The 121,858-nt window shown below is 43.4% G+C and overlaps 3 protein-coding genes across 3 annotated transcripts in view; 2 read left to right on the top strand and 1 right to left on the bottom strand.

Moving 5' to 3' along the window:
• Positions 1–37,412: 37,412 nt before the first annotated feature.
• On the bottom strand, positions 37,413–44,985 carry LOC139409523 (prostaglandin-endoperoxide synthase 2b). Its single transcript, XM_071154794.1, has 10 exons — positions 44,863–44,985; positions 44,387–44,503; positions 44,134–44,277; positions 43,802–43,945; positions 42,871–43,052; positions 42,628–42,711; positions 42,273–42,519; positions 41,411–41,697; positions 41,037–41,184; positions 37,413–38,663 (listed from the first exon to the last, which is right to left on the bottom strand). The coding sequence occupies exons 1-10, from the start codon at positions 44,924–44,926 to the stop codon at positions 38,251–38,253; spliced, it is 1,830 nt and encodes a 609-aa protein (XP_071010895.1). The 5' UTR covers positions 44,927–44,985; the 3' UTR covers positions 37,413–38,250.
• A 3,705-nt stretch (positions 44,986–48,690) lies between these two features.
• On the top strand, positions 48,691–106,378 carry LOC139409509 (phospholipase A2, group IVAb (cytosolic, calcium-dependent)). The gene is made up of 18 exons (XM_071154770.1): positions 48,691–49,233; positions 50,922–51,071; positions 62,528–62,609; positions 63,964–64,112; positions 64,234–64,350; positions 64,750–64,787; positions 76,283–76,427; positions 77,824–77,960; positions 80,892–81,114; positions 81,206–81,320; positions 84,180–84,317; positions 84,448–84,537; positions 90,905–90,970; positions 94,103–94,345; positions 95,694–95,878; positions 96,076–96,265; positions 103,567–103,724; positions 104,450–106,378. The coding sequence occupies exons 2-18, from the start codon at positions 51,039–51,041 to the stop codon at positions 104,585–104,587; spliced, it is 2,247 nt and encodes a 748-aa protein (XP_071010871.1). The 5' UTR covers positions 48,691–49,233; positions 50,922–51,038; the 3' UTR covers positions 104,588–106,378.
• A 12,856-nt stretch (positions 106,379–119,234) lies between these two features.
• Positions 119,235–121,858, top strand: part of LOC139409508 (actin related protein 2/3 complex, subunit 5B) — a 9,127-nt gene continuing 6,503 nt past the window's right edge. The window contains exon 1 of the mRNA XM_071154769.1: positions 119,235–119,462. Coding sequence (XP_071010870.1) covers positions 119,322–119,462 — 141 coding nt within the window. The 5' untranslated portion in view covers positions 119,235–119,321. The remainder of the gene's footprint in view (positions 119,463–121,858) is intronic.

The raw sequence follows: 121,858 nt of genomic DNA, 5'->3' as shown, positions 1-121,858 counted from the left end.
ACACCTTGGCCACCTGAGGAACACCTCATCTAGCCTGCTGGCCTATATAGCGGCAGTATTCATGGCTGTTACTGTGTATTTATTGGCTTAAAAGCTTATTGGAGTCTATTTTCATGTGGGTGCACTAGGAACACGTCAGATAGACAGAAAGGGTTTGGGTTTTGTAAATTATACAATGAGAATAGATTACCTCAGTGTAAAGCACATTGCATGTAGGTCCTTATCAATATAACGTCACAATAAACTATTTGGTTGTAATATCATCACCTCTTGAACAGCATAGTTAAAACTACACATTTTCGATTATTCCATACAAAATAATTGCACACATTTTGCTATATCATCATTTATACAACAAGTAACTGCCTGCTTTTCATGATCAGTAAACATCAACTGATCATGTCATGTCAGATAAGTGAGGGTAGCCTCAAGATGTCTCTCAACATTGGCCACCATAACTTTGATATTTGAATGATATAAAATAAAAATGAACTTTAATTGGCAGTCATGAGAGGTTTAGGTTAATTTCCCATCCTTATGGGCTCTGCCTGACGAGCAGCAGAAGGGCACAATTGCAGGTGTACTACTGTTAGATGATAATGTTTTTGTTTGCTAGACTACTTTTTTCTCCAACCAACATAGGCCTGCCTACACAGCACATTCACCACGAACTCCGCCAATATTGTGCAACTGCAGCTAGCAATTCGGGGGTTCCTTCATGTAGGCATTCCTGCAACTCCCGGAGTCCTCCTTGCTAGCGGGAGCGACAAAGGTAGACAGCATCCTTCGGGACAGGTAGACAGCCTGCCTAAAACCTGCCCTCACCATTGTAAACAAAACTGCAGGAAAATAGTGCCCGATAGGCGGGAAAGAAGCACACTGTCTACCTGTCCCGCCTCCTGCTATCACAGCAGGCAGGAGAGACACCATGTGCTAGCTAACTAGCTTGTTTGTTAGCCACATCGCTGACCTACTGCTAGAACAGCCTGTGGGAGGATTGGGGGGACACTGTGCGCTAGCTTGCTAGTTAGCTAGCACAAGGTGTCACTCCTGTCTCCCTGCTGTGTTGCGGCAAAAACCATGCCCGAAAGGCTGGGGCGAATGACACTGTCTACCGTTCACCCCCACCTCCCGCTAGCACAACTAACTAACTAACTAACAAACTAACTAGTTTGCTATTTCGGGACACTGTGTGCTAGCTAGCTAGCATGCTATTTAGATACTGTAGCTAGCACAGTGTCCTTCGCTCCCACCTGCCGAACACTTGCCCTCGCTGTAGCTAACAGACCTGTGGGGAAAACTGTGCCCTGCAGGCGGGGATGAAGGACACTGGCTAACGGTGTACGGCTAGCTAGTTACCATTCTTGCCCCCGCCCTTCTTCGGTGGGGTTTATTCGGCGACTGGAATCCAACATTATTCTGCTTTAACGCCATTACTATACTGGAGCACCCATGCCTGTCCTAGCTTAAAAATGGACCAATAGATGTATTAATAGTGGTTCCTGCAGATGCAGGAATGACCACATGCTCAGGAACACCCCAAAATGCAGGCAGCATTTGCACCCTTCTCAACTCCACCCTCTTGCTGCACAAGCCAAGGGCCTGAGACGTAAAACAAACTACCCCAGTTGACTCATTGTTTTAAAACTGTCCTGTGACTCTTGCCTGTGTTTACAGACATCCCCCAAAACAAACAAAAACCGACTGGTAAATAGTCACTTATAGATATGTCAGTCAGTCAGGTGGCTAGCTTCCGTCAGAGACTTACATCAATGACAGTACGGTATGAAGATAGGCTAAAACTGCTTCTCCAATAGAAATCCCAGATCACACTTGTAGACGAAGTCATGGCGACATTGGCTAGCTAAGTTCATGCTGGGTCTCTCTAACGGTGGTCTCGCTCCGAAATGTGCATGTGTAGGCCATCAAATCAAAGGCACTCCTTCGATGTAAAGTTGTTTTTGAGGAAAATGTAAACGTGTTACTTTGTTACTTTCAGAAGGTTGGAGTAATAACATATTCAACTACTTAAGACATTGGTTTGAATCTAGGTTGTGCCTTTAAATTTCAAGAAAATGACCAACTAAGGAAGAATGTTTCACTTCTCTCATTGACTTCTTAAAACCCAAACACTGACCTTGTCTGTTTGGTCTGCTACTAAAGTTACCGGAAGTCATGCGATGTTGCTCCTCTGGGTTTAGAAACTCCTATACTGCTCCTATTGCAATAGCGTTGAAGGGCTCTGGCCAGTATTACTTAGCCAGTTAGAAGGATGAAGTAAGAAGCTAAAGCTAACCTTAAACTGAGCCTACCTCAGCAGGACCAAAACTATGCTACTGAGTTCTCATAATAAAGTTGCTTTACAGAGAGTAGGCTACTGAGACAGACAGTGATATGGCTCACAGTGGTGTGGCTGAGGCAGGCTGCAATACATGCAGTAAGGAGGAGAGGAGACAGACAGAGAGAGGATGCAAGCAGAGGCAGAGGTTAGTACAGTGGTTCCCAAACATGTGGGCCCCATGTGGGGTCCCCTGAGAAAATCTGTACACATTTAATCAAACAAGTCAGGAACTTAAAAGAAAGAAGATGTGTTTCAATATGAACATCTCAACATGGCCTAGCTTCCTTATAGGCTGACATTAAAATACAATCAAAATGCAAACAATACAGTTCTAAAAATATTTTGTCGTTGATACTACATGTAATTTCTCATATTTCCCCCGTTTCTGGGGTATAAACATACAATTGTATAGTTAATAGGCTATGTGTTCGATGTCATTTTTGCTTGTTTTTGCTGTTCTCGATACAATATATATTGTAGAAAGCTCATCACACATCAGTAGCCTAATCACAGTGGAGAGATGAGGAGTGATGGAAATTTGTGATCAGGGAACATGCATTCCCCTCTGTACCCACTAGAGGGCAGCCTTGTTCAGCCGTCAGTCATAAAATATTATGGCCCGTCCCATAAAATGTCTACACCAGCCAGGCATTAGAACCACATTACAGTCAATCCACAGGTTTTGCATCTACATCTGGTACTGAAATGCCTCCATGCCATGATAACATGTCTCATGGTGATTTACAGCAGATGCCTTTTCATGAAGCCTCTTCTTTCTTCAGCCTCACTCTATTCTCTAGTCCCAACTTTATTCACTTGTTGCCACTAATCACCCGAGGCCTTTGTCTGTATCTAGCCCATTGGGAGTAAGGAGAGGGAGAGGGGAAGAAAGAGAGACGGGGAATGAGAGGAAACAAGGTATTAAACAACACGCCAGGAGATGATGACAAAAAAGTGTACACAAGACAGACAGAAAGAAAGACCTTTAATTGAATTGAGATTGACCCTCTTAGGTATGAGAGATCTGTTGTTTTTCCAAGAACTGAAAATCGGAATTTGGAATTTGAAAAAGCATGAGCAAGATACCACAAAACAGTGTCAAAGTTTGCCATTCCGCTGGGAGCATTTACAAACACATTTACAACTTTCTGTAATGAACATGATTCTGTTTGTGCAAGGTAGATAGTCACTAGACTTATTATTGTGTTATTAAATGTTATTGACATTTCTCCCATCTGCTGATTGGTGCCAGTCTAAAGGTGCCAGTTCTATGTGCTGATAGTGTTGGTGCCAGTCTAAAGGTGCCAGTTCTATGTGCTGATAGTGTTGGTGCCAGTCTAAAGGGGCCAGTTCTACCAGTTATATGTCCTGATGGTGCTGGTGCCAGTCTAAAGGTGCCAGTTCTATGTGCTGATAATGTTGGTGCCAGTCTAAAGGGGCCAGTTCTACCAGTTCTATGTCCTAATGGTGTTGGTTCCAGTCTAAAGGTACCAGTTCTATGTCCTGATAGTGTTGGTACCAGTCTAAAGGTGCCAGTTTTACCAGTTCTATGTCCTGATAGTGTTGGTGCCAGTCTAAAGGTGCCAGTTCTATGTCGTGATAGTGTTGGTGCCAGTCTAAAGGTGCCAGTTCTATGTGCTGATAGTGTTGGTGCCAGTCTAAAGGTGCCAGTTCTATTTGCTGATAATGTTGGTGCCAGTCTAAAGGGGCCAGTTCTACCAGTTCTATGTCCTGATAGTGTTGGTGCCAGTCTAAAGGTGCCAGTTTTACCAGTTCTATGTCCTGATAGTGTTGGTGCCAGTCTAAAGGTGCCAGTTCTATGTCCTGATAGTGTTGGTGCCAGTCTAAAGGTGCCAGTTCTATGTGCTGATAGTGTTGGTGCCAGTCTAAAGGTGCCAGTTCTATGTGCTGATAGTGTTGGTGCCAGTCTAAAGGTGCCAGTTCTATATCCTGATAGTGTTGGTGCCAGTCTAAAGGTGCCAGTTCTATGTGCTGGTAGTGTTAATAGGAAAAATAGCTGATACATTGGTTTTGTAATCAAATCAAATTGTATTAGTCACGTGCGCCGAATACAACAGGTGTAGACTTTTTAGTGAAATGCTTACTTACAAGCCCTTAACCAACAATGCAGTTCTTTTGAAAATACCTCACCCAAAAAGTAAGTGTAACGGTTTTCTTGGTGAGAAGGAGAGTCGGACCAAAATGCAGCGTGTAGATTGCGATCCATGTTTATTCAACAAACGAAACACGAATCTAAATACAAACACTACAAAAAAAATAAACGTAACAAAAAACGAAACAGCCTATACTTGTGTAAAACTAACACAGAACAAGGACATCATGATACTAAGGACAATCACCCACAAACACACAGTGAAACCCAGGCTACCTAAATATGGTTCCCAATCAGAGACAATGACTAACACCTGCCTCTGATTGAGAACCATATCAGGCCAGACATAGAAATAGACAAACAAGACATCCAACATAGAATGCCCACCCAGTTCACGTCCTGACCAACACTAAAACAAGGAAAACACACACGAACAATGGTCAGAACGTGACAGTACCCCCCCTCCAAGGTGCGGACTCCGGACGCACAACTTAAACCTATAGGGGAGGGTGTGGGTGGGCATCTGTCCGCGGTGGCGGCTCTGGCGCTGGACGTGGACCCCACTCCATAATAGTTTTAGTCCACCTCCTTAGCGTCCCTAGATAGGCGACCCCCCTTAATGGCGGCTCGGGACAGAGGGGCAGCTCGGGACAGAGGGACAGCTCGGGACAGGGGTAGCTCGGGACTGAGGGGAAGCTCGGGACTGAGAGGAAGCTCAGCACTGAGAGGAAGCTCAGCACTGAGAGGAAGCTCAGCACTGAGAGGAAGCCCAGGCAGGTAGTTGGCTCTGGCAGATCCCGGCTGGCTGGCAGCTCTGGCAGATCCTGGCAGACTGGCAGTTCTGGCAGATCCCGGCTGACTTGCAGTTCTGGCAGATCCCGGCTGACTGGCGGATCCTGGCTGACTGGCGGATCTGGAAGATCCTGGCTGACTGGCGGATCCTGGCTGAATAGCAGATTCTGGCTGACTGGCGGATCTGGAAGAGTCTGGTTGACTGGCAGATCTGGAAGAGTCTGGTTGACTGGCAGATCTGGAAGAGTCTGGTTGACTGGCAGATCTGGAAGAGTCTGGTTGACTGGCAGATCTGGAAGAGTCTGGTTGACTGGCAGATCTGGAAGAGTCTGGCTGACTGGCAGATCTGGAAGAGTCTGGCTGACTGGCAGATCTGGAAGAGTCTGGCTGACTGGCAGATCTGGAAGAGTCTGGCTGACTGTCAGTTCTGGCTGCTCCATGCTGACTGGCTGCTCCATGCTGACTGGCGGCCCTGGCTGCTTCATGCTGACTGGCGGCTCTGGCTGCTTCATGCTGACTGGCGGCTCTGGCTGCTCCATGAAGACTGGCAGCTCTGGCTGCTCCATGAAGACTGGCGGCTCTGGCTGCTCCATGAAGACTGGCGGCTCTGGCTGCTCCATGAAGACTGGCGGCTCTGGCGGCTCCTTGCAGACTGGCAGCTTCGGCGGCATCCTGCAGACTGGCAGCTCTGGCGGCTCCTTGCAGACTGGCAGCTCCTTGCAGACTGGCAGCTCAATGCAGACTGGCAGATCAATGCAGACTGGCAGATCAATGCAGACTGGCAGCTCAATGCAGACTGGCAGCTCTATGATGACTGGCAGCTCCCTGCAGACTGGCAGCACCTTGCAGACTGGCAGTTCTGAACAGGCGGGAGACTCCGGCAGTGCTGTAGAGGCGGAAAGCTCTGACAGCGCTAAACAGGCGGGAGACTCCGACAGCGCTGGAGAGGAGGAAGGCTCCGGCAGCGCTGGACAGGCGAGGCGCACTGTAGGCCTGATGCGTGGTGCTGGCACTGGTGGTACTGGGCCGAGGACACGCACAGGAAGCCTGGTGCGGGGAGCTGCTACCGGAGGGCTGGGGTGTGGAGGTGGTACTGGAAAGACCGGACCGTGCAGGCGCACTGGAGCTCTTGAGCACCGAGCCTGCCCAACCTTACCTGGTTGAATGCTCACGGTCGCCCTGCCAGTGCGGCGAGGTGGAATAGCCCGCACTGGGCTATGCAGGCGAACCGGAGACACCGAGCGCAAGGCTGGTGCCATGTAAGCCGGCCCGAGGAGACGCACTGGGGACCAGCTGCGTAGAGCCGGCTTCATGGCACTTGGCTCGATGCTCACTTTAGCCCGGCCGATACGCGGAGCTGGAATGTACCGCACCGGGCTATGCACCCGCACTGGAGACACCGTGCGCACCACAGCATAACACGGTGCCTGCCCGGTCTCTCTAGCCCCCCGGTAAGCACAGGGAGTTTGCGCAGGTCTCCTACCTGGCGTAGCCATACTCCCTGTTAGCCCCCCCCCAATAAATTTTTGGGGCTGACTCTCAGGCTTCCATCCGCGTCGCCGTGCTGCCTCCTCATACCAGCGCCTCTCTGCTTTCGCCGCCTCCAGTTCCTCTTTGGGGCGGCGATATTCTCGAGGCTGTGCCCAGGGTCCTTTACCGTCCAAATCGTCCTCCCAAGTCCATTTCTCCAAGTAATGCAGCCTCTCCCACTGCTGCTGCTGCTCCTGCCTCTGTTCCTTCTCCTGCTGCTTCTGCCTGTTGACACACCGCTTGGTCCGTTTGTGGTGGGTGATTCTGTAACGGTTTTCTTGGTGAGAAGGAGAGTCGGACCAAAATGCAGCGTGTAGATTGCGATCCATGTTTATTCAACAAACGAAACACGAATCTAAATACAAACACTACAAAAACAATAAACGTAACAAAAAACGAAACAGCCTATACTTGTGTAAAACTAACACAGAACAAGGACATCATGATACTAAGGACAATCACCCACAAACACACAGTGAAACCCAGGCTACCTAAATATGGTTCCCAATCAGAGACAATGACTAACACCTGCCTCTGATTGAGAACCATATCAGGCCAGACATAGAAATAGACAAACAAGACATCCAACATAGAATGCCCACCCAGTTCACGTCCTGACCAACACTAAAACAAGGAAAACACACACGAACGATGGTCAGAACGTGACAGTAAGATATAAGAATATCAAATAATTAAAGAGCAGCAGTAAATAACAATAGCGGGAGGCACCGGTTCAGAGTCAATGTACGGGGGCACCGCTGTCAAGGTAATTTGAGGTAATATGTACATGTAGGTAGAGTTCTAAGTCTGGGCAGCCATTTGATTAGCTGTTCAGGAGTCTTATGGCTTGGGGATCGAAGCTGTTTAGGAGCCTCTTGGACCTAGACGCTCCGGTACCGCTTGCCGTGCAGTAGCAGAGAGAACGGTCTATGACTAAGTTGGCTTTAGTCTTCGACAATTTTTAGGGCCTTCCTCTGACACTGCCTGGTATAGAGGTCCTGGATGGCAGGAAGCTTGGCCCCTGTGATGTACTGGGCCATATGCACTACCCTCTGTAGTGCCTTGTGGTTGGAGACTGAGCATTTGCCATACCAGGGAATGATGCAACCCATCAGGATGCTCTCGATGGTGCAGCTGTAAAACCTTTTGAGGATCTCAGGACCTATGCCAAATCTTTTCAGTTTCCTGAGGGGGAATAGGTTTTGTCGTGCCCTCTTCATGATTGTCTTGGTGTGCTTGAACCATGATAGTTTGTTGGTGATGTGGACACCAATGAACTTGAAGCTTTCAACCTGCTCCACTACAGCCCTGTCAATGAGAATGGGGGCGTGCTCAGTCCTCCTTTTCTTGTAGTCCACAATCATCTCCTTTGTCTTGATCACATTGAGGGAGAGCTTGTTGTAGTGGGTCTAGGGTTTCTGGGATAATGGTGTTGATGTGAGCCATGACCAGCCTTTCATGGCAACAGACGTGAATGCTATGGGTTGGTAGTCATTTAGGCAGGTTACCTTAGTGTTCCTGTGCACAGGGATTATGGTGGTCTGCTTGAAACATGTTGGTATTACAGACTCAGACAGGGCGAGGTTGAAAATGTCAGTGAAGACACTTGCCAATTGGTTATCCTCCTGGTAATCTATCTGGCCCAGCAGCCTTGTGAATGTTGATCTGTTTGAAGGTCTTACTCATATCGGCTACAGAGAGCATGATCACACAGTCGTCCGGAACAACTGATGCTCTCATACATGTTTCAGTGTTACTTGCCTCGAAGCGAGCACAGAAGTGATTTAGCTCGTCTGGTAGGCTCGTGTCACTGGGCAGCTCGCAGCAGTGCTTCCATTTGTAGTCTGTAATAGTTTGCAAGCCCTGCCACATCCGACGAAAGTCGGAGTTGGTGTAGAACAATCCCGTCTTCGTCCTGTATTGACGCTTTGCCTGTTTGATGGTTCGTCGGAGGGCATAGCGGGATTTCTTATAAGCGTCCGGGTTAGAGTCTCGTTCCTTGAAAGCGTTAGCTCTACCCTTTAGCTCAGTGAGAATGTTGCCTGCAATCCATGGCTTCTGGTTGGGGTATGTACGTACAGTCACTGTGGGGACGACGTCCTCGGTGCACTTATTGATAAACCTGTGACTGATGTGGTGTATTCCTCAATGTCATCGGAAGAATCCCGGAACATGTTCCAGTCTGTGATAGCAAAACAGTCCTGTAGTTTAGCATCTGCTTCATCTGACCACTTCTTTTATAGACCGAGTCACTGGTGCTTCCTGCTTTAATTTTTGCTTGTAAGCAGGAATCAGGAGGATAGAGTTATGGTCAGATTTGCCAAATGGAGGGCGAGGGAGAGCTTTGTACGCGTCTCTGTGTGGAGTACAGGTGGTTGAGAATTTGTTTTCCTCTGGTTGCATGTTTAACATGCTGATAGAAATGAGGTAAAACGAATTTTAGTTTCCCTGCATTAAAGTCCCCGGCCACTAGGAGCGCCGCCTCTGGATTAGCATTTTCCTGTTTGCTTATGGCGGAATACAGCTCATTGAGTATGTTTTTAGTTCAAGCCTCGGTCTGTGATGTTATGAAGACAGCTACGAACAATTCAGATGAAAGCTCTCTAGGTAGATAGTGTGGTATACAGCGTATCATGAGAAACTCTACCCAATCACATAAATGTTATTTTTTTTATTAAATCAACTTCATACTTTTAGGGAGATATTAGGTATGTGTGAGAAATTTTAAAACACATGGACAGTGAGAGTGAAAACAGGGTGAGGGGCAGTGGGAGTCACAGCGTTGAGTGAGTGTCAATTGTGCTTTCTTAGTGGTGAAGAAAATGGCATGCCATACAGGCAGTCAGGTATCATGAAAAAAAGGTTGCAGACATATTTTGAGTGCCGTGTAATGTAAGTGGTGGGTGTAAGTACATGAATGAAACATGATATAGTATTTCTCCCACTCTGTGTAAAATGTGTTGCTCTTTCATCAAGGGTTTGTTTCTCATGTTAGTCACTACTATTCCCAACCTTGCATTCCACAGGTATGTAGGGGTTCAATGGGCAGCAGGCAGCTTTTAGTCCCACACTGCTCACTGATTTGTCATAAAAGGGTGGGGCAGAGGCTGCAGGTACATACATTCCTTTTCTTGTGGTTGCCATGGTATTACCAATCGAAACTTCTGGCTTGAATGGAAGTGAAACTATCTATATCATGTTGTAGTTATTTGTGGTGGCTGTTTTGTTCTCATCACCTTTTTCGCAAATAAATAATTAACCGTTTTTCTTCAGTTCAAACTAATTTGTGACGATTACACACTGGTGTACAGAAATTAACTTGGACGTATTACTCACACATTGTTTGATAAGCACCACCTTGAATACCAAAACCCAGACACTCCCATAAACTTTCACCTACTTTCTCTGTAGCGTTCTGTAAAGACACATGGTCATTTCTCTGTGACGTTCTGTAAAGACACATGGTCATTTCTCTGTGACGTTCTGTAAAGACACATGGTCATTTCTCTGTAGCGTTCTGTAAAGACACATAGTCATTTCTCTGTAGCGTTCTGTAAAGACACATGGTCATTTCTCTGTGACGTTCTGTAAAGACACATGGTCATTTCTCTGTAGCGTTCTGTAAAGACACATGGTCATTTCTTTGTAGCGTTCTGTAAAGACACATGGTCATTTCTCTGTAGCGTTCTGTAAAGACACATGGTCATTTCTCTGTAGCGTTCTGTAAAGACACATGGTCATTTCTCTGTAGCGTTCTGTAAAGACACATTTTGTGATGCTGTATTTTTGTCCTGTTTAGAATATCTGGCCTGTTTAGAAGAAAGACCCGGCTGCGTTGTTATTACTATCACATTATTGCTAGCCGTCTGAAAGTCCAAGATGCTGTATGGTGACTGAGAAAACCTATTCCGGTTGCTATGACTCAAAGCCCTATCACTTCCCCTCTAAGTAGAAAACATAACAAACGTGTGTCTTGCCACTGATGTTTCCCACTGGCAAACATGGCAATGGGACACTTCCGAATGACGTTCATTCAATCAACAAAAGATTCATGAATCCAGAGTCCTCAATCACATGAGAAAGGAAAGGTCTAAGCAGAAGGTAAACCAGTTGTAGATAGAGATAAGGGAGAACTTCATGTAGAGAGGATGCAATTATGACACTGTTAGTTGTTTTCTTCACTTTCAGGAGGCTTGATCCTCTGATTAGAGCTTACTTCTTATATACTGCCAATTCCTCTTCGCTTGGCACACTGCTCTCTCTCTCTCTCTCTCTCTCTCTCTCTCTCTCTCTCTCTCTCACCACAGACATAGAGGTGAGCTGGGGGCCGTGTTTCTGGGGTAGCGGCTGCTTCAGTCAGCCTGATAATAAAATAAATCAAGCAACACTGCTGAACTTTTGAAATGTGGCTTCGTAGCTAAACCAAGCAGCCGTGTGGTATTGAGTTATTGCTAACAAACTAAACAAACAAAGGGACGAATAAAGAGGACTTGATAAGGTGTAACATGAATGAATGACTGATGGTGTTGCAGGGATAGCTTTTACAGAAATCTCATTTTTTGCAATCAATCACTGATGGATTGGGGTCACGACATATGTATTCATCATTCACTGTGTGAGCATGTTTGAGTGTCTTTGCGTTTCTGCGCAGGATTTGTATTTACATGCAAATGAGTCTCTGCATCTATCTACAGTATACGAGTCTCTGCATCTATCTACAGTATATGAGTCTCTGCATCTATCTACAGTATACGAGTCTCTGCATCTATCTACAGTATACGAGTCTCTGCATCTATCTACAGTATACAAGTCTCTGCATCTATCTACAGTATACGAGTCTCTGAATATATCTACAGTATACGAGTCTCTGAATCTATCTACAGTATACGAGTCTCTGCATCTATCTACGAGTCTCTGCATCTATCTACAGTATACAAGTCTCTGCATCTATCTACAGTATACAAGTCTCTGCATCTATCTACAGTATACAAGTCTCTGCATCTATCTACAGTATACGAGTCTCTGCATCTATCTACAGTATACAAGTCTCTGCATCTATCTACAGTATATGTGTTTTATGTTTGTGGGTATGTGCTTTATGAACGTCTGGATTTCAATTTTCCTCTGTGTGACTGATCATGTGTGTGTCTGCATGTCTGTGCTAGTGTGTGTGTGAGTCTGTGTGACTGCGTGTCTTTGGGAGTGTGCGTGTTTGTGTGTGTTTCTGGTCATTAGGGAGAGGATTGCTAGTTTCCTGATGATCTTGACATTGGTCTGAATGATTCATTGTGGTTAGTTCCTCTGTATGATAAATGAATGTCTTTAATTTGTCACATAGCACAAGGTTACTGTATGCACGCTCAGAGCAAAGAACAAAGGAGAAATGTGACCGCAATCTTTTTAGATCTACTTTGGAAAAAACAGTGGAGATTCTTTTCATATTTATTTTGTTTTATTTATTTAACCTTTATTTAACTAGAGAAGTGAGTTAAGAACAAATTCTTATTTACAAAGACAGCTTACCAAAAGCCGAAAGGCCTCCTGCGGGGGCGGGGGCTGGGATTAAAAATACAAAATAAATAAAATATAAATACAGGACAAAACACACATCACAACAAGAGAGACAACTCAACACTACATAAAGAGAGACCTAAAACAACAACATAGCAAGGCAGCAACACATGACAACACAGCATGGTAGCAACACAACATGGTAGCAGCACAAAACATGGTACAAACATTATTGGGCACAGACAACAGCACAAAGAACAAGAAGGTAGAGACAACAACACATCACACAAAGCAGCCACAACTGTCAGTAAGAGTTTAGTTGTTGCAGCTCGTTCCAGTCGCTAACTGCAGCGAACTGAAAAGAGGAGCGACCCAAGGATGTGTGTGCTTTGGGGAACTTTAACAGAATGTGACTGGCAGAACGAGTGTTGTATGCAGAGGATGAAGGCTACAGTAGAAATCTCAGATAGGGGAGAGTGAGGCCTAACAGGGTTTTATAAATAAGCATCAACCAGTGGGTCTTGCTACGGGTATACAGAGATGACCAGTTTACAGAGGAGTATAGAGTGCAGTGATGTGTCATTGATGGCAAATCTGATTGCCGATTGGTAAAGAACATCTAGCCGCTCGAGAGCACCCTTACCTGCCGATCTATAAATTACGTGTCCGTAATCTAGCATGGGTAGGATGGTCATGTGAATCAGGGTTAGTTTGGCAGCTGGGGTGAAAGATTCCTCAAATACTCTGAGGTAGTAATCACACCTGTGGGGAAAGTGGCATTCTTCTTACCAAACCACATGACCTTTGTTTTGGAGGTGTTCAGAACAAGGTTAAGGGTAGAGAAAGCTTGTTGGACACTAAGAAAGCTTTGTTGTTGAGCATTTAACACAAAATCCAGGGAGGTGCCAGCCAAGTATAAGACTGTATCATCTGTATATAAATGGATGAAAGAGCTTCCTACTGCCTAAGCTATGTTGTTGATGTAAATTGAGAAGAGCATAGAGCCGAGGATCGATGCTTGGGGTTCTCCCTTGGTGACAGGCAGTGGCTGAGACAGCAGATTTTCTGACTTTATACACTGCACTCTTTGAGAGAGGTAGTTAGCAAACCAGGCCAAAGACCCCTCGGAGACAACAATACTCCTTAGCCAGACCACAAGAATGGAATGGTCTACCGTATCAAAAGCTTTGGCCAAGTCAATAAAAATAGCAGCACGATATTGCCTAGATTCAAAGGCAATGGTGACATAATTCATGACCTTAAAGGTTGCAGTGACACATCCATAACCTGAGCAGAAACTAGATTGCATACCCAAGAGAATACTATAGAAATCAAGAATGCCAGTCAGTTGATTATTGACAAGTCTTTCCAACACTTTTGATAAACAGGGTAAAATAGAAATAGGCCTATAACAGTTAGGATCAACTTGATCTCCCCGTTTAAATAAAGGATGAACCGTGGATGCCTTCCAAGCAATGGGAACCTCCCCAGAATGGAGAGACATGATAAAAAGGTCAGAGATAGGCTTGGCGATGATAGGGGCAGCAACCTTAAAGAAGAAAGGGTCTAAACCATCTGACCCAGATGTTTTTTTGGGGTCAAGCTCTTTAGCACCTCGGACTCAGTGACTACCAGCAGGGAGAAACTTTGTAACGGGGCAGGGGAAAAATAGGGAGGAGTATCAGGGATAGTCGCATTAGAAGGGCTGGGAGATGAGGACATGTTGGACACCATGGTCATATGATGAAAAACATGATCCTACTTTGTGTGACCTCTTTTTGACCTATGCTGTCTATACACACACACACACACACACACACACACACACACACACACACACACACACACACACACACACACACACACACACACACACACACACACACACACAAAGAGAAAACCTCAATCTTGTCACAGCCTGCACATTTTCATTATGAAATTAAGATCATTTTCAATCAATCAACTGAAAGAGTTTATCATGCCAAAGTCAAACTCATGGGTGTACTCTATGAGAACCCATCTGCATCATAGAATGAGATTACTAACTGTACGCACGTGGAAAATCTCAGTTACAAGTTGACAAAACTCTGTGGTAGTGTTGAAAGAGCTCATCTAACTGAGTTAGCTTCATCATCATCCAATTTATTTATCTATGACAAAGAAGAGGCCTCCAAACTTTTCCACTCTCGTGGATGATGAGACAGATGAGCCAGTCTAAACTCTCATGGGGTCTGATGTTACCTCCGTAGATACCATCCTGTCAGTCCAACACACATATGGTCATGACATTATAGAAGAGTCTCTGAGCTACATTATATTTCCCCTTTTTCCTTTTCACTCCCGTGTGGTTGTGAAAGAAGAGAAAGTCTGAGGAGACAGGATATTTCACAGTAGGAGAAACACCCATTTGGGGTTTTGGGGTTAGCTTTAATCTCTCCAAAGATGGTTCATCACTGATTCACTAGTGTGTGTGTGTGTGTGTGTGTGTGTGTGTGTGTGTGTGTGTGTGTGTGTGTGTGTGTGTGTGTGTGTGTGTGTGTGTGTGTGTGTGTGTGTGTGTGTGTGTGTGTGTGTGTGTGTGTGTGTTATCGCACACTGGTTACACAACAATCACCACGGTCAGTTTCAGTGGACCTGCGTGGTAGAGTGAGGAGAGAGTGACAAGCCCCTGTTGTTGCCGTGGCCAGATTCCTTTTGATTCAGAAGTATTATCTTCTGGGGAAACAATGACAAACTCTCTGTCAGCTTCTGCCACTGACTCACCACTAGGAGGAGCTGCAGGAACACAAAGCAGAGGCTTCCTTCCAGCGCTGGAGCAGAGATTGTCGGCTTTGGCTTCACTCCTTTACAGGCAAGCCACTCTGGTCAAATCAAATCAAATCAAATCAAATTGTATTTGTCAAGAAAATAGAGTTAAGAAAATATTTACTAAATAAAGTAAAGTAAAAAAAAGTTACACAATAAAATAACAACAACTAAGATATATACAGCGGGTACAATCAATGTGCTGGGGTACAGGTTAGTCGAGGTAATTTGTAAATGTAGGTAGGGGTAAAGTGGGTAAAGTGGGTGGGTGGGGGGGTGGGGGGGGGGGGTTAATGCAACTAGTCCGGATGGCCATTTGATGAATTACTCAGCAGTCTTATGGCTTGGGAGTAGAAGCTGTTAAGGAACCTTTTGGACCTAGACTTGGCGCTCCGGTACTGCTTGCCGTGCGGGGTCATTGACACATTTTTTTGCCCTCCTCTGACACCGCCTAGTATAGATGTCCTGGATGGCAGGAAGCTTGGCCCCAGTGATGCATTGGGCAGGGCGCACTGCCCTCAGCAGCGCCTTACGGTCCGATGCCAAGCAGTTGCCATACCAGGCAGTGATACAATCGGTCAGGATGCTCTCGATGGCCCTCTTCACGACTGCCTTGGTGTGTTTGGACCATGATAGTTTGTTGGTGATGTGGACACCAACAAACTTGAAGCTCTCGACCTGCTCCACAGCCCTGTACATGTGAATGGGGGCGTGCTCGGCCCTCCTTTTCCTGTAGTCCATGGTCAGAGGGAGAGGTTGTTGTCCTGTCACCACACTTTCCAGGTCTTTGACCTCCTCTATATAGGCTATCTCATTGTTGTCGGTGTACAGGCCTACCACCATTGTGTCGTCAACAAACTTAATGATTGTGTTGGAGTCGTGCTTGGCCACACAGTCGTGGGTGAACAGGGAGTACAGGAGGACACTAAGCACGCACCTCTGAGGGGTCCTCGTGTTGAGGATCAGCGTGGCAGATGTGCTGTTGCCTACCCTTACCACCTAGGGGTGGCACGTCAGGAAGTCCAGGATCCAGTTGCAGAGGGAGGTGTTTAGTCCCAGGGTCCTTAGCTTAGTGATGAGCTTTGTGGGCACTATGGTGTTGAACGCTGAGCTGTAGTCAATGAACAGCTATTCTCACATAGGTGTTCCTTTTGTCCAGGTGGGAAAGGGCAGTGTGGAGTAAAATTGAGATAGCATCTGTGGATCTGTTGGGGCGGTGTGCGAATTGGAGTGGGTCTAGGGTTTCCGGGATGATGGCGTTGATGTAAGCCATGACCGGCCTTTCAACGCACTTCATGGTTACCGACGTGAGTGCCATGGGGCGGTAGTCATTTAGGCAGGTTACCTTTGCGTTCTTGGGCACAAGGACTATGGTTGTCTACTTGAAACATGAAGGTATTACAGGAGAGTAGAGGTTGAAAATGTCAGCGAAGACACTTGCCAGTTGGTCTGCATATTTTCTGAGTACACGCCCTGGTAATCCGTCTGCCACCCACAGACTTGTGTTGACCTGTTTAAAGGTATTGCTCACATCGGCCATGGAGAGTGTGATCACACTGTCGTCCGGAACAGCTGGTGCTCTCATGCATGCTTCAGTGTTGCTTGCCTTGAGGCGAGCATAAAAGGCATTTAGCCCGTCTGATAGGCTGGGCAGCTCGCGGCTGAGTTTCACTTTGTGTCTGTAATAGTTTGCAAGTCCTGCCACATCCGACGAGCATCGGAGGTTTTGTAGTAGGATTCAATCTTGGTCTTGTATTGACGCTTTGCCTGTTTGATGGTTCTTCTGAGGTTATAGCAGGATTTCTTATAAGCGTCCGGATTAGTGTCCCGCTCCTTGAAAGCGGCAGCTGTAGCCTTTAGCTCAGTTCGGATGTCGCCTGTCATCCATGGCTTCAGGTTGGGATATGTATGTACGGTCACTGTGGGGACAACATCGTCAAAGCACTTATTAATGAAGCCGGTGACTGAGGTGGTATACTCCTCAATGCCGTTGGATGAATTCAATAACACATTCCAGTCTGTGTTAGCAAAACAGTCCTGTAACGTATTGAGCAAGTCACTGGCACTTCCTGCTTTAGTTTTTGCTTGTAAGTAGAAATCAGGAGGATATAATTATAGTCAGATTTGCCAAATGGAGGGCGAGGGACGCATCTCTGTGTGTGGAGTAAAGGTTGTCTAAAGTTTTGTTTCCTCTGGTTGCACATGTGACATGCTGATAGAAATGAGGTAAAATAGATTTAAATGTGCCTGCATTAAAATCCCCACCACTAGGAGCAATGTTTCTGGGTGAGCATTTTCTTGTTAGTTTATGGCCTTACACAGCTCATTGAGAGCGGTCTTAGTGGTAGAATCAGTATGTGGTGGTAAATAGATGGCTACGAAAAAAAGATGAGAAAACTCTTGGTAGATAGTGAGGTCTGCAGCTTATCATGAGGTACTCTACCTCAGGCGAGCAATACCTTGCGACTTCCTAAATATTAGACATCGCGCACCATCTGTTATTGACAAATAGACATAAACCCTCACCCCTCGTCAGAAAGCTTGTTCTGTCTTGCCGATGTACAGAAAACCCAGCCAACTGTATATTATCTGTGTCGTCGTTCAACCACGACTCGGTGAAACACAAGATAATTAAGTTTATAATGTCCTGTTGGTAGGATAGTCTTGACCGTGAATGCACGTTAGCAAATCGAACTGGTGGTAGATGCGGGTTACCCACTCAAATTCTCACAAGGCACCCAGATCTGCACACCCTGTATCTAAGTATTTTCTTCATGTGAATGACAAGGACTGGGGCCTGGTCCAGGAGCAAGAATATATTCTTTGTGTCAGACTCATTAAGAAAAAATCTTTGTCCAGTTCGAGGTGAGTGATCGCTGTTCTGATATCCAGAAGCTCTTTTCGGTCATAATAGACGATAGCAGAAACATTATGTACAAAATAAATGACAAACAATGCGAAAAAAACACACAAAATAGGACAATTGGTTAGGAGCCCGTGAAACGGCAGCCATCCCCCGCGCTACACTACACTGTATGTCCATCCATCCGTTTGTCTGTCTGTCTGTATGCGTTAGTAATGGTCAAACAGGGAATGACTTAATCCAATATTGTGTATAATATCCAGACATACAGTAAATAAATAATATGAGAAATAGATTTATCTCAATACTTTTTTTTTCTGAAAGTTTGAAAGTTTGGCTTTGAAGTGAAAAGTCAAACACCTTACTTCCTCTTGCCTTAGGTGGTGTGTACACCTGGATTGGAATATTTGTATGTCTGGGGCCATTCTATAGTATCAGTGGGAGTGTTCTGACATCTTCCTTTTCACCTTAAAGACTGAAAGAATGGGAGTATGGGAAAGTTTAACATAAACACCAGCCTCCACAGCAGCTGTGGATGCATAGCCCACCTCTCTGACTCACTGTTCTGTTGACAATGAACTCTGACATTTTACAACCAACATGAACTCAACTCATGAACTCAACAAACAATTGACTTTGCCAACCAGCTACTGCTCACTTGGACATCAGGGCAGGGCAGGATGACTGTTCTAGTGACTTCCGGTGTTATTTATAGTAGATGATGTGATGTATAGTGACGGTAGTAACAAACCCTGGCATTGTTGTGTCAGTTTTGATGTGTCAAATCCTGGTGTGTCAATCCCTTGATGTGTCAAACCCGGGACAATGATGTGTCATAGGGTGAATGCACTTTGAAGTAAATCTCAGCTATGATAAAAGTACAATCAAGAAAATAACTTTTTTTTTAAATGTATTCAGGAGTATCATTAAATCATTAAACATTTTAACATCCCACTAACATTGTTAGTTCCCACTAACATTAGACAACTAGACAAAAAGCTCTTAAATTGCTGAAATAAGTCAATGAAATCAATGATGAGAAGAGTCAGATTAACCATTACCTGACATGGACTGTAAACATCTACATGAACATGCACAATGTAATCATACATGTCAAATATGTCAGTTGACAACACTGTGCTGTTTGTTAAAATCACTGTGGTGTGAGTATCTCTAACCTTGAGAACAGACAAAGAGCTATGAATGGATCAGTGGTTCACCAATCAGGGCTTTGCTTGGCACAGTGACAAGATGTGATGTGTAATTATATTTTTTTGTGACATATAAATGGTCTTGCAACGTTCTCATTAAACGTGTCTAAAACATTAATATCTTATGTTCTGAGAACATGGCAACCATGTTCTGTGTATGTTTGGTGGGACGTTCTAAACCTCCGAAAACTGGACACATTCCCATGAAACGTGTCTAGAATATTAATATATGATGTGCTCTGAACATGGCAAAGTTGTGGGAACGTTTGTTGTTAGCTGGGTGCCAGGTAATAATTTAACACGATATCTGAAATCAAGTTTGTAGGGAAAATAAAAATTGAAACATGCAAATGCTTATTTTTATAGATTTAGTGAACAAATCAAATCAAATGCAAGTTTATTTGTCACGTGCACCGAATACAATAGGTGTAGACCTTACAGTGAAATGCTTACTTACAGGCTCTAACCAATAGTGCAAAAAAGGTGTTAGGTGAACAATAGGTAAGTAAAGAAATAAAAACAACAATAAAAAGACAGTGTAAAAAGAGGGGTTGGGGGACACACAATGCAAATAGTCCATATAGCCATTTGATTACCTGTTCAGGAGTCTTATGGCTTGGGGGTAAAAACTGTTGAGAAGCCTTTTTGTTCTAGACTTGGCACTCGTACCGCTTGCCATGCGGTAGTAGAGAGAACAGTCTATGACTGGGGTGGCTGGGGTCTTTGACAATTTTTAAGGCCTTCCTCTGACATCGCCTGGTGTAGAGGTCCTGGATGGCAGGCAGCTTAGCCCCAGTGATGTACTGGGCCGTACGCACTACCCTCTGTAGTGCCTTGCAGTCAGAGGCCGAGCAACTGCCGTACCAGGCAGTGATGCAAACAGTCAGATGCAACCATATCAAGACTGTTTCAAGGACAGCTTTTTCCATCTACGTAACATTGCAAAAATCAGAAACTTTCTGTCCAAAAATTATGCAGAAAAATGTATCCATGCTTTTGTTACTTCTAGGTTAGACTACTGCAATGCTCTACTTTCCAGCTACCCGGATAAAGCACTAAATAAACTTCAGTTAGTGCTAAATACGGCTGCTAGAATCCTGACTAGAACCAAAAAATGTGATCATATTACTCCAGTGCTAGCCTCCCTACACTGGCTTCCTGTCAAGGCAAGGGCTGATTTCAAGGTTTTACTGCTAACCTACAAAGCATTACATGGGCTTGCTCTCTCTGATTTGGTCCTCCCGTACATACCTACACGTACGCTACGGTCACAAGACGCAGGCCTCCTAATTGTCCCTAGAATTTCTAATCAAACAGCTGGAGGCAGGGCTTTCTCCTATAGAGCTCCATTTTTATGGAATGGTCTGCCTACCCATGTGAGAGACGCAGACTCGGTCTCAACTTTTAAGTCTTTACTGAAGACTCATCTCTTCAGTGGGTCATATGATTGAGTGTAGTCTGGCCCAGGGGTGTGAAGGTGAACGGAAAGGCTCTGGAGCAACGAACCGCCCTGGCCGGTTCCCCTCTTTCCACTGGGATTATCTGCCTCTAACCCTATTACAGGGGCTGAGTCACTGGCTTACTGGTGCTCTTTCATGCCGTCCCTAGGAGGGGTGCATCACTTTAGTGGGTTGAGTCACTGATGTGATCTTCCTGTCTGGGTTGGCGCCCCCCCCTTGGGTTGTGCCGTGGCGGAGATCTTTGTGGGCGATACTCGGCCTTGTCTCAGGATGGTAAGTTGGTGGTTGAAGATATCCCTCTAGAGGTGTGGGGGCTGTGCTTTGGCAAAGTGGTTGGGGTTATATCCTTCCTGTTTGGCCCTGTCCGGGTGTATCATCGGATGGGGCCACAGTGTCTCCTGACCCCTCCTGTCTCAGCCTCCAGTATTTATGCTGCAGTATTTTATGTGTCGGGGGGCTAGGGTCAGTTTGTTATATCTGGAGTACTTCTCCTGTCTTATCCGGTGTCCTGTGTGAATTTAAGTATGCTCTCTCTAATTCTCTCTTTATCTCTTTCTTTCTCTCGGAAGACCTGAGCCCTAGGACCATGCCTCAGGACTACTTGGCATGATGACTCCTTAGCTGTCCCGTGTCCACCTGGCCGTGCTGCTGCTCCAGTTTCAACTGTTCTGCCTGTGATTATTATTATTTGACCATGCTGGTCATTTATGAACATTTGAACATCTTGGCCATGTTCTGTTATAATCTCCACCCGGCACAGCCAGAAGAGGACTGGCCACCCCTCATAGCCTGGTTCCTCTCTAGATTTCTTCCTAGGTTTTGGCCTTTCTAGGGAGTTTTTCCTAGACACCGTGCTTCTACACCTGTATTGCTTGCTGTTTGGGGTTTTAGGCTGGGTTTCTGTACAGCACTTTGAGATATCAGCTGATTTACGAAGGGCTATATAAATACATTTGATTTGATTTTGATTTGATTTGACACCGAGGAACTTGAAGCTCTCAACCTACTCCACTACAGCCCCGTCGATGAGAATTGGGATGTGCTCGTTCCTCCTTTTCCTGTAGTCCACAATCATCTCCTTAGTCTTGGCTACGTTGAGGGATAGGTTGTTATTCTGGCACCACCCGGCCAGGTCTCTGACCTCCTCCCTGTAGGCTGTCTCGTCGTTGTCTGTTATCAGGCCTACCACTGTTGTGTCGTCTGCAAACTTAATGATGGTGTTGGAGTCGTGCCTGGCCATGCAGTCGTGGGTGAACAGGGAGTACAGGAGGGGACTGAGCACCCACCCCTGGGGAGCTCCAGTGTTGAGTATCAGCATGGCAGATGTGTTGCTACCTACCCTCACCACCTGGGGGCGGCCTGTCAGGAAGTCCAGGATCCAGTTGCAGAGGGAGGTGTTTAGTTCCAGGATTCTTAGCTTAGTGATGAGCTTTGAGGGTACTATGGTGTTGAATGCTGAGCTGTAGTCAATGAATAGCATTCTCACATAAGTGTTCCTTTTGTCCAGGTGGGAAAGGGCAGTGTGGAGTGCAATAGAGATTGCATCATCTGTGGATTTGTTTGGGTGGTATGCAAATTGGAGTGGGTTTAGGGTTTCTGGGATAATGGTGTTGATGTGAGCCATGACCAACCTTTCAAAGCACTTCATGGCTACGGACGTGAGTGCTACGGGTCTGTAGTCATTTAGGCAGGTTGCCTTTGTGTTCTTGGGCACAGGGACTATGGTGGTCTGCTTGAAACATGTTGGTATTACAGACTCAATCAGGGACATGTTGAAAATGTCAGTGAAGACACCTGCCAGTTGGTCAGCACATGCCCGGAGCACACGTCCTGGTAAGCCGTCAGCCCCGCAGCCTTGTTTATGTTGACCTGTTTAAAGGTCTTACTCACGTCGGCTACGGAGAGCGTGATCACACAGTCGTCCGGAACAGCTGATGCTCACGTGCATGCCTCAGTGTTGCTTGCCTCGAAGCGAGCATAGAAGTGATGTAGCTCGTCTGGTAGGCTCGTGTCACTGAGCAGCTTGCAGCAGTGCTTCCCTTTGTAGTCCGTGATCGTTTGCGAGCCCTGCCACAAAAGATGAGCGTTGGAGCCGGTGTAGTATGATTCAATCTTAGCCCTGTATTGACGCTTTGCCTGTTTGATGGTTCGTCGCAGGGCATAGCAGGATTTCTCGTAAGCGTCCGGGTTAGATTCCTTCACCTTGAATGCGGCAGCTCTACCCTTTAGCTCAGTGCGAATGTTGCCTGTAATCCATGGCTTCTGGTTGGGGTATGTACGTAAATGTGTCCTATTTACTGCCAATATCCAGCAACTTCGCACTGCCATTGAAGAGAAGTGGGACAACATTCCAGAGGCCACCATCAACAGCCTGATCAACTCTATGCGAAGGAGATGTGTTGCTCTGCATGGGGCAAATGGTGTCCACATCAGATACTGGCTGGTGTTCTGGTCCACGCCCCTACCTTTTTCAACGGTATCTGTGACTGTGACCAACTGATGCATATCTGTATTCCCAGTCATGTGAAATCCATAGACTAGGGTCTAATTTATTTATTTAAATTGACTGATTTCCTTATATGAACTGTAACTCAGTAAAATCTTGGAAATTGTTGCATGTTGCGTTTACATTTTAGTTCAGTGTAGTAGGCATTAATTAGTGGGCATTTTAAGTATGCTACCATGTTGTTGTCATGTTGTGTTGCTACCATGCTGTGTTGTCATGTGATGCTGCCTTACTATGTTGTTGTCTTAGGTCTCTCTTTATGTAGTGTTGTGTTGTCTCTCTTGTCGTGATGTGTGTGTTTTGTCCTATATTTTTATTGAATTGATTTTTATTTTTAATCCCAGCCCCTGTCCCCGAAGGAGGCTATCATTGTAAAATAATAATTTGTTCTAAACTGGCTTGCCTATTTAAATAAAGGTTACTTTTTTAAAGTAGTCTCTAAAACATTCCCATCTACTGTAGGAAATATACTGTAAGAAAACACATCTGATCTCCGCCATGTACATTCCCAGCTTCCTAGCTTCCTGGCCTGTAAACATAAACATGCACAACTACCCCCTGGTCTTCAAAGCCCACGCACCCACTACATCAATACTTTTCATAGTTTGGTAAACAAGGGAATATCTCCATTCCTGCTCTACCTTAAGTTTAGAGCAGACTTTCGCATAAACCAACCCACACACCATAGTCAAAGGGTCAGCTTGAATTAAGCCTACTTTAGCCTAACGTGTCCACAGTACAGAGGCTCAGAAGCAGAGGCGTTATCGCATAGCGTTCACAGGGGCACCCTCAGACTCTGGGGGAAACAATTTGAATGTTTGCTTTTTCTTTGTAATACTACTAGCTACTTAGCAATTGTATGAAATTGGCTTAAACTAGCCCAGATAGGTTCCCAATCTCCCAACCTCATAACTAGCTACCAAGGTATCAATTTCAGGCTATCAATCAAGATAGAATAGCTAGCTAAATTTCTTAGCTAGCATGTCTGCTGGCAACGTTGGTAGACTTTAGAAAGGCAAGCAATAACTAAATGTACTGAATAAGACTCAAGTTCCTTTCAATCTTTTACCCATATTTTAGCAGAGATGCAGAGAAGCATATTTTGTTTATTTAAAAAAATAACCTCCAGTCAGTAGGATACTGACAGCTCAAGAGGTATGCCTAGATATGCAGACAAATGTATATTTTTTTTTTTACATATAATTAAGCATAATAATTATGGCTCTAGTTTCCTGGAAATACCTGTTTCAGGTGTTTAAAAAAGTATCCAACTTACGGATGGGGAGGCATAGAATCCCTCCGGATCACCCCCCACCAGACACTCCACATGTACTTTGGACCCCCTCAGATTTTGGGGCTGCATGACGCCCCTGCTCAGAAGTCAGCATTGGTGAGAGTCAACAACTTGAAAATGTTTATTCAGAAGTACCAAATAATATCATCACTAATTTGTCTTAGTAAACACATCTGGGCAGGATGGCGTCAGAAAGTCCAGATTGGAATGCTACAAAGAGGCCCTTTCCATGGCAATGGAAGAAGTGTGAAAGTGGAAAAGGAGAGAGTAGAATACTACTTATTGCTTGTGTGGCTTCCATGCGGACTTCCATGTTGTCTGAGCATGAGTAGGCTTGGGAGACGGACGGATTCCAAATAGTCGTTTACAAGACGCGATTAGAAAGCTCATCGACTTTCATCAAATTCTCTTATAAAATGAGGAACTCCTAATGTTTATGTAATGTCACTTTTTAATATGTCAATAAGGAAGAGGAGAAAGTGGAATGCTTCTCGGCTTGTTTGAGAAAAATAATGATATTCTAAAAACTGCTTATATTACTAAGCCATCAGACTGTTTAACAACCATCACCAGATAATGCACACAAATATGTGTGTATAGTTGTTTGAGCTTAAAACTTACATTTAGTGAATTTTATAAGGGAAAATATTTATTTTGAGAATTTTCCAAATACTGTCAGTATAATTAATTTCCCTGTCGTCTCTATGCCTGTGTCCGGAGCAAAGGATCCCAATTCCAAACTCTCCCAATAAGTATTTAAAAAAAAAAAAAATGTCAGTAATGGATATTAACTGAAAAATGACATTGTGTAGTATCTTGCTTCTCTCAAAACTGTGATTCCTAAAAGATGTGTCCGAAGATTTGGTGAACTTTTTGTCTAAAATCCTAAATGAATCAGGAATGAGCAGGGTCAGCTTTACCATAAGGGCCCTTTCTCCGTGTCCTCATTACATGTAGTGCAACAAGGCCACTTCTAGTCTGTAGAGTAGCAACAGCGTAAATGAGGGGAGGCAATGAAAATAGTCTGGGTAGCCATTTGATTAGCTGTTCAGGAGTCTTATGGCTGGCGGATAGAAGCTGTTAACTTTTTAGGGCTAGGGGGCAGTATTCGGAAATTCGGATGAATGATGTGCCCAAAGTAAACTGCCTGTTACTCAGGACCAGAAGCTAGAATAATGTCTGTGAGTATAACAGAACTGATGTGGCAGGCGAAAACCCGAGGAGAATCCCGAGGAGAAAACCCGAGGAGAATACCTCCCAGATTGCAGTTCCAATGGCTTAAACTAGATGTCAACAGTCTTTAGAAAGGGTCTCAGGCTTGTTTTTTGAAAAATGACATAGTAATTGTAGTTTTTCAAGGTGGCTCTCATTTTGGACTGTAGTCTGTAGCGTGGATGAGGGCGCGTTATTTATCATTAAATGTTTTTAATGATTTTGTGTGTGGGGCACAGTCTTCAGATAATCGCATAGTATGCTTTCGCCGTAAAGCCTTTTTGAAATCTGACAATGTGGTTGGATTAACAAGAGGTTAAGCTTTTAAACAATGTAAAACACTTGTATGTTCATGAATGTTTACTATTATTATTTTTGTATTTTGAATTTTGCGCTCTGCAATTTCACCGGATGTTGTGGAGGTGGGATGCTAGCGCCCCACCTATCCCAAGCCTTTTGGACATAGACCGCTTGCATAGTACCGCTTGCCATGTGGTAGCAGAGAGGACAGTATATGACTAGGGTGGCTGGAGTCTTTGACAATTTTTAGGGCCTTCCTCTGACACCGCCTGGTATAGAAGTCCTGAATGGCAGGAAGCTTGGCCCCAGTGATGTGCTGGGCCGTACGCACTACCCTCTGTAGTGCCTTGTGATCAGAGGCCGAGCAGTTGCCATACCAGACAGTGATGCAACCAGTCAGGATACTCTTGATAATAACTTTTTGAGGATCTCAGGACCCATGCCAAAACTTTTCAGTCTCCTGAGGGGGAATAGACATTGTTGTGCCATCTTCACGACTGTCTTGGTGTGCTTGGACCAAGATAGTTTGTTGGTGATGTGGACACCAAGGAACGTGAAGCTCTCAACCAGCTCCACTACAGCCGCGTCGATGAGAATGGGGGTGTGCTCGGTCCTCCTGTAGTCACAATCATCTCCTTTGTCTCGATCACATTGAGGGAGAGGTTGCTGTCCTTGCACCACACGGCCAAGTCTCTGACCTCCTCCCTATAGGCTGTCTCATCATTGTAGATTTTTGTTTACAAAAATCCCATTTTCTCAACAAACAAAAAAACGAATAGCGCTTTTATTGATAAATGTGATTTAGCAGAGGTAAATGGCAAATATTAACCATGTATGCTGTCTATATTGCTTGTAATTGATATAAGTCAACATCTAAGTATTAAGTACTTTTAGGTCAATTGTTATGGCTGTACTGTTTTAAAAACCCAATAATGTTGTGGGTCCATCAGACCCGCGAACATTGGGTGAATAACAAAAACATGAACACCACAGTAGTGATAAGAGGGCAGAGAAAGCAGACACATGCTCATTGCCCACATGGAGCGCTACAAACAAAATACAATGAAAAACTTTACAGAACTCATAAATTATGGTACGGAATGAACTAAACGTTGTTTCTCACTAGTGTCGCAGCCAGGTTTCAACTGAGAAGGAGAACGATAAATGACTGCATGCCTAATTAATCCATGCATTAACAGAATTTAATGTAACCAAATGACAGCGAATAACAGTAAATTTACTACTGGTGAAATACAATGGGGAATTAGTCAAAAATAAACAATCAAAGGGCAAACAATTAACACAATAAAACAATGAATGATCAAGAATTGGCGGGAGACAGCTCACCGCATTCCGGAGAGCTGAGTGCATTCTGGAGACCTGAATGCATTCTGGAGACCTGAGTGCAGTCTGGAGAGAGATAGGCCAATATCTTCACAACGCACCCCATCCCTTTCTTCTTGTCTCAACATTTCAAATTATACTCAAGACACATTATCTTCAAACATATTTTTAGATGCTTTTCACTGACAACTGCATCTCAATAATCAGCTAGGCCTATTGCCAAGTGCACTGTCCAAATTGCGGGCTTCCCAAATAGGCATGTAAGCCTTCACACTTGTGATTTGAAACAATCCACAGTTTTAAAAGATGCGTATGATCCTCTATGGATAAGTCATGCTCTCTGCTGAATGATTGTTTTTATTTCTGTATAGACAGACGTTTATACTTTTAGCAATTTATTTAAATTGGCACCTATCAACTACGATCTAGTGTTGTGAACACGGATAACAAATAACATATGTCGAGATCATTCTGGTGTCTCCACTGTGTGTACAGATCTGTTACATTTTCTGACATCATTATGACCGTTGCAAGATAGCTCATTATGACGTCATGTATGAGAGAATTCCAATGACTGGCTCCGTGTAAATGGCAATGATCCCCTGCTGGACTTTCCTCCAACTATCCCCATGATGCTCTCTCTGTGTGCAATCAAAGAATAAACAACGTTGATGAATATGGAACCACATTATGAGTGAGTAGAGTAACCGGTTTTATTCAGATTTATTCAGAAGTGACCTACAGTAGGTTACACTACCATGTAATTGCTGAGTCAGAGCTGTTTCCTATCTGCTTGCTCTACCCAAACATGAATCAGTTGGCTCTGTTATTGAGCTGTGGTCCCAGTTACGTGCTGAATTCAGACACCAGTTAGACTACGGGTAGCTGCATTGTGTAGAACCTGAGCCAATCACAGTGTAGGACAGCCCAGCAGCACTGCAGGGAGTAGTCAATAACATGGCTATATACAGGGAGTAGACAATAACATGGCTATATACAGAGAGTAGACAATAACATGGCTATATACAGGGAGTAGACAATAACATGGCTATATACAGAGAGTAGACAATAACATGGCTATATACAGGAAGTAGACAATAACATGGCTATATACAGGGAGTAGAAAATAACATGGCTATATACAGGGAGTAGACAATGACATGGCTATATACAGGAAGTAGTCAATAACATGGCTATATACAGGGAGTAGACAATAACATGGCTATATTCAGGGAGTACTAGTACTAGTAGATGTACTAGTGATCACACTCGACACGGTGGACCTACCTTAAGTATACATTCCACAGTTGCAGTAGAATGCACTTGTTAATCTTTTGGGGTTTCGTGATAAGTAGTGCAATGTGGTTGTTTTTTATGCTTCTATGGTTAGGAAAATATTAGACTTTCTTCATGGTGAGAATAAATTTGTTGGCAATAATGACTGAACGTGTGTACAAATCTTAGAAAATGTAGCTATGGGGATATTGCATTGACATGTTTTGTTATCTTAATTAATAATACACAAAGTTAACAATGAAATATGTTAGGCATACAGTGTTAGGCTATTTATAGCCCCTTTCAAAGTCTAGCTGACTGACTGATATCCCAGGCCTACTCTAACCTCTATAAGAGGCTCTTCAACTGTTACTGCACTCAGGACAGACAACCCAATCATTCCTTTCTGTTTCCTTGTTTGGACTTCTCTGTCACTAAGACATTAGTCTTCCAGGAGCAGTCTAAGTATAGCCCTTGAATGTGCTCATGATGTGTGTATGATAGAAGACTGTTTGAGCACCTGACTTTGAAGCAACCTGTTTGCTTTATGACAATCAAGCAGATGAATTATTGATTGATTGAGAAATTTGTTGGCTTTTCATTACACAATCTGACCTATTTACAAAGTAGGAATACCGGGTAGTCTGAAAGGACAGGCTTACAGAACTACTTACATGTGGGAGCTCTAGGGAGTAAGATGTCCAATGTATTTATTATTATTTGGTCAAGTTAACATGAAACCGGAAGCTTCCTGTATGTGTATTTCTGGGGGAATTTTCTCCATTGTCACCAGTTGATTATAGTTTGTTCCTCTTCCTTGTCATATGTTCAACTCTCTTTCAACCCTCTTTCTGGTGATTTTTCTGCATCCTCTTACTTCATTCTGTGACCAACTCCAGTGGACTACGTGGTGTCCAGGTATTATTGGAATGGTGAAGTTATGGGATGGCTTGTCATCTTATTTCCATGGCAATTTCCAACCATCCACTAGTGGCAACGCGGGTACCTTGTACCATCTAGTAAATCTGCAATCCATGGCTCCGAATATCGCAGGTTCAATCTCAGTGCTAGGCACTAGTTTTCTGTTTTACCCTAAACTTCAACCTTAGCCCTAATATTAACCAGTCACAATGAAAATCTAAATTTAACCCTAATGCCTAAACTTAACCAAAAATATCTGAATTAATTCATACTGTTAACCGTAGAGGTAAGTTACAGTTTTACATTTTCACAGTTTGACTGAGAGCTAACAGACAGCAACACACTCCGTAACCAACAGACGGCACCACACTCTGTTGCCTACGACAACTCTCTCCATTTGCCATAGTGCTTGCTTCTCTATGATGGTTGAGAGATGGTTGTGTCTCTCTGATAGTTGAGAGATGGTTGTCTCTCTCTGATAGTTGAGAGATGGTTATCTCTCTCTGATAGTTGAGAGATGGTTGTCTCTGATGGTTGAGAGATGGTTGTCTCTGATAGTTGAGAGATGGTTGTCTCTCTCTGATATTTGAGAGATGGTTTTTGTTTCTGATGGTTGTCTCTTTCTGATGTTTGAGATATGGTTGTTGATGTGGTTATTTAACTAGGCAAGTCAGGTAAGAACAAATTCTTATTTACATTTATGGCATAGGAACAGTGGGTTAACTGCCTTGTTCAGGAGCAGAACGACAGATTTATACCTTGTCAGCTCGGGGATTCAATCCAGCAACCTTTCAGTTACTGTCCCAACGCTCTAACCACTAAGCTATCTGCTGGCCGAAAAAAAATTAAGGTCACTAATTAGTAAAGAACTCCCCTCACCTGGTTATCTTCTTTTAGCTGTTGATGACTTTGCAAATGCTACAGTGCCTTCAGAAAGTATTCATACCCTTTGACTTATTCCAAGTTTTGTTGTGTTACAGCCTGAATTGAAAATGTATTAAAAAGAATAAAAAACACACCTGTTTACACAGCGATATATGTCTGTGTCAGCTTCGCACATCTGGATTTGGATTTTCTGAAACTCTGTAAGATGGGGATCACGGTGAACAGCAATGTAGAAATCTTTGAAAATGTATTGAAATTAAATACACTGCTCAAAAAATAAAGGGAATACTAAAATAACACATCCTAGATCTGAATGAATGAAATCTTCTTATTAAATACGTTTTTCTTTACATAGTTGAATGTGCTGACAACAAAATCACACAAAAATTATTAATGGAAATCAGGTCTGGATTTGGAGTCACACTCAAAATTAAAGTGAAAACCACACTACAGGCTGATCCAACTTTGATGTAATGTCCTTAAAACAAGCCAAAATGAGTCTCAGTAGTGTGTGTGGCCTCCACGTGCCTGTATGACCTCCCTACAACGCCTGGGCATGCTCCTGATGAGGTGGCGGATGGTCTCCTGAGGGATCTCCTCCCAGACCTGGACTAAAGCATCCGCCAACTCCTGGACAGTTTGTGGTGCAATGTGGCGTTGGTGAATGGAGCGAGACATGATGTCCCAGATGTGCTCAATTGGATTCAGGTCTGGAGAACGGGCGGGCCAGTCCATAGCATCCATGCCTTCCTCTTGCAGGAACTGCTGACACACTCCAGCCACATGAGCATATGGTCTCACAAGGGGTCTGAGGATCTCATCTCGGTACCTAATGGCAGTCAGGCTCCTTCTGGCGAGCACATGGAAGGCTGTGCAACCCCCCAAAGAAATGCCACCCCACACCATGACTGACCCACCGCCAAACCGGTCATGCTGGAGGACGTTGCAGGCAGCAGAACATTCTCAATGGCGTCTCCAGACTCTGTCACATCTGTCACATGTGCTCAGTGTGAACCTGCTTTCATCTGTGAAGAGCACAGGGCGCCAGTGGCGAATTTGCCAATCTTTGTGTTCTCTGGCAAATGCCAAACGTCCTGCACGGTGTTGGGCTGTAAGCACAACCCCCACCTGTGGACATCGGGCCCTCATACGACACTCATGGAGTCTGTTTCTGACCGTTTGAGCAGACACATGCACATTTGTGGCCTGTTGGAGTTCATTTTGCAGGGCTCTGGCAGTGCTCCTCCTGCTCCTCCTTGCACAAAGGCGGAGGTAGCGGTCCTGCTGCTGGGTTGTTGCCCTCCTACGGCCTCCTCCACGTCTCCTGATGTACTGGCCTGTCTCCTGGTAGCGCCTCCCATGCTCTGGACACTACGCTGACAGACACAGCAAACCTTCTTGCCACAGCTCAAATTGATGTGCCATGCTGGATGAGCTGCACTACCTGAGCCACTTGTGTGGGTTGTAGACTTCGTCTCATGCTACCACTAGAGTGAAAGCACTGGCAGCATTCAAAAGTGACCAAAACATCAGCCAGGAAGCATAGGAACTGAGAAGTGGTCTGTGGTCACCACCTGCAGAACCACTATTTTATTGGGGGTGTCTTGCTAATTGCCTATAATTTCCACCTGTTGTCTATTCCATTTGCACAACAGCATGTGAAATGTATTGTCAATCAGTGTTGCTTCCTAAGTGGACAGTTTGATTTCACAGAAGTGTGATTGACTTGGAGTTACAATGTGTTGTTTAAGTGTTCCCTTTATTTTTTTAGCAGTGTACATAAATATCTAATTTAAATAAGTATTCACACCCCTTTGCCATACATGACACTCCAAATTGAGCTCAGGTGCATCCAATTTCCTTTGATCATTCTTTGGCCTGAATACAAAACACTATGTCTGAAGAAAACCAGCCCCAGCTCGTCACCCGTCTAACACCATCCCTAACGTGAAGCATGGTGTTGGCAGCATCATGCTATGGGGATGCTTTTCAGCATCAAGGAATGGGAGACTGGTAAGGATAGAGGGAACAATGAATGAAGCCAAATACAGGAAAATCCTTGTTGAGAACCTGCTTCAAAGTGCAAATGACCTTATACTGGGACGAAGATTTATGTTCCAACAGGACTATGACGCCAAGCATACAGCCAAAGCAACACTGGAATGGCTTCAGCACAAGAATGTGAAAGTCCTTGAGTGCCCCAGCCAAAGCCCAAACTTGCATCCCATTGAAAATTTGTGGAAAGACTTGAAGATTGCTGTTCACCACCACTACCAATCCAACTTAACAGAGCTTTAGAAAATCTGCAAGGAAGAATGGGAGAAAATCCCCAAATCCAGATGTGCAAAACTGATACAGACATGTATCGCTGACAAAGGTGCTCCTACAAAGTAATGATTCAAAGGTGTGAATGCTTATCTAAATGAGGTATTTCTGTATTTCATTTTCGATACATTACCAAACATTTACTAAAAACATGTCATTATGGGGTATTGTGTGTAGATGGGTGAGAAAAAAACGATTTAGTTAATCAGTTTTGAATTCAGGCTGTAACAACAAATTGTGGAATAAGTCAAGGGGTATGAATACTTTCTGACGACACTGTATGTAATCTTAAATAGCGTCATTTATAATATATTAATGATAGAGTATGGTCACATTTAATTTGCCCTGTTAAACCTTCCCTTTGGAATGAAGATAGCAGCAGCAAGTCTATTTCATGTTATGTGGGATTGCTAAACGATCATTCTCACGACAGCAGAACTGGCTTGGTTAAAATCCTGGATGGGAGACCAAAGGGAAAGGGGGATTCCTAGTCAGTTGTACAACTGAATGCATTCAACTGAAATGTGTCTTCAGCATTTAACCCAACCCCTCTGAATCAGAGAGGTGAGGGGGGCTGCCTTAATCGGCATCCACCTCTTCGGCATCCAGGGAACAGAGTAGATGTAGATAAATCAATTCTCTAATAGGAAGTGCTGCCCAGCCAATAGTTTTTTTTTCTGATAGTGGACTTAACATTGAAGATCTAATGTAGTTTAAACAAATTAAACAAGGTTTTTCTATGTTGAAATTTGGTTACCATGACAACCACATCATGTGGTCTAAATGTTATCCCGTTGATGACTTTTTTCAAATCCAATGTATTTTCCACGTAGATTCCACGTCACAATACGTTGATAAATGACCTTGAAACAACTTTGATTCAACCAGTTTGTGCCCAGCTACAGCATGCATTCAAAACAAACACATAAACAAATGCCCGAGACATGGAGATGCACACACACACACACACACACACGTAAACGTATGATACAGACACACACCCATTCAAAGAGTTCAGACATACAGTATGTGAAGATACTCTCATATCCCCCGACACACATACAGTATGTGAAGATACTCTCATATCCCCCGACATACATACAGTATGTGAAGATACTCTCATATCCCCCGACATACATACAGTATGTGAAGATACTCTCATATCCCCCGACACACATACAGTATGTGAAGATACTCTCATATCCCCCGACACACATACAGTATGTGAAGATACTCTCATATCCCCCGACACACATACAGTATGTGAAGATACTCTCATATCCCCCGACACACATACAGTATGTGAAGATACTCTCATATCCCCCGACACACAGACAGTATGTGAAGATACTCTCACATCCCCCGACACACAGACAGTATGTGAAGATACTCTCATATCCCCCGACACACATACAGTATGTGAAAATACTCTCATATCCCCCGACATACATACAGTATGTGAAGATACTCTCATATCCCCCGACATACATACAGTATGTGAAGATACTCTCATATCCCCCGACATACATACAGTATGTGAAGATACTCTCATATCCCCCGACATACATACATTCACACATCTAACCACAACATACGGCCCAAAAAGCTGTCATTTTAACAATGAACAAAACTGATTTGTCAGCCAGAAACTGTCACCATATCATGTGTGTTTTGCTGGTGCGTTTATGTTTTGCATCATTAACATTTATGCCAATCAGCAGTGCCATCTCCCTGCAAGGGCGTTGGGTGTGCGTGTGCAGGCCATCATTGTAGAAGTCTATGGTGGAGGTGTCCAGTTCCCGGGGCTGCTTCAGTGATTTAATGCAATGATTAACCCACCACTAGTGGACCAGCACATTACACTTTCCCCAGTGCACGGTATCTGCGGAGGCGGATGTGAAGAGTGGTTGGAGGGAAAACACACAGGTCTATCTCCCTGATACTCTCCCGCACCACCGCTCACGACCCACTCACTCATGCTCATTACACACACACAATGGAAGATGTGTTCCCCCGCTCGCTCCTCACAGAGCTCATAGACTGGGCCACATAGGCCCCTTGCAGCAGCCTCACCCCCAGGCCACTCAGAAAGGGGAACACTAATAATGTTGCACGCGCAATCCGGTCATTTTCCTGCCGTGATGGGCCAAGTGAAATGACATATGATAGACCATCCTACGCCCAGCTCTTTGAAGTTTGGGAGGACTATAGATTATGAGTGGGACAGCTTTAGGATGGGATGACAACTGATGTACATGACTCATTCAATCTGATTTGTCTTTGTCTTTGTCTTTGTGTGTGTGTGTGTGTGTGTGTGTGTGTGTGTGTGTGTGTGTGTGTGTGTGTGTGTGTGTGTGTGTGTGTGTGTGTGTGTGTGTGTGTGTGTGTGTGTGTGTACGCGTGCGCGTGTGCTGAAGATAAATACAGTGATTAATGCAGTGATTAATGCAGTGATTAATACAGTTATTAATGCAGTTATTAATGCAGTTATTAATGCAGTGATTATTACAGTGATTAATACAGTGATTATTACAGTTATCAATACAGTGATTATTACAGTGATTATTACAGTTATTAATGCAGTGATTATTACAGTGATTAATGCAGTGATTAATGCAGTGATTAATGCAGTGATTGATGCGGTGATTAATGCAGTGATTAATACGGTGATTAATGCAGTGATTAATGCAGTGATTAATGCAGTGATTATTACAGTGATTAATGCAGTGATTAATGCAGTGATTAATGCAGTTGTCAAGCCTGTCGTCGGAATAAGTGGACCAAAGCGCAGCCTGGAAAGTGTTCATGATTTTATTGATCAAAGAAACACTCTAACAAAGTAACAAAACGAAAGCGAACAGTTCTGTCAGGTAACAGAGACTAAAGAGAAAATAACTACCCACAAAACACAGGTGGGAAAAAGGCTGCCTAAATATGATTCCCAATCAGAGACAACGATAGACAGCTGCCTCTGATTGGGAACCACACTCAGCAACGTGTTATTGGACTTGGACAGTATACAACTGTCATAGAACGCCCACCCCAAATCACACCCTGACCTAACCAAATAGAGAAATGAAACGGCTCTCTAATGTCAGTGCAGTGAGGAATGCAGTGATGAATGCAGTGATGAACGCAGTGATTAATGCAATGATTAAGACAGTGATTAAGACAGGGATCATCATTAGCTTAACACTATATCGCTACTTTTTACAGAATATTACAGAATGGTTAGAGAAGGTCGTTGAGCCCATGCGGGTGTCATGGTTTTATGGCATATTATGAACTGGGTGGTTCGAGCCCTGAATGCTGATTGGTTAACAGCTGTGGTATATCAGAGCGTATACCACGGGTTTGACAAAACATGTATTTTTACTGCTCTGATTACGTTGGTAACCAGTTTATAATAGGGGGTTTGTGTCGTGCCTAAGAACAGCCCTTAGCTGTTATACCACGTTTATACTTAGCCATATACCACACCCTTCCGTGCTTTATTGCCTAAGTATAATCCCCAACAGAGCACTCACCGTATCTAGCATGAGCATGGACGATTGTCTCTACACAGTAAGATGTAGTGGCCCTTGCGTCCTGAGAAACTGAAACACTTTCCAGTGGGATTTAACGTATTTACTTTGTCTGCAGGCTTTGATCCATTGTAATGAAGATGCTTGAACAGAATCTCTCTCCCTTCTCCCACGCTCTCTGTAGTTGTCTGGAGCGTACTGTGCCGTTTTCCCAGCTCCGTGGGTAGGACATGTGGAAACACATGGGTTAGAAACAAAAGAGTTAGAATTGGGTTTAGGGTTGTCACGCCTACGCCCGCTCGCACAAACCACCGGCCCTGGCAACCATTATTATATACACCTGCACCCCATCATTATGCACACCTGGACCTAATCAGCACCTTGATTACCTTCCCTTTTAGCCCTCAGTAGCCTCAGTCATCAGACAGTTTTGTTTTACGTTCTCTTGTTTTGTTAATCTGCATTTATTCATTATTAAAATCTCCTTCTGCACCCACTTCCTGACTCCTGACATATACATAACAAGGGTTAGGGTTCGTTTTAGGGTTAGGAGCTAGTCTTAGGTTTAGGGATAGGATACGGGTTAGGTTAAGGGGAAATTGGATTTTGAATGTGTGTCCCCACAATGTTAGTTGTACAAGACTGTGTGTGTGTGTGTGTGTGTGTGTGTGTGTGTGTGTGTGTGTGTGTGTGTGTGTGTGTGTGTGTGTGTGTGTGTGTGTGTGTGTGTGTGTGTGTGTGTGTGTGTGTGTGTGTGTGTGTGTGTGTCAGTGTAAGATAAACTTCTGCGGCAGATATGGAGGACAAAAATGGAGAGATAATTACTTGACACATTGAAAATAATTTACCCAAAAACAAGCCTACTGGAATGCTATTTGTCGCTAAACAGAGAGTACACAGTATAGTGTACACCACAGGGGGTTGGTGGTACCTTAATTGGGGAGGATGGGCCCGTTGTAATGGCTGGAGTGGAATAGTGTCAAATACATCAAACACATGTTTTGATGCTATTCCATTTGCTCCACTCCAGCCATTATTATGTGTTGTCCTCCTCTCACCAGCCTCCACTGCAGTGCACAGTGCCCTCTTAAAGAACAATACTTGAGTCAGCAGAGAATATCACAGTAATGCAGCAAGAGGACTGAATCTGAATAGGGCTGCAGGGTCATTACGTAAATGTGGAAAGATGAGGCAGTCATGTTTGTATTTCATTAGATGGTGTTTTATTAAAACAATAAGGAGTCAGCTCAAGTATTTTAACAAAACACTAAGAAAATACTTTAAGGGTTACAGTATCATAGTACAATGACTTGTACCTATTAGCTTTAGGTACAGTATTTTTTACCTGCTATATTTTCGCTTGCACCGAGGAGAAAACAGTTAGGTGGAATGTAACATTGTAACATGCAGTTAGGGCGGAACGTAACGTATCAGGCTGTAAACTAAATGTGTTAAATTCAAGTATCAGTTTTAAACCAAAGTTAACTTACATACATAAACCATATTGCCAGTGCTATTTTCTGAGGTCAATAACAGAACATCATTTATTAAAGCTGGAATCCTTAATGGTGAAACAGCCATGTCCATTCACGATATTACAACAACAAAGACATTAATGCAAACAACAAACCCTTCCCCCCCCCCCACGGACATCCGTGCACACGTGATAGAACAGCCCCTTATGTACAATGCTGGCGCAGCCCAATATGTACCATGCTGCTGCAGCCCAATATGTACCATGCTGATCTGGACCAAAAATCCTGACAATGTGGCAGCCAATGGCGCTGTTTCCCCCTGCTGCGGATTCCATCTTTAAATTAGCTCTTAATAAATACAACTAAAAGGATTGGTTTTCATTGAACTTACAAAAGTAATGTCAAAACAATCAGAGGCAGAAGAAAACATTTCTCAACAACATTTCTCCATAAAGATTCCAGGATGCAATAAATTAAATAAATATTCAAATAAATAAATAAAAAGTTACATTTAAAATACATTTAAAAGTTTAACTCCAGAAACTATTTCAGCTGATGTCTTATCAGAGCTCAGTGGTCCTTTCTTTCAGAAGTACTGTGGGGTTGACATCGTTGCTCCCCGACTGTGCTGTACTGGAATTGATGGTATTGGATCTATTGTCTTCTACGTCGGGCACATGAAAGGACGCCACAGGGCACGGGCCCTTGACGTTGCTGCACACTAGCCTCTGTAAGGACGCGGTGTTGATGATGTCAAAGCCGACGCTCCCGCCAAAGGTGCTGGGTTTCCAGTACTCTGGTGAGCAAATGGGGTTTCCCATCAGTCCTTTCAGGGAGTAGGGGGCACCCATCTCCACCATTGTCTCCCCAAATATGGCATTGGTTCTGGGCTTCTCCACCAGCAGACCTGGGTAGAGCTCCACAGCATCCACATGCCCATACATCTCCTCCAGCTCTGCAGCCATCTCCTTTTCTCCTGGGAAACACACAAAGAGGGAAGTGTTCTGTTAGTTACTCAACCTGGCTTCTAAAGGAAATGTTACGTTAGTTACTCTACTCAACCTGGCTTCTAAAGGAAATGTTACGTTACTCTACTCAACCTGGCTTCTAAAGGAAATGTTACGTTAGTTACTCTACTCAACCTGGCTTCTAAAGGAAATGTTACGTTAGTTACTCTACTCAACCTGGCTTCTAAAGGAAATGTTACGTTACTCTACTCAACCTGGCTTCTAAAGGAAATGTTACGTTAGTTACTCTACTCAACCTGGCTTCTAAAGGAAATGTTACGTTACTCTACTCAACCTGGCTTCTAAAGGAAATGTTACGTTACTCTACTCAACCTGGCTTCTAAAGGAAATGTTACGTTAGTTACTCTACTCAACCTGGCTTCTAAAGGAAATGTTACGTTACTCTACTCAACCTGGCTTCTAAAGGAAATGTTACGTTAGTTACTCTACTCAACCTGGCTTCTAAAGGAAATGTTACTTTACTCTACTCAACCTGGCTTCTAAAGGAAATGTTACATTAGTTACTCTACTCAACCTGGCTTCTAAAGGAAATGTTACATTAGTTACTCTACTCAACCTGGCTTCTAAAGGAAATGTTACATTAGTTACTCTACTCAACCTGGCTTCTAAAGGAAATGTTACATTAGTTACTCTACTCAACCTGGCTTCTAAAGGAAATGTTACGTTAGTTACTCTACTCAACCTGGCTTCTAAAGGAAATGTTACGTTAGTTACTCTACTCAACCTGGCTTCTAAAGGAAATGTTACGTTACTCTACTCAACCTGGCTTCTAAAGGAAATGTTACGTTACTCTACTCAACCTGGCTTCTAAAGGAAATGTTACGTTACTCTACTCAACCTGGCTTCTAAAGGAAATGTTACGTTACTCTACTCAACCTGGCTTCTAAAGGAAATGTTACGTTACTCTACTCAACCTGGCTTCTAAAGGAAATGTTACGTTACTCTACTCAACCTGGCTTCTAAAGGAAATGTTACGTTACTCTACTCAACCTGGCTTCTAAAGGAAATGTTATATTAGTTACTCTACTCAACCTGGCTTCTAAAGGAAATGTTACGTTACTCTACTCAACCTGGCTTCTAAAGGAAATGTTATATTAGTTACTCTACTCAACCTGGCTTCTAAAGGAAATGTTACGTTACTCTACTCAACCTGGCTTCTAAAGGAAATGTTACGTTACTCTACTCAACCTGGCTTCTAAAGGAAATGTTACGTTACTCTACTCAACCTGGCTTCTAAAGGAAATGTTATATTAGTTACTCTACTCAACCTGGCTTCTAAAGGAAATGTTACGTTACTCTACTCAACCTGGCTTCTAATGGAAATGTTACGTTACTCTACTCAACCTGGCTTCTAAAGGAAATGTTACGTTACTCTACTCAACCTGGCTTCTAAAGGAAATGTTACGTTAGTTACTCTACTCAACCTGGCTTCTAAAGGAAATGTTACGTTAGTTACTCTACTCAACCTGGCTTCTAAAGGAAATGTTACGTTACTCTACTCAACCTGGCTTCTAAAGGAAATGTTACGTTAGTTACTCTACTCAACCAGGCTTCTAAAGGAAATGTTATATTAGTTACTCAACTCAACCTGGCTTCTAAAGGAAATGTTACGTTAGTTACTCTACTCAACCTGGCTTCTAAAGGAAATGTTACGTTACTCTACTCAGTTTGAGAGCTGTTTCACAAGGATTTCGAGAGTATGTTTGACAGTCTGGATGCAATACAATATACATGGAAACAGATTAAATCTAAAAGTCCATCCTAACATCTCGCTTTTTTACACTGTATCTCTCACACAAACAGAAACCCTTCTGGTTAGTTCTCACACTTTTATTAAAGAAAATCTTCCTCTTTCTGTGAGGCAGTGCAGAGCCTGTCATCTCCACAAACACTCCTCTGTTTAGACCTGACTCTCTGCCATCACTAACTGCTTTCTGGAACGAAAGTGCACATCTGTTTGACCCACTGTAAGTTTACTCCAATATAGAACTTACATCCACAGGATCTACTAGATGTGCCCAGGCCAGTTTTATTACTATTTCAAAAAGTTTTTAAATATGTCACATTTAAAATGCAAATGTGAACTATGATATAGTATCAGTAGCAACTAGAGGCACCTTTAGTTATTAGAGTTATTTAGTACCAGTCTTAACTGGTTTTAATGATTTCCTGTCCAAACAGGATAGTAGGATGTTACACCTTCTACTTTGAAATGGGAATTACACAAATCCATCACTACATAATAATCGAACTCAATCTCAATGCTTACAGGGTGATCAGTGTTTCTGTTATAGCTGTGATGCTAATGGTGGTTCTCTCACCTGTGAGGTCTTCGAAGGAGGCGTATGGCTTCATGGAGAAGCGTTTCCTGTAGGCGTTGAGGGACTGGTAGCGCATCTGTCTGCTGTTCTCTATGGACTTCAGAGCCACCATCATCACTGCAGGGGGGACGTTACGACCTCCAGCAACCTGAGGACGGACGAGGGAGAGGAAGTAAGTCGACCAGCCTCAAACAACAATGAGTTTCTCTTTATTTTGAATTACTGACATTCCCTCAGGGTAAACACTGAGGTACAATAGTTGGATTAAGTTTGCTTAAAACACAATAACATGCAAATTCATCAACCCATACTTCAGCCACCTTAAGTGGCCACTCAGAGCCCACAACTTAAATCCCACACAGAGAGTCTCTCACCCGTCCAGCGATCTGCTTGGTAAAGGACGCCACCAGGTTGGAGATGCCGTGTGTGGTGACCACGGAGGTGTTGAAGACAAACTGAGGGTAGGAGTAGACCTGCTCCTGTATGTGGAAGGCATCAGGCATCAGTGGGTGCCAGTGGTACAGGGTGTTGAACTCTGACGAGATGCGGTTCTGATACTGGAAACGCTCTTTGAAGAGAAGCTCTGGGTCGAACTTCAGCTTGAAGTTGTAGCCGCTCAGGTGCTGCACGTAGTCCTCAATCACAATCTTGATGGTCTCACCTATAAGAAGGAGCAAGGGGAGGGACAATTAGTTAGAGTATTTTGTTTCATTATATTATTTATTTCTTCACCTAGTCTTTTACAAGATAGAGCAGTTAGAAGTTATTAAAAACCTCCATAAAGTCCATTTTAAAATAATGTCTCAGTGTTATCAATTCTCACCTACCCTTATTTGTATGGTACCACTGAACTGCCGACTCATCTGGCATATTAACAATGTGACCGACCGACAACTTTAGGTAGCAGCCATTAACACTTAACTATAGAGAAGTTCATGTGAAGGAGAATATCACTCCCTGTGATCAGACCCATCCAGAGGAAGTGGGGTCATACTTCGGTTCATTAGCTCGCAATATAGTCAAATATTGGATCTAGATGTCTCAATTTTAGAAACAAAAAACAGCTGTTTGCAAATTCAGCTAACCTACAGTATTTGATGGGCACAAGTTACAATACACAATGTTAATCCAGATACTATGTAAGATCTGACCACATGAGTATAACCACATCATATAATAATGAGCAGCAAGTCCTACACCTCTTTTCTCCACATGCTGCTCGCTTAGACAACTCACCAATGAGAATGAGGCGTGATGTCTGGAAGAGCCTATCATCATCCCAGTCCGGATGGACCTCCTTCAGGACATCACAGACGCGGTTGTGTTCTCTCAGCCAGATAGTAGCGTACATCATGAGACCAGGCACCAGGCCGAACGCCTCATGGCCCACAGCAAAGCGGTGAGACTCAGGGACATGGGGAGGGTAGTGCATATCAGCCCCAATCTCTTTCACTGTAGGTGGGTACACCTCTCCATCCAGCACCTAGAGAGAGCAAAGGTGAGAGAAGAGACTGTCAGCTGGAGCTGTGACAAACAGTATAAGTTCAGTCATGTTCAAGGTGGTTTATGGTTGACAAGATCTGTTCAGTACCTGAAACTTCAGCTTGCCATCCTTGAAGAGCCGCAGTTTATGTTGCCTCTCAAGGTTTTCCCCGTAGATGTGACCAAGGTCCACCTGGAAAACAAGCATTGAAATCAGTCACATAGGCCTATATACATACGTCTTCTTTCAGTTAACTCCACCTCTCTGGGTGAAACCATGTTGTATTGTTCAGTGCGTGTCTGTTGTGTGCTGTGCTGTGTAGTTATATATACATGTATATACTCTACCCACCCCATGGCCCTTGGCTTTAGTAAATGCCGGCCCCATCTTCTGGTCAGATTTGAAGAACTGGTGGGTGAAGTGTTGGGCGAAAAAAGCAAACATCAGGCTGGAACCCTGGGGGTCGGGGATAAATTTCCTCCTGATCAGGAGCTTCTCAGCCAGCATCTTAGCATCAGGTAGCTCTATCTTACCTGCATGGGGGAAATACAATATTTCTGTCAATTTAGAGACGCTCACTTTCAATTTGAGCTTATACTTGGAATGAATTACTAATCAATGGCTTATAGTTTGATTGTTTTTCTTTATATATCTTTCAAATGAACATTTTGCATGGAAACAACCTAACTATGTGCACCAAACCAAAAGCAAGCCTCTGTGAGGTAACAGTATCAAAAAGGTGTTGCCCGATATCCGCCATTGCAAAATCTCTGTGTTGAAATCAGCGAAACATCCTTTCTCATTACAAATAGTATGCTACAATCACTGTATGGGAATGCCACAAGAATGCCAGTGTCGCTCAGTGAGTATGAATTTGTGCTGTGATTTTGCCTCATAGAAAACCTCAGTGAAGCAGCCAACTCTACGCTACAAGGACTGTCAGGCATGTGCATGATGTAATGGAGGTTAGCCAAGTTTTTTTTTTTTATCTGAGAGAACAGGTTTGGAGAGAGAGAGAGAGAGAGAGAGAGAGAGAGAGAGAGAGAGAGAGAGAGAGAGAGAGAGAGAGAGAGAGAGACAGAGAGAGAGACAGAGAGAGAGAGAGAGAGAGAGAGAGAGAGAGAGAGACAGAGAGAGAGAGAGACAGAGAGAGACATAGAGAGAGAGAGAGAGAGAGAGAGAGAGAGAGACAGAGAGAGAGAGACAGAGAGAGAGAAAGAGAGAGAGAGAGAGAGAGAGAGAGAGAGAGAGAGAGAGAGAGAGAGAGAAAGAGAGAGATTACCTACGACTCCCATAGGGGTTGGGCAATCCTTGGGCAGAGGAGGGAGGGTTCGTGTGTAGTAGGACAGGTTGGAGTAGGCTTCCCAGCTTTTATAATTATAGTCCGCATTGAAAGTCGGTGGACTGTCGATCAGATGAGAGCGGGCTTGAGAGAGCGAGAACAAAATTGATTAATATGAACTCAAAATAAACAGGGATTACTTTATATGTTATTATAACCCTAATTATCAAATAGTTTTGACAATGCAAAACTTCACATCAATAGTTTTGACATTGTCAAATGGCAAGAGAGAACCGCTAATGAAGACTATGACATTATTGAACTCAACTCACATGTCAGAACATATCTCATGATAGCATCCCTGAGGAATGAAATGCTATTGATGATGTTCCAGACCCCCTTGTAGTTGGTGAGGAGGTAATGCACTGTGTTTGGGGTAGGCTTCAGAGACACTTTAATCCACGTGAAAAATTCAGCTGTCAAATTCAAATGAAAGAATATTAATTAAGTGTCTAGAGAGAAAAGATTGAGTTGTTTTTATGTTGATTTTTATACAGCTATCGGTATATATTGGATGTACGTTACGTTGTGTGCAGTTGTGGCCATAGAATCCAGTGCGTGTGCAGTCGCACTCATAGTCTTCTGAGCCCATGGCAGTACACACTCCGCGGTTCAGGCATGGCTGTGAACAGCAAGGGTTGCCTGCATAGACACATTTTTGGTTAGGTTAGACTGAGTGTAATAAATTATGATCACAAAAACATGTCATTATCTGATCATTTATATGTACATATAGACCTACATACTGTATCAAATCATTCACATAGATAGGCCTATATATCCAAATAAAGCCTAGGCTATCAAATCCAGAATCTGTTGTTTTTTTATATAGCATAAAAATAAACTCATAATGCTTCGATAGCTGATTGAAAAATGGTTAGAAAGGTCAATAAACTGTTTATACACATGTTGTTATTAACACGTTGCGCATATGACATGTTCAAACGAACACATTTAAACTGCATCAAAGTTGAATAACTTATATCGCATCATGTTCTTACCTCCTTCGCAGACAAATATTATGCCCAGAGGCAGAAACAGAAGCGCAGATATGATTCTGTTCATTCCAATGTCTTTTATCGACAGCGCAACTTTTGTCTTCCGTTTGAGGTATCCAACTCTGAGGTTGTGAATGAACCTGTGTGCTGCGAGGACACGTTTTATAATACTTGATGTGGGCGTGAGTTTGACATACCGAGCTATGGGCTCAACTTCTGGTCTTTATCGATAGATTACGATTTAGAATTGACCCGTGGAAATATTTGTAATGGGGATTTAACACCAAGTTTGGTAATAATAAACCATCTCAGTCAAACGAATATGAATTAAGCTATAGGAAATAATCAGCAATTACTCACAATTATTCATAGACCTGATGATGGGGAGGAGTGGGGTAAATTGAGACAAAGAGGTAAACTGAGCTAAGAGGGTAAATTAAGATAACCTTGATTCTAGGAAACCATACCTAAAATTAATAATTTGACCAAATATGTAGGAAAGGGTCATCATTTCATAGATTATGTGAAGGAAGAAACCACATAGAAAAAGTTGTAAGCAAGTTAGGTCCAAAAAACAAGTCAAATTCATTTATTGTGTTAGAGGTTTCCTTATAAACCAAAATAGATCATTTTAAGATTGTTCTATACATCATTTGGGGTCTCTTTATATGAGGTCCTAAACCTAGCATGAAAGTTCATCCTTGTAGCTGTGTGGGCTAAAATAGTCAAAATGTTAGCCTTGGGGAAAGTTGAGCCAATGGCCTTGGGGTAAATTGAGCCAAAGGTTGAGCCAATTGAAATGTTTTCATCACAAGCATAATGCAAGGCATTATAGCTGGGATATGAGGGAACAACAAGGTCTGGCCTATGTTAAGAGGGTTATTAAAACAACTAAGTAATACTCTATTACAGACCACTGTAATGTTTACATTAATTCTGATGATTTCCAAGGATACACAACATCCTGAAATATATATAGATATATTTGTTAGAAATAATACTATATTTCCCTTGGCAAGGTAATGCTGAATTTAAAAAAAATGCTCAACTTACCTCACTCTCCCCTACATGGAATGATATTAAAGGAGTATTTGATTTAATTGATTTCCTATTGATTTCCACACATTTTTTGCTATTGAGATTACAGAATAAATATATATATTACAGTAATGTGACTGCTGAATTCCGCCCAATTAATGTTATTTAATTGTTTTATGTATTATGTTGCTCATGCTAATCTTACTTTCAATATCTGAATCTCAATTCGAATAATTTTATTTGTCAACGAATAATGTCCACTTAATTTATAGGCTCCTCATATTGTCAGACTTTTCAAGTCAATCTTGGTATGGGTGCTTGGGGGGAAATGTAATTCACACGTTGTAGGCCTAATGTCGGCCCCCGACTCTAATATAATTTTGCAGACCACGAGCCAACATCTACATCGCAACATCAACATCACAACATCAACTAGCAAATAACCAGTAAACAACCAGTTTTTGCGCGACCTCGCGTGGAGATATTTTACTTGCAGTGATCATACAAGAGTGGGTTGGTATCAGAGAGAGTCTACGGAAACTGTATTACCGTTCTCTTAGCAGCAGGAAATTATGATGGCAGAACCAACGCTGTGTTGCAACCACAGCATTGCAACCACTTTGGAAAAAAATTATGCATCATTTGAGGTACTTTTATTGTTAATATTTATTTATTTATACCAGCAGTTCTCTTGAAAGAATACACAAATACGAGTATGTTGAAAGCTATTGTGTTTATTTGAAGAAATACACTTTTAATTACACATTAATATATGTTGTTGGAATTACTCAAAAGAGTCTGTAGAATTTAAATCTGGTCTCTTGTGCTGGGCAATTGTTTTAACACGGAGTTGCTGGTGACTCCTTAAGGCGGGCTTCCCAGCCAAAACAGTGTGATAGAGTTCGTGCATATATTATAATGACAGTTTGGGCCGTTTTTGTTCGTTTTGGAATTCGGTGAGTTTTTGTTGTTGTTGGCTATTCTGCATGCAGAATTCTGCAAAAAAATATAATCAGTGTACAACGTAAAACACCAAATAATGTATGCAGGCCATGTCACGACTTCTGCCGAAGTAAAAGCCTCTCCTTGTTCGTGCGGTGCTCGGCGCTTGACGTCACCGGTCTTCTAGCCATCATTGATCAATTTTTCATTTTCCATTGGTTTTGTCTTGTTTTACTACACACCTGGTTTCAATCCCATTCATTACCTGTTGTGTATTTAATCCTCTCTTTCCCCTCATGTCCTTGTCAGAGATGGTTTATTGTTCAGATTTCGTGTTGTTGTTTTATTATTTCATAGTTTTGGAGTTATGTGTTGTTTACAGTCATTAAACAACTCAATTTCATTAAGTTTGATTCTCCTGCGCCTGACTTCCCTGCCACCTATACACACGATTCTGACAGGCCAATACTGGTTAATTATCAAAATCCAGAAAATAGCTATTAAATTCTACAACCACCTAAAAGGAAGTGTTTCCCAAACCTTCCATAACAAAACCAAACACCTACAAAGATATGAACCTGGAGAAGAGGCTCTGTACACAGACTCCACAGAGCCCCAGGACAGTAACACAATTAGACCCAACCAATTCATGACAAAACAAAAAGAGAATTCCTTGACACATTGGAAAGAATTAACAAAAATAGCAAACTCGAATGCTATTTGGCAATAAACAGAGAGTACACAGTGGCAGAATACCTGACCACTGTAACTGGCCCTAAACAGAGAGTACACAGTGGCAGAATACCTGACCACTGTGACTGACCCAAACTTAAGGAAAGCTTTGACTATGTACAGACTCAGTGAGCATTTGCTATTGATATTGATAAATGCCACCGTAGGCAGACCTGGCTCTCAAGAGAAGACAAGCTATGCTCACTGACCACAAAATGAGGTGGAAACTGAACTCCACTTCCCAACCTCCTGTCCAATGTATGACCATATTAGAGACACACATTTCCCTCAGATTACACAGATACACAAAGATTTTGGAAACAAATCCAATTTTGATAAACTCCCATATCTATTGGGTGAAATACCACAGTGTGACATCACAGCAGCAAGATGTGTGACCTGTTGACACAAGAAAAAGGCAACCAGTGAAGAACAAACACCATTGTAAATACAACCCATATTTATTTTTTATTTATTTTCCCTTTTGTACTTTAACTATTTGCACATAATATGACATTGGTAATGTCTTTATTATTTTGGAACTTTTGTGAGTTTAATCTTTTCTGTTAATTTTTATTGTTTATTTCACTTTTCTTTATTATTTAGTTCACTTGCTTTGGCAATGTTAACATATATTTCCCATGCCAATAAAGCCCTTAAATTGAATTGTAACTGAATTGAGTCGAAACAACAGGTCCTGGACAAGGTAGCACGTCATGTTAAACATGTCAAGGTTCCAGAGCTGCATGCAGAACATAAGACATTGATTGGCAGTGGTTAGAAGAGACACTACTGAGTAGACTAGTGTCAAGCCCACTTTTACCTCAGCATAAAGAATAGATATTTTACAACTCAATATTGTGAACATACCAGTCAACAATCTATTTGATTAATATCGGTCTTAAACAAAATGTAACCACATTTTTCATACATATTTGACATTGTTTTCATTAATTCCTTCTTGCATTTACTTCTAAGCACAATAAAAAAGACTAAATTGACTAAAATGTAATATATTTTGAATGAGTCATCGACAATGTAATGTTTTGAAATGCGGACTTTTAATCTGAAGGTTTTTTCTATTAACATACAAAATCACGATATCATTTGTGCTGCTGGCAGAACCAAGCTGGAAGTAGGGTTGTACTTGTAGAAATGATTGCGTACATACGTCGCATACCAAAAGTTCACATTACAAATGTTTTTAGTCGTATGTACGGGATAGACATGGTATGCAACAAAATGCTTACTTGCAGGTTCCCTCTGCACAATGCAACAATAATAAAAGATAAGAATACGAAGATAAAGTAAATGACTCAGTAGAAAAGAAATTGAAACATTCCCAGGTTGCATCATACTTCTCTCAGGGATTTTCTCAAGTCTTCCAACTCTCATGGGCAGCCTTTGAGGTCAGATAAGTAGCGAACAAAGTCTCTGATACAACCCATGCGCCAAATTTCAGTTTTCGATTAGTCTCCCCATAAATTCTGACTTCCTAAATTACCAAAGCTTAAAATTGAGTTCCGCTACGAGGTGTGTACGTTTTTCGAGAGGCGGTGTTTAGCACCTCCTCCGGCTCATCGTATACCGTATACAGTGGAGCCATACTTCAGGCGTTGATGACATATTTCCTAGGATTTATGCGCTGATATTGTTCTCAAGGTAGGTGGACACATAACTGTCATTCCTCAGTGTTGCATGTTTGTTACAATACAAACACGTAAAGCCTGTTCTGTATGTTGCTGTTGCCTATTTAACTTTGGACACTGCGCTTTTCGAGATTGCTGTGCGCGGCGGTGTGTCGAGTCAGTGTATTAACTTAATGTTTCCGTAAGCGGCAAGTCAACGGCAGTACATTGCCTTATTAGACCACTATAGAATTCGATTATTATTCGATCAGAACTGGACATATATTATTCTAATTTTAAAATGATTGTGTTAACTTCAACAAGAGTAGACTAGCCTAAATCAACAAGTAAGACATTTTAGTTTTAAAACGTTTTTAAACACTTTCACATGTTAAACTCTCATTTGAAAGATATTATGCAACTCATAATCAACTTATCAATTCCACTGAAGATATTTGGCAAATGTAGGTTATTAAGAAATATATGGATTGGAGCATAATTTGTTTTCATTGCTGTGTTTTGAACTGTAAAAGGTTATTATTTTCCCTTTGCTTTTGTTATTACATTCATTTGATGCAGTCAGCGTGTCCAGCCATGGTCTATGAGCAGAGGATACCTTTTTTTATAGTAACAACACTAGCGTTACAACATGGCAATTAAGCTTGTTGATTACAGGTATGTCCATGGCCTTGTGTTTAGGAACATCACAATTCAGTCATTGAATTGACTTTTGAATGAATAACCATTATTGTAATTTAATTCTAATATAATGAGGAGACCAGATAGTTAAGCACATTGGCACAGCTTTCTTGTACCAAAATAACCATAAGCCCACTCAGTGGTCAGGCCAAGCTGTCTGTGTTCCTGTCCAATCCACTCAGCTCTTATTGCTTTGTGGATGGATCGTTCAGAAATGTGGAATACATGCAGGTCACCACGTCACAGCCCAAATAGGCTCATTCAGAACACACACACACACACACACACACACACACACACACACACACACACACACACACACACACACACACACAGCCCAAATAGGCTCATTCAGAACTTGGACCATCCATTCAAACTACGTGACCAGCACTGCGAACACACAACCACACTACGTGCATGAACTCTTCACAGAAATGCTACGCTTTGTTGAACAACTGTGGGGAGCCTTGGAGCCACACTGGGCTTGTGGTCTACTGTAATACACACACACACACACACACACACACACACACACACACACACAACACATACACACACACACAAATTATTAGGCTGCGGTAGCATCTCTCACTTCGCTGAGTCACATAGGCCTCTATCTCTTTCTCACACACACACACACACGCACACGCACGCACGCACGCACACACACACACACACACACACACACACACACACACTGGCCTATCTCAGTCTTGTGGCTTCAGTACATCCCTTCTCCCTGGTCCTACACTCACTACAGTAGCTGATAACCAGTTATTTCAGTAGCTGATAACCAGTTATTTCAGTAGCTGATAACCAGTTATAACCAGTTATTTCAAGTTATTAGTATTTTACATCATCACTGTTTCAAACTGTTTCACTCACTAGCAACGTGTCATTGGACTTGGGCAGTATACAACTGTCAAGCAAAGCTATTGTTTCACTAACTGCCACAAGTTACCATGTGTCATATCTGTCTTTCCACACCATCTCTTTACATAATGATGCTCTGTGTGTCCCCAGTCTGTAGATTCTACCCAGTGTTCCTGGAGGATCTGCTTAAGTTCAAGGACACATTTGGAGACTGGACAGAGACTCTCCTCCTACAGTAGCTGACACCAACTCTCCCACCAGCCAACCATGTCTTCCATAGACCCCTACCAGTACATTATTGTAAGTCCACATATGTCCGGTTACATTCAAATTCTTAGGTATTTACTTTACTGCATGTTTTGCATACATTTACTTGGTATTTTGGTAGTGTAACAAACAGCTTCTTACAACTTCACCTTAAGTCCAGTGAGTCATGTGCTCCAGTAATAAGAAGGAACCTACTACTCTAGATAAGACTATCTTTGGCCACATAGTGTTTCTGATAAAGCAGTATTACTTCAGTAGAAAACCTTATATTTGTTCCATCTCGGTCTATCAACATTAGATTAGTGGGCAGCTCTGTTCTCACTACAGTTCTCATCTCACTCGTTTTTATTTTATTTATTTTATTTTACCTTTATTTAACCAGGTAGGCTAGTTGAGAACACGTTCTCATTTACAACTGCGACCTGGCCAAGATAAAGCATAGCAGTGTGAACAGACAACAACACAGAGTTACACATGGAGTAAACAATAAACAAGTCAATAGCACAGAACACTGGAGTGATAAATTATCAGATGGTCATGTGCAGGTAGAGATACTGGTGTGCAAAAGAGAAGAAAAGTCAATAAAATAAAAACAGTATGGGGATGAGGTAGGTAAATTGGGTGGGCTATTTACAGATGGACTATGTACAGCTGCAGCGATCAGTTAGCTGCTCAGATAGCAGATGTTTAAAGTTGGTGAGGGAGATAAAAGTCTCCAACTTCAACGATTTTTGCAATTCGTTCCAGTCACAGGCAGCAGAAAACTGGAAGGAAAGGCGGCCAAATGAGGTGTTGGCTTTAGGGATGATCAGTGAGATACATCTGCAAGAGTGCGTGCTACGGGTGGGTGTTGCCATCGTGACCAGTGAACTGAGATAAGGCGGAGCTTTACCTAGCATGGACTTGTAGATGACCTGGAGCCAGTGGGTCTGGCGACGAATATGTAGCGAGGGCCAGCCGACTAGAGCATACAGGTCGCAGTAGTGGGTGGTATAAGGTGCTTTAGTAACAAAACGGATGGCACTGTGATAAACTGCATCCAGTTTGCTGTGTAGAGTATTGGAAGCTATTTTGTAGATGACATCGCCGAAGTCGAGGATCGGTAGGATAATCAGTTTTACTAGGGTAAGTTTGGCGGCGTGAGTGAAGGAGGCTTTGTTGCGAAATAGAAAGCCGACTCTAGATTTGATTTTAGATTGGAGATGTTTGATATGAGTCTGGAAGGATTGTTTACAGTCTAGCCAGACACCTAGGTACTTATAGATGTCCACATATTCCAGGTCGGAACCATCCAGGGTGGTGATGCTAGTCGGGCGTGCGGGTGCAGGCAGCGAACGGTTGAAAAGCATGCATTTGGTTTTACTAGCATTTAAGAGCAGCTGGAGGCCACGGAAAGAGAGTTGTATGGCATTGAAGCTCGTTTGGAGGTTAGATAGCACAGTGTCCAAGGAGTTCCTGAGTGGTGCAGCAGTCTAAGGCACTGCATCTCAGTGCTTGAGGCGTCACTACAGACACTGGTTCGAATCCAGACTGTATCACAACTGGCCGTGATTGGGAGTCCCGTAGGGCGACGCACATTTGGCCCAGCGTCGTCTGGGTTTGGCCGGGGTAGGCCATCATTGTAAATTAGTGTTTGTTCTTAATTGACTTGCCAAGTTAAATATATATATATATATTTTAAACACTACAGCTCTCTTCTCACTACAGCTCTGCTCTCACTACAGCTCTCTTCTCACTACAGCTCTCTTCTCACTACGGCTCTCTTCTCACTACAGCTCTCTTCTCACTACAGCTCTGCTCTCACTACGGCTCCCTTCTCACTACAGCTGTCTTCTCACTACAGCTCTCTTCTCACTACAGCTCTGCTCTCACTACAGCTCTCTTCTCACTACGGCTCCCTTCTCACAACAGCTGTCTTCTCACTACAGCTCTCTTCTCACTACAGCTCTGCTCTCACTACAGCTCTCTTCTCACTACGGCTCTCTTCTCACTCCAGCTGTCTTCTCACTACAGCTGTCTTCTCACTACAGCTGTCTTCTCACTACAGCTCTCTTCTCACTACAGCTGTCTTCTCACTACAGCTGTCTTCTCACTACAGCTCTGCTCTCACTACAGTTGTCTTCTCACTACAGCTGTCTTCTCACTATAGCTCTGCTCTCACTACAGCTGTCTTCTCACTACAGCTCTCTTCTCACTACAGCTCTGCTCTCACTACAGCTGTCTTCTCACTACAGCTGTCTTCTCACTACAGCTGTCTTCTCATTACAGATGCCTTCTCAGTACAGCTCTCAGGGCTAGGGATAGGCCTAGTGTTCATCATGATAGGATAAAGAAGGTGTAGGGTGGCCCAGCCCCCGAAGTGACTCAGATCAACTGTATGCAAGGATTTGCTTTCTGTTGTCTTAGGAATTCAACATTCTATGTGTTATCTCACCAACCCCATCTTGTCACACCTCTGGGTAGCAGAGGTTCAGTTGTCTTTACATCTTGTAGGTTTGACATCTGATTGGAAGTTAACTCAACAGTTAACTCAACATGGTATTGGTCTACAACTCAGATTCTTTATCTACACATAATCAGATGTTATAAAGAGTCTTAGATGAATTGCCTCTTTCTCTTTTTTGTTGCTGCCCTGCACTGGTTAGATACCTACACCGTTTCTTTCTCTCTCCACCCCAGGGTCTCTTGGGGCATGGCCTTTCGGGTCATGACTTCTCTCTCCACCCCAGGGTCTCTTGGGGCATGGCCTTTCGGGTCATGACTTCTCTCTCCACCCAAGGGTCTCTTGGGGCATGGCCTTTCGGGTCATGACTTCTCTCTCCACCCCAGGGTCTCTTGGGGCATGGCCTTTCAGGTCATGACTTCTCTCTCCACCCAAGGGTCTCTTGGGGCATGGCCTTTCAGGTCATGACTTCTCTCTCCACCCAAGGGTCTCTTGGGGCATGGCCTTTCAGGTCATGACTTCTCTCTCCACCCCAGGGACTCTTGGGGCATGGCCTTTCAGGTCATGACTTCTCTCTCCACCCCAGGGTCTCTTGGGGCATGGCCTTTCGGGTTATGACTTCTCTCTCCACCCCAGGGTCTTTTGGGGCATGGCCTTTCAGGTCATGACTTCTCTCTCCACCCCAGGGTCTCTTGGGGCATGGCCTTTCAGGTCATGACTTCTCTCTCCACCCCAGGGTCTCTTGGGGCATGGCTTTTCAGGTCATGACTTCTCTCTCCACCCAAGGGTCTCTTGGGGCATGGCCTGTCAGGTCATAACTTCTCTCTCCACCCCAGGGACTCTTGGGGCATGGCCTTTCAGGTCATAACTTCTCTCTCCACCCCAGGGACTCTTGGGACATGGCCTTTCAGGTCATAACTTCTCTCTCCACCCCAGGGACTCTTGGGGCATGGCCTTTCAGGTCATGACTTCTCTCTCACTCTTCCTCTCTGATCATGCTTAGAGTAATGTCTTGTAATGCTTGTTAATGATTTGTAACATAAGTTTATTCCTTGTATAATCCATCTTTCATTCAACAAAGTAATTAAATAGACTATTTAGAATTCCATTCTCAGACATTTCTTGATTGCCTATTACTGTAACGCAACTGAATCAAATCAAATGTTATTTGTCACATGCACATGGTTAGCAGATGTTAATGCGAGTGTAGCGAAATGCTTGTGCTTCTAGTTCCGACAATGCAGTAATAACCAACAAGTAATCTAACTAACAATTCCAAAACTACTGTCTTGTACACAGTGTAAGGGGATAAAGAACATGTACATAAGGATATATGAATGAGTGATGGTACAGAGCAGCATAGGCAAGATACAGTAGATGGTATCGAGTACAGTATATACATATGAGATGAGTATGTAAACAAAGTGGCATAGTTAAAGTGGCTAGTGATACATGTATTACATAAGGATACAGTCGATGATATAGAGTACAGTATATACGTATGCATATGAGATGAATAATGTAGGGTAAGTAACATTATATAAGGTAGCATTGTTTAAAGTGGCTAGTGATATATTTACATCATTTCCCATCAATTCCCATTATTAAAGTGGCTGGAGTTGAGTCAGTGTCAGTGTGTTGGCAGCAGCCACTCAATGTTAGTGGTGGCTGTTTAACAGTCTGATGGCCTTGAGATAGAAGCTGTTTTTCAGTCTCTCGGTCCCAGCTTTGATGCACCTGTACTGACCTCGCCTTCTGGATGATAGCGGGGTGAACAGGCAGTGGCTCGGGTGGTTGATGTCCTTGATGATCTTTATGGCCTTCCTGTGACATCGGGTGGTGTAGGTGTCCTGGAGGGCAGGTAGTTTGCCCCCGGTGATGCGTTGTGCAGACCTCACTACCCTCTGGAGAGCCTTACGGTTGAGGGCGGAGCAGTTGCCGTACCAGGCGGTGATACAGCCCGCCAGGATGCTCTCGATTGTGCATCTTTAGAAGTTTGTGAGTGCTTTTGGTGACAAGCCGAATTTCTTCAGCCTCCTGAGGTTGAAGAGGCGCTGCTGCGCCTTCTTCACAATGCTGTCTGTGTGAGTGGACCAATTCAGTTTGTCTGTGATGTGTATGCCGAGGAACTTAAAACTTGCTACCCTCTCCACTACTGTTCCATCGATGTGGATAGGGGGGTGTTCCCTCTGCTGTTTCCTGAAGTCCACAATCATCTCCTTAGTTTTGTTGACGTTGAGTGTGAGGTTATTTTCCTGACACCAGACTCCGAGGGCCCTCACCTCTTCCCTGTAGGCCGTCTCGTCGTTGTTGGTAATCAAGCCTACCACTGTTGTGTCGTCCGCAAACTTGATGATTGAGTTGGAGGCGTGCGTGGCCACGCAGTCGTGGGTGAACAGGGAGTACAGGAGAGGGCTCAGAACGCACCCTTGTGGGGCCCCAGTGTTGAGGATCAGCGGGGAGGAGATGTTGTTGCCTACCCTCACCACCTGGGGGCGGCCCGTTAGGAAGTCCAGTACCCAGTTGCACAGGGCGGGGTCGAGACCCAGGGTCTCGAGCTTGATGACGAGCTTGGAGGGTACTATGGTGTTGAATGCCGAGCTGTAGTCAATGAACAGCATTCTCACATAGGTATTCCTCTTGTCCAGATGGGTTAGGGCGGTGTGCAGTGTGGTTGAGATTGCATCGTCTGTGGACCTATTTGGGCGGTAAGCAAATTGGCGTGGGTCTAGGGTGTCAGGTAGGGTGGAGGTGATATGGTCCTTGACTAGTCTCTCAAAGCACTTCATGATGACGGAAGTGAGTGCTACGGGGCGGTAGTCGTTTAGCTCAGTTACCTTAGCTTTCTTGGGAACAGGAACAATGGTGGCCCTCTTGAAGCATGTGGGAACAGCAGACTGGTATAGGGATTGATTGAATATGTCCGTAAACACACCGGCCAGCTGGTCTGCGCATGCTCTGAGGGTGCGGCTGGGGATGCCGTCTGGGCCTGCAGCCTTGCGAGGGTTAACAAGTTTAAATGTCTTACTCACCTCGGCTGCAGTGAAGGAGAGACCGCATGTTTTCGTTGCAGGCCGTGTCAGTGGCACTGTATTGTCCTCAAAGCGGGCAAAAAAGTTATTTAGTCTGCCTGGGAGCAGGACATCCTGGTCCGTGACTGGGCTGGATTTCTTCCTGTAGTCCGTGATTGACTGTAGACCCTGCCACATGCCTCTTGTGTCTGAGCCGTTGAATTGAGATTCTACTTTGTCTCTGTACTGACGCTTAGCTTGTTTGATAGCCTTGCGGAGGGAATAGCTGCACTGTTTGTATTCGGTCATGTTACCAGACACCTTGCCCTGATTAAAAGCAGTGGTTCGCGCTTTCAGTTTCACGCGAATGCTGCCATCAATCCACGGTTTCTGGTTAGGGAATGTTTTAATCGTTGCTATGGGAACGACATCTTCAACGCACGTTCTAATGAACTCGCACACCGAATCAGCGTATTCGTCAATGTTGTTGTCTGACGCAATACGAAACATGTCCCAGTCCACGTGGTGGAAGCAGTCTTGGAGTGTGGAGTCAGCTTGGTCGGACCAGCGTTGGACAGACCTCAGCGTGGGAGCCTCTTGTTTTAGTCTCTGTCTGTAGGCAGGGATCAACAAAATGGAGTCGTGGTCAGCTTTTCCGAAAGGGGGGCGGGGCAGGGCCTTATATGCGTCGCGGAAGTTAGAGTAACAACGATCCAAGGTCTTTCCACCCCTGGTTGCGCAATCGATATGCTGATAATTTAGGGAGTCTTGTTTTCAGATTAGCCTTGTTAAAATCCCCAGCTACAATGAATGCAGCCTCCGGATAAATGGTTTCCAGTTTGCAAAGAGTCAAATAAAGTTCATTCAGAGCCATCGATGTGTTTGCTTGGGGGGGGATATATACGGCTGTGATTATAATCGAAGAGAATTCTCTTGGTAGATAATGCGGTCTACATTTGATTGTGAGGAATTCTAAATCAGGTGAACAGAAGGATTTGAGTTCCTGTATGTTTCTTTCATCACACCATGTCACGTTAGTCATAAGGCATACGCCCCGCCCCTCTTCTTACCAGAAAGATGTTTGTTTCTGTCTGCGCGATGCGTGGAGAAACCCGTTGGCTGCACCGCCTCGGATAGCGTCTCTCCAGTGAGCCACGTTTCCGTGAAGCAAAGAACGTTACAGTCTCTGATGTCCCTCTGGAATGCTACCCTTGCTCGGATTTCATCAACCTTGTTGTCAAGAGACTGGACATTGGCAAGAAGAATGCTAGGGAGTGGTGCACGGTGTGCCCGTCTCCGGAGTCTGACCAGAAGACCGCCTCGTTTCCCTCTTTTTCGGAGTTGTTTTTTTGGGTCGCTGCATGGAATCCACTCCGTTGTCCTGTTTGTAAGGCAGAACACAGGATCCGCGTCGCGAAAAACATATTCTTGGTCGTACTGATGGTGAGTTGACGCTGATCTTATATTCAGTAGTTCTTCTCGACTGTATGTAATGAAACCTAAGATGACCTGGGGTACTAATGTAAGAAATAACACGTAAAAAAACAAAAAACTGCATAGTTTCCTAGGAACGCGAAGCGAGGCGGCCATCTCTGTCGGCGCCGGAAGTCAGTAAGTCTGTACCCAAACAATTTGAACTTTTAAAAATCCACCTCTCTAAAAACAAGTCTCTCACTGTTGCCACCTGCAATAGACCACCCTCTGCCCCCAGCAGTGCTCTGGACACCATATGTGAACTGATTGCCCCCCATCTATCTTCAGAGCTCGTGCTGCTAGGCGACCTAAACTGGAACCTGCTTAACACCCCAGTCATCCTACAATCTAAGCTTGATGCCCTCAATCTCACACAAATTATCAATGAACCTGCCAGGTACCACCCCAAAGCCGTAAACACGGGCACCCTCATAGATATCATCCTAACCAACTTGCCCTCTAAATACACCTCTGCTGTTTTCAACCAAGATCTCAGCGATCACTGCCTCATTGCCTGCATCCGTAATGGGTCAGCGGTCAAACGACCTCCACTCATCACTGTCAAACGCTCCCTGAAAGAATGCAGCGAGCAGGCCTTTCTAATCAACCTGGCCGGGGTATCCTGGAAGGATATTGACCTCATCCCGTCAGTAGAGGATGCCTGGTTATTTTTTTTAAATGCCTTCCTCACCATCTTAAATAAGCATGCCCCATTCAAGAAATGTAGAACCAGGAACAGATATAGCCCTAGGTTCTCTCCAGACCTGACTGCCCTTAACCAACACAAAAACATCCTATGGCGTTCTGCATTAGCATCGAACAGCCCCCGTGATATGCAACTTTTCAGGGAAGCTAGAAACCAATATACACAGGCAGTTAGCTTTTTCAAGCAGAAATTTGCTTCCTGCAACACAAACTCAAAAAAGTTCTGGGACACTGTAAAGTCCATGGAGAATAAGAACACCTCCTCCCAGCTGCCCACTGCACTGAGGATAGGAAACACTGTCACCACCGATAAATCCACTGTAATTAAGAATTTCAATAAGCATTTTTCTACAGCTGGCCATGCTTTTCACCTGGCTACCCCGGTCCACAGCACTGCACCCCCCACAGCAACCCCCCACATTTCTCCTTCTCCCAAATCCAGTCAGCTGATGTTCTGAAAGAGCTGCAAAATGTGGACCCCTACAAATCAGCCGGGCTAGACCATCTGGACCCTTTCTTTCTAAAATTAACAGCCGAAATTGTTGCAACCCCTATTACTAGCCTGTTCAACCTCTCTTTCGTGTCGTCTGAGATTCCCAAAGATTGGAAAGCAGCTGCGGTCATCCCCCTCTTCAAAGAGGGGGACACTCTTGACCCAAACTGTTACAGACCTATATCTATCCTACCCTGCCTTTCTAAGGTCTTCGAAAGCCAAGTCAACAAACAGATTACCGACCATTTCGAATCCCACCGCAATCTGTTTTCAGAGCTGGTCATGGGTGCACCTCAGCCACGCTCAAGGTCCTAAACGATATCTTAACCGCCATCGATAAGAAACAATTCTGTGCAGCCGTATTCATTGACCTGGCCAAGGCATTCGACTCTGTCAATCACCTCATCCTCATCGGCAGATTCGATAGCCTTGGTTTCTCAAATGATTGCCTCGCCTGGTTCACCAACTACTTCTCTGATAGAGTTCAGAGAGTGTCAAATCGGAGGGCCTGTTGTCCTGGCCTCTGGCAGTCTCTATGGGGGTGCCACAGGGTTCAATTCTTGGACCGACTCTCTTCTCTGTATACATCAATGATGTCGCTCTTGCTGCTGGTGAGTCTTTGATCCACCTCTACGCAGACAACACCATTCTGTATACTTCTGGCCCTTCTTTGGACACTGTGTTAACAACCCCCCAGACGAGCTTCAATGCCATACAACTCTCCTTCCGTGGCCTCCAATTGCTCTTAAATACAAGTAAAACTAAATGCATGTTCTTCAACCGATCGCTGCCTGCACCTGCTCGCCCGTCCAACATCACTACTCTGGACGGTTCTGACTTAAGAATATGTGGACAACTACAAATACCTAGGTGTCTGGTTAGACTGTAAACTCTCCTTCCAGACTCACATCAAACATCTCCAATACAAAGTTAAATCTAGAATTGGCTTCCTGTTTCGCAACAAAGCATCCTTCACTCATGCTGCCAAACATACCCTTGTAAAACTGACCATCCTACCGATCCTCGACTTCGGCGGTGTCATTTACAAAATAGCCTCCAATACCCTACTCGTTTTGTCACCAAAGCCCCATATGCTACCCACCACTGCGACCTGTACGCTCTTGTTGGCTGGCCCTCGCTTCATACTAGTCGCCAAACCCACTGGCTCCAGGTCATCTACAAGACTCTGCTAGGTAAAGTCCCCCCTTATCTCAGCTCGCTGGTCACCGTAGCAGCACCCACCTGTAGCACGCGCTCCAGCAGGTTTATATCTCTGGTCACCCCCAAAACCAATTCTTCCTTTGTCCGCCTCTCCTTCCAGATCTCTGCTGCCAATGACTGGAACGAACTACAAAAATCTCTGAAACTAGAAACACTTATCTCCCTCACTAGCTGTTATGGCAAGGCGATCCCCGAGGGGAACTCTACCCCCCCATTCAGCTGAAAAGGTGGCGCAGGGAATTCAAAAATATTATTTCGAAATATTTAACTTTCACACATTAACATGTCCAATACCTCAAATGAAAGATAAACATCTTGTTCATCTACCCATCATGTCCGATTTTTAAAGTGTTTTACAGCGAAAACAACATATATTTATGTTAGACCACCACCAAATCAAAGGAAAAACTCAGCCATTTTTTCTTGCCAAAGATAGAGTCACAAAAGCAGGATTAGAGATAAAATGAATCACTAACCTAATCACTAAATCTTCATCAGATGACACTCATATTACATGTTACACAATACATTTATGTTTTGTTCGATAATATGCATATTTATATCCACAAATCTCGGATTACATTGACGCCATGTTCAGAAATGCCTCAAAAATATCCGGAGGAATTATAGAAAGCTACGCCAGATAACAGAAATACTCATCATAAACTTTGACTAAAGATACATGTTCTACATATAATTAAAGATACACTGGTTCTTAATGCAACCGCTGTGTCAGATTTTTTTTTAAACGTTATGGAAAAAGCCTACCATGCAATAATCTGAGACAACGCTCAGACGTAAAACAATTTCTCCGCCATGTTGGAGTCAACAGAAATACGAAATTACATCATAAATATTCCCTTACCTTTGATGATCTTTCATCAGAATGCCGTGCAAGGAGTCCTAGTTCCACAATAAATCGTTGTTTTGTTCCATAATGTCCAATACTAGTGTCCAATTAGCTGCATTTGCTACCACTTTCAGCTCACGTGCCCAAAAGCTGACGCTGGTCCAGGACAACTCGCACGAAAACTTCAAAAATATATATTCCAGGTCGAATAAACTGGTCAAACTAAGTAGAGAATCAATCTTCAGGATGTTATTTTTATATATATCCAATAACGTTCCAACCGGATCATACGTTTTCAGCTGCAGCCAAATGGAACGGCGGTGGCACCCACAGAGAAATGCGCCACAGGGAAATTGCATTCTGCCAAGACCGTGACTATTTCAAAGTTCACACCAAAAGCTCCATTCCACGTTCTACTGAATGAGGACATCTACCGGAAGGCGTAGGAAGTGCTACCAGATCCATATCTTGTTGGGAAAGGAAGGGGCGATGACGTCAAAGTTGACTCACATTCAGAATTTCACTTCTTGTTTGGAAGATTGCCTGCCCTATGAGTTCTGTTATACTCACAGACATAATTCAAACAGTTTTAGAAATGTCAGTGTTTTCTATCCAATAGTAATAACAATATGCATATATTAGCAATCTAGGACAGAGTAGGATGCAGTTCACTATGGGCACGCAATTCATCCAAAGTGAAAATACTGCCCCCTATCCTCAACAAGATTTATGCACCAGCTGTCAGAGCAGCTCACAGATTACTGCACCTTTACATAGCCCACCTATAATTTATCCCAAACAGCTACCTCTTTCCCTACTGTATTTATTTATTTATTTTGTTCCTTTGCACCCCATTATTTCTATCTCTACTTTGCACATTCTTCCACTGCAAATCTACCATTCCAGTGTTTTACTTGCTATATTGTATTTACTTTGCCACCAAGGCCTTTTTTTTGTTTTTGCCTTTACCTCCCTTATCTCACCTCATTTGCTCACATCGTATATAGACTTATTTTTCAACTATATTATTGAGTGTATGTTTGTTTTACTCCATGTGTAACTCTGTGTTGTTGTATGTGTCGAACTGCTTTGCTTTATCTTGGCCAGGTCGCAATTGTAAATGAGAACTTGTTCTCAACTTGCCTACCTGGTTAAATAAAGGTAAAAAAAAAAAAAAAAATGTACCTAAGTAGTTCTATGTTGGAGTTCATGTGTGATAGATTTGTGTTTGTGTGAGGAGTGCGTCCTGGCTCACAGACTCTCTGTTATGTGTTGTGTTGTGTTTCTGTGCAGGTGGAGCAGCAGTTCTCTCACAAGTTCAGAGTGACGGTGGTGCGAGCTGAGAATGTCACCAAGGGAGCACTGGGTGACCTGTGTGAGTCTGACAACACCTGTTATTCTACATGCTCCTAGTTCACATGTTAACGATCATAAATTTGCCAACATAAAAACACACCACAGAGAGTTGTCATTTCTGTAAAAACTAAGATTTAGTGTTGTGTCATGAAATGTAATGCCGCCAAGTAATAGCAATATTATTAAAGTCATAACACTATAGTGTCATCTATTTGTTGTTATGTATTTTTCTATCACTCAATGTACATTAATATGTTTGCTTGTATGTAAATCAAATCAATCAAATTGAATGTTATTTATCACATGCTTGGTAAACAACAGGTGTAAACTATCACTGAAAAGCGCACTTATGGGCTCTTCCCAACAATGCAGAGAAAAATAACTATGTAATGAGTAATGATAACTTGCTAATAGACCGTTGCTCACGAGTGGCACAGCGGTCTGAGGCACTGCATCTCAGTGCAAGAGGTGTCACTACAGTCCCTGGTTCAAATCCAGGCTGTGATTGGGAGTCCCATAAAGCGGTGCACAATTGGCCCAGCGTCATCTGAGTTTGGCCGGTGTAGGCCGTCATTGTAAATAAGTGTGTGTGCTTAACTGACTTGCCAAGTTAAATAAAGGTTAAATAAAAAATAAATATATATGGGGTACCAGTACTGAGTTGATGTGCAGCAGTACGAGGTAATTGAGGTAGATATGTAAATATAGGTAGAGATAAAGTGACTAGGCAACAGGACAGTAGCAGCAGTGTATGTGATGAGTCAAAGGAGGGTCAATGCAGATAGTCCGGGTAGCTTTTAGTAAACTATTTAACTAATTGTTTAGCAGTCTTAGAAGTTGGTCAGGGTCCTGTTGGTTCCAGACATTGGTACAGCTTACCATGTGGTAGCAGAGAGAACAGTCTATGACTTGGGTGGCTGTAGTCTTTGACAATTTTTAGGCCCTTCCTCTGACACCGCCTGGTATAAAGGTCCTGGATAGCAGGGAGCTTGGCCCCAGGGCTGTACTGGGCCGTACGCACTACCCTCTGTAGCGCCTTGCGGTCAGATGCCAAACAGTTGTTATACCAAGGGGTGATGCAGCCAGTCAAGAGGCTCTCAAGGGTGCAGCTGAATAACTTTTTGAGGATCTGAGGGTCCATGCCAAATCAAATCACAAGAAGCATTGTCATGCCCTCTTCATGACTGTGTTTGTGTGTGTGGACCATGACAATTCCTTAGTGATGTGGACACTGAGGAACTTGAAGCTCTCGACCTGTCCACTACAGCCCAGTCTATGTGGATGTAAATCACCTGTTCTCCGTCCTCCGTTTCCTGTAGTCCATTTCTCATGTACTGTATGTAACACATACATTTGTGTGTTTGTGTCTGCAGTGGACACTCCTGACCCCTATGTGGAGCTGTTCATCCCAACTTCCCCCGAGAGCAGGAAACGAACGCGCCACATAGACAACGACATCAACCCTGAATGGAACGAAACCTTTGGCTTCATACTAGACCCAAACCAGGAGAACTTTCTAGAGGTGAACAAAAAGTCTAATAAAATCAAAACAGTCAAATGTAACTCATTTTATGTCAGGCCCAGTCCACTACAGTACAATGGTTACCTGAAGCTTGTCTGTTGGTGCTTTACCACTCAATCAGATAACGTTAATGGATGCCAATTACGTGATGGATGAGAAACTTGGGACTGCGTCGTACAACATCTCCAAAATGTTGAAAACTGGTCAGACGGAGACGGTGCCTTTTCTTATCGGCAAAGTAAGCTCTCTCTCTCTCTCTATATATATGTATATATATATATATATATCTGTAGTCACTACATTAACCTACAGCGGAAAGTGTGTCTGAAATACATTTGCTCTCACCAGACTGTAGTTGTCTGTTGAGTGATGACTTATCCATGAGAGTTTTTCCTCTCTTCTCATCTTTTTTTTCTTCCTGAATATCCCTCTCTTTTCTTTGTTTCCCTCTATCTATTCACTCCCCCCTCTTCATTACTGTAGCCCACCCACCTGCATCTCTCCCCCTTCTCTCCTCTCATCCCTCCTCCTTCTGCTTGTGGATGTTGTATTCTATCCCAGGGTGTTTTGCAGTTGACATATTAATCCATTGTTTCTCTTCTACAATAACCACAGCATCTTTGTGTTGTTTTTACAGGCAACCAATGTGTACTTAGAGATGGCTCTGGAGGTCTGGTAGGTACATTTTGATTATTTCTCCATTCCTCTCCTCGTGTCTGTCTGTCAGGAAGCCTGTCTGGTTTACAGATGCTATCTTAAACACTGTGGCTTCTCTGGTTCACCTGAAGGCCTCTCTCTCTCTCAAATCCAAATTGCTTTTTTGGCATCTATCTCTCTCTCCATGTACAAAAATAAGCACACAGCCAGAGAATAACCCTTAAAACTGTAGCACTGGGTGGAACAGTACTTTAGACTCAGCAAAACACAGGAATTCACGTCAAGCTATTTAACCCACACCAGAGTGATAAGTACATTTCTTTCTACTTTTAAAGACTGTAACTGTTTTCAGTAAACACATGGCTTAGATTTACTGTACTGTTGCATCACAAAGGGCTTTTGCTTCAGATGACAGGGAGGATATGTTTGGCATGTGTTGGAGGTAGGACGTCAGAGGTCGTGGGTGTGTTTGTCTCAGTAGGTCTGTCTCAGACCAGACCATCTTGGAGCGAGGCTTTTATTCAAAGTGACTTACAGCCATGCGTACATAGTAACCTACAGTACATCAAATCAATCACCATTGCTGACCAAGAGGTCTACTGTCTGTTTCCATATGGGAAAATATTTGATGTTTTAAAGCTGTTGTTGATATGTAATTACACAACTGTATTTGTATTTATTGTGGATGCTTCCAAAGCAGCAGCTACTCTTCCTGGGGTCCAGCAAAATTAAGGCAGTTTATACAATTGTAAAAACATTACGACACATTCACAGATTTCACAACACACTGTGTGCCCTCAGGCCCCTACTCCACCACTACCATATATCTACAGTACTAAATCCATGTGTATGTATAGTGCGTATGTTATCGTGTGTGTGTGTGTGTGTGTGTGTGTGTGTGTGTGTGTGTGTGTGTGTGTGTGTGTGTGTGTGTGTGTGTGTGTGTGTGTGTGTGTGTGTGTGTGTGTGTGTGTGTGTGTGTGTGTGTGTGTATGCATGTGTCTGTGCCAATGTTTGTGTTGCTTCACAGTCCCCGCTGGTGTTTTGTTATCTGTTATTTAAATCTAATTGTACTGCCTGCGTCAGTTACTTGATGTGGAATAGAGTTCCATGTCGTCATGGTTCTATGTAGTACTGTGCGCCTCCCATAGTCTGTTCTGGACTTGGGGACTGTGAAGGGACCTCTTGTGGCATGTCTTGTGGGGTATGCATGGGTGTCCGAGCTGTGTGCCAGTAGTTTAGACAGACAGCTCGGTGCATTCAACATGTCAATACTTCTCATAAATAAAAGTAGTGATAAAGTCAATCTCTCTTCCACTTTCAGCCAGGAGAGATTGACATGCATATTTTTAATATTAGCTCTCTGTGTACATCCAAGGGCCAGCCGTGCTGTCCTGTTCTGAAGCAATTGCAATTTTCCTTAGTCCTTTTTTGTGGCACCTGACCACACGACTGAACAGTAGTCCAGGTGTGACAAAACTAGAGCCTGTAGGACCTGCCTTGTTGATAGTGTTGTTAAGAAGCATCGCTTTATTATAGACAAACTTCTCCCCATCTTAGCTACTACTGCATCAATAGTTTTGACCATGACAGTTTACAATCTATGGTTACTCCAAGCAGTTTAGTCATTTCCACTTGCTCAATTTCCACATTATTTATTACAAGTTTTAGTTGAGGTTTAACGTTTAGTGAGTGTTTTGATCCAAATACAATGCTTTTAGTTTTAGAAATATTTAAGGCTGACTTATTATATGCCACCCACTCTGAAACTAAGTGCAGCTCTTTGTTGAGTGTTGCAGTCATTTCAGTCGCTGTAGTAGCTGACGTGTTTAGTGTTGCTCATGATTACTGCTTACAATAGCTGTAGGATAAACAGATGTATTTGGTGCAATTAGTGGTACATAAATTAAATTACTTACATTGTGTTTGCCAATGCCCCTAAGATCATGCACATTTGATGCAGCATTATGACAACTCATTGTCACAATGGTAGGGATTAACTGAGCTGGTCTTGGATCATTTACCAGTCATTGTTTCAACAGTGAATATGATTTGTGCGCTTTTGTTTAAGGTTATTACTGTAGGTCTCCTAAACTAATCTTACTGCATTTCATTCAACAGCACACATCTGAAAATCTCTGACCCCATAAACAGGCCTTTTTCCTTTAAAAAAAAATGTTTTTGTATTTTACCCCCTTTTTCTCCCAAATGTCGATCTTGTCTCATCGCTGCAACTCCCTATCGGGCTCAGGAGGCGAGGGTTGAGTCATGCGTCCTCTGAAACATGACCCGCCAAACCACTCTTCTTAACACCCGCCTGGATTTTTCTTCAACGAGTCCAACGTGAAGGATATACTGGTTTCTCGGGAACAGGCCCAAATCCCTGTCATTTGCGTGAAGAAAAGACAGAGAAAAAAGAGGCAGAGGTCGGGCTGCCTTCTGAGAATTTGTGAGCGAGTGAGTAAACCTCCACTACCATCCATACTATTGGCGAACGTGCAATCATTGGAAAACAAAATGGATGATCTATGATCAAGACTATCCTACCAATGGGAAATAAAATCTGTAATATCTTATGTTTTACCGAGTCGTGGCTGAACAACAACGCGGATAATATAGAGCTGGCAGGATTTTCCATGCATCGGCAGGACAAAGAAGCTATGTCTGGTAAGACGAGGGGCGGGGATATGTGTCTATTTGTTCAGCTGGTGCTCAATGTCTAATATTAAAGAAATGTCAAGGTATTGCTCGCCTGAAGTAGAGTACCTTATGACCACACTATCTACCAAGAGAGTTCTCATTTATATTATTTATATATTTATATTATTTATATTATTCCTAGCCATCTATTTACCACCACAAACCGATACTGCCACTAAGACCGCACTCAACGAGCTGTATAAGGCCATAAGCAAACAAGAAAATGCTCATCCAGAAGTGGCGCTCCAAGTGGCCAAGGACTTTAATGCAGGCAAACTTAAATCCGTTTTACCTCATTTCTACCAGCAGGAAACATCCGCATCGAGCTAAAGGCTATAGCTGCCTCTTTGATACAATATGATATTTTGGCCATATCGCCCAGCCCTACAGCTGCACCATCGAGGGCATCCTGACCGGTTGCATCACCGCCTGGTACGGCAACTGCTCAGAATCTGACCGTAGCCCAGTACATCGCTGGGGCAAAGCGGAGCACCAAGTCTAGGACCATAAGGCTCCTTAACAGCTTTTACCCCCAAGCCATAAGACTGCTGAACAATTAATCAAATGGCCACCCAGACTTTTTACATTGATACCCCCCCTCCATTTGTTTTTACACTGCTGCTATTCGCTGTTTATTATCTACGCAGTCACTTTAACCCTACCTACATGTACAAAATCAAATCAAATCAAATGTATTTATATAGCCCTTCGTACATCAGCTGATATCTCAAAGTGCTGTACAGAAACCCAGCCTAAAACCCCAAACAGCAAGCAATGCAGGTGTAGAAGCACGGTGTCTAGGAAAAACTCCCTAGAAAGGCCAAAACCTAGGAAGAAACCTAGAGAGGAACCAGGCTATGTGGGGTGGCCAGTCCTCTTCTGTCTGTGCTGGGTGGAGATTATAACAGAACATGGCCAAGATGTTCAAATGTTCATAAATGACCAGCATGGTTGAAAAATAATAAGGCAGAACAGTTGAAACTGGAGCAGCAGCACGGCCAGGTGGACTGGGGACAGCAAGGAGTCATCATGTCAGGTAGTCCTGAGGCATGGTCCTAGGGCTCAGGTCCTCCGAGAGAGAGAAAGAAAGAGATAAAGAGAGAATTAGAGAGAGCACACTTAAATTCACACAGGACACCGAATAGGACAGGAGAAGTACTCCAGATATAACAAACTGACCCTAGCCCCCCGACACATAAACTACTGCAGCATAAATACTGGAGGCTGAGACAGGAGGGGTCAGGAGACACTGTGGCCCCATCCGAGGACACCCCCGGACAGGGCCAAACAGGAAGGATATAACCCCACCCACTTTGCCAAAGCACAGCCCCCACACCACTAGAGGGATATCTTCAACCACCAACTTACCATCCTGAGACAAGGCTGAGTATAGCCCACAAAGATCTCCGCCACGGCACAACCCAAGGGGGGGGGCGCCAACCCAGACAGGATGACCACATCAGTGAATCAACCCACTCAGGTGACGCACCCCCTCCAGGGACGGTATGAGAGAGCCCCAGTAAGCCAGTGACTCAGCCCCTGTAATAGGGTTAGAGGCAGAGAATCCCAGTGGAAAGAGGGGAACCGGCCAGGCAGAGACGGCAAGGGCGGTTCGTTGCTCCAGAGCCTTTCCGTTCACCTTCCCACTCCTGGGCCAGACTACACTCAATCATATGACCCACTGAAGAGATTAGTCTTCAGTAAGGACTTAAAGGTTGAGACCGAGTTTGCGTCTCTGACATGGGTAGGCAGACCGTTCCATAAACATTGAGCTCTATAGGAGAAAGCCCTGCCTCCAGCTGTTTGCTTATAAATTCTAGGGACAATTAGGAGGCCTGCGTCTTGTGACCGTAGCGTACGTGTAGGTATGTATGGCAGGACCAAATCAGAGAGATAGGTAGGAGCAAGCCCATGTAATGCTTTGTAGGTTACCAGTAAAACCTTGAAATCAGCCCTTGCTTTGACAGGAAGCCAGTGTAGGGAGGCTAGCACTGGAGTAATATGATCAAATTTTTTGGTTCTAGTCAGGATTCTAGCAGCCGTATTTAGCACTAACTGAAGTTTATTTAGTGCTTTATCCGGGTAGCCGGAAAGTAGAGCATTGCAGTAGTCTAACCTAGAAGTGACAAAATTATGGATACATTTTTCTGCATCATTTTTGGACAGAAAGTTTCTGATTTTTGCAATGTTACGTAGATGGAAAAAAGCGGTCCTTGAAATGGTATTGATATGTTCTTCAAAAGAGAGATCAGGGTCCAGAGTAACGCCGAGGTCCTTCACAGTTTTATTTGAGACGACTGTACAACCATTAAGATTAATTGTCAGATTCAACAGAAGATCTCTTTGTTTCTTGGGACCTAGAACAAGCATCTCTGTTTTGTCCGAGTTTAAAAGTAGAAAGTTTGCAGCCATCCACTTCCTTATGTCTGAAACACATGCTTCTAGCGAGGGAAATTTTGGGGCTTCACCATGTTTCATTGAAATGTACAGCTGTGTGTCATCCGCATAGCAGTGAAAGTTAACATTATGTTTTTGAATGACATCCCCAAGAGGTAAAATATATATTGAAAACAATAGTGGTCCTAAAACGGAACCTTGAGGAACACCGAAATTTACAGTTGATTTGTCAGAGGACAAACCATTCACAGAGACAAACATATCTTTCCGACAGATAAGATCTAAACCAGGCCAGAACTTGTCCGTGTACACCAATTTGGGTTTCCAATCTCTCCAAAAGAATGTGGTGATCGATGGTATCAAAAGCAGCACTAAGGTCTAGGAGCACGAGTACAGATGCAGAGCCTTGGTCTGATGCCATTAAAAGGTCATTTACCACCTTCACAAGTGCAGTCTCAGTGCTATGATGGGGTCTAAAACCAGACTGAAGCATTTCGTATACATTGTTTGTCTTCAGGATGGCAGTGAGTTGCTGCGCAACAGCCTTTTCTAAAATTTTGGAGAGGAATGGAAGATTCGATATAGGCCGATAGTTTTTTATATTTTCTGGGTCAAGGTTTGGCTTTTTCAAGAGAGGCTTTATTACTGCCACTTTTAGTGAGTTTGCTACACATCCGGTGGATAGAGAGCCGTTTATTATGTTCAACATAGTAGGGCCAAGCACAGGAAGCAGCTCTTTCAGTAGTTTAGTTGGAATAGGGTCCAGTATGCAGCTTGAAGGTTTAGAGGCCATGATTATTTTCATCATTGTGTCAAGAGATATAGTACTAAAACACTTGAGCGTGTCTCTTGATCCTAGGTCCTGGCAGAGTTGTGCAGACTCAGGACAACTGAGCTTTGAAGGAATACGCAGATTTAAAGAGGAGTCTGTAACTTGCTTTCTAATAATCATGATCTTTTCCTCAAAGAAGTTCATGAATTTATCACTGCTAAAGTGAAAGCCATCCTCTCTTGGGGAATGCTGCTTTTTAGTTAGCTTTGCGACAGTATCAAAAAGGAATTTTGGATTGTTCTTATTTTCCTCAATTAAGTTAGAAAAATAGGATGATTGAGCAGCAGTAAGGGCTCTTCGGTACTGCACGGTACTGTCTTTCCAAGCTAGTCGGAAGACTTCCAGTTTGGTGTGGCGCCATTTCCGTTCCAATTTTCTGGAAGCTTGCTTCAGAGCTCGGATATTTTCTGTGTACCAGGGAGCTAGTTTCTTATGAGAAATGTTTTTAGTTTGTAGGGGTGCAACTGCATCTAGGGTATTGTGCAAGGTTAAATTGAGTTCCTCAGTTAGGTGGTTAACTGATTTTTGTCCTCTGGCGTCCTTGGGTAGACAGAGGGTATCTGGAAGGACATCAAGGAATCTTTGTGTTGTCTGTGAATTTATAGCACGACTTCTGCTGTTCCTTGGTTGGGGTCTGAGCAGATTATTTGTTGCAATTGCAAACGTAATAAAATGGTGGTCCGATAGTCCAGGATTATGAGGAAAAACATTAAGAACCACAACATTTATTCCATGGGACAAAACTAGGTCCAGAGTATGACTGTGACAGTGAGTGTGTCCAGAGACATGTTGGATAAAACCCACTGAGTCGATGATGGCTCCGAAAGCCTTTTGGAGTGGGTCTGTGGACTTTTCCATGTGAATATTAAAGTCACCAAAGATTAGAATATTATCTGCTATGACTACAAGGTCCGACAGGCATTCAGGGAACTCAATGAGGAACGCTGTATATGGCCCAGGAGGCCTGTAAACAGTAGCTATAAAAAGTGATTGAGTAGGCTGCATAGATTTCATGACTAGAAGCTCAAAAGACGAAAACGTCATTTTTTTTGTTGTAAATTGAAATTTGCTATCGTAAATGTTAGCAACATGCACGGGGGATATGGTCACTAGTGTAGCCAGGAGGTGAGGCCTTATTTAACACAAGTAAATTCATCAGGCTTAAGCCATGTTTCAGTCAAAATGACCTCGTTATTGTTATTTTATTGTGTTACTTTTTAATATATTTTTTACTTTAGTTTATTTGGTAAATACTTTCTTAACTCTTTCTTGAACTGCACTGTTGGTTAAGGGCTTGTAAGTAAGAATTTCATGGTGACAAATAAAGTTTGATTTGACAGTCAACTTTCTCGTTCCTCCCACAACTTCCGGACTTTATAGCGTTCCGTGAAAGCATTGATTATTGAGTCATTGTTAGTTACACTTATACAATACGCTGCCGTTGTGCTGTAGAATTCATGAATTATATCTCTTGTACAATACATTCTATACATTAGTTTATGCTGGATTTAGTGTACATTTTCATTAACTGTCATTTCATTAGTTATGCTCCAACTTTCCCTTCATCTTGTGCCAACATCAGTTCTTTAAGTCTTGGTTCCAATAGTTTGTTTATTCTAAGAGATTGTCAGTTGGATATGTTCTCTTCCCAATCATATGAATGTCATTTTCTGACTCAAAATAAGATTCCCTCAAGGTTGCTCTGACATTTTGTGATATGTAACTTTAAGTTTAAGTTTAAGTATTTGAAACAACAGTTTCTATGTTGGTCAGTCAAAATATACTTTTTAAATCTGTCATGTAAATAAATGTATTTCCTGTTACCAAGTCATTTACAGTTTCTATGCCTTTAGTTTTCCATGTGGACCAATTTATTAGTGAATTCTGAAAGCTATCCAAGTATTTTTCCATCAGGTTGTGTTTTTAGGAAGTAATATTGGTTCTTGTTGAATATGTTTCATTTTCTTCCATATTTGTATAGTGTTCTTAACTATGAAGTTGTTCATATTTGTTAGGGCTTTCTTCCGGTGAAAGAGAGGCGGACCAAAATGCAGCGTGGTTATTTTGATTCATGGTTCTTTAATAAAGAAACTACACATGAACAAACTAACAAAACGAGACGTGGAAACCTAAACAGCCTTATCTGGTGCAAACAAACACAGAGACAGGAACAATCACCCACGAAACACTCAAAAAATATGGCTGCCTAAATATGGTTCCCAATCAGAGACAACGATAAACACCTGCCTCTGATTGAGAACCACTCCAGGCAGCCATAGACTATTCTAGACAACCCCACTAACCACAATCCCATGACCTACTAAAAACCTAAGACAAAACACACCACATAAATAACCCATGTCACACCCTGGCCTGACCAAAATAATAAAGAAAACACTAAATACTAAGACCAGGGCGTGACAATGTTCTTAGCTCTATCCTTTGAAAATAGATACATCAAAATATTCTGGGGATGAGCATGAGCATCTTCAATATGTTCCCATGCTTCCTCTTTAGTGCATTTAACTATATGTCTCAAGTAAAAGCCTTGGGTAGAGAGTTGATACAATGCCAAGTCTGGAAGGTTAAAACCCCCCTCAGACTCAGGAAGATGTAAAACTTTCCTTTTTTATTCTATTCATTTTATTTGCCCATATAAATTACCGCTTTTGTATCTCTCTCGGGAGATTTAGAAAATTATAACTCATTTAGGATGTATTCATTTTGTGAGAGCTGTGAGATATTTACCAGGTTTATTAGCCATTAAGTCATGTGCTTTATTTGAGTTTCACCTGTATTTGTTGGCTCTCTTCAAAAGTTAAAGATCGTATTCCTACTTAAGTTCAGACATTTTATTTTCTTCTTTACCTTTTTTTAAGATAGTGATTTTTTTTTCTTTAATTTCAATTTCTAAATCATATTTAACTTTTGCCGAGTATGAGATTATCATTACCCTAATGTACGCCTTAAAGGCATCCCAAATTATATCAGAGGTCAGCTTCTCTCTGTCCTCTATGTCAACATTTGTAATGGTAAAGGTTTTTATTTTTTTCAATGACGTATTATAACATTTCAGGTCCAGAAGATGAGCTCTGTTCATCCTCCAAACTCTGTTGCTAAGTTAATTTTCTATTGGTGTAATTATACATGATATCAGAGGATGAGAGAATCAAATCAAAGTTTATTTGTCACGTGCGCCGAAGACCTTATAGTGAAATGCTTACTTACAGGCTCTAACCAATGGTGCGAGAAAAAAAATGGTATGTGTGTGTGAGTAGGTAAGTAAAGAAATAAAACGATAGTAAAAAGACATTTGAAAAAAGAGTAGCAAGGCTATATACAGACACCTGTTAGTCAGGCTTATTGAGGTAGTATGTACATGTAGATATGGTTAAAGTGACTATGCATATATGATGAACAGAGAGTAGCAGAAGCGTAAAAAGAGGGGTTGGCGCGTGGTGGGACACAATGCAGATAGCCCGGTTAGCCAATGTGCGGGAGCACTGGTTGGTCTGGCCATTTAGGTAGTATGTACATGAATGTATAGTTAAAGTGACTATGCATATAATATAAACAGAGAGTAGCAGCAGCGTAAAAGAGGGGTTGGGGGAGGAACACAATGCAAATAGTCCGGGTAACCATTTGGTTACCTGTTCAGGAGTCTTATGGCTTGGCGGTAAAAACTGTTAAGATCCTTTTTGTCCTAGACTTGGCACTCCGGTACCGCTTGTTATGCGGTAGTAGAGAGAACAGTCTATGACTGGGGTGGCTGGGGTCTTTGACCATTTTTAGGGCCTTCCTCTGACACCGCCTGGTGTAGAGGTCCTGGATGGCAGGCAGCTTTGCCCCAGTGATGTACTGGTCCATACGCACTACCCTCTGTAGTGCCTTGCGGTCGGAGGCCGAGCAAATGCCGTACCAGGCAGTGATGACACCGGTCAGCTGTAGAACCTTTTGAGGATCTCAGGACCCATGCCAAATCTTTTTAGTTTCCTGAGGGGGAATAGGCTTTGTCGTGCCCTCTTCACGACTGTCTTGGTGTGTTTGGACCAGTCTAGTTTGTTGTTGATGTGGACACCAAGGAATTTGAAGCTCTCAACCTGCTCCACTACAGCCCCGTCGATGAGAATGGGGACGTGCTCGGTGCTCCTTTTCCTGTAGTCCACAATCATCTCCTTAGTCTTGGTTACTTTGAGGGATAGGTTGTTATTCTGGCACCACCCGGCCAGGTCTCTGACCTCCTCCCTATAGGCTGTCTCGTCGTTGTCCGTGATCAGGCCTACCGCTGTTGTGTTGTCAGCAAACTTAATGATGGTGTTGGAGTCGTGCCTGGCCATGCAGTCGTGGGTGAACAGGAAGTACAGGAGGGGACTGAACACGCACCCCTGGGAAGCTCCAGTGTTGAGGATCAGTGTGGCAGATGTGTTGCTACCTACCCTCACCACCTGGGGGCGGCCTGTCAGGAAGTCCAGGATCCAGTTGCAGAGGGAGGTGTTTAGTCCCAGGTTCCTTAGCTTGGTGATGAGCTTTGAGGGTACTATGGTGTTGAACGCTGAGCTGTAGTCAATGAACAGCATTCTCACATAGGTGTTCCTTTTGTCCAGGTGGGAAAGGGCAGTGTGGAGTGCAATATAGATTGCATCATCTGTGGATCTGTTTGGGCGGTATGCAAATTGGAGTGGGTCTAGGGTATCTGGAATAGATATTTAAAAACAATTTAATCCAGTAAATTGTTAAATTGTTGAATGCATTTTTTTTAAATATAAATTTAGTCAATTCTTGAATAGCTTTTCTTGCTTTGAGAAAAAAATGGATAATCTTTTGTACTTGGGATAATAATCTCCAGGTGTCCTGTAAATAATGTCCTAGTGACACTCAAAATTGAACAACAATCGAAATTGATAATACATTATTCCATTTGTCAGATATGATTCTTCCAAAAAAAATATTTGATGAACATGTCTTATGATACCTTATGCAGGGTTAAGGCAAATCTTTTTTTTATAACCAAAGCAAGACAGACCACAGCCTGTCATTTCCAATGGGAACAGATGAGTCATAGTGGGCAGAACAAGTGGGCAGAACAATAGTGGGCAGAACAAGCAAGGAGGTGGGCAGAGCCAAGCATGAGCTACTTAGTTCCTATTGGCCCATTCTATCATACATCTTTACATAATAACTAGGCAAGTCAGTTAAGAACAAATTATTATTTACAATGATGGCATAGAAACAGTGGGTTAACTGGTCTAGGAACAGTGGGTTAACTGGTCTAGGAACAGTGGGTTAACTGGTCTAGGAACAGTGGGTTAACTGCCTTGTTCAGGGGGAGAACAACAGCTTTTTACCTTGTCAGCTCAGGGATTCGATCTAGCAACCTTTCGGTTACTAGCCCAACACTCTAACCACTAGGCTACCTGCCGCCCCAACATCTCCATGTTTCCGTTAGGGAACGCCTACTCTGTAAAATGCCTATGTGCAATAACTCAATTCACCTTTGCACTCCTTAACAAAGCAATTTTAATATTTCTACATCCAGTGAAATATCTCTGTCGTTGTTTTATCTGTTGTGTGTCTTTGTCTACAGTACTAACTTGGACCTGCGGTTCAGCCTGGCCCTGTGTGACAAGGAGAAACTGTTCAGACAGGCCCGCAGAGAGAAGGTGACGTTGGGCATCAAGAAGCTGCTAGACATGGAGAAGCCTCGCTTCCTCCCCAGCACCCCTCAGGAGGTGGGCATGCCCGAGTACTGTGGTCCCAGGCTCCAAGAGCGGCCTACGTCCAGCCACAGTGTCATTTAAAAAATGTTTTAAATCATTTTGGTCTTAGATTCAAATGCAGTGTTTGACATCTAACACCTCATTTATTAGGGTGCATTGTAGGTTTAATGCGTCATAGAATGGTAACCACTCCAAAATGGCATGGCAATATAATAGACATGGGCTAAATAAACATATATTGCCATAGAAAGTGGGCTTACCCTGCAGTATTGCTTAGCATAGTGGTCAAGGTCATAGACAAGATCTGATATTAGCAAACAACACCCTTTTTTATATGCTGTATATACACATGCACCACATTCACACATTTAGATCTGTTAGTATTGTGATCACTTTGTCGCTGCTAACTTCCTCTTAGACCGAGAGCTCTCAGGGCCTGTTCAGCTTCTGAGTTCTGCATTCCTCCCCTGGTGGACTGGGCTGTGTTTCTGTGACTGGTTTTGGCTTTGTGTTCCTGGTTGTAGTGTGTACCCTCACCTCTGGCCAGCTACTGTAGGCCCTTCCTGCCTGCCTGTGTCCTCACATGGTCCGGAAGCTACCAGCCATGATGAGATAATAACCCACCACATAACAGTAGTGTTGCAGAGCTGTTGAGCTGCCACACTGCATTCCCACTGGGGCTAGTAAATACTACTGTCTAGAACAGAGGAGGCCATTCAATCTGGCCTGCGGGAGGTTTGAGTGAAAAAAACAAAGTAAAAAAAAACACTCCAGGCTCCAGAACGTCTAAAACTATGTATACTGAGCAAAAATATAAATGTAACATGCACCAATTTCAAACATGTTACTGTGTTACAGTTCATATGAGGAAGTCAGTCAACTGAAATGTATTAATTTGGCCATAATCGATAGATTTCACATGACTGGGTAGGGGCACAGCCATGACTGGGTAGGGGCACAGCCATGACTGGGTAGGGGCACAGCCAGGGTGAGAGGGCATAGGCCAACAACTCACACTGTCTCACACACACCATACACTGCCTTTAAAACACATGCTGTGGTACATTACAGACTCAATCAGTCAATACACTGTCTCACACACACCACGAGGGATCCTGTGCAGTTGTTGTGTCAGCGTGGTCTGAATATTTGTTGGAATTGTCTACGGATAAGACTGTGACTCTAGATCAGAGAAGACAGTGCAGAGTTGGAAAGATGCCCAGGAAATACAGTACATGAAGGTAGAGTGATACAATAACAATCATAAGACAGAATGAGGGAAGTAACATCAGGAAGTAGTGGTTTCTGACAGTTCTGCTATGAATCTCAAGAAGTCATGTTATGACAGGGTATACATTTTATTGTAAAATCCATTCCTATCTCTTCCTGCATGTGTCTGTCTGTGCAGGTGCCAGTGATAGCCATAGTGGGTTCAGGGGGAGGCTTCAGGGCCATGGTGGGGTTCTCTGGGGTGATGAAGGCCCTATATGAGTCTGGGGTCCTGGACTGTGCCACCTACATCGCTGGCCTCTCTGGATCCACATGGTCAGTCATCTTTTCATCTGTTTATACCATGCTCTCTTTCACAAACCCTCCCTCCCATTCATCTCCTCCCTCCCACTCCTCTTCTCCCTCCCATTCCTCTCCTCCCTCCCTCCCACTCCTCTCCTCCCACTCCACTCCTCCCTCCCTCCCTCTCACTCCTCTCCTCTCCTCCATGGGGCGGCAGCTAACCTGGTGGTTACAGCATTGGACTAGTAATCGAAAGGTTGCAAGATCGAATCCCCGAGCTGACAAGGTAAAAGTCTGTTGTTCAGCCCCTGAACAAGGCAGTTAATCCACTGTTCCTAGGCCATCATTGACAATAAGAATGTGTTCTTAACTGACTTGCTAAGATACAATAAAATAAATCACACATCTCCCTTCCACTGCTGTCCCACGTCTCTCCTCCTACAGTATCTACCTCTGTATCAATGTTTGCCCAGTGTTTTTATGTAGTCATCTCCATGTTTGTTTTGCTGCATCACTATCTCCCTCCCTCTGTCTCCCTCCCTATCTCGTCCCTTTATCTCTGTCCTCTATCTCTCTATCTCCCTCCCTCTGTCTCCCTCCCTATCTCGTCCCTTTATCTCTGTCCTCTATCTCTCTATCTCCCTCCCTCTGTCTCCCTCCCTATCTCGTCCCTTTATCTCTGTTCTCTATCTCTCTATCTCCCTCGCTCTGTCTCCCTCCCTATCTCGTCCCTTTATCTCTGTCCTCTATCTCTCTATCTCCCTCCCTCTGTCTCCCTCCCTATCTTGTCCCTTTATCTCTATCTCTCTATCTCCCTCCCTCTGTCTCCCTCCCTATCTCGTCCCTTTATCTCTGTCCTCTATCTCTCTATCTCCCTCCCTCTGTCTCCCTCCCTATCTCGTCCCTTTATCTCTATCTCTCTATCTCCCTCCCTCTGTCTCCCTCCCTATCTCGTCCCTTTATCTCTGTCCTCTATCTCTCTATCTCCCTCCCTCTGTCTCCCTCCCTATCTCGTCCCTTTATCTCTGTCCTCTATCTCTCTATCTCCCTCGCTCTGTCTCCCTCCCTATCTCGTCCCTTTATCTCTGTCCTCTATCTCTCTATCTCCCTCCCTCTGTCTCCCTCCCTATCTCGTCCCTTTATCTCTATCTCTCTATCTCCCTCCCTCTGTCTCCCTCCCTATCTCGTCCCTTTATCTCTGTCCTTTATCTCTCTATCTCCCTCCCTCTGTCTCCCTCCCTATCTCGTCCCTTTATCTCTGTCCTCTATCTCTCTATCTCCCTCCCTCTGTCTCCCTCCCTATCTCGTCCCTTTATCTCTATCTCTCTATCTCCCTCCCTCTGTCTCCCTCCCTATCTCGTCCCTTTATCTCTGTCCTCTATCTCTCTATCTCCCTCCCTCTGTCTCCCTCCCTATCTCGTCCCTTTATCTCTGTCCTCTATCTCTCTATCTCCCTCGCTCTGTCTCCCTCCCTATCTCGTCCCTTTATCTCTGTCCTCTATCTCTCTATCTCCCTCCCTCTGTCTCCCTCCCTATCTCGTCCCTTTATCTCTATCTCTCTATCTCCCTCCCTCTGTCTCCCTCCCTATCTCGTCCCTTTATCTCTGTCCTCTATCTCTCTATCTCCCTCCCTCTGTCTCCCTCCCTATCTCGTCCCTTTATCTCTGTCCTCTATCTCTCTATCTCCCTCGCTCTGTCTCCCTCCCTATCTCGTCCCTTTATCTCTGTCCTCTATCTCTCTATCTCCCTCCCTCTGTCTCCCTCCCTATCTCGTCCCTTTATCTCTGTCCCTCTATCTCCCTCCCTCTGTCTCCCTCCCTATCTCGTCCCTTTATCTCTGTCCTCTATCTCTCTATCTCCCTCCCTCTGTCTCCCTCCCTATCTCGTCCCTTTATTTCTGTCCCTCTATCTCCCTCCCTCTGTCTCCCTCCCTATCTCGTCCCTTTATCTCTGTCCCTCAATCTCTCTATCTCCCTCCCTCTGTCTCCCTCCCTATATCGTCCCTTTATCTCTGTCCCTCTATCTCTCTATCTCCCTCCCTCTGTCTCCCTCCCTATATCGTCCCTTTATCTCTGTCCCTCTATCTCTCTATCTCCCTCCCTCTGTCTCCCTCCCTATCTCGTCCCTTTATCTCTGTCCCTCTATCTCTCTATCTATCTCCCTCCCTCTGTCTCCCTCCCTATATCGTCCCTTTATCTCTGTCCCTCTATCTCTCTATCTCCCTCCCTCTGTCTCCCTCCCCCATCTCCCTCACTCCCTCCCACATTCACTCACTCTCTCCCTCCCTCTTCCTCCCTCTTCCTCCTCTACCTCTCCCTCCCTCTATCTCTCCCTTTTCCTCTCCCTCTCTCTATCTCCCTCCCTCTGTCTCCCTCCCTATATCGTCCCTTTATCTCTGTCCCTCTCTCTCTATCTCCCTCCCTCTGTCTCCCTCCCTATCTCGTCCCTTTATCTATGTCCCTCTATCTCTCTATCTCCCTCCCTCTGTCTCCCTCCCCTATCTCCCTCACTCCCTCCCACATTCACTCACTCTCTCCCTCCCTCTTCCTCCCTCTTCCTCCTCTACCTCTCCCTCCCTCTATTTCTCCCTTTTCCTCTCCCTCTCTCTCTCTCCCTCCCTCTACCTCTACCTCCCTCTATCTCTCCATCCATCTATCCCTCCCTCTTCCTCTTCTACCTCTCCCTCCCTCTACCTCTACCTCTTCCTCCCTCTATCTCTCCCTCCATCTCTCTCTCCATCCCTCCCTCCCTCTTCCTCCTCTACCTCTCCCTTCCTCTATCTCTCTCTCCCTCCTTCTCTCTTGCTCCCTCGCTCTCCTTCCCTCTATCGCTCCCTCCCTCTATCTTTCCCTCCCTCTCTCCCTCCCTCTACCCCTCCCTCCTCTATCTCTCCCTCCTATCTCTCCCTCACTATCTCCCACCTCCCTCACTCACTTTCTCCCTCCCTCCCTATCTCTCCCCCAGGTACATGTCAACCCTGTTCTCCCACCCAGAGTTCCCCTCTAAGGGGCCCAAGGAGATCAATGCAGAGCTGATGAAGAGTGTGAGCAGTAACCCTCTGAGACTACTGCTGCCCCAGCATATCACCAACTACATCCAGGCTCTGTGGAGCAAGAAGGCCAACGGACAGCCCGTCACCTTCACAGACATCTTCGGCATGCTCATCGGAGAGACACTCATTCCTGCGGTGAGAGGACGGCATACATCTGTTTTCATTGTTTCTCTCTCTCCGTCTTCAAGAGGCTCTGACTCCAAAAGTGTTTATCTGTTTTCATCAGAGAATGGACACAAAGCTGAGTGAGTTGCATGAGAAGGTAAACGAGGCCCAGTGTCCCCTCCCTCTGTTCACCTGTCTGCACGTCAAACCGGACGTATCCGAGCTCATGTTTGCAGGTCAGTGAGTGTGTATGCGCTGTGTGTGTGTGTATTACAGTAGACCACAAGCCCAGTGTGGCTCCAAGGCTCCCCACAGTTGTTCAACAAAGCGTAGCATTTCTGTGAAAAGTTCATGCACGTAGTGTGGTTGTGTGTTCGCAGTGCTGGTCACGTAGTTTGAATGGATGGTCCAAGTTCTGAATGAGCCTATTTGGGCTGTGTGTGTGTGTGTGTGTGTGTGTGTGTGTGTGTGTGTGTGTGTGTGTGTGTGTGTGTGTGTGTGTGTGTGTGTGTGTGTGTGTGTGTGCGTGCGTGTGGCTCTAGTAGAATGAGTATGTGTATTCAGTTTTGCATAATATGTCACCAGAGATCCTATCTCCCACAGTCAAATTTCCGTACACTGCATTTCCTTGTAGCATCACTACTTTACCACAGTCGTGTATATATAGAGAGAGTTGTATATATATAGAGAGAGTTGTATATATAGAGAGAGCTGTATACATAGAGAGAGTTGTATATATAGAGAGTTGTATATATATAGATAGAGAGTTGTATATATATAGAGAGAGTTGTATATATATAGAGAGAGTTGTATATATATAGAGAGAGTTGTGTATATATATATAGAGAGTTGTTTATATATATAGAGAGTTGTAAATACATATAGAGAGTTGTATATATATATAGAGAGAGAGTTGTATATATAGAGAGAGTTGTATATATAGAGAGAGTCGTATATATATATAGAGAGAGTCGTATATATATATAGAGAGAGTCGTATATATAGAGAGAGTTGTATATATAGAGAGAGTTGTATATATAGAGAGAGTTGTATATATAGAGAGAGTTGTATATATATAGAGAGTTGGGCCAATGCGGTTCCTGTCTGAACGTTCCGATAGCGCCACTTTCTCCTCCGTAGCCGTTGCTAAGTGATAATTGACACTTCCACACTGCGCTGTTTATTTCGGATAGTTTTCTAAACCAATGAAGATGTCCAGTGTAAAGCAGATATGCAATTTGTTGACACCACAACACCGTACAGACTTGGATACACATTATAATCAATTGAATACGTTGTTCTGCTTGTTGACAGCGGGTTAATTTCAGAGTGAACTGTCGGGAGGTTCTGTCCTATTGTTACATCACCAGTAGTTGGAGAAGAAAGGCGCTAACATGGCATCCGTTCTAAAAACTGGGCCTACTCTCTCAATGCATGTCTCTGGTTTACCACCAACTGATGTGTCATGGTGGGCTGATATCCATTCCTGTAGTTGTAGTTTTAATACTGATGTGTGAGAAGGAACGTGTACACAACAATGTGTAGGTTTAGTTGTACAACATGGGAGGGCAATGTTAGGTAGGGGGTCAATGTGGTTATGGTATGCCCCCAAGCCCTGATCAAGGATCAGTTCTCGTTCCCAAAACTGACCTCAAAAGAGTTCTTCGGGCCAATCTGTCCCCTGTTAGGTTGACTAAGCGCATGACTGTTTGCTAACTTATGGCCATAACTTGGCCGATAGTGTATTATTTTCAGGACTCGGGCAAAGACCCAGATGCAGACACAGGAGGCGGATAGTACGGGTCTCAGAGTTTATTACAGAACATGGGGCAGGCAATCGGTAGGTCGGCAGGCAAAGGGTCAAAATCCAAATCAGAGTCAGGCAGGTGCAGGACGGCAGGCAGGGTCAAGGCAGGCAGAAAGGTCAGACCTGGGAAGACTAAGAAAAACAAAAACTAGAGCACAGGAAACACGGGATCACGCTGGTAGGACTTGACGGGACAAGACGAACTGGCAACATACAAACAGACAATTCAGGTATAAATATACAGGAGATAATGGAGATAAATGGGAGACACCTAGTGGGTAGTGGAGACAAGCACAAGATGGGTGAAACAGATCAGGGTGTGACAATTTTGCAGATGAACTGGAATAGAATTTTGCTTCAGTTAGTCAGGTACTCCTTTTATCTGTAAATCCCCCACATTTTAACACTGGTGTGACAAGGAAATACCTTCACACCCATTCTAGAGAAAGGCTCAAATAATGCCACCTAACACACAGTGGTAACCTTATCCTCCCTACTCCAGTTCCAAGTATAGGCTGAAAGGTGATTGTTGTTCTGAGGAACTCAAACGTATAATGTGTGAAATAGTGTGTTGTGTTGTGCCTAATAGTATTGTATGTCAAATCAAATTGTATTGGTCACATGCACATATTTAGCAGATGTTATTGCGGGTGTAGTGAAAAGCTTGTTTTCCTAGCTCCAACAGTGCAGTAGTATCTAACAATTCACAACAATACACACAAATCTAAATGTAAAATAATGGAATTAAGATATACATAAATATTAGGATGAGCAATGTCAGAGTGGCATAGACTAAAATACAGTAGAATAGAATACAGTATATACATATGAGATGAGTAAAGCATCAACTAAAATACAGTAGAATAGAATACAGTATATACATATGAGATGAGTAAAGCATCAACTAAAATACAGTAGAATAGAATACAGTATATATATATGAGATGAGTAAAGCATCAACTAAAATACAGTAGAATAGAATACAGTATATATATATGAGATGAGTAAAGCAGTATGTAAACATTGTTAAAGTATGTGTGGGTGTTGTTGTGTCACTAAAGTAGTCATGTAGGATATGCCTGGCTTGTACTGTTACTGTAAACCTGGGTTACCCTCTTTCCATAACATACACATATAAATGCATATTTACTGCAGACTTGTGAAAAGGCGTACACAGTTTCCCAATGACATTGTACTTAGCGTGTGCTCTCCTAATGAAAGCGTTAGTTAGTCACATACATACACTGTTTGGATTTTGATTAATGGATGCTGTTGTTTTTTTTCACAGACTGGGTGGAGTTCAGCCCATATGAGATTGGAATGGCAAAGTACGGAACGTTCATGACCCCTGACCTTTTTGGAAGCAAATTCTTCATGGGAACCGCTGTGAAGCGGTATGAGGAGAACCCACTACATTTCCTTATGGGTAGGAAAACACAGAATATCCCTGGCACTTCCTCATGGCACTTACTCAAGAGATTAATTCAATGATAAATGGTCAAACATGACATTCATGATTCATTACATTATATTGATGTTGTGGATTCTCTCTCTAGGGGTGTGGGGCAGTGCCTTCTCCATTCTCTTCAACAGAGTTCTGGGGGTGAAAGACACAGTCGGGGGGAGCACCATGGAGGAAGAGCTTGGTAAGAAACCACACACACTTCCCTTTTAACTCCAATCCTAACCCCAACCTCTTGTCTGATCCCTGACCCCAATGAAGTCATGCATCCCGTGTAGATATTTTACCAAATCCTGGTCTCCTCCACAGTTAATACAACACGTACACCCAGGGCTGTAAGTGGGACCAATACAATTAATTGATGCCACATGGGGCCTCATTCTGGAGTACTTGGAGATTCTAGGATTTGCGTGTGTAACAAATGATTGGGAATGATCAAACTGTCGCACACAACATATATACGTAAACATGTTTTCATTGGCAGAATGTTTCAATCTTTTGTAGTGACTATAGCCTACAGTGTGTGCCAAACACTGGTCGTGCGTTCTGCAAGATTGATTGTCTATCGAACAATTTAAAAGTGAATCCTACCTACAGCCTAATATTTGTTGTGTAAACCAGTCACATCAGAAAAGGAGAGACATGCCGTTTAATATGATTATCATTTATCCATGTATAATAAGAGTCAAATAAATATATATTTGGCAACATGCTGCTATGCGATCTTCTTACCAACGGCAAGTGGATCTGTTGTTTCAATAGGCCTACCTTTTAATGTTTTTATTAGCCTCAGTTGGTAGAGCATGACGCTTACAACGCCAGGGTTGTGGGTTTCGATTCCCACGGGGGACCAGTCTGAAAAATGTATTATTGTACTACTATTGTACTATTAAATGTACTACTGCAAGGTGCTCTGGATAAAAGTGTCTGCTAAATGACTCACTACTGCAAGGTGCTCTGGATAAAAGTGTCTGCTAAATGACTCACTACTGCAAGGTGCTCTGGATAAAAGTGTCTGCTAAATGACTCACTACTGCAAGGTGCTCTGGATAAAAGCGTCTGCTAAATGACTCACTACTGCAAGGTGCTCTGGATAAAAGCGTCTGCTAAATGACTCACTACTGCAAGGTGCTCTGGATAAAAGTGTCTGCTAAATGACTCACTACTGCAAGGTGCTCTGGATAAAAGTGTCTGCTAAATGACTCACTACTGCAAGGTGCTCTGGATAAAAGCGTCTGCTGTTATTGTGAAGTAGAAACGTCTCGGAGCAACAACAGCTCAGCCGTGACGTGGTAGGTCACACACGCTCACAGAACGGGACCACCAAGTTCTGAAGTGCGTTGCGCTTAAAAATCGTCTGTCCTCGGTTGCAACACTCACTACCAAGTCAAACTTCCTCTGGAAGCAACGTCAGCGCATGAACTGTTCATTGGGAGCTTCATGAAATGGGTTTCCATGGCCGAGCAGCTGCAGACAAGCCTGTATCACCAAATCTGTCGGCTGTAGTGGTGTAAAGCTCGCCGCCATTGGACTCTGGAGCAGTGGAAAAACTTTCTCCGGAGTGATGAATCACGCTTCACCATCTGTCAGTCCGACGGATGACTAATCTGGGTTTTGCGGATGCCAGGAGAAAGCTACCTGCCCCAATGCATAGTGCCAACTGTAAAGTTTGGTGGAGAAGGAATAATTGTCTGGGGCTGTTGTTCACGGTTCGGGCTAGACCCCTTAGTTCCATTGAAGGGAGATCTTAACACAACAGCATAAAATCAACCAATCAATCAAATATCAAATATTTATAAAGCCCTTTTTACATCAGCCGATGTCACAAAGTGCTGTACAGAAACCCAGCCTAAAACCCCAAACAGCAAGCAATACAGATGGAGAAGCACGGTGGCTAGGAAAAACTCCCTAGAAAGCCAGGAACCTAGAAATAAACCAGGCTCTGAGGGGTGGCCAGTCCTCTTCTGGCAGTGCCGGGTTGAGATTATAACAGTACATGGCTAAGATGTTCAAACGTTCATAGATGACCAGCAGGGTCAAATAATAATAATAATCACAGTGGTTGTAGAGTGTGCAACAGGTCAGCACCTCAGGAGTAAATGTCAGTTGGCTTTTCATAGCCGAGCATTCAGAGTTAGAGACAGCAGGTGCGTTAGAGAGAGAGAGTCGAAACAGCAGGTCTGGGACAGATAGCACGTCCGCTGAACAGGTCAGGGTTCCAGAGCCGCAGGCAGAACAATTGAAACTGGAGCAGCAGCACGACCTGGGGGACTGGGGACAGCAAGGAGTCATCAGGCCAGGTATTCCTGAGGCAAGGTCCCAGGGCCTAGGTCCTCCGGTAGGAGAGGGAGAGAGAGAGAATTAGAGGGAGCATACTTAAATTCACACAGGACACCAGATAAGACAGGATAAATACTCAGATATAACAGACTGACCCTAGTCCCCCGACACATAAACTATTGCAGTATAAATACTGGAGGCTGAGACGGGAGGGGTCGGGAGACACTGTGGCCCCGTCCAAATATACCCCCGGACAGGGCCAACCAGGCAGGATATAACCCCATCCACTTTGCCAAAGCACAGACCCCACACCACTAGAGGGATTTCTTCAAACCACCAACTTACTAGGCTGAGTATAGCCCACGAAGATCTCTCCCACATCACGAACCCAAGGGGGGCTTCAAACAGGAAGATCACGTCAGTGACTCAACCCACTCAAATGACACCCCCCTCCTAGGGACGGCATGGAAGAGCACCAGTAAGCCAGTGGGTCAGGCCCCGTAATAGGGTTAGAGGCAGAGAATCCCAGTGGAGAGAAGGGAACCGGCCAGGCAGAGACAGCAAGAGCGATTCCGTTCACCTTCACACTCCTGGGCCAGACTACACTCAATCATAAGACCTACTGAAGAGATGAGTCTTCAATAAAGACTCACTACGCCCCATCCCAGCATGTCCCGAAACACTTCGTTGATGAAGGTCTGGAAGACTGAAGGGGCATTAGATAGTCCAATGGGCATTATGAGATACTCGTAAAAAGTGATAGTGGTCTCCCATTCATCGCCTGCACGAATGCGCACCAGATTGTAGGTGCTCCTCAAGTCCAGTTTGTGATGTATTGCACCCCGTGCATTTGTTCAATGATGGTTGAGATGAGGGGTAAAGGATAGCTGAACTTGACGGTGGCCTTGCTCAATAATCAATGCAGGGGCGCAGTCTCCCATCTTCTTAACAAAAAAATAAGCTTGAGGAGGCTGGTGACTTAGAGGGATGGATAAAACTCTTCTGGAGAATCTCCTGTACATAGGTCTCCATGGCCTCAGTCTCCGCATAGGAGAGGGGATAGACATGTCCTCTCAGGAGGGCTGCATCAGACAACAGGTCAATGGCACAGTCCCAGGGGCGATGAGGAGGCAGGTGTGTGGCCTGGGTCTTAGAAAAAACCCTGTGCAGATCCTGGTACTCCTCCAGTAAATCCACTTGAGGAGCACAGTCTGGACTTTTCACCGTAGTGGTGTTGACAGACACCGTGAGACAGCTCCCCTGACACTCCTGCGACCAACCCAACACTCTCCTCTCGGACCAGGAAATAACCGGGTTATGCAAACTCAACCAGGGGAGACCTAAACCGTGCCGAGCCCACCTCCATTGGCTCTGGCCACGGAGCTGATGTAACCATGGGCTGCGCATTCTGCAAGATTTACTTTGTGACCGTAGGAGGTTGTCCAATGCTGATGAGCTGGTCGAGTGACAGGTTGTCATCATGGCAGGCTAACCCCAGCTGTACCTCCTTCCGCAGTCCGCTGCGGAAAACTGTGACCAGAGACAACTCATTCCATCCGGTGGAAGCCACGACGGTCCGGAACTCAAGGGCGAACTCCGAGGCGGTCCTATCTCCCTGGCGTAGTCGGGGTACACTTTCACCCGCTTCTCGGCCCTCCACAGGATGATCAAACACCGAGTGGAAGAGGAGGTTGATGCGCTTGTAGGACGACCTCGGTTCCGTCTGTCTCCCAGACCGCGGCACCTCAGTCCAGAGCCCGTCCGGTCAGTGCTGAGAGGATGGTGGCAACCCTGTCTCTTCTGGAAACAGCCTCGGCGTAGCGAGCGAGGTACAGGTCGCATTGTAGAAGGAAACCCTTGCATCTTGCTGGCTCGCCGTAGAAGCGCTGCGAGAGGGACAGGGGTATACCGCGGACCGGCTCCGATGGAACGGAGGTAGGTCGGGGTGTGGAAGTTGGTACCAGAATCGGTGCTGGAGACTGCACGTTCCGCTCCAAGTGCAGGATGGTTGCCAACACACTGTCCATGGCGATACCGAGTCTGGAGAGAGCCTACAATGGTCGCCATCTCGGCCTTTCCTGCTGTCTCCATTTGTTGGTCGGTTATTCTGTCACGCTGGTATAAAGGATTTGGAGACAGACGCAAGAATACATAATAAGGGTTTTTTAATACACTATGCACAAAAGACACAGCCCAGAAGCTGAAACAACGCAGAGTTACTCATACGACCAAGGGACATGGGAACAATAACCGACACGGACAATAGGGAACGGAGGGTACATATATGACATACTAATCAGGGGAAATGGGAACCAGGTGTGCGTAATCAGACAAGACAGTCCGGGGTTGAGGATAATGTTCTCAGTTCAGTGAAGCCTAGAAGGCCGGTGACGTCGACCTCCGGAACTGGTAAAACGAATGAGCAGCAGTACTGGGGGGATCCGTAACAGATCCTTGGTTGGGGTCTAAGCAGATTGTTTGTTGCAATTGAAAATGTAATAAAATGGTGGTCTGATAGTCCAGGATTATAAGGAAAAAATATTAAGATCCACAATATTTATTCCACGGGACAAAACTAGGTCCAGAGTATGACTGTGGCAGGTCCAGAGACATGTTGGACAAAACCCACTGATGATGGCTCCGAAAGCCTTTTGGAGTGGGTCTGTGGACTTTTCCATGTGAATATTAAAGTCACCCAAAAAATATTAATATTATCTGCCATGACTGCAAGATCCGATAGTAATTCAGGAAACTCAGTAAAGGAAACTCTATGTACAGCCCAGGAGGCCTGTAAACAGTAGCTATAAAAAGTGATTGAGTAGGCTGCATAGATTTCATGACTAGAAGCTCAAAAGATGAAAACGCAGTCATTTTGATTTGGCTAATTGAAATTTGCTATCGTAAATGTTAGCAACACCTCCGCCTTTGCGGGTTGCGCAGAGCATATGGTCACTAGTGTAACCAGGAGGAGAGGCCTCATTTAACACAGTAAATTCATTAGGCTTAAGCCATGTTTCAGTCAGTTCATTGACTATAACTGCCTTGGAAGTTAGGGGTCTAACACTAAGTAGTCCTATTTTGAGATGTGAGATATCACAATCTCTTTCAATAATAACAGGAATGAAGGAGGTCTTTATTCCAGTGAGATTGGTAAGGCGAACACCGCCATGTTTAGTTTTTCCCAACCTAGAACGAGGCACAGACACGGTCCGTTAGGGCTTGGCCCGGGGTAGGCCATCATTGTAAATAAGAATTTGTCTTTACCTGATTTGCCTAGTTGGAAATCCTTCCCAGATGAGTTGATTCTGTTATAGCAGCAAGGGGGGACCAACCAAATATTAATTCCCATGATTTTGGAATGAGCTGTTTGACGAGCAGGTGTCCACATACTTTTGGTAATGTAGTGTATGCTTCAGAAGTACCTAGAATTCATATAGGTTATATTTTCTGGTGCTCCTAACTTTTTAAGGTTGGGAGCACTACTGCTACCATTGAACATTTTTAATTAAGAGCCCTGTGTACACCTTTCTAGTATCTACTTACAGTGCAGCTCATACAGCATTGTCCCAGTGACTGATACCTTGAGGCACTTATTGTGCTAATCTCAAAGGCTTAGTTCCAATTTGATGTGTTAGCCCACAGTCCCCATTCCAATGTGTCGTGTCTGCTCTGCACAACGCAAGCCAACTGCACCTCCCATTGTAGTCTGTTTCCTATTACGCAGCTTTATGTGACACGTGAGTGACAGCTGTACCTGATGCCAACTCACATCACACCCGTCAATCGGTTCCAAAAATAACTTTCTCCTGGGTTTTCTCAGATGAGGGTGTGATTCCCTTCAATGGAAACAAAAATGATGTTCAGCTTCCTGTCACTATTTATAAAGGCTTATGAAGATGTTTGGTTAATGGGCTATTGAGGTTTGATTTGACCTTTTAACACACCAACACACACACACCGGTCATTCACCAACACACACACACACACATACCGGTAATTCACCAACACCCACACCTACACAATACAGTACATACCAGCTTGCAAGTGCAGTGACTACACATATACTCCTACACACATTCCAAGAACTGAGTGATTTATGTTATACGCAGATTGTTTTATTGTGTTTGTTATGTAAGCCATTAGTTTATAGAAAGGTAGGGCTTAAACAATGGAAAGTTAATTGGACTGCGGTTAGGCCATGAGATGGTTACTGAAGACTTGGATGTGAGTGAAAGTGTGATTGAGGAAGATGTCCTTGTCTCTTCCCACAGAACAGATAAAACCTCAACACATCGTGGGGGAGGAGAGTATGGACAATGACGAGGAGCCTCGGAAAGGTGAGGACTACAATACCCATGAAGCACAACGATTCATAGGAAATGAACAGAATCCTGAAGAAGTGTACGGTCTAATGGTTGAAACAAATCTTTGCAATGCATCAGCTTCTGTTTTGACATATTTAAACTGCTTCTGGGAAGTCACCGCCCCGACGCTGCATTTTTCAAACGTCTCTTTTCTTTATTTAATAATAACACATTCTTATGTATGTATGCATCATGCTGGAACATAAGTTGAGGTGAGTGCATCAGACTTAATTTCACCCCCTGGCAATTAAACCAACCGTGTTGCATCAGGTTCAACTAGCTGTCAGTGGTTGTTCTTAGCAGATGTAGCTAGCGTGGCTGTCTCTGTGCCCACATGGAAAAAATACTATAGTATACTTACTATGGTATAAATACTATAGTGAATACTGTTAAGTATTTACAGTTAACTATAGTATATATACTGTAGTAAAATAAAGCTGTAGTATATAATATAGTAATTCATGTAGTGTTTTTACAGATTGTAATATAGTATTTACTGTAGTGTTTTTGTTTTATTATCTTTGACATAGAAGTGGATTATTTCTCCTTCAGGAATCCTACTGGAGAAATACTAGAAGAGCACATTTTCTACAACCTGTAGGGAGTTAGGACTGGATTCTGAACAGATAGTTCAGAGATTCTGCTCTTTTCTACAACCTGTAGGGAGTTAGGACTGGGTTCTGAACAGATAGTTCAGAGATTCTGCTCTTTTCTACAACCTGTAGGGAACACAATATATGGTCTGGCACAAATTGCGATAGGGGGAGGGGAGTGGGCTGGTATATTCAAATTAAATACTGTAGTATTTAATATTGTTCAAAAAGTCTAGTGTTTTTGCGGACATTACTGTGGTATTTACCGGAGTGCTTTTTTTGTGGATAATACTGTAGAATGTACTATAGTATTCTACAGTATACTACATATTTTATACAACATTTTAAGTACTACATGTTTGAGGGATACTACAGTGTAGTATAATATTCTACATTATACTACAGTTTACTATAGAATTCTATAGTAAGTACTACTACTGTAGTATCTTTTTAATGTGGGTGTGGTTGGTAGATAATGGCTCTGATGATTTTTTTGTCTCTGTTAAACCTGTTGTGGGTCAAGAATGTGGGTGGCTAGCCTCTGAGGTGATCAATCTCTGTTTATAGGTGGTAGGTGTTAGTGTTGTGGAGAGAGATAGAGAGATGTTAGAGAGAGATGATAGAGAGAGAGAGATGATAGAGAAAGATTATAGGGAGAGAGAGAGCGATGATAGAGATTATATATAGAGAGAGAGATGATAGAGAAAGATTATAGGGAGAGAGAGAGAGCGATGATAGAGAGAGAGAGATGATAGAGAGGGAAGGTGCTTGGTCATGTGTAAGTAAAAAGGGCACAGGTGCACAACTCCAGTCACAACTCCAGTCACAACTCCAGTCCTTGTACTATCAGACTGAATATACCTACTTTCAGCTTTTATTTCTTTCATCACATTCCCAGTGCGTCAGAAGTTTACATACACTCAATTAGTATTTGGTACCATTGCCTTTAAATTGTTTAATTTGGGTCAAACATTTCGGGTAGTCTTCCACAAGCTTCCCACAATAAGTTGGGTGAATTTTGGCCCATTCCTCCTGACAGAGCTGGTGTAACTGAGTCAGGTTGGTAGGCCTCCTTGCTCGCACAAGCTTTTTCAGTTCTGCCCACAAATGTTCTATGGGATTGAGGTCAGGGCTTTGTGATGGCCACTCCAATACCTTCACTTTGTTTTCCTTAAGCCATTTTGCCACAACTTTGGAAGTATGCTTAGGGTCATTGTCCATTTGGAAGACCCATTTGCGACCAAGCTTTAACTTCCTGACTGATGTCTTGAGTTGATGCTTCAACATATCCACGTAATTTTCCTTCCTGATGAAGCCATCTATTTTGTGAAGTGCACCAGTCCCTCCTGCAGCAAAGCAACCCCACAACATAATGCTGCCACCCTGTGCTTCACGGTCGGGGTGGTGTTCTTTGGCTTGCAAGCCTCCCCCTTTTTCCTCCAAACATAACGATGGGCATTATGGCCAAACAGTTCTATTTTTGTTTCATCAGACCAGAGGACATTTCTCCAAAAAGTACGATCTATGTCCTCATGTGCAGTTGCAAACCATAGTCTGGCTTTTTTATGGCAGTTTTGGAGCAGTGGCTTCTTCCTTGCTGAGCGGCCTTTCAGGTTATGTTGATTTTGGACATGTTTTAATGTGGATATAGATGCTTTGTACCTGTTTCCTCCAGTATCTTCACAAGGTCCTTTGCTGTTGTTCTGGGATTGATTTGCACTTTTCGCACAAAAGTACATTAATCTCTTGGAGACGAAACGCGTCTCCTTCCTGAGCGGTATGACGGCTGCGTGGTCCCATGGTGTTTATACTTGCGTACTATTGTTTGTACAGAGGAACGTGGTACGTTCAGGCGTTTGTAAATCACACGGATGACCCAGACTTGTGGAGGCCTCCAATTTTTTTTCTGAGGTTTTGGCTGATTTCTTTTGATTTTCCCATGATGTCAAGAATAGAGGCACTGAGTTTGAAGGTAGGCCTTGAAATACATCCACAGGTACACCTCCAATAGACTCAAATGATGTCAATTAGCCTATCAGAAGCTTCTAAAGCCATGACATAATTTTGGGGAATTTTCCAAGCTGTTTAAAGGCACAGTCAACTTAGTGTATGTAAAATTCTGACCCACTGGAATTGTGATACAGTGAATTATAAGTGAAATAATCTGTCTGTCAACAATTGTTGAAAAATGACTTGTGTCATGCACAAAGTAGATGTCCTAACCGACTTGCCAAAACTATAGTTTGTTAACAAGTAATTTGTGGAGTGGTTGAAAAACTAGTTTTAATGACTCCAACCTAAGTGTATGTAAACCTCCGACTTCAACTGTAAGCGCCAGGGAGAAAAGTCCAGATCTACAGGTGTGCACTTCAGATCAAGGACTATCAAGCACCTCTAGCTACCAAATTTCCTGTAAGCCTACAAGTACATCCCATGTGCATCACTTTATCAACATTATCCCCTTCTCTCTCCCTTGTATCTTTTCTGATTTCAATATCTCTCTCCTTTCCAGCAGGCAGTGAGAACCCGGATGATGAGTACCACCGCACCGCCCAGAACAGCTGGGTCCAGCGAATGATCACCTCCCTCTTCAGCGACTCCTCCCTGTTCAACACACGGGAGGGGCGGGCGGGGAAGGTCCATAACTTTATGCTGGGCCTCAACCTCAACACCAACATGCCCTTCTCCACCTTCGGAGACTTCATGTACCAGAACTCCTGCGCCTCCGTCGAGGATGAGGTGGACGCTGTCACAGGTCAGATGTCAAATCTGGCGATCCAGGAGTTCTGGATGTAACACATTCTAGATTCTAGATTCCAGATATACAGTGGTGCAAAAAAAGTATTTAGTCAGCCACCAATTGTGCAAGTTCTCCCACTTAAAAAGATGAGAGTGGCCTGTAATTTTCATCATAGGTACACTTCAACTATGACAGACAAAATGAGAAAAAAATCCAGAAAATCACATTGTAGGATTTTTAATGAATTTATTTGCAAATTATGGTGGAAAATAAGTATTTGGTCACTTACAAACAAGTAAGATTTCTTCTTTGAGTCCCTGGCGGCGTAGTGTGTTACTGATGGTAGGCTTGGTTACTTTGGTCCCAGCTCTCTGCAGATCATTCACTAGGTCCCCCCGTGTGGTTCTGGGATTTTTGCTCAACGTTCTTGTGATCCTTTTGACCCCACGGGGTGAGATCTTGCGTGGAGCCCCAGATCGAGGGAGATTATCAGTGGTCTTGTATGTCTTCCATTTCCTAATAATTGCTCCCACAGTTGATTTCTTCAAACCAAGCTGCTTACCTATTGCAGATTCAATCTTCCCAGCCTGGTGCAGGTCTACAATTTTGTTTCTGGTGTCCTTTGACAGCTCTTTGGTCTTGGCCATAGTGGAGTTTGCTGTTTGAGGTTGTGGACAGGTGTCTTTTATACTGATAACAAGTTCAAACAGGTGCCATTAATACATGTAACGAGTGGAGGACAGAGGAGCCTCTTAAAGAAGAAGTTACAGGTCTGTGAGAGCCAGAAATCTTGCTTGTTTGTAGGTGACCAAATACTTATTTTCCACCATAATTTGCAAATTAATTCATTAAAAATCATACAATGTGATTTTCTGGATTTTTTTTTTTTCATTTTGTCTGTCATAGTTGAAGTGTACCGATGATGAAAACTACAGGCCTCTCTCATCTTTTTAATTGGGAGAACTTGCACAATTGGTGGCTGACTAAATACTTTTTTGCCCAACTGTACCTGTTTGACTGTTGTTTGAGTCTTAAATAAAGCAGATTCTAGATCTAGTAGAACTTGGAAATAGAGCTCTTGTTGGAGCTGTGTACTATTCAATAGACGTACAGTGGAGTTATTGGAAGGTTATGGTGGTGATTTTATTTAAGTCTGAGTGCATAATAAAACTGCCTCAATTACAGTACAGTTACAGTATAATAGCATTACTAAATGCCAGACTGTGTACAAATGGAAACCACTATAGTATGACCATACACACACACACACACACACACATACCCATCCACACAAATTCCCTTACGCATTTCTACCTTAACACGTTCTGTATTTGTTCTGCATCGTATTCCATAACGTTCTCAGACCCCGATGAGTTTGCTGATATCTACGAGCCCCTGGACGTGAAGAGTAAGAAGATCCATATAGTAGACAGTGGTTTGACCTATAACCTCCCGTACCCCCTCATCCTGCGGCCGCAGCGTGGCGTCGACCTCATCATCTCCTTCGACTTCTCAGCTCGCCCCAGCGACTCCAGCCCGCCCTTCAAGGTCATTGCGATGACAAGCGCCACCTGCCAGTACTTCCTGGTTTTAAAATGTTTATGTGTTTATTTCATTTTATCATTGTCTTTTTTTTTGTGAGCAATTTCTGTGTGATTATTAAGGTGTTAGGATAAAAGTTTTAATAATTGAACTATGCAATAGTAATCAAGAGGCTAGCTTTTTGACTTGTGTTTGGTATGTAGGAGCTTCTGCTGGCTGAGAAGTGGGCCCGGATGAACAAACTGCCGTTCCCTAAGATTGACCCTAAAGTGTTTGACCGCGAGGGCCTGAAAGAGTGCTACGTCTTCAAGCCAAAAAAGGGGGAACGGAACTGCCCCACTGTCATCCATTTTGTTCTGGTCAACATCAACTTCAGGACGTTCAAAGCCCCTGGTAAGTACTGTATGTGTACTGTATACCTGAGGTAGGACCACTATTATTCGAGTCCACAACTCTTGTGTATACCATATGCATGTCTGTATAGGTTGTGCTTGTGAAATATATTAGATTTCTTTAGTCGAGCAGTAGTCTGGTTTACAAGAGAAAAAAAAGAACAAAAATCATTGTGTATAAGACACCTGTCTGATTGGTGCCTGGTTGAGTGGACTGATCCATTCTGGAGGCCGTGGGGATGGTACAGTCCATCAGTCTAAGACTTATATTATGTACAATGGTGCAATACAAATACAGTTTTTCATAACAAATGGTCGCTGTCCGCGGTTCTGAAACACATCAGTGCTCTGTTGATTTGGCGCTTGTTGCTATGTGCATAATAGTAAAGTTAACCAGCATATTGGTGTTGAGAACAATGAGGCGGAGGCAGCAGCAGAATGAGGAGAGGAAAAAACAGCCCTTGCCTTAATCGTCTAAGAAAAGTGAGGAGAGAGAAAACCCCAACTTAATTAGGTCTATAATCAACAGCCTAACTGTTAAATGTGCCTGGCTTTATTAATCATCCATATCTACAGAAGTAAGACAGATCCTGCTTCTGTTTCCTGTTTTACTGTTTGGTTGGTAGTCTAATGATTCCGTGTGCACCAAGCCTCTTGCTGTTTTTAATCTTTGCTATGCTGTAATAAAGGCTGTACACTTATTTTGTTAGACCAGCCTCTCTGGTATTATTTATAATGTATTTAATGCTCGTCCAAATAGAATTTATAACAATAATAATAACCCTCCTTTTTCCTTGATCTCCTTCTTATTGTTATTATTACTACTATTATGATCATCATTATAATAATAAGTAATGTCATTATCATTAGTAGGGTTAGTGTAGCAGCCTTGTATAACCACCATTGAGCTGTAGGCCAAAGAGAGCATCCGGTTTAGTCTTAATACCGTAACTTAGTTAGGCCTATATTTCAATACTTATATAGGCTACTGTATCAATCAATCATTTATTTGTTCATGTCATCACACAGCATACGAGTTATTCATGACATGAAATGCAATCAAGCATTTTAGTTTTAAAATAAAATAACAAATGCAACCATTTAATAATTAGCATAAACAATAAATAGGCCTAAACTGTTCAATTTCGGGAAATTTCATTAACGAATTAATGCGACTGTTTTTAGACTTTGAGGCTTTACAAAAAAATTAAAATAAACGTTACAACGTACTCTCTAGTACGCTTACAATTTATTTTGTTCCAAATGGTCAGAAAAATTGTTGTAATCTAACAACAGCTGTTTGGCACATAATATGCACGCAGTGCTAGCTCCTTACCTTCTTTTTCTTGATCTCCAGTATTTTCCACAACTAGTCAAATTAATTCCACACATCTGACTTCCCCTTTACCTCCTGTGCAACCAGTAAACGTTCCCCTGTTTCAAGTTTATTTGTCACGTCGTGTGCATCCATTTTTATGTCATGTGTTACATTGTGAGTTGATTTTTTTATTGAACCTTTATTTAACTAGGCAAGTCAGTTAAGAACAAAATCTTATTTACAATGATGGCCTACCCCGGCCAAACCCGGACGATGCTGGGCCAATTGTGTGTCGCCCTATGGGACTCCCAATCGCAGCCGGTTGTGATACAGCCTGGATTCAAACCAGGATGTCTGTAGTGACATAGTGCCTTTAGACCACTGCGCCACTCGGGAGCCCCCAAGTTTATAACCAGTTTATTGATGTGATAATGATATGCTATATGTCAGGCCCTATTGGTCACGTGCATGTAAAGCATATATGTGTCACATGAAGAGAGCAAGGGTTGAGGGAATAGAGAAGGCTTTTCATAACAAATGATGGATTTCGGTAACAGAACTTTTCAGTCAGAAATGGCTGTGAATATGTTGCAGCTTCAGCAACACGTACAGCGTGATAAACATGTTGATGTTCTGTGGTGGTCGCTGCAGCAGGAATGAGAGTCTTTTTTTTAACACAGTGCAGCAAGTCTGAGCCAGGCCCAGCACAATCAAGTCAATTGCGGTCCTCTAGTCATTTGTGTGTCTTAATGATTTAATCAAACAATTTGCTTAAAGCATCAGACAAGCTCAGTGCATATAGTTGATTTGATAAAAACACATAGGATGTGGAAAAATGTAGTCGGGGACAGCCCTAGCATACTGTAAAAATGTTTTAACCTTTATTTAATGTTCTGTTGCTGATGACTGGGATGAATACAGAAAAAGATTTCAGGACAAGACACCCTCTTTATGACTAGGCCTATCTGACTTACATTATTATGATGTCATAATGCTTCTTGACGATGTCATAGAGTATATTTACTTAGTCCATTATGACAGGATGGTCATAATGCTTCATGACAGTGTCTGCTAGATATTTAACATAATATGTTAAATACATTATGAAGGGAAAAAAATGACAATATACATAATTCATAACAACAACAACAAAGGACTTAAGAAACAAACTATCAAACAAAAATAAACTTCTTGGCAGGGAAAAAACACATTTGAATAAATGTGGGTTTTGACACTCATGTAGGTGTCCTAACAAGCGATAACATAATATAATACAGTGCATTCGGAAAGTATTCAGACCTTTTCAACATGTTTTTTCATTACAGCCTTATTCTGAAATGGATTAAATCGTTTTTTTACTCATCAATCTACACACAATACCCCATAATGACAAAGCAAAAACAGATTTTTAGAAATGTGTGCAAAGTGAAGAGGCGACTCCGGGATGCTGCCTTTCTAGGCAGAGTTGCAAAGAAAAAGCCATATCTCAGACTGGCCATTAAAAAGAAAAGATTAAGATGGGCAAAAGAACTCAGACACTGGACAGAGGAACTCTGCCTAGAAGGCCAGCATCCCGGAGTCAACTCTTCACTGTTAGCGTTGAGACTGGTGTTTTGTGGGTACTATTTAATGAAGCTGCCAGTTGTGACTTGTGAGGCGCCTGTTTCTCAAACTAGACACTCTAATGTACTTGTCCTCTTGCTCAGTTGTGCACCGGGGCCTCCCACTCCTCTTTCTATTCTGGTTAAAGCCAGTTTCCTCTGTTCTGTGATGGGAGTAGTACACAGCGTTATACAAGATCTTCAGTTTCTTGGCAATTTCTCACATGAAATAGCCTTGTAATCAAACCCACAAATGCTGATGCTCCAGATACTCAACTAGTCTAAAGAAGGCCCGTTTTATTGCTTCTTTAATGAGCACAACAGTTTTCAGCTGTGCAAACATAATTGCAAAAGGGTTTTCTAATGATCAATTAGCCTTTTAAAATGATAAACCTGGATTAGCTAACACAACGTGCTATTGGAACACAGGAGTGACAGTTGCTGATAATGGGCCTCTGTACGCCTATGTAGATATTCCATTCAAAATCATTTCCAGCGACAATAGTTATTTACAACATTAACAATGTCTACACTGTATTTCTGATCAATTTGATGTTATTTTAATGGACCAAAATGTTTGCTTTTCTTTAAAAAACAAGGACATTTCTAACTTTTGATTGGTAGTGTATTCCATACATAAGAGTACGCTCATAGGGAATATGCTCCTAAGGAAGTTGAAGGTTTATGCTAGAAAAGATGGTTGTGTGTGGGACTGGTATCTTACAAGATCCCTGGGGGGGGTGAGTCATAAGGAGAAGATCTATGACCAGGTGCTATGTTGGAAATCTCTTGCTATGCTGGGAGCGAAGTGTGTGTAAACAGGGTATACATCATTGGCCATAGGAAGACAGGGACACACAGACACTGGCCAGGCCTCTCTCCTCTGCTCACACACTGAATTCTAGTGTTTTAGGGCCTCACGAATGAGGAACACACACATGTACACATCCTCTGCTGTATTTGTGTTGTGTAGGAGAGAGAGTAGGTCACATCACTGGTCTGGTATTCCCCTGTAGAGTCGGTGACAAGTGTGCCATCATTTAGTGATCATTCATTCATGGAATTAGGAAATACATGAGAAGACATGTTTTAACAACCCAACCCAACCTTGTAAGGCAGACGGAAATAGTTGCCGTACCTGCAGGCAACAGATTACGTAGTGTGTGGCCGTTTTGTCTAGTCCACGTCCTCAGTTAGAGCCTTGCATGGGCATGAATTTTAAGCCCTACCCATGCCCGATTGCTTCTGGCAAATTTAAAGGCCCGACCCTGCCCGAAACCCAAAATCAGAAATAACTTCCTCTGTTAATAAATCCATCAGCTGCTCCTCTCTGTGTCTGTCACTCGCTCCCTGCACGCTGCTCATGGTGGCTCTGGTTCTGTGAGAATCCAAAGCAACGGCTCCACTTGGGCTGCTCTGCTCAATGATGAGACATGAGAAAGCAGTTAGTGGTTAGCTACTTTTTAGCACTAAACTCTGACAGAACTCGAGGAACATTATTATTTTCTGTGAAATATATCTGAGATTAAAGCACTTCTGACACCATGTTATGATCTTTGATCTAAGTCAGATATGTCTGTATTGCGCAGTAGAGCACAAGCAAATGGCTCAGCTTAAAAATGTCAGTGATCGATTTAGGGATACTGGAGCCTTGCCCGTACCCTAGTTATTGATGGAAAAACAGGCCATACCCGGCCCTGACTCGATGTATAAAGTCGAGGCCCATCGGACTCGGGTCGGGTATTAAAGCTCTACCGTCAGTCAAACTGCTCAGTGCTCAACATAGAGCTGGGCGACAAAAACCCATATCTGTATAAAATGCCTGAATTTATGTTATAACGATAAGTAGAACGATACATTTATAACATTAATGTGCACCACAGTTTTGTTTATTTTTATAACCTTTAAAGTACTAAAGTACTATGTACTATGGTTGTAATGTGCTATGGTTATAGCCATCAATTGTCCAATTAACAATCACCCGTATTAGCAAACTTATTTCATTTCAAACTTCACGTTTCTCATGTACAGGCTACTTATCACAATGAACAATATCAGCAAAATGCCTGCGATAAGTGATCGGTATGGTCGGTGTCGATCATTCGCAGTTTATCGTTCCAGCTCTAACTCAACAGTGAAACCGAAGCTAACCTCAAGGGTTAAGTTAATGCATTCATTCTGAGTTGTCAACCAAAGAGTCAACCATTTTGTATCTTATATTGTTTTTTGTGCATCTCTTAGGAATGTTCTATTGATTCCCAGAGTCATATTTTCATGTGTATCTGAGCTATTGCCGTTCAAGCAGGCAGAAATAGATACATGATGCAAACCTCTCCATAATAGCTGTATTTCTGCCTGCTTGAATTTATAGAACATGTCTCAAAAACGATATAACATTAAAACTAAGTGAATGATTCCTTTAAGGTTTAGATTAGGGTTAAAAAAGACAAATGATTTTTTTTTTTTAACTAACAAGTGCCCAGCACTGTGATTGAACCCACGACATTCAGAGCTATAACTCACGGTTTAAGAGATACTGTTACAGTTATAAGATGTTAACAGGCACTCGTATTGCCCCGAGTGGAGGAGAAATTGCCATGTAAATAAAATGACTAGCCATCGTTTGTTAAAACGGGTTGACAGCTCACCATCACCCTGGAGCTTGGGCTGAAACATCCATAGTTCTGAATGAGTCATATGATATGGGCTAGTATTAGCTATCACTGTCACACAAGGAAAGAATGGTATATGACCAATTATTAGTTAGTCATAGTCACTATCATCCTGAAGGACATATAGTGCCTTCAGAAAGTATTCACACCTCTTGACTTGTTCAACAAAAGAAAAAGTGTTACAAGGTGGGATTAAAATTGATTTAATAGGTTGTTGTTGTTTTGTCAACGATCTACACAAAATACCCTGTAATATCAAAATGGAAGAAAAATTCTAACATTTGTGAAATAATATATAAAAAATAAAACACTACTATATCTTGATTACATAAGTATTTAACCCCTTGAGTCAATACATGACAGCGTCACCTTTGACAGGGATTACAGAGTCTTTCTGGGGAAGTCTCTAAAAGCTTTGTACACCTCGATTATACAATATTTGCACATTATTATTTTTTATTTAAATGCTCCAAGCTCTGTCAAGTTGGTTGTTGATTGTGCTAGACAGCAAGTCTTGCCATAGATTTTCGAGACGATTTAAGTCAAAACTGGAACTAAGCCACTCAGGAACATTCAATGTCGTCTTGGTAAGCAACTCCAGCGTTTTAGGTTATTGTCGTGCTGAAAGGTGAATTCGTCCCCCACTGTCTGTTGCAAAGTAGACTGAACCAGGTTTTCCTCAATTATTTTGCCAGTGCTTAGCTCTATTCTGTTTCTTTTTATCCTAAAAAACTCCCTAGTCCTTACCAATGATAAGAATACCCATAACATGATGCAGTCACCACCATGCTTGAAAATATGAAGAGTAGTACTCAGTGATGTGTTGTGTTAGATTTGCCCCAAACTTAACGATTTGTATTCAGGACATGAAGTTAATTTATTTTCCACATGTTTTGCTGTTTTACTTTAGTGCCTTATTGCAATCGGGATGCGTGTTTTGGACTATTTTTATTCTGTACATGCTTTCTTCATTTCACTCTGTCATTTAAGTTATTATTGGAGAGTAACTACAATGTTGTTGATCCATCCTCAGTTCTCTCTTATCACAGCCATTAAACTCTATAACTGTTTTAAAGTCACCATTGGCCTCATGGTGAAATCCTGAGTGGTTTCCTTCCTCTCTGCCAACTGAGTTAGGAAGGACTCCTGTATCTTTGTAGTGACTGGATGTATTGATACACCATCCAAAGTGTAATGAATAACTTCACTATGCTCAAAGAGATTTTGAAAGTCTCCTTTTGTTTACCCATCTACCAATACGTACCCTTCTTTGTGAGGCCTTGGAAAAACCATCCTGGTCTTTGTGGTTGAACATGTGTTTGAAATTCACTGCTCGACTGAGGGACCTTACAGATCATTTTATGTGTGGAGTACAAAGATGAGGTAGTCATAAAAAAATTATGTTGAAAACACTTATCTGTGAGTCCATGACTTTTTAAGCACATTTTTACTTCTTAACTTATTTAGGTTTACCATAACAAAGGGGTTGAATACTTATTGACTAAAGACATTTCAGCTTTACATGTTTTATTAATTTCTAAAAATGCCTAATTCCACTTTGACATTATTGGGTGTTATGTGGAGGACAGTGACACAACATCTCAATTTAATCAATTTTAAATTCAGGCTGTAACACAATAAAATGTGGAAAAAGTCAAGGGGTGTTGATACTTTCTGAAGTACATATCATCCTGTTGCTGTGTGTTTGAAGGAGTTCCTCGGGAGACGGAAAAGGAGAAGGAGATGGCTGACTTTGACATCTTCGACGACCCTGAGACGCCGTACTCAACGTTCAACTTCCAGTACTCCAACCAGGCCTTCACACAGCTCCACGACCTCATGGAGTTCAACACGCTCAACAACATCGAGGTACGTTCAACCTTCAACTGCATCACCACTGGCTACTGTACATCCATTTCTAAATGTGTTAGAAGGTCGGACAGTCTTTGGAAGAGTTAGATCGATTAGGAGCTCTAAAAAGGGGTATGTCGATATGCAATGCTCAAACATCAAGGTCAATTTGAATGCTGGAGCCATACTAGTTTTCTCTGGGGTTGGTGTGTTTTACAACATCAAGGTCAATTTGACATTCAGTTGTTCTGGCTCTTATGCACTGTCTAAAAAAAGATCCCACGAATCAAAAGGTCAGTTCAGTCGGTCAGAACTAATATGCCAATGACTAAAGGGGTTTCTCGATATGACAGAAGTACTGTATGTAGGTAGATACTGATTCCTGCTCCTGATTCCTGCTCAAACCACTCTCAACAAAGAGGTCAGTTCAGTTAGCCAGAACTAATGTATGTAAAACAACATTCCAACAACGTAAATGTCAGTTCAGCCAGGCAGATGTAATGTATGTAAAACATTCCAGCAACATCAATGTTTGCTCAATTATCCGTCAGTAACTAGGGGTCCCCCGGACATGGGACTTCCAACATCTGTGTAGGCCTATGCTGATTGTTTTTTATCTAACCTCGAAACCACATTTCAATGAATTATGATTTCTTGTTAACGGTCAATTGACTAACCACTTGTGTAGGTTAATACAGTGTTTTATCCATTCCACCTCCTCCATCCACCTCTCTCTTGACCAGGTGATAAAAGAGGCCATTAAGGAGAGCATCGTGTACAGGAAGGAGAATCCATCCCGCTGCTCCGTGTCCCTCTCACTCAACGAGATCCAGAACAAAATGTTCCTGAAGCGGGAGACGCGGGAGAAACCCCGGAAGTGAGAGCCGGAATGCCGGGAAGAGCAAGGTCAAGCTATCAGACAAAACTGGCATTGGAAAGTGGAGATTTTCCTATATTTTTACGTTTTTCATTAGGGAAACTTTGTTGGTTTGTTTTGTCCATCTAATGTGAATGAAGAGGGTTTGGTGTAAACCATGGAAACCTGTGGTGGATATCACTGAACAACATGACAAAGACTTGTTATGGACCCTAAAGTTGAGTGATATAAAGTCTGAAGAGATGTTAAAATAGCAGTAAACTAAACTCAAGGCTCCTTAATTGACTTTCCATTTTTATAAGTGCTACTCATAGATGTATTATGTGTTTTTAATGTAGCAGGGTTTTCCTACAGTATAGTTGTAAACAGTTGTTACTGATCTAAACAAGTGATCTCACAGGAAACCATGGAAACCATAGAAGAAGAGGCGTCCTTAAACCATCAGGTTGTGTTCGATGCCAACTACTAAAACACCGCCAAGTGCAACCGTCTGGATTCCTCAAACATCTCAATTATGTTTATTCAACGCAGGGAGTGGCTCCAACAACAAACAACACTCAACACCATAGAAACGGCCTTTCTGTCTGCCTCCTTTATAGTCCTCTCTCACGTTAGTGTGTTTATTTTCCTGACTGTGTTATTTCAGGCTTCCCCTTACATACTCAGACCAAGTTTTTTGTTTGGGGCAGAGTAATTTCCTCCCACTGTGACCCCTCCTCACCCCCACCATCTTCCCATACTCTACCCCGCAGATATGGTCTGGTGTGTCTGTGCTGAGGTGGGGTGAGAGGGGTGGGGTGTAACCCTGGAGAGGGTGTGGTGTGATGGCTTCACGGCTCTTGTCGGCACACAATGGAATTTCAAACACTACACCTACACCTGCAGCAGCGTCTGAGAGAAGTATCTGACATACTACACCTACACTCGCAGGGGTCAAAGGGTATCCAGTGTGCTGTGGAATTTTACACAGAATAAGAAAACCCTGTCTGCTGACCATGGTCTGCCTGAGCTCACATTTCAGCCTAGTTTTTAAAACAATGTTATGTAAAACAGGTGATTTTCTTCAATTATTTCTAGCTGGCAACTTGTTGCTTTGTGTGTTTTTACTGTGTATTTTCTTTTGTGCAAATTAATATTTCTGCATTCTTTGACGCTTTAACCTTATTGTTTATTACTTTTAGGTCACAGGAGGTTGGTGGCACCTTAATTGGGGAGGACAGGCTCGTGATAATGGCTGGAGTGGAACGGTATCAAATACATCAAACACATGGTTTCCATGGTTTCCATGTGTTTGATGCCATTCCATTTGCTCGGTTCTATCCATTATTAAGAGCCGTCCTCCCCTCAGCAGCCACCACTGCTTTAGGTCTCCCAGAGATTGTCATATTGTTGTTGGCTATTTTCAGACGGAATTGCATTTCATACTGAACTTTGTGCAACGTCGCACAAGCAATGACAGTCATACCGCTTGATCTTTTCAGGACACCTTTTTATTCAATGGATTTTATTCTCTTAGGTAGAATGAGTACATGGAGAGTAGGACATATGTCTTTTTTTTCATGTAAAGCTGTCTTGGACTACAGTAAATAGTCTTATTTTTTTGTTTTTTGTTTTTTTTGTGCAATTATTACAATTATGGGAAATAAAGTGTTAAAATGATTTCAAACTGAGAGGACCCAAGTAGTGTAGTCATACACTTCTGCTTTCCTTTTTATTATTTGAACCAATAACATACACCATGTTTATGTACATGTCATTGAATAAAAGTCCAAGTTGTCTTCTTTCTCAGTAATCCAACACCCACTATACGTGTTATTGTGGCTTGGAAGGGGGAACAACTTCAGGTTGTAGAAGTACTTGCCAACACTATTCATCTCATGCAACGTTTCCACTATAGAAATGGCAATTTGATGCTTGAATTCAAGACCATGTAGACCCCGGATATCAGAGGTTTAACACACACACACTGTAACTTTCACTGGACTGGAAAACATATTTTAGGCTTATGAAAGGAAATGCCTTGGCCAGGCCTAGATGACCTAGATCTGGCTGTGATCTTTTTCATAGGTCTGCTACTATGAGAAACCCCATCACAACAAGGACAATGTGGCCACAGTAAAATAATCCACCTGAAACCTTCATAACATGAAGCCCAGGCAGTTTCTTAGCAGAATCTTCCTCCAGCTACAGAACATAACCGTAGCCACCCACAGGCTGGTTAGAGACCTGTTGAAGCACATCACACAGTAAATCATTACATTTTCCAATTAAATCATCATGCAAAAGTAATATTCCCATCATGTGAGAGTACTAATTATGTGCTTAGGATAGTTTGCTGCGGTGCACGTCTGAGGGTGCCTCCTCTCTGGCATGAAAACCACTCGCCTAACGCCCTCTGGATCGACTTTACCGTGCTCCGTTTACTGTAGTCTAGCTGCTCAGCACAGCCATGCCTGGCAGACACACAGACAGACATTCAGAAACCTTCAAGGCCTTTGAAGGCTACACTCAAAAGCCTTGTCGCCCTAGAGTGCTGTCTGCCTGTCTTTCTTAATGTATGTGAGGTGAGAATGATTTCCATGTTGGCGTGTTATTATGTTATTCTCACACACCACACGTAAGGGTCATGTATGTGCCTGCATGTTTTCTTCTTGATGTGCTGAGTCACTCTCACCGCACACAGACAGACAGGCTGTGGTGCACCACAGTAACCAAGACGGGGCTGCTCTGGAGGAACGCACGCAACCAGACACACACGGGCCTCTACCATCATACAGTGTGATGTGTATCAACTATAGAACAAATATCATTATGGAGAACAATTTACTATAACCTATGTTAGATTTACTATGAAATAAATATACACTGTAACCTATGTTAGATTTACTATGAAATAAATATACACTATATATAACCTATGCACACTTGCTGGCATCAAACTGTGTGGTACATATCAGGTCAATCAGACTGTGTGGTACATATCAGGTCAACCAGACTGCATGTGGTACATATCAGGTCAGTCAGAATGTGTGGTACATATAGGGTCAACCAGAATATATGTGGTACATATCAGGTCAAGCAGAATATGTGGTACATAACAGGAAAAATGGACTATGTGTGGTACATATCAGGTCAATCAGAATGTGTGGTACATAGCAGGTCAATCAGACTGTGTGTGGTACATATCAGGTCAGTCAGACGGCATGGTACACATCAGGTCAATCAGACAGTGTGGTACATATCAGGCCAATCAGACTAGGTGTGGTACATATCAGGTAAATCAGACTATGTGGTACACATCAGGTCAATCAGACTGTGTGTGGTACATATCAGGTCAATCAGACAAGGTGTGGTACATATCAGGTCAAGCAGACTGTGGGTGGTACATGGCAGATCATTCAGACAGGGTGTGGTACATGTCAGCACATTCAGAATGTGTGGTACATAACTGGTCAGTCAGAGTGTGTGGTACATAACTGGCCAGTCAGAGTGTGTGTGGTACATAATATGTCAGTCTGAATGTGTGGTACATGTCAGACAAGTCAGATTATGTGGTACATAACAGGCCAGTCAGACTATGTGGTACATAACAGGTCAGTCAGGCTGTGTGGTACATGTCAGATCAGTCAGATGGTGTGTGGTACATGTCAGATCATTCAGAATGTGTGGTATATGTCAGGTCAGTCAGACGGTGTGGTACATAACAGGTCAGGCAGACTGTGTGGTACATGTCAGATCATTCAGACTGTGTGTGGTACATGTCAGACCATTCAGACGGTGTGTGGTACATGTCAGATTATTCAGAATATGTGGTACATAACTGATCAATCAGAGTGTATGTGGTACATAAAATGGCAGTCAGAATATGTGGTACATAACAGGTCAGCCAGACTGTGGGTGGTACATAACAGGTCAGTCAGACTGTGTGGTATATGTCAGGCCAGCCAGACTGTGTGGTACATAGCAGGCCAGTCAGACTATGTGGTACATAACAGGTCAGTCAGACTGTGTGGTACATAACAGGTCAGTCAGGCGGTGTGGTACATAACATGTCAGTCAGACTGTGGGGTACATAACAGGTCAGTCGGACTGTGTGGTACATAACAGGTCAGTCAGACTGTGTGGTACATAACAGGTCAGTCGTACTGCGCGGTACATAACAGGTCAGTCAGACTGTGTGGTACATAACAGGTCAGTCAGTCCGTCCTGTCTCTTTATTATACTCACACTTTCTCCTACACCACACAGTACTATTCTAGTCCAGTTTGTCAGATTCAATTTTCTTCCACCACACACTCCCAACACAGTCACACACACACACACACACAGCACAGTCACACACACACCCAACACACCCAACAGAGTCACACACACACACACACAACACAGTCACACACCCAACACAGTCACACACACACACCCAACAGAGTCACACACCCAACACAGTCACACACACCCACACACACACCCAACACAGTCACATACACCCAACACAGTCACACACACACACACCCAACACAGTCAGACACACACACCCAACACAGTGAGTAATCCTTTCTCACACAGCTGACACAGACCAGGACTTGGCGGCCCATCAGATACAGTGGTGAGGTCCATCATGTCTGACCCAGTGGTGAGGTCCATCATGTCTGACCCAGTGGTGAGGTCCATCATGTCTGACCCAGTGGTGAGGTCCATCATGTCTGACCCAGTGGTGAGGTCCATCATGTCTGACCCAGTGGGAAATAATGTTTGTGTTATCTTTTCTCTTCAACAAGAGATTAAAGGCCAACAGTCTAGACACGGCCCATTAGAAATGTTACTCTTAATTCCCACTAATATTAGGGTGTGTCCATTCTAGATGAGTGCCACACCAAGGGGTGCAGTATTTTGATATCCAGGCTCTACTAGTAAGTGAAGTTTATTATGAGTCAGGAATCTTTTTCATGTGCAATTTTTGGGAATATGTGCCCTTTGTTCTTTTAACAAAGACCATCTGTGGGGTTCATGATGACAAAGATAAAAAAAATCAGCTAGAAATGGGAAACTTTGTCTCTATTTCCTGCAAAACAAAAAATATCACTTTCATCATCTGACGCTGTCCTGACATCATGGAGTGTATGCTGCACAGAGTTGCTCTGTTATCCTATATGGGGGACCACCATAGTCGACTTGCAGGCAGTTACCACCCCGTGACCAGCAAAGCATGTTCGGTTAAGTAAATACTTCCGCCATAGCCTTTTACGAGTAGTGAGTGTGGTGAGTCACACAGCAAACAGCTGTACTATGTAATCTGTTTAGATCCTCAGCTTCCTGAAGTAAACCGTGCTCTCTATCAATGGAGGAAGTACATGTATCTTGTATTCAACTCGAATCCATTAAAGTGAACATATGATAGTAGTTGATTTGATCTAAAAGAAAACACTACGGTGGTTTAGAAACACATGGTCTCATTACCAAACGTCTGTTTCAGTAGATGCACTGCACATACATTCTTTTTTTTACAATGAAGGTCTATTCAGTGGGGGGGAAATAACGCAAAAGTCACACTGTAGTAAAAGTAAATATACCTTAATAGAAAATGACTTGTGAAAGTTGACCAGTAAAATATAATTTGAGCAAAAGTGTAAAATTATTTGGTTTTAAATATACTTAAGTATCACAGGTAAATGTAATTGCTAAAATATACTTAAGTATCAAAAGTAAAAGTATTAATAACTTCAAATTGCAAACCAGACAGCACAATTTTCTTTCTTGTTTCTATTTTACGGATAGCCAGCGGTACACTATAACACTCTGACATTAATTTACAAACAGTATCAGGGAAAATGTATGGAGTAAAAAGTACATCATTTTCTTTAGGAATGTAGTGAAGTAAAAGTTGTCAAAAAAGTACAAATAAATTTAAGTTCAGATACCCAAAAAAACAACTTAATTAGTACTTTAAAGTATTTTTACTTAAGTACTTTACACACTGGGTCTGTTTAACTCTTATAAACCTTTGCTATACTGCTTTCGATACTACCTAACTAATCTATTCCTATGCTTTGGCGCCACCTGCTGAGTTAAATAGGCAGGTAGATAAACATAGAGTTAGAGAGAGAGGGGTAGAGAGTGAGAGAGAAACTCAGAATACTTGACAACGAGGACTCTGAGTCAGCTAATATAAACCTCTATAAGTCCGGAACAGTACATGTACAGGGTAACCCCAAACAGTTTCAGCTGGACTTACCAAATTAAAGAATTAGCCCAGCAGGAGAAGCTCTTCCTTGATAAAGATACCAACACCCCGAGCGGGTCAGACCAGACCTCTTCATTATGTAACCCCACAGACGAGCAACCCCCAGCGGAGAGTCAACCTCCCAGCACAGATTACCACTCCCTCATTGAAATGAAGGACAAATTCACCCAGCTGGAGGTAAGGCAGGTGGAGCTGGAACAGCAGGTGATTACACTTCAGTCAGCACAGACCCAGACAACAGTCCAGCACAACAACACCCCCTTAACCAGACCCGGAGAGCTGGAAGTGGACAGAGACATATCTGCACTCTGGACTGTGGTGAGACAACTTCAACAGGAGAAAGAGCAGAATCAGGAGAAGAACAGAGCACTAGAGGAGAGGATCAGACTGCTGGTGGAGGAGAGGTTGAGGGGGATGGAGGAGAGGGTGAGGGGGACGGAGGAGAGGTTGAGGGGGACGGCGTGTGACAGAGAACAACCCACTAGAGAGGTGGCCACCCCCACAGAGAAGCCAGCAGAACAGCCCACCTCAGCACCCGACAAAAGTCTCGACACCACAGCAGAACAGTCCACACCAGACCCTGACCATAGCGTCGACATCACAGCAGAACAGACAAATCAAGAACCCCAAGCCCAGCGGCTCTCACCCCCTCTGAGCACCCCCCCTGTCAGCCACCCTGATAGACCTTCTGACAACCCCCCCACACCCACTGAGGACAAACACAAGACACAGATTGTACTACTTATGGACTCAAATGGGAAATATATAGAAGAAAAAAAACTTTTTCCCAAACACAGTGTGTCTAAACTCTGGTGTCCAAACACCCAGCGCGCCCTCGAACTTCTGTCTAAGGACCAACTAGGCTCACCTAGCCACATAATAATACACACAGGCACAAACGACCTGAGAGCACAGCAGGAAAGGGTGGCCACAGCACTGAAGGGAGTGATTGAAAAGGCTTACTTTGCCCAACACACAAGTGGTTATCTCCACCCTGCTACCACGAAAAGACTTTCACCCTGCCACAATACAGCGGGTAAACGCAAGTATTTCCCGTGACTGTGCCTCAAAACCAAATGTTTTCCTGGCCCACCACTCCACCCTGGACTTGAACAGCCTCTATGACCAGGTCCACCTCTACAAGGCAGCAGTGCCCACCTTTGCCCGGACTCTAAAGGACATCGCTCTCAAACGTATCCCCAACACTTCACACAGGAGCAACAGATCAATAGACACCCCACCCAGACCAGCGAGACACCCTCCCAGACCTGCAGGACCCCCCCCCCCCCCCCCCTCTGGACCTACACATAGAGGACCCACGCCAAGAGGAATTACATCCAGACCACAGCACCCCCAGACACATCCACACCCCCACCCCAACCAATCAACACCCCCCCACGTCAACCATGCCCACACCCCATTTAGGCCCCCTCAGATCAGACCTATGCCACTCCTGCCCACCCCATGCACCCCACCCCCGCAAAGAGGGCCTCGACATGGAAGCCACACATACGCCCAGGTAGTGAGCGGGCAAACAGTCCCAACCCCCACTCTCACACTCGCCCAAGCCAATGGCATGTACCAGATGCTCAGCAGGCTCTGCTCACACTTACTGGCCTGAGGCCAAACCACGACCAACAACATTGGACACTCTATGGACCAAAAAGCCTTCACTATATCATCCTGGAATATCCAAGGCCTGAGGTCATCTGCCTTTGGCCTAAAGAGCAGGAACCCGGACTTCACCAAAGAAATCGGTAATACAGACATTGTCATCCTGCAAGAAACCTGGTATAGAGGAGACGGACCCACTGGTTGCCCTCTAGGTTACAGAGAACTGGTAGTCCCATCCACCAAACTACCAGGTGTGAAACAGGGAAGGGACTCAGGGAGTATGCTAATTTGGTATAGAGCAGACCTAACTCACTCCATTAAATTAATCAAAACAGGAACATTCTACATTTGGCTAGAAATTCGAAAGGAAATTATCTTAACAGAGAAAAATGTCCTCCTGTGTACTACCTATATCCCCCCACTAGAATCCACATACTTTAATGAAGACAGCTTCTCCATCCTGGAGGGGGAAATTAATCATTTCCAGGCCCAGGGACATGTACTAGTCTGTGGCGACCTAAATGCCAGAACCGGACAAGAACCTGACACCCTCAGCACACAAAACACCTGCCTGGAGGTGACAGCATTCCCTCCCACATATGCCCCCCTAGGCACAACTATGACAACATAACCAACAAAAACGTGTCACAACTCTTGCAGCTCTGTCGCACGCTGGGTATGTACATAGTCAATGGTAGGCTTCGAGGGGACTCCTATGGTAGGAAAACATATAGCTCATCTCTTGGCAGTAGTACTGTAGACTACTTTATCACTGACTTCAACCCAGAGTCTCTCAGAGCGTTCACAGTCAGCCCACTGACACCCCTATCAGACCACAGCAAAATCACAGTCTACTTAAGCAGAGCAATACTCAATCATGAGGCATCAAAGCCAAAGGAACTGAGTAACATTAAGAAATGCTATAGATGGAAGGAATGCAGTTTGGAAACCTACCAAAAAACAATTAGGCAACAACAAATTCAATCCCTTTTAGACAATTTCCTGGGTAAAACGTTCCACTGTAATAGTGAAGGTGTAAACTTGGCAGTAGAAAATCTCAACAGTATATTTGACCTCTCAGCTTCCCTATCAAATCTAAAAATCTCAAATAGATAACCGAAGAAAATTAACAACAATGACAAATGGTTTGATGAAGAATGCAAAAATCTAAGAAAGAAATTGAGAAACCTGTCCAACCAAAAACATAGAGACCCGGAAAACCTGAGTCTACCCCTTCACTATGGTGAATCACTAAAACAATACATAAATACACTACGGAAAAAGAAGGAACAGCATGTCAGAAATCAGCTCAATGTAATTGAAGAATCCATAGACTCTAACCACTTCTGGGAAAATTGGAAAACACTAAACAAACAACAACACGAAGAATTATCTATCCAAAATGGAGATGTATGGGTAAACCACTTCTCCAATCTTTTTTGGCTCTATAACAAAGAATAAAGAGCAAAAATATATACATGATCAAATACAGATCTTAGAATCAACTATTAAAGTTACAGGACAGTTACAGGACAAAATAAAAACCCTCCAACCCAAAAAGGCTTGTGGTGTTGATGGTATCCTCAATGAAATGATCAAATATACAGACAACAAATTCCAATTGGCTATACTAAAACTCTTTAACATCATCCTTAGCTCTGGCATCTTCCCCAATATTTGGAACCAAGGACTGATCACCCCAATCCACAAAAGTGGAGACAAATTTGACCCCAATAACTACAGTGGAATATGCGTCAACAGTAACCTTGGGAAAATCCTCTGCATTATCATTAACAGCAGACTCGTACATTTCCTCAATGAAAACAATGTACTGAGCAAGTGTCAAATTGGCTTTTTACCAAATTACCGTACAACAGACCATGTATTCACCCTGCACACCCTAATTGACAACCAAACAAACCAAAACAAAGGCAAAGTCTTCTCATGCTTTGTTGATTTCAAAAAAGCCTTCGACTCAATTTGGCATGAGGGTCTGCTATACAAACTGATGGAAAGTGGTGTTGGGGGTAAAACATACAACATTATAAAATCCATGTACACAAACAACAAGTGTGCGGTTAAAATTGGCAAAAAACACACACATTTCTTCACACAGGGTCGTGGGTTGAGACAGGGATGCAGCTTAAGCCCCACCCTCTTCAACATATATATCAACGAATTGGCACGGGCACTAGAAAAGTCTGCAGCACCCGGCCTCACCCTACTAGAATCCGAAGTCAAATGTCTGCTGTTTGCTGATGATCTGGTGCTTCTGTCACCAACCAAGGAGGGCCTACAGCAGCACCTAGATCTTATGCACAGATTCTGTCAGACCTGGGCCCTGACAGTAAATCTCAGTAAGACCAAAATAATGGTGTTCCAAAAAAGGTCCAGTCACCAGGACCACAAATACAAATTCAATCTAGACACTGTTGCCCTAGAGCACACAAAAAACTATACATACCTTGGCCTAAACATCAGCGCCACAGGTAACTTCCACAAAGCTGTGAACGATCTGAGAGACAAGGCAAGAAGGGCATTCTATGCCATCAAAAGGAACATAAAATTCAACATACCAATTAGGATCTGGCTAAAAATACTTGAATCAGTCATAGAGCCCATTGCCCTTTATGGTTGTGAGGTCTGGGGTCCGCTCACCAACCAAGACTTCACAAAATGGGACAAACACCAAATTGAGACTCTGCACGCAGAATTCTGCAAAAATATCCTCTGTGTACAACGTAGAACACCAAATAATGCATGCAGAGCAGAATTAGGCCGATACCCACTAATTATCAAAATCCAGAAAAGAACCGTTAAATTCTATAACCACCTAAAAGGAAGCGATTCCCAAACCTTCCATAACAAAGCCATCACCTACAGAGAGATGAACCTGGAGAAGAGTCCCCTAAGCAAGTTGATCCTGGGGCTCTGTTCACAAACACAAACACACCCTACAGAGCCCCAGGACAGCAGCACAATATGACCCAACCAGATCATGAGAAAACAAAAAGATAATTACTTGACACATTGGAAAGAATTAACAAAAAAACTGAGCAAACTAGAATGCTACTTGGCCCTACACAGAGAGTACACAGCGGCAGAATACCTGACCACTGTGACTGACCCAAAATTAAGGAAAGCTTTGACTATGTACAGACTCAGTGAGCATAGCCTTGCTATTGAGAAAGGCCGCCGTAGGCAGACATGGCTCTCAAGAGAAGACAGGTTATGTGCTCACTGCCCACAAAATGAGGTGGAAACTGAGCTGCACTTCCTAACCTCCTGCCCAATGTATGACCATATTAGAGAGACATATTTCCCTCAGATTACACAGATCCACAAACACCTGCCTCTGATTGAGAACCATATCAGGCCAAACACAGAAACAGACAAACTAGACACACAACATAGAATGCCCACTCAGATCACACCCTGACCAAACAAAACATAGAAACATACAAAGCAAACTATGGTCAGGGTGTGACACTAAAATGTTAGTCCGTAATCCTAACATGGTTTTTGTATGTTCACAGATGTAATTTCACATTTACGTTCATGCTTCACTCTTGGCTTTTCTTATGATTCTAACAATTCACCTATGGATTTTCTAACGATACATACGTTCAACCTTTTGGCAGGTATCTGGCTCCATACCATGGCAGCACAACACTACCTGGATCCTATCAAAGATTATGAATAAGCTGACAAGATACATTTCTCTCCGTGAATCACTATCCACAAAGCGGCATGGCGGGCTGTCTAGCTCCTAGCCCATCCTTTCTTTGGTTTGGTGGATATATAATATTTGATGACGGTTGTTGACGTTAACCGCCTGTATCCAATGGAGAGAGATGCTATGCTACTAGCCTCATGTCGTGAATCAAATCAAATTTGATTTGACACACACATATTTAGCAGATGTTATTGCAGGTGTAGCGAAATGCTTGTTTTCCCTGCTCCAACAGTGCAGTAGTATCTAACAATTTACAACAATAGACACAAATCTAAAAGTAAAATAATGGAATTGAGAAATATATCAATATTAGGATGAGCAATGGCATAGACTAAAATAAAGTAGAATAGAATACAGTATATATATATGAGATGAGTAAAGCATCAACTAAAATACAGTAGAATAGAATACAGTATATATATATGAGATGAGTAAAGCATCAACTAAAATACAGTAGAATAGAATACAGTATATATATATGAGATGAGTAAAGCAGTATGTAAACATTATTAAAGTGACTAGAGTTCCATTATCAAAGTGGCCAGTGATTCCATGTCTATGTATATAGGGTAGCAGCCTTGAAGGTGCAGAGTGGCGTAACCGGCTGGTAGCCGGTTAGTGATGGCTATTTAATAACACTCTGATGGCCGTTTAACACTCTGATGGCCGTTTAACACTCTGATGGCCTTGAAATAGAAGCTGCTTTTCAGTCTCTCGGTCCCAGCTTTGATGCACCTGTACTGACCTCGTCTTCTGGATGGTAGTGGGGTGAATAGGCAGTTAGCTCGGGTGGTTGTGCCACCAGAGATTCTGGGTTAGAGCCCAGGGTCTGTCACAGCTGACCGCGCCTGGGAGGTCCATGGGGCGACGCACAACTGGCCCAGAGTCGTCCGGGTAAGGGAGGGTTTGGCCGGCAGGGATATCCTTGTCTCATCGCGCACTAGCGACTCCTCTGGCGGGCCGTGCGCAGTGCCCGCTGACCAGGTTGCCAGGTGTACAGTGTTTCCTCCGACACATTGGTGCGGCTGGCTTCCAGGTTGGATGTGCATTGTGTCAAGAAGCAGTGCGGCTAGGTTGGGTTGTGTTTCGGAGGACGCATGGCTCTCAACCTTCGCCTCAACAAAGTCCGTACGGAAGTTGCAGCGACGAGACAAGACTGTAACTACTACCAATACCACGAAAATTGGGGAGAAAAAAGGGGGTAGCCTCTTGAGGTTGAAGAGTCGCTGTTGCGCCGTCTTCACCACACTGTCTGTGTGGGTGGACCATTTCAGATTGTTAGCGATGTCTATGCCAAGGAACTTGAAGTTTTCAACCTTCTCCACTGCGGTCCCGTCAATGTGGATAGAGGAGTGCTCCCTCAGGAGATTTTTCCTGAAGTCCACGATCAGCTCCTTCATTTTGTTGATGTTTAGGGAGAGGATATTTTCCTGGCGCCACTCTGCCAGGGCCCTTACCTCCTCCCTGTAGGCTGTGTCGTCATTGTTGGTCAGCTCAAGCCATCTCTGGTGAACATACGCCCAGATTAGTTGCAGGGAACTAAAATGGAGACCATAAAAACACAGACACTAGTAGGACAAAATGTCTTACTATTAGTTAAATATGAATTGTTAACCATTAATATAAAATAAATCAGGTAAATACGTTATTTTTCTCTCACAGACTATAACCAAAGAGAATTCTCTTGGGAGGTAATATGGTCGGTATTTGATTGTGAGGTATTCTAGGTCGGGTGAGCAAAATTACTTCCTGTACGTTATCACAATCACACCATGAGTAGTTAATCATGAAACATACACCATCCCTTTCTTCTTCCCAGAGAGTTCTTTATTCCTATCTCCGCGATGTGCTGAGAACCCAGCTGGCTGTGTGGACGGGGACAGTATATCCGGAGAGAGCCATGATTCCGTGAAGCAGAGTATGCTACAGTCCCTGATGTCTCTCTGGAAGGAGATCCTCTCCCTGAGTTTGTCTACTTTATTGTCCAGAGATATACTCAGAAGCGGTGGATGGAGCGTACGCCTCCTGAGTCGTACTAGAAGTCCACTCCGAATACCTCTTCTCCGCCGGTGGTAGAGAGCTGCCATGTCTGTCGGCGCCATCCTGTGTATGCATAGCCATCTCGAGACAACTCCGATATAAAATATTTTTCTCAAAGTTGCCGGGATGTCACCTGCCCTACTTATATCAGTACACTCATAACAATTTAACCCTCCTGTTGTGTTCGTTTCATGTTAATAGATTCTGTGTTCCCGGTCCAAAATGGCCACCCATTATTGCTGATTATAAATCCATAATAATACATATATTATCACCTAATGTTGTGTTAGCTCTTTTTATCAACTTAAGTTCTTGTGAACATGACAAGTTTTGAACTTCTATTTGCTATTTATGGCTTGTAGACCTCATTGACCGGAGCTCATACAACTAGTTTTTGAGTAAAAAAAACATAATGTATGGATTATTTTGACTATAACAAATACTCAGATGAAACATATTGTGCTATTTATCACAGACTACTTTGTGTCAAAGTTAAACAAGGACTGTCTCCTCCTCACCAGTGTAATGATCAAAGATATGATCAAGAGCCTCACATACAGTATATCGTTTGGTCATTGTGCTTCCACAGAATGAATTGTGAGCAAGGCCGATCAAATAAACTTCACGTAGCAAATAAGACATAATTTTTGTTGTTAACCAAATTCCACGCTCTCATTGACCTACATACAAAAACTGCTTGCTTGGTGGGCAAAACAACACAAAAACGCCACCTGCTGGAGGGAGACAGATTTTCTGCCGAGTTGGTCCTCTCTCTCCCTCCTTTTTCTCTCCGATCCCATCCACATTAAGACTTCCGGTTTTCTGATGTTGCCTTTAAAATAAAAGTCCACGGTAACGTGAATATGTGTATATTTATTTGACGTTAGAACATGTTTTAAAATTCAAATGTCACTTAAATATGAACATATGAATCATTGTTAATGTTTGGACAATTATTTTTTATATATCAATAAATACAGGATATTGATTATTTTTAGAATGTTGTCGTTTTGTTGCTGACGAGACGCTGGTGAGAGGCAGGGAGAAGGAAAGAAGCCTCTCAAACTAGAACTGTAAACGGCAGCTCTTATCACTAAACTTAGCACAATGTCGAAGAATACAGTGTCTAATCGATTCAGGACAGTAGACGTTGACGAATACGACGAGAACAAATTTGTTGACGAGGAGGATGGAGGTGAAAATCAGCTGGGTCCTGACGAGGCAGAAGTGGACTCGCTAATCAGACAATATCCTTTTATCTAGCTAGCAAAGCAATGCTTTTTTTGCTCATTTGGCCAGTGTATCTGCCGGTTCGTTTGAATGCATTAGTGTTGGTGCTGCTGTAATTATGGTGCCAAGCCAAGTGCCATCATGTCTCAACTGGCGAGGTGTGGTAATTAGGGTTGGCAGCTGGCTAGCGTGTTAGCTGTCGGACTCACTGAGATATAATAAGAACGGTCTGAATATATTAGGACTGCTTGATTGCTAGATGCTGAAAACTGGGATGACATTGTTGAGAATGGTTCTGCCTGTTTTGGAAACGATACGAATGACAAGTGTGCATGCTATTTCAAATGCACCAATTGATAAGTGTGAATGTGCACAAGTAAGTAAACTCGCTGTTTCGTATGATTGAGGCTACTTATCTACAAGCATTGATAAGAAGGATTACTGTGGTCAATATCAATTCAATTTCAGCTCAACATAACCTAAGTACCCCAATGAAGAACCCCAACTCTGTCTGGTAGTCACATTCCAGGGATTGTTTTACAACTCCTCAGAAAAGGGATATAACTAGCCGTTGGTTCCTTTAGATTCCCTCATATACCCTTCAGAGTAAGTTTTACGTCATCCGAGGCTTGTGATAAACATTGAATGGGGAAGTGGAGTTCAATGCCTTATAAGTCAGTAGCAGCCGGACGAATCTCTCTGCAGAACTTCCTGTGTGAGTGTTGAGGACCCGGCTCCACAATGGGACAAAAGGTCCCTCGGTTCAAACGTCCCTAACGTTACTTAAAAAATAAATAAGTTAAATGCACTGTAGACCTTGTTTGATTTATTAGACCATGCATATTGGGGCAAAACAGGTTGGGGCAAAACAAATGCCTCTGTGCTGTCAAATCATGCAGAATACAACAGGAGTAGACTTTATAATGAAATGCTTACTTACGAGCCCATTCTCAACAGTGCAGAGTTAAAAAGTAAGACACATATTTGCTAAATAAATAGGAAATAGTAACAATAATGCTCTCAATGGTGCAGTTGTAGAACTTTTTGAGGATCTGAGTGCCCATGCTAAGTCTTTTCAGCCTCCTGAGGGGGAATAAGCATTGTTGTGACCTCTTCTCGACTGTGTTGGTGTGTTTGAACCACGATAGGTCCTTAGTGATGTGGACACTGAGGAACTTGAAACTCTCGACCCGCGCTATTACAGCCCCGTTGATGTGAATGGGGTGTGTTTGGATCTCTGTTTCCTGTAGTTCACAATCAGCTCCTTTGTCTGCTGATGTTGAGGAAGAGTTTTTTTTATATATTTTTTGTTATATATATATATATATATATTTGCCCTTTTTTTTTTCTCATCATTTTCGTGATATCCAATAGGTAGTTACAGTCTTGTCCCATCGCTGCAACTTCCATACGGACTCGGGAGAGGTTAAGGTCGAGAGCCATGACCCTGCCAAGCCGCACTGCTTCTTGACACACTTCACGCTTAACCCGGAAGCCAGCTGCACCAATGTGTTGGAGGAAACACCGTACTACTGGCGACTAAAGTCAGCGCGCAGGTACCCGGCCCAACTAAGGAGTCGCTGGAGCGCGATGGGACAAGGAAATCCCGGCCGGCCAAACCCTCCCCTAACCCAGACGACACTGGGCCAATTGTGCGCTGCCTCATGTGTCTCCCGGACGGCTGTGTCACTGCCCGGGTCTGTAGTGACACCTCAAGCACTGCGATGCATTGCCTTAGTCCGCTGCGCCACTCGGGAGGCCCGAGGGAGAGGTTGTTGTGGATCTTTTGGAGTGGTATGCGCATTGGAGTAGGTCCAGTGTTTCTGGGATGTTGATGTGAGCCATGACCAGACTTTCAAAGCCTTTTATGGCAACAGATGTGAGTGCTATAGGGCTATAGTCATTTAGACTTGTTACCTTGGTGTTCTTAGGCACAGGGACTATAGTGGTTTGCTTGGAACATGTAGGTATTACAGACTGGGTCCTTAGAAAGTTTGAAAATGTCAGTGAAGACACTTGCCAGCTGGTCAGCGCATGCTCTGAGTACCCGTCCTGGTAATCCGTCTGGCCCTGCGACTTTGAATGTTAACCTGTTTAAAGGTCTTACTTACATCTGCTGTGGAGGGCGTTATCAAACATTCATCCGAAACAGCTGGTGCTCTCATGCCACAGTTCAGTGTTGCTTGCCTCAAAGCGAGCATAGAAGGCGTTTAGCTCGTCTGGTAGGCTTGCGTCACTGGGCAGCTCTCAGCTGGGATTCCCTTTGCACGAAGCCTCCAGTGATGATCCATGGCACGAAGCCTCCAGTGATGATCCATGGCACGAAGCCTCCAGTGATGATCCATGGCACGAAGCCTCCAGTGATGATCCATGGCACGAAGCCTCCAGTGATGATCCATGGCACGAAGCCTCCA

The sequence above is a fragment of the Oncorhynchus clarkii genome, chromosome 5, assembly GCF_045791955.1.
Source record: "Oncorhynchus clarkii lewisi isolate Uvic-CL-2024 chromosome 5, UVic_Ocla_1.0, whole genome shotgun sequence".
NCBI lineage: Eukaryota > Metazoa > Chordata > Actinopteri > Salmoniformes > Salmonidae > Oncorhynchus > Oncorhynchus clarkii.
Note: the sequence above shows the minus strand (reverse complement) of the source record. Positions and strands in the feature narration are given on the sequence as shown.

Bases quoted from the DNA above. Each gene is read 5' to 3' on its own strand.
- LOC139409523 (XM_071154794.1), bottom strand. From the start codon at position 44,926: ATGAACAGAATCATATCTGCGCTTCTGTTTCTGCCTCTGGGCATAATA. The intron at 41,698-42,272 runs GTGAGTTGTCTA...TCCTTCTTATAG, and splicing joins ATCACGCCTCATTCTCATTG to GTGAGACCATCAAGATTGTG. The intron at 38,664-41,036 runs GTGAGAGAACCA...TGTGTTTCCCAG, and splicing joins CTCCTTCGAAGACCTCACAG to GAGAAAAGGAGATGGCTGCA.
- LOC139409509 (XM_071154770.1), top strand. From the start codon at position 51,039: ATGTCTTCCATAGACCCCTACCAGTACATTATT. The intron at 62,610-63,963 runs GTGAGTCTGACA...TTGTGTCTGCAG, and splicing joins GGGAGCACTGGGTGACCTGT to TGGACACTCCTGACCCCTAT. The intron at 64,788-76,282 runs GTAGGTACATTT...CTTTGTCTACAG, and splicing joins GAGATGGCTCTGGAGGTCTG to TACTAACTTGGACCTGCGGT.